The sequence below is a fragment of the Lissotriton helveticus genome, chromosome 4_2 (assembly GCF_964261635.1).
Source record: "Lissotriton helveticus chromosome 4_2, aLisHel1.1, whole genome shotgun sequence".
NCBI classification, from domain to species: domain Eukaryota; kingdom Metazoa; phylum Chordata; class Amphibia; order Caudata; family Salamandridae; genus Lissotriton; species Lissotriton helveticus.
Window position 1 is genome coordinate 126,752,653 of NC_136064.1, and position 137,483 is coordinate 126,890,135.

Here is a 137,483-nt window from a genome sequence, read left to right on the forward strand (position 1 = left end):
CGAAAATGTACTTCATTTGTTCTTTGTGGGGAAGAAGTAGGGAAGTTGAGAACAGCAAAAAGGGAAAATAATATTTTCACTACATTGTTATACAAGGTTACAGTATAAGTAATATATGTTGGCATGATTCTATAATAACAAAGGTCAAATACTTACATATCTTTATGTTTGTTTTGTTTTTCCATACCAGGTGTTGCTTAATATCATTTTTCCTACCACCAACAATTTGCTTATACATAACCATCATAAGTGTTTTTAAATCTAAACTGCACTTACGTGTGCTTCCTGTTACATTTGTGCCCTATGGTGAAAGACTGGCTCAGTATATGATGTACACTTATGTAAGTGGACACCTTGCACTGATCTAAACGACTCTTATGATGACTTTAGTGGTCTTATACAACCTTGGTAAGCTCTCCTAGTGGTAGCTGTGGAGAGCAGCCTTCAGGCTTAGTCCAGAAAGAGTGTTAAGCAGTTTGTTTTACCAGAATATAATCTTATAGAATAGGTTAAATGAAAAAGAAGCACACAAAGTATTTATAAAAATATGTGTTTATTATAAGACACTCACTAACTGGAGATATACACACGATACTTTACAATTGAAACAGGTAAGACAACACTCACAGGACGTAGAAGTGCCGGATGAGTATCTAGGAGCCCCACGGAGGTTGTGTGCAGGTTAGGAACACAACCGTGGTCTCTGCACAAATCAATGTGAAAGTCTTGGTTGCAATTTTAAAGAAGAAAGACCCTTCCCAATGGATCCTGAAGAAATTCTGTGGAAGCCACACCATCCGTGCATACCTTAGAAACCAGGATACTTGCCTCATAGGACTTACATTTACTTACATGGGAGCCGGGTGAATAGGTGTGAAGTGGAGTCAGAAACCCATGTCAACCCCAATGGAGGACTTCAGGAAGATTCTGCTGCTGGGGAAGGTGAAAGTGCATAGTGGATTCAAATCAAGAAGTACCTGAAAGCAGAGGGGACAGAGTCTATGCCACTTGGAAGTGACCAGAAGGCACTGTCAGGACCTCATTAGATTGCAACCTTATCACCACACACAAAAGAATTAAATACCTTTTTGTTGGACAATACTTCAGGAAAATATTTTGTTTTGGAAGCAAGCTTCTGCTTCAGGTTATACTGAGAAGAGTTCAAGGAAAATGTTGAATAAAATCCAAGATGGCCACCAAAGGGAAGAAGCTACCCTGGGGCGGTCTAGTTGTTGACACAGAAATGAGGTGAAAGCATGCACTAGAACAAAACACTGCACACTGCCACTGAAGCTTTGGAGCAACCAGTGGCAACTCCCATTCTTGCATGAGGAAAATTACAGTCAGGAAAATTGAAGTGGCTTCCCTGCGCATGAGCAATGGCGCTCCACATTCCGTGCAGATCTAAATTCTTGTTCTTGGTCGTGAGTAGCGTCTTTCTGCTATTTCTGTCAAGTTTTTTCCAGTTGGTGAGGGGAATCTTTGTGTCAGTTTGAAGTTCACTGAACTGTTATGCTTGTGAACCTACCAAATAAAATAGTTTTCTCAAGATAAGATACAGTAGTACACAGGAACTTAATAGAAAGGAAGAGTAGTGTCCTAGCACCTTGTGCTGACAATTGAACTGAAGAGTCCCAGCACCTTGCACTGAGAATAGTACTGTGGCACTTTCATTATATCCAATGAAAAGGATGTTAAATAGACAATGCGCATAGCATCTACATCATTGTTATCTTTTTACAATAAAATCTAGTGATGCGGAATTATTCAAGAAGGAATCATAAAAAATCATTTTGGAGTCAACTTTTATAAACATACAAACTAGCAGAAGAATTCCTCTCTTAATCTCTTTTGCACACTAGCGAGCCTAAGCAATTCAATTTAAAGAACATCTAAGAGATAAGAAATTCCTTAAAAGCTTCTCAGGTAAATTATTCATAGAAGCCCAGGATCAGCAGACCAGTCAGCTTAGTTGCGGTTCCTGCAGATGAAGGGAAGTGACTCTTCACTTCAAGGGAGATTGCTTCAGGTATCTTGAATGTCCATAGGCCCTTGAGAGGTCCCATATGGAGCACAGATACAGACGGTGTAGCAGACAAGCAGGGTGAAGTGATTAGGAGCAGCAGGAGTCTTACCGGTTGTAGCCTTGATGCCCAGACCGAAGTCAAGAGTGACCAGATGGTTTAAGTTGAAGTAGTGTCTGAATTGTATCATGTCCTACGATGAATCTAGGGACCCAGCACAGGTTAGTCCTTAAATACCCTAATGAAATAGTTGGGATGATACAGGGATCACGCCCTAAGGAGGGGTTAGACAAGGGGGAAGATGCACCCCTGTCCTTTGTCCAGTTAATGTGGCATTGCACATGCTCGCACCCTGCCCAAATACACTAAACCCTGTCTGGGAGGTGGTCACATTATTCTTCCTTCCCCTGCTCGAGCCTGGCTCACCATCAGGAAGGCAGAATCGTGTCTCTGGTCGGCATCAGCTATGTTGGGCTGGCAATGTCTAGGAGACTGGTACCGGGAGCACTGAGGACTTTACAGTGCTTGGAATTATACCTCCCACACCGTCTTCGGCTACGACTGAGAGAGCCAACTGGAAAAACACTTCATAGGAGGATTTTGAGGTATGTCACACAGGAGGGAGGAGGTTGCAAGGGTTACAGGACCGTGGGAGCACAGCTGGGTCATTGTTACCGGGGATGTTGCGGCCTGGTAAAAAGCTGATAGGTCAACCAGATGTTGGAAACAGAGAATTCATCACCGTCAGGAGCAGGCAACAGGTATAGGTGAGTTCAGGGCAGCTGGGCCACTCAGGATGTGGGGCACAGGGGTCTCAATTTCCCTCAATGGTTGCGTGCTTCCGGTATTGTTGGAGTCTGCCAAATACCTTTCCTTCTGCTGTAGGGGGTTTGGTATCCTAGGTATTCGTGCTGTGCACACGTTAGGTCCTGGTGTCTTCCAAAATGGTAAGGAGACAGACCAGACCCTCCAGAGCAGTTGTACCTCTTTTGGTGCATGTGCTGTGTTGAAGATGTCAGACTTGCATCCACTCACTCAGCCATGCACCACTCATGTACACAGTTGATCACCCATACCACACTGATGCACTCACTCAGTCCCACATGCATGCACTCATGCTCTAACTCACTGACCCATACATACCCTCATGCACTCTCTCACTCACTGGTATTAACTTGCCTTTGAGAATACCAACAAGTAGTAAACTTTGACTTAAGTGTAAATTCTATACTTTTTGGTATTCACAAATGTAAACTAGTACTAGTTATTGTATTAATAGTAACTATGATTGCAGTAAAGGTACTACCTTTACAGCAACTACAGTTACTATTAATACAATAACTAGTATTAAAGTTACTACTAGTAGGATCTTTTACAGTAAAGTTAACACTAATAAACTTACTTTTAGTAAGTATGTGTGAATACCAACAATAAATAAACATACACATACATAATATTTGTTTAATTTTTCAATAAATAATTGTTTGGAAAAGTTACCTAAATATAGTGAAGTTTATAATCCATTTTGCATTGCCAAATTTGTAAACATATACAACCACTCCTATCTGTTGTCTTATTGTATTGGTAATGTTTACATGACCTTATATTGATTGTTGTTCAAAAATCATTCTCTACTTCAATCTGCTAATACTAACTCATGATAAATCACTAAGTAAACTATGAATTGTATTAAACAATAGATTCTATTGATAAAAAAGTAAACTTAAATGTTATTTTTATCTATGCAGAAAATTAAAAAAAGTAAGTAACAAATATATTTTGAGACACTGAATTAACAAGTATGATGCATTTACATTATCAGGTTAACCCCTTGGGTGCTCATGATGAGGTCAGCTCATCATGAGCCACAGCGCTCCGGTGCTCATGACGAGCTGAGCTCGTCATGACCGCGCCCGTTACATGGAACGCTCGCATGCTGGGCTGATTCCCCTGCTGTGCTGAGCGTTCCATTGGAACGGGCGTGGTAATGACGAGCTCAGCTCGTCATGAGCACCGGAGCGCCATGGCTCATGATGAGCTGATCTCGTCATAAGCACTGGGGCGCTGTACACGCCCCCCGCCCCCCAGCACAGCGGGGGAATGTGCCCCACATGGAAGGGGCTAAAGACACAGTAGTTTGATGTCCATGTTTGCAATGGATTTTTCACCCCGAGGCAATTGTGTGGAATACATTTGCCCCAGGAGTGAATGCTAGAACCTCACTGAAGAAAAGTTGGTCTTGCTCTTCTTGGTGGTGGTTTTATTGGAATCATCTCCCACTGATCCAGCCAAATGACCTCTACTGAAGGAAACTGATGAATCCACAGTTTCAAAGTTGGAGGTGATGAAATCTGTCCCCAAGGTTTGAAGGGCCTCCCTTTCTGTGTAAGAGCATGGAGGAGTGATGGCTCATGTTGAAGGTCTATGCAAAGTGGTAGCTGAATCTCTAATAGCCGTACCAATACCCTCAAAAACATCCTGCACCAGCCCATAAAGGAAGGACAATAATGAAATCTGCCGCACAATAAGGTCATTGCACTCTCTACATTCAACTAGTAGTTTTGCTCCCCAAGAAACGGATTGTTCACTTCAAAGAACCCTATAACCTAACCTATCCGGACTTAATCTCTGGAGATCGTTCCATGATATTGTGTCCCACAGTTTCATCGAAACTATGGGCATCACTGGCAACACTCAGCTGTCTCAACATTGACCTAACCCCGTCTCACAATATCCTGTGGACTTTGAACATTGTGTACCGTAACAGTGGGTCCTGGTGCAAGATGTTTCACCACAAGGAGCAGAGGCGGTTATAATATATGGAGAAGAAGCAGGTACTTTTTACTAGTTGTATGAGTTAAACTGTAAGCGAGGCTCAACCTGTTAACCTGCCCTGACACGCCTGACAGACCAGACTGCTCCTCATAATGATCCAGACCAGCAGGAGTTGTGTCTCCACTGAAGGATTGTGCAGAAGTTGGGATATTTTGAGCAGATTTTTGAACTTCAATTATCGTACAATATAAAGAAGAAGTACTATCACTTCTTGAATATTGATTGATTCAAGAACATTTATGAATCTGACCCTTAGTTTTGAATGTGTTTGTATCTCTAGTGATATTGCAAATTCATGTATGTGTTCCTAATGAAGAAATTAATTAAAACACATTTTCCACCTTAGATAAATACTTCTTTAGTGTGAGAGACGAGGTTCTCCAACACAAACATTATATAAATACCATGAAGTAAGAGGCAATGAATAGATTTGACTTAAAACTAGTAAGTCATTAAACAATGCATTTAGAAGTATTCAATGTGAGTACATTGGTTCATTGTTTTACCTATGTGTCTTCAGTAATGTCCAACACAAAGTCAGATAAATTATTTTGTGAGTGACACATTACTCCTTCTTTTAAATCAATATGATGGACACCTAGATGTTGCTGTTGTTTTCAAATAAAACTGTGTTTATTTAATATAAGTATAAAAAGGGCATCTGCTCATTGACAATACTACACACACCAATGTCCTTTGCAAAATGTATCCTCAGTATTATTACTTACTTGAACAAAATAACTGATGTGACTAAATTGTGAATTGTGAATGCAAGTAACCTTCAGAGTGATTAAACATGTATCTTTCCCATTGCAATCTTACTCCATATTTTCATAATATTTGTATGACATCAAGCATTATCTTGAAAGGCTGGAGACAACCTGAGAATTCATCAGTGCGTGTATTAACCTATAAACACCATGGAGGACTGATTACTTATAACTAAAATTGAGAGTCAGAGACAACAGGCTACATTAACATATTGTTCAGTATAGTTTTATAGATAAGGACAGAGCCTCTATGGAGCTGGTGTTAGTGGCAAATTGAGCATAATCCGGTTTAAAATAACAAACAAGCACGTTAACTAGCATGCTGAATTGTGGGAGATGTCCTCAATTACCTCTAATGCTGTTAAAGTATTTGTGGAACATAAGTAAGAGACACTCAAAATATATAGGGAGCTATCTTTGATATTACATTACATGTTAGTATTTCTCACAAATAAAATGCTTTAATTTTTAAACAGAACCATAAAAACTAACATACAACTTGTGGTAAGTTAACAATAATAAATATACTGGGAAGACACCAAAAAATGAAGGTGCTTGTTAGCAGTGAAGAACAAATATAAATGTGTATACATGGTTGTAGAGTTTAATTAATGAGAAGCAAGAGATGATATGCAGAATAACAAACAAGATTAATAATGATATTACAATTCACTATTAAAATACAGTTGTGTATTTCTTTACTTTAAAATGCATCTTCAATCAACCAGGGGAATTGTAAGCCTGCTACTCACCCATGAGGTTCTTAAGGCACTGAGGAAGTGGTGGTCCGCAGATCTGTTAGCCAAAGAGCCAGGTCTTGAGGGCCTTCCTGAAGGTGTTCAGGGAGGGGGTACGTCTGATGTCTGCCAGTAGTTCATTCCAGGTTTTGGCTGCAATGTGAGAGAACGATCTTCTGCATGCTTTGTCTCTGTGAATACATTTCGGCCAGTGCAGTGTTGGAAGATTGGAGATTCCTTTTTTGGTATGTGGAAGTTGATTCTGTCATTGAGGTTTTTGGGTCCGTTGTTGTGTAGGCATTTGTAAGCATGATTGAAGATTTTGAAGATGACTCTTTTCTCCACACGGAGCCAATGGAGTCTTCATAGGTGCTGGCTGATATGTTCATCCCGGGGGATGCTGAGGAGGTGTTCTGTATTGTCTGCGGTTTGCGGAGTAAGCACTTGTTGATTTTGAGTAAAGCGCTTTCCCATAGTCCAGTCTGCTGGTGATGAGTGCATTATTATTAAAATTTTATATAGCGCGCAGCTACCCTGAGGCATCCCGGTGCATGGGTGACTGTCTTCCTTGACTCTGAGGGGGATCCATTTGAAGTCTTGACGATGATGGAGAGGACATTGAAACAGCTGTGTGTGACAGTGTTGACATGTTAGTTCATGGAGAGTGGTGAGTCGAGTATGATGCCAAGGTTTTTGGTGTGGTCTGTGGGGGTAGGTGGGCTTCTGAGTGAAGTCAGACCCCAGGTGCTGTCCCAAGCTGAGGGGGTGGCTCCAAGGATGAGGATTTCTGTGTTCTCTGAGGTGAGCTTCAGGCTGCTGTTTGTCATCCAGGTTGCAACGTCTTGCATTCATTTCTGGAAGTTTGGCGCTGGTGGGGTCTTTGATGAGGTAGAGGATGAGCTGGGTGTCATTGGTGTAGGATACGATGTTGAGGCCATGTTGTTGTACAATGGCTGTGAGGGGGGCAGTGTAGATGTTAATGTTAAAAAATAAAAACATGGAAACTATATATACATATAGAAGTACAAACATATGAGGTCACGGGTGCTAAATGACGTACAGACATTTTACTTACCAATCTCAAATTGACCAGGGGTAACTGCAAAACTTTCAGTGTGCAAGATTCCATACATATTTTTCTCCCCGGGCAAGATTTTCTTGGGAATGAGAGAAGATCCACCTCTTTCCTGGGAGTCTGGTAGAATTTCGAGTCCAGGAAGTGAGTACAATCTCCCTTAGAGATCACTCCAATGCTTTCTCCTGTGAGTGCCTATTGTAAGATACATGATTTACTCTTGTGACAATTATCTGTCTACTTTGCCTTTTCTGGGTAATAGTTGTACAAGGCACCAACAACTGTAGCTCAATCCTAATTATCTCATACAGCATAACAGTTCATTCTGTATCTGAAAATCTGGAGTTTCTTTTTCCAGACATGAGGCAAGCACAATCATAATTTTACACATATTTAGATTAGTGAGGTATCCAAAAAAAACAATAAAGAAAAAGGACCAGGTAACAGATCCCCCCTTTTTCTTGCAGCTTCCAAAAGAGAAAGGTAAAAGCTCAAGGTATGAAAAGAGGTGTGCTTTTTATCTCAGCTGTGTAATGACGGGGCTGCAATGTAATCCCTCCATTACTACACTCCTGCCAGGCTGCTGATTGGAAGGACATAGAACTGTGGATGGAGTATTGTCCGATGGCAGACAATTGCACACTGGGAATGGAGAAGACCTGTTGGTAAGACGCTAAACTGTCCATCAAGATGGATGGAGTGTTTCCTCTGCATGTATAATTGAGATGGTAAAACCTCCACTAACATGATGAGCAGATTGAAACCTCCATCACGGAGGACAGATGAAAAAATGCCAAGATAGAAGTCAGCCATTTTACATTGCCAATAATTGTGAGATGGCTAAACATTGCTGAACAATTAAGATTCATAACATGCCTACTGGCATTAAAAAGGTGTAGGGTGGCTAGTGTGGGGTGGTGGGTAGAAAGGGTGGGCCTTTAAATAAAGGGAAGAGTGAGCTGAAGGAATAGAGTGCGAGGGCATGTCCTCACTGTTATAGTAATTCAATTGCTAGACGTTCTTTAACATATTTATTAAAAAATAATTTAAACCTTAAATTAGTCTGCAGAACTGGATGGTTCCACTGCATCACATAGTGTACTACAAAGTACCAAACTGTATCATTAGAATTACTATTATTCCAAATTCCACTAGTGCGTTTCAAAGCTGTATTTACATATCATAAAATACACACTCAGAAATCATAGTTAGTGGAAAGAGGGCTAAATGCTATTCTCTTAGGAAAAATAGCCACTATATATTTCAACCATCTATTTATGGGCATTAATGGATACACAAACACACAGAGGATTTAGAGCATTGCAGAACAAAACACACAAGATTAGAATTCTTTGAGAAAATGGAGCATCATTTTATTTTAAGATTTTAATAATCTTTACAGCTGCAAATTAAATCAAATGCGTAATCAAATCAAATCAAACCATCAATCCTCCAAGCAGTTATTGACTGAGCAACAATCCAGTGACTTTTCATGTCTGACTTTTCAGTAAAGGACAAGAGGATAATATTTAAATCAGAAACTGGCAGAGCCAAGGGAAAGTGGTCCCAGCAAAAGCAAAGACCTGTTGTGAAGAAGTAAGGAGAGACAGAAACAGAAGCAATTTGATTCAGGACAGGGACAACCTATTCCTTTACTCTCTGTAGACATTATGTCTATCAATTAGGATTCATAAGTACATTTAACAGGTGTGTTTTTTTGAGCATGAACAAGTATTGCACTACTGTAATCTATCACATCATACAATTCATAAACTTTTCTGGGAAACACCTGCAGCAGCTTGATAACATAGTTAGCATCCACAAGCGTTTTCCTTATTAAACTCTCATCCATACATAGATGGGGAAACTTAAAGCCCCCAACAACGTAATAAGTGGTATCGCGCCCCGCTATCAGGATTAAATGCCCGCCATCTTTTACCAGTGATGAAACATTTTTTAAAGCTCTGCAGAACTCATCTTTATTTGTCACGTGGGTCTCCAAAAAATGGGGCAAAATCAGACAGTTAGCCAGAGGTAGGATGGTGGGAGACAAGGGGTTAGTCTTGCAGGCATTGTATTTTAGAACATTCTTGATTTTCCTTTGTAACATATATTGCTTCTCAGGCCATGCGTCCCTAAAAAATAAAATACAAACTTTTTAAATTTAAATGTATTATTTATTAAACAATGTTATTTTCTCACAAGTTATGGCATATTTTTCAAAACTGGTTAGATACAGTGTGGATTTACAATTATACCTCCATGCCCACTTTGATACTGTGGTATGTTGTGCTGAGGACGTAAAGTAAATGTTTCCAGCTTTTGGAAAAAAAGATCTTCAAACTATTGGAACATAGAAAAAGTCTGTGAGAGGTTCTGTCCCTATAGTGAACAATGCTCTAACCCATATGGGATTTGTTTGATATAGACATAAAACAGCATTGTCCAATCTTTATAGCACGTTCTCTATAAAGACACATGCATCATATACCTGTGTACACACAAAAACGCATATGAATGATGTTTGTGTTTTACTGCTACATTATTTTCTAGGCTTAGCTAAATATCAGTTTATAACTGCATTACTGCCCTTCTGCACCTCATTCTTTAGATTGTAGTTTTACCCCAGGACACCACATCTGCTTGTTATGCTCATATATTTCTCACCTCCCTTTTAAATGATTGAAGATCCTCAACAGATCCTCAGTCACCACCTTAAGAACCGACACGTCACTCTCCTGATCACAGTAATCAATATACAATTGTTGTGAGATCAATATATTTTCCAAACTCTTTTGGAGTAACATGACTCTACCTTCCTGCTTCCTGCCCAGAGTGAAGAATCTCCCTTATAGAGAATTGTCCAAATGAGGTAATAACATTTTCCACATATATGTATGTATTATTTACAGTTAGGCTTTCCAGAGGCAGGAATTCCTTCGATTCTTGTCAGTTAATAACTTTGTTCCAATTTGATGAATCTCTACAAAACTTAGAAGACCTATAACTTTTACTACAACTGCAAAGGGTACAAGGTGATGTCGTGATTGGTCAACCAGGTGCAAAGAAAAAAGAGGGGGCCCAATATGTGTTTTTATTTTATTGAACTTTACATATAAATATGTATTGCAAGTAGTGGTCAAAAACAGCTGAACAGATTTTAATGCCATTTGAGAAAATTATTAGATTATGGTGTGTAGATGATCCTTTTGGGTAGTAGAGGTAAGTAGGGAAAGTATTTCTAAACTCATTAGGCATTTGCACATGGAGATATCTGTGGACACATCAATTTGTGTGACTGTTAGGGGCTTAGATTTAGGTAAGCATTAGGTTTTATCATATCTATACTTTATTGAAGTAGTAATAAGAAGGCAACAATTATACAAAGTTTCTATATATTTTTTATATATTTTTTTCCTATAAAATTCACTGAGTACTACGTCGGAAGTACCAAAAAACTTAAATATTCAGAAAAAAAAAAAACGGTGTAAAACACTTACATAGAGTACTTCTATTGTCTACATATTCAAGTCTTTCAAATATGTTTTGCGCAGAGTACTGTAGAAATTTCTAGTATTCCATGCTACTTAAAAATATTTTAAAAATGTATTAAACAACACAGTACTTACTAGGTACTAGAACTATTCTATGTTAACTTAAAAAAAATATATAGAAAAATATCAATACATGTCTACCTATTACCACTTTAATAAAGTGGTAATAGGTAGGAAACAACAACAAAAATACTAAATACCGATATTTGAGGGGCTAACCCAGAGTGCAGCTAAAGTATAGTAAAAAGAATATGGCTGCCTTTAATTTTGTAAAGGAAGCCATTAGCCAGCCATATACAGGGGTGGATGAAACTTTGCCAGATTACACTGAGTTTCAAAAATGGGTGAAAATATGCATGTCACACTGTTTGTGCTGCAATTTAGAGCCAGTAGTGCAAGTAACACTGATAAATCAGTGTAAAAGGCATCATGTGGTGTGAAAGAGTGCATAGCCATTTTAATTGATTATGATGCCGCTTGAGTACAAAATCTACTCAAACCCCTCGACATCTACGTGAAAAACAGACTTCTGACTGCAATTGCTGGAACAGCCATGTTAGAACATGGTGCTAGAAGAAGCCAAATCTCTCGAAACCTCTGCGAACCAATTCTGCCACAAAGTGGCAGATGGAAACAATCCATTCCCCCCTATACATATTGCTTCGTCATTGGCATGTATTCTGTGTTGCAGCAAAGTCGCTTTGGTGTACCCTGCACAATATATCATAGAGAGACAGATTTATGGGTGTATTGCCTTACCACTTCATCAAGCATGGTGTCGCCACGGTCACTTTGATGAGATTTGACAAACAACACAAGCCCAACATGCATTCCTCTGGGTTGCTTGGCAAATCTGCCTGGAGAAACACAAGGCAGTACATTCCACTGTCTTGCATTACTCCGCACACCAAATTTTACAGTCATGCACAATTCCAACAATTTTTCACACTACATCTTTTTAAACTATAACTTATGACACATGCCACTCCACATCACTATACCATGCTCCACTGTACAGAACACCGTTCCATGACCAGTCACTCCAGTCTACACCACTCCCCTCCATTCTATGCCACTTCACTGTGCAATATTCACTCCTATGCCACTGCTGTTTATGATACTCCACTCTATACTATTCCACTAAGTGCCAAGCCACTGTGTACCACTCCATTATATGGTAATCCACTGTATACCTCTCCACTCTATGCCAATCCACTGTACATCAATCCACTGTACGCCATTTCATTGTTTTGTACTCCACTTTATGCTTTTCCACTCTATGCCACCCCAGTGTATGTCACTTCACTCTACTGTACCTGATTATATTGTACATCACTGCACTCTACAGTATTCTACCTTATAGCACTCCAGTCTACTCCACTCCAAAGTGTCCCACTCTATTGTACCCTTCTCCAGTGTATGCCACTCTGCTCTGTGCCACTCCACTATATGCTATTTCACTGTACGTCCTTCCACTCTACACAACTACCCCAATGCTTATTTCCTCTATGGCACTTCACTATACAATAAACTACTCAAGTTGCTCAGTGACTGCAACAGGGATGATACTGAGCATGGCGGAGGCTACAGGTGCTTTAGTGGGTGTTTTTGTTTGTGGACTGGGACTTTGCTGTATTGTTAATTAATGCTGCTTGATTCCCTTGGATCCGGTCTGTGTTTTCCCACCGCACCAGAGTCCTGCAGTCACTGAGAGAAGCGAGGAGCGAGGAGACGGCAGGCAGCAGGCTGAGGCTCCCGGTAGTAGGCTCCCGGTTGCAGCCCCCCCTCGAGCTGCGCAGGTGAGACAGGCGAAGCAGCGGTGGCAGAGGGGGAGGAAGAGAGCCTACAGCCTACAGCCCGCGAGCCCACGAGTCCGCCAGTGAGTCACAGCGGGAATTGTCACAGCGGGAGCAGCGGGAACTGCGGAGCGGCAGGCAAGAAGAACGCGAGCCGTTGCGAACAACTACTGCGTCAAGCTGCGTTAAGAGCACCAAACAGCGGTCCCCAGCAGGAGCAGCGTTGGAACCGCAGCGTTGTGACCGCAGCCCGCCGCAACCCATGACCTAAGAAAGACCGAGGCAGGAAGCACACAAAGACGTAGGAGGCACACAGAGACGCTCAGAAGGCAGTGGGGTGAACTGCACAAACACCAGCAGCAGCACTCACAGAGGAGGAGGGTGGGCGTGTTCAGTGCAGGGCAGGTCAGGGGACGCCGAATCCTGCAATCAGCTTGGGCTCGAACTTGGACTCTCCTAACGCCCCAACAATCTCTCCCAGGCCTCCCTATGCCTCTAACCCCCGAGAAGGCCGCCTTCAATAAAGGCCTACCATCTATATTCAGAAGATTAACTCACCATGCATCTCGGGCAAACTTACCTACCCCATCTTGCCAAAGTCAGCATCAGGACAAGACAATAGTAATGGTACACCCCCAGGGCGAACCTGGGGAGCGCCTCGTCCAGAAATCCACCTCGCCACAAAAGTGCAGCACAGGAGTAATCCCTATCCAGGGCCAAAGTCTAATATAGGCGACTGGAGTCCCAACAGAGGCCACCCCAGACAGCAAGAGGACGAAGGAAGAACGGACGTGTGTAGAAAAATCAGCATCTAATTCATCACCTACAACATCCAAAGCAGCACTAACCTTCTTCACAACATTTTTAAAAACTAAATTACAGCGTCCCCCAACAAAACCGCAAACAAAGAAACTATTTGACAAAGAGTCTCAGATATCCAAAGTCCAGATACACAAGGAAGAAAATACAAGTGAAATAGAATCTATTCACCAGAACACCTCAGAAACGTAATGACTGAAGCTACTAAACTTCACATCAAGTCCAATATCAAACAAAGAACTGATGCAAGACATAAGTATAAACTAGTGCAAAGGGGAAGCAAACCCGGTGGAAAGAAAAGCATTAAGCCTCATATCAAGCCCAATAACTAACAATGAAAACCAATCAGGAAAGGGGAAAAACCCAGAGAAAAAACTGCATAACGTAAAAGAAGAAGGGCAAACTACTCAGTCGCGAAGCCAAGAAAAAACATCAGAAAAATCAGAGAAGGAATACCTGTAACTCCAACATCCTGCAACGTCTCGCCTCGCCAAGAGCGCGTTGACCCTCGATTCAATCAAAATCTCGAACAGAGTGCTAGTGCAATCCATTCAGGGCTGCTTCTCTCAGTAATAGAAACACTTCAGTCATCAGCAACAGCATTAAATTGGCAATCCGACAAAATGGACACCCAAATTGACTTAATGAATACCATAGCCCACTACATTGCGGGGATCGACAACAAACTCGATAAATTAAACAACCTGATATTAACAGCTCAATCAAAGTATAAAATGGAACAAAGCCCCTGCTCCTGCGGTCCAATCATAGACAAACTGAACCTCCTCCCCAACCTAATAGAACAAATACTGGCTCTAAAAGAATCAGACCCGTATCCCCCCGAAGTGAAACTACCTAAAACCATCACTGATCATAATCTCGCCAAGAATTCAGAAACAGACATAGATAAAGGAAAGAACATGGCAGAAGCAAGCCCAATGTTAAATATATCATCGTCAAACAAAAAAACAACCTTAACTAGACGTCAAAAAAAGCGGGAAAGGAAAGCAAGGAACAAACAACTAACAGGGCACACGGATGAAGGGGCAAGAATGTTTCCCATATTCACCTCAGCCAAAAGCGAGGAAGAAACCCTAAACACGACACGGCAAACCGATGATTCATCAGACCAAACACACTATTCATCGAGACAACAGCTCTTAACAGAAAAAGGAAAGGAGGTCACAAGCAAACCTGGCACATGCACTGGAGTAGCATGTGCCAGGAGTACAGACGAAACAAACAACAGAGACGCACACCCGAGGCTGGGTTTGGGCAACTTAACACAGACAGACGACACCGCGGAAAAAAGCAGCCGCATAGAAAGCGGGAGTTTGATACAACCAATTGGCCCCCTAGGGAAACCTACCACATCGGAGATAACAGCAAAATGTAGAGAGGCGGCCGAGAATAAAAAATTAACACCAGTCGGACAAAAAGCCGAAGTGAATCTGGAATAGTGGCCTGAAGGAATTAAACGCTGCCTACAAGGCAGAGAAGAATCACATCCCAGTCAAAACAGGTCTCAAGGTGCACCATGCGGGACTATCAAGCAAGACCAGCTCGCTAATGAAATCGACAAGCAAGAGGTACCACCTAAAATTATTGAAAGCACCCCAAACTGGAAACTCCAGGTTGGGGGCGAAAAAAGCTTACCCCCTATCGTGGACATAACAATTCTACTAAGTCGCGGAGGAAGTATTGTGAATTTGAACTGCAAGGAGGACGCCAACTCAGAGAGGGGGACAGAGATGGAGCATACCAGAGGCCCCCAGACCAGCCCAGTCATGAGCGGAGACTTGACGAAAGAGAGCAATCGGATCACAAGGATTACGACATCCCAATGCGCACAGGCAATCGGTATGAATGGAACACAAATACCCGCCGGAACTGGGACTTATTGCGGAATTGGAACAGATAGCAGACTAGAATCGGGGAAAGGCTCTGGGAACTGGTCTAGTAAAGACGATCTTCATCTCAAACAACTCCTCTTCACCTCAGAATATGAAACTAAGGGGAGGCACGACATACTCAACAGGGGCAATATACTTAAGCTCTACGCCAATACTGAAGGCCTACAACATCTAACCAACGCAGAATTACTCGCAGTCAAATTCCGCAAGCAAGATAATAATAACTTATCAGATCAAACTTTAACAACCTGGTGAAAGGCAGGGATTGCTCAGTTAATATTATCCTTCAGAGAGAGGTTCGACTCATGGGGCATAAGGCTCTCCAGGCCGGCAAAACCACGCTATCCAGGCCCTCTTGAAGAACGTCCGGCGATAAAAGAAAAAAAAGAAAAACCTGCCAGGAAAAAATGATCAGGCAGTTTCAGTATTACAGAATGCAAGAGGGAATAGCCCATCTCCGGCTACCCACCCTCCGACTAACACAGGCAATCAAGCAAACTCCAAAGACGACACCGATTACTGGCGCTGGCTAACTGACACATTGAATAAACAGAAGAAAAACTGACCACCCCAAAAACCCCAAAAGGATAACAGCCAGCAAATTCTCCACCTACTGTCATGGAATATATCCGGGTCCAGGAAATGGCTGGAAGATGGTTTGCTCCCCCACAATTGGACATCATGCGATATCATCGCCCTTCAAGAAACATGGGCACTCGAGGGGCTACCTCTTGTTGAGTACACATACTTTAACATCCCTGCAAGAAAAAACTTCAATTACGGTCGACCAAAAGGGAGACTATCAGTTTATATCTCGTCGGACATCAATATTAAATTTGAACAAATAGCCCCGCAAGGGCCAAACATGCAATTAATAAAACTATCTTTACCTGGTAGACTAGCTCCGGTACTATTGGTTAACTTCTACGCACCTCCAAAGGTGAAAGAGAAACAAGCCCAGCTGGATCAGTTAGAATCCACAATTAGGGACAGTCAAAACAACAATCCCACCTGGGAAGTCATCCTAACAGGTGATTTTAACTCAAATCTAATTCATACACCAGAGGAGGACGACATGTTAGCAGCTGACAACGAATTCTGGAATGTTAAACCACAAAGCCAGCTTAAAATAGAGCACTTCGATCCCATCGGTCAACATCTGGTAACATCCTTGAAATTCCTTGGGCTGCGGCTCCTCAATGGAAGAACTCCAGGTGACAACCCACCGCAGTATACCCATCTAGGGATCTTGACCTCTTCAAGACTCAACAATACAGCAGTTTTACTTCCACTATTGCCATTTGTCAAGCAATTTTCAATTGAATACACATCAAAAAGTGATCATTCATATCAGCATACTTTTTAAATCTAAAACTCAACAAACATCGTAGCTCCAAGTTATTGGGAGACAGTTCCTCTTCCACCAACCTGAAACGACTTAATTGGACAATGGCCAACACTGACGAGCTGCAGGTAAATGTACAGAAATTAAATACGGAGAGTCAGACAACAATAGGCAACCAAATACAAAAATGGGAGGACTTTACGGAAAAGCTAACAACAACTATGTCCATCCCAAAAAAATCACGGCCTCCAACTAACAACACTCCACTGCCAAAGAACCTGGTAAAGCTCAAAATAGAAATAGGGAGATACGCCAGAGCATTAAAAAAGACAACTACGTCCCCAAAAGACTGGGCTCAAAGATAGTACCTTAATAAAAAGTATAAAAAGAAAATGTGGGAACATAAAAGATCACTGAAGGATAAATATTTTTATTATTCATCATCAGAAAAAACAAAGTATAAACAATTAATTATTTTGACATATATATCTAATACAACAGAAATAATTCAATTAAAGCTTAGTCACTTGAAGTAACAACCAAGATGCAAAACATGATTTGAATACAGTTTCCAAGAAAGAAAAGTTGAAAGATCTGAGCAATTTTGACACCGCCAATTTTAATCCTATCAAAATGAGCATGAGTCTATCCCCTTTTAATACCCGTCTAATTTAAGATTCCATTTTTTAACCAGGGCCCATATCCGTTTCCCAAGCTGTTTTGCATTCAAGCCTTTTTTTTCATATAAAGCTTTCTCTAGGGTATAGATAGCTAATCATTTTGATAGCCATTGATGAAAGTAAGGGGGATTAGAGTCTTTCCATAACGTTGCAATACTCAGCGTCATTGCAATAAACAAAAATTCTTGATGGGGTATATCCTGCCCCTGCCGCCTGTCGAGTTCTAATCGCTAGGATTCGTCCTACCTGTTCGGTAAATTCATGTTGCTCTTCCCTACTTGCTAGGTATTTACCAGCTGATTTTGCGGCATATACTTCACCCACTGCTGCTTTAGCCATAGCTAGTTTTTGCGTTACTTTTGTCACATCCTCTTTCTCTCTTATATTTCTTATCAGTTCTTCCTCTAGTTTTGCTACTAGACTTATCTTCTTCCCAAGATCTTCTTTTTCCTGCTTACTCCATCTAAGAGAGTAGCTTAGCGTTTCTCCCCTAATACCTGCCTTCATAGCGTCCCATACTATTTGGGGCGACGCTGTGCCCCTATTCTTTTCCAGGAATTCTTTTAACCAAATGTCCATATGAGTTACATAATTTGTATCCTGTAACAACACTCTCTCGAAAGTCCAGCTAATTATACTTTTCTGTGAGTATGGTATAAGGATCTCCAGGAAAAGGGGATTATGATCTGACACCAATCTGGGCATTTTTTTAACTTTCACCATCGGTATCAACGAGGGAGAGATCAAGAAGTAATCTAACCGAGCTAGAGTTTTAATGGGGGGCAGAATAGTATGTACTACCTCCCCCTCCGTTTATTTGTTCCCAAATATCAATCAGCCCATTGTCCTGCATGAGCTGTATCAGCGCTCTGTGTTTTTTTTTCTTTTTACCAGTAAACCTTGCAGGATCGTCTTTCCACAGCCCATTAAGGCCATTTATATTTAAATAGCCACAGAGTATAATGGGGAGAGGTCAGTTGGGTAATTGAGAATTTATATGAATTAGGGTTTCCGGGTCATCATCTGTTGGTGCGTAAATGAAACATAAAGTAAAATTAAAACTTTGAGTTTGGCACTCCGTTAGGACCCACCACCCGTGTCTATCTACCTGTTGTTTTTTTAATGTAATCCTATTTTCCCATGCTAATATTGCAACCCCGCGAGTTTTAGTGCCCTGAGTCGTGCAGGTCAATACTTTATACCCCAATTGTTCCAATAGAGTTTTCTGCGAGATCTCTATATGCGTCTCCTGAACACAAATTAAGTCAGCTTGCAGTGTTCTGAAGTATTCTTTCAAATCCCTGCTTTTTCTTGCATCGTGTAGTCCACACACGTTAATAGTGACTATGCATATCATTTTTCTTTTTCTTCTTTTTTCCTTTCTCCCCCTCTATTCTGATTCCTTTCCTTTTCTGATGATGATTTTTCCCCCCACATTTACTCTCCCGAAGACCCCCCCAACCCCCCTCCCCTTTCCTCCCCTTGAGGCATCCTGGGTCCAGCCGGATCCAGGTGTGGGCGCCCGCTGATCAGTACGCCTCAGTGCACCCCCCCCAGCCCTGCGTGACTATAATATTTCCATACAGGAAAAAGTCTTGCTAAAGTTTTCATGTATTATTTCATGTGTGAGTAGCGATTAATATTTTTTCTCCCATTATTTTTCCACGGGCGAAACATTCTTAATATAGCACTTATTGTTTGACCCATAACAAAAAAGAAAGAAAAACAGAGAATTTAGTTCTTGCTCAAATTCCAGTTCTATTTTTTTAAAGTCTCAGAGATTTCCTTAAGGTAATTTTCTGATTGTATTTCACTGGTAAAGCTCCGGGTCGACCCTCTAAATATTATTTTCAGTCTTGCCGGGTTTTGTAAATATACTTTAGCACCAATCTGTTCAAAAGGATTGAATAGTTGCCTCAGCCTCCATCTCGTTTCCACGGTTGCGTGGGCAAAATCTGGTCTAACAAAATATGTGCTACCATTATATTCTTTCTTGCTTGTAGGACGAGCTAGATCATATATAGAGTCCCGAAGTAAGAAATTTCCAAAAAATACCAACATTGCCCTTGGATATTTAGATTGGTTCTGCGTTTTCTTAGATTGAATAAGGGGAAAACGATGGGCTCTTTGAACTTCTCTCTCTAGTTCCCAGTTTGCAATTCGGGGATAGATGATTTAAGAAGTTTAATTATATACCCGCTTGGGACAACTACGTTCCCAAAAGACTGGGCTCAAAGACAGTACCTTAAGAAAGAGTATAAAAAGAAAATGTGGGAACATAAAAGATCCCTCAAGGATGACTTCTGCGCAAAATTACTCTGCACAGCAAAGAATACTAACTCAAACGCATTCTGGAGGATCATTAACAGTTTAAACATCCTTCAAACCTTATAACATCTAATGTCCAAGAAGCAGAATGGGCCACGCTATTAACACAGAGGTTCTCAGAGGCAACACCTGACCAGCCCAATACAGGATTAGTCCAACAAAACACCAACATAGGGGTCAAACAAAGAAATAGTGAGCACCGCATCTAGTGGTGTACTCAAAACCCCCCGCACGCAAACTCTATACCCGAAGGAAGAAGGTGGAGCAAATCAATCACCAGACGGGGATCTCTGGACAACAAGGCCTCACTGTGACGCGGTTCACCCACGGGAGAAAAAGGAGACAACAAATAAGTCCAGACACACTTGGTTTTGTGAAGAGGACATAAGAAGAATCCTAAGGAAGACTCGTGGCAGCGGAGCTCCAGGGTCGAACGGGATTCCACCAATAGTCTTCAAAACTGATCCGGACTTTTGGAGCGGAAAATTAAAAATTAAAATAATTATTTGATGAGATAGAAAGCGAAAACCAAATACCATCAAGTTGGCTAGGCTCCATAATTTCACCCAACTTCAAAGGAGGAGACAGAACATCCCCATCAAATTACAGATGGTTCGCTCTCCTGGACGTGGAGGCGAAGTACTTTGCATCCCTAATCCTGAAAGATCTAACAAATTGGTCTGACGCCACAAAGAGAATACCGCCCAATTAAACAGGCTTCAGGAAAGGGACCGGGACAATGACAAACATTCTGTCTCTCTCAGTGTTAGCTGACAAATACCTACGAAGGAAACAGACCCTCCACCTATGTTTCATCGACCTAAAGGCGGCCTTCGATAGCGTAGATCGTAACATCTTATGGAGGAAACTGCGCAGCTGGAACATCCCTGATAAAACACTGAGAGGAATCTTACTCCTTTATTCCAACACTTGGATGGAAGTAAAACTGGGGAATGGAACACGGCTCTCAAGAAAAATCAATACTAGCAAAGGTCTGAAGCAGGGCTGCGTTCTAGCCCCGCTTCTTTTTAATCTTTACAGGGCAGACCTAGCCCCAAGCCTAAACAAGATCTCATCCCACCCACCTAAACTAGGCTCCTTATCTCTAACCCATTTATCCTACGCGGATGATGTGGTATTGTTGAGCTTAACGAAGATTGGCCTTCAAAGGTCACTAGCAGGGCTAGCGGAATTTATAACAAATAACAACCTGGAGATAAATACAACAAAAATAAAAACAATGTTTATCACCAGACGACAGTCACCCAACCTAAACATCCAACTGGAGGGAACAAAGTTAGAGGCCGTGACCAACTACAAGTGCCTGGGCTTCTACTTTGATAATCGTCATAATCATCAGCAGCAAAAGACGTACATTGCCCAGAGAGCAAACTCACTGTCATTTGCTTTTAGATCTCTAGCTAAGAAGCGTACGGGGCCATCATATAAACCTCTATTGGCAACGATAAAAGCAAAAGTGCTTCCTACCCTGTCATACGGCAGCGTAGGACTGCACGGGAAAGACGCGGAATTGCTTAATAAAATGCAGACAGCCATCTTTAAATCCACCTTCCAAATTCAACGGGGAGCTTCACCTGCTCAGACGAGACTAGAGTTTGGAATTATAAATGAAACAGTGGGAAGAAAGTACCAAATATCAAGTACTGGTACAGCTTGAAAAAGAATACGTTAGCCTCAGCCCTGCACCAAGCCCTGTGGGAGGAAATAAAAACTGATGTTAAGTCCCCATACAATCAGTACTTAGAGAAGGCCATAACGGAGACTGGAACAAAAAATCTTTGGGAACTCAATTTGCCTTACCCAGCGTTAAAACAAGACATAACTAAATCAACAAAATTCCATTCTCTTTTACTTGACAAAGCCACCTTCAGTACAAGAAAACACGCTTGGATGGTCATATCAAACTACAAAACGCTCACTGCAGCTCCATACCTAACAATTACATTTCCAGCTCACAGAAAACAAAAGTTAATGGGGCTCCGCCTAGGAAAACTTCCATCAACCGTGGACCAACCAATCTGGGTGCACGACGGACCCAAAACCTGTAGACTATGTGGGAGCAGCAAGGAGGACTTCATTCATCTTGTTTCTATCTGCCCGAACCTAGCCCAAGCTCGAGCCACCTTTCTAAAAAAGGCTATGAACGAGCGAGGCATAAGAACGTGTAGATCGGCGAATATGGCAACCTTGAACCCAGCAGACACGCGTTTGAACTGCCTATTATTAAAGTTCCACGTGGCTCATGCCCAAGCGCTGAAATATAACTTGGTACCCTGTCCACAAAAGTAAAACCAGACTGCAGCTGTTTTGGAAGAGGGCGCCTTTGAATCTAGTGAAGTATATTACTACAACTCTTGGAACTATAAGCTACACGGACTGCTCGATTGTTTGAAATAACAAACCCTTGTACTAGACTCAGAATGTTTTATATGAACTAACAGAGAATGTATCCTTATATTAGGAAATTTTAAAAGCAGTAGTCGTTTTTATAAAATGTATTGTTATGGTTTTTATTACCTGAAACAATAAAATTGTTCATACATTCATTCATTACTCATTGTTCACTACGCTAGTCTACACCACCCAAATGTATGCCACTCCACTCCACTCTACATCATGCTACTCCACTCTATGCCACTCCATTCTACTCCATGAAATGCCACTCCACCATAAGTCACTCCAGCCTACACCACTCCTTTATATTTTTTTTAACTGTAAGCCGCTCTGATGTATACCACTTGTGTCTACACCACTCCACTCTACTGTATTGTACTGTATTCCACTTGACTCTACCCCACTCCATTCTAAAACAATCTACTCAAAGCCACTCCCCTCTAAAGTACACCACTCATCACACTTCTCTCTACGCTATTCCACTCTATGCTATTCCACAGCATGTTATCCTACTCTACGCCACTTCACTTTATGCTAAGACACAAAATGCCACAACATTCTGCATCATAACTTCCTAAGCCACTCGAAGTAAACACTCTACATCTACACGCAACACTCTACATCTGGAGTGATGTAGAGTCAGTGTATGGCACTGAGCTCTACATTACTCCAGTGTATACCAGAGCAGTATACTAAGCTCAACAACTCTGTTCTCCACTCACACCTCTCACATCTGCCAAACTCTACTACACTCTAATCCACTCCAATGTACAACACTGTACTCCAGTCTATGTAACTTTATAATGTTCTATTACTCTAACCCCTTTCTTTCTGCCCCTCGGCAGTTGAATTGTTTGGCGGCCATCTTTGGTGAGGGAAGATCGCCGGTCGGGCAGTGCTCGTTCTAGCGCCCAAGGACGCTCGACCCCCTCATAAAGGAGATCATGCTGACGCGCAGCGGTCACGCGCAGCAGGAATGCCGGATCACTGCCGGAGTCACGCCAGAGTCCAGCCCGTCTGCGCCCGTCCGTGCTGAGGACGGGCTGCTGGACGGGCTGCCCATCGACATTTTGCATTCCAACTCAGGTCGGTTAAATCATGATCTTGTTCCCAATCGTCTGACATATTCCGCACTTATTTTAATATCCTGGCGACCCCGTACTCCCGCTTCTTGTACTACCTGTACTCTACCTATCCATTATTTTACTTGTGCAGGTTGTGGCTTCTCTACCGGTAAAATGTCGCTTTCTAAGACGCAAACTGCTAAGGCACATCACCGGGGTAAATGGAAGGCCACTAAGATTCTTCAGCCTTCCCTTCCTCTCCAATTTTGGAGTATTAACTGCAGATCGCTCCCCAAAAACAAATTACATTTTTTGATTTCATAAACGAAGAGTCACCAGACGCTTTGTTTTTAACCGAGACCTGGCTTCACGAAAGCTCTGGACCTGACATTGCTTTAGCCGTTCCTAACGGCTATGTGATGGTACGTCAGGACAGGGCTTCCGGGAAGGGTGGGGGGATCGCTATTATTTTTAAATCCATCTACCAATGTAAGTTGGAGTCGTTTTTCCTCCCTGGATGTGAGGCCACTCTATTCAAATTAACGATTGGCCCTCAACTAACGCTTACTGGTCTTCTAATATACCGCCCTCCGGGCAATGCTGGCCCTTGGATATCGTCTCTGGCCGATATTATATCCCCTGTATTACTTAAATTGGCTAATTTCACCATTCTTGGTGACCTCAACATCCATCTTGAGGACGCTGAAGGTACCCTCAGTCAGTCGTTACTGTCAGATCTCGAAGTTTTCAATCTTTCACTTCGAAACTCTGGGGCTACCCATTCAGCGGGTCACCTGTTAGACCCAATCATTTCTAACTTACCCTCTGACTGCTCCCAAAGGGCCCGCCCACTAGAATGGACTGACCATTTTGCAGTACATTTTGTGTTATCTCTTTGTTCATCTAATGCTAAGCCTTGTGCTGGTAAGAGCAAGCTTTCTTATCGGTGGGACAAGCTTAATATGGTGGCATTTAATCAACACCTTTCTGAATCTATCCCGACTTTGGAAAAATCTGTATTAGAATCTAATGCTGCAGTGTCCCAGTGGTTAAGGGATGCTGTAACTGCACTTCTCCCTCCCATATCTAAGAATCCCAGATCCCTTTATCCTCCCGCACCTTGGTTCTCAGAGGAGCTAAAATCACAACGAGCCAAGTGCAAGGCATTAGAAAGAAAATGGAGGCGTTTCTATTCAATCCCCAGTAAGGCAGTTTATAAAGAGGCACTAAAGAGATATCATGTTAACTGTAAACTGGCCAAGGCCGCTTTTGCGGCATCTACGATCACTCAAGCCCAGAATTGTCCGCGGACTCTTTTTACAATGATAAAGAAGCTAACAGGAGCAGACACGGTACCTTCTCCTCCGGCTTTGGACAAACCACAGTGTGATGCCATTGCTGATTTCTTTATTTCTAAGGTGGAGCATATTCATGAATTTTTGTCTACCTCCCCGCCATCTGCTGAGTCCTCACTGGTGGTTACTTCTGGGAGTCCTCCCCTCCCTTCAACGATCATCAACGACTGGTCTTTGTTTGATGACACTACCTTTTTATCGTGCCTAAATAGTATCAGGTCAGGCTCCCCTCGGGACCCTGTCCCTATGAAAATTTTAAAACTGTTGGACCTCGTGCCACGGAGAGTCCTAATGAGACTTTTGAATACCTCTCTTATAAAGTCTACGATGGCACAGGAGTGGAAACATGCTATGGTCGTTCCCTTGTTGAAGAAGACCGGCGCTGACATCACAAACCTAGCAAATTTTAGGCCCATATCCCTGCTGCCTGCATGTTCTAAAATTTTAGAACGACATGTGAACACCCAGCTTAATTCGTTTGTCGAAAATGTGGGATATCTCCATCCGTCCCAATCCGGGTTTCGCGCACATTATTCCACTGAATCCGCACTCCTTGGGGTGACGGAGAGGCTTCGGCACGGTATCGATCACGTGGAGACCTTTGCACTCATCCTTTTGGATTTGAGTGCAGCGTTCGATACCGTGTCTCATTCCATCTTTCTTGACTCTCTCCGCTTCCTTGGTGTTGCTGGATCTGCGCTGGCCTGGATTGCCTCCTTTTTAAGCGGACGCACCTTTCAGGTATTTTCGACAGAAGCTGAATCTGCTGTCTATTCATCAGCATACGGCGTCCCCCAGGGGTCGATTCTCAGCCCTTTGCTGTTTAATATCTATATCAGACCCCTTGCCACCATCGTGGAGGACGCCGGCCTAACAATCTATTCGTATGCTGACGACACGCAGATTGTGTTCTCTCTCTCTAGCAGTGAGGGCCACGAGGTCTCTGCTTTGAAGTCTGGGCTATCACGCGTTGCTGCCTGGATGCACGACCATCTGCTCAAGCTCAACGGTGATAAGACCGAGGTTGTTATCTTGGGCAAAAATAAAGATCTGTGGGGCCCTCGACATTGGCCCTGCGACATGGGTCCTCTGCCGAATCCAACCCCCGTAGCCCGCAACCTCGGCTTCCTTATTGACGATAAGCTCTCAATGAGACAGCAGGTAACAAAGGTCGCTGCAATTTGTTTTTCCACCTTAAGATGGTTGCAGAAGATCCTATGGATGTTACCTTGCTCTACTCGGAGAACTGTCGTCCAGGCTCTTGTGATCTCCCGCATCGACTATGGGAATGTGCTTTATCTTGGGGCCGATAAGGCCACAATAAACAAACTCCAGGTGGTGCAAAACTCATCAGCTCGTTTATTGTGTAATGTACCCCGGAGATCCTCTGCAGCCAAGGCTCTGTGTGACCTTCATTGGCTTAAGGTCCCGAACCGCGTACAATTTAAAACCTTATGTCTTCTTTTCAAAATTCGGCAGGGCTCTGCTCCTAAATACCTGCAGAACCTGGTTCAAGTCTATGAGCCTGGCCGTACTTTAAGATCCTCCACCAGTGGCAATCTCGTGGTCCCTAGAATTAAATTGGCCAAAATGGGCGGCCGCTCGTTTTCCTATCTTGGTCCAAGGATGTGGAATGCTCTTCCGCCGGCTCTGAAAGCCGAGACTGATCTCCTCTCATTTCGGAAAAAATTAAAGACCCTTTTGTTTAATTGATCCTTCTGCACTGTTTGTTCTGTTTGGGCTTTTTGCTTGCTTTCTTCTCTTGTCTGTCCCTGGCGCCGGGAAACCCATTGAGGGTAGCTGTGCGCAATACAAGTTTAGATAAATAAAATAAATAAAATAAATAAATAAAATAAATAACTATGTGTCACTCTTCTCCACTCTGTGACACTCTTCATAACTCCCTCTATGACACTAAACCCCAATTTACACTAGTCCATGACACACTTCTCTAGTCAATGCTACTATGCTACTCCACTCTCATTCACTCCACTTCCACAACACGTTAAGGCAGTTTCTGACTTTCTACTACATACCACACCAAATTACTGAATGCCACAAAACTCTACTCCACTCTATGACACTTTACACCACTCTGTGTTATGCCACTCGACTCCACAGCACTCTACTTTAAAAATCTGCACCCCATGCTAATACACTTACTTCACTTCATGGTGTGTTCCTCCTCTATGGTCCACTGTATGACACTTTGCCTACCTCTGGTCACTCTACAACACTCTGTTCAATCTGCCCATTAACACCACTGTACAACTCTGTACGCTACTGTAGAACACTATACTCCACTCTATGACAAACTATACAACTTCTTCTATGCCACTTTATCCCTCTGTATTCCACTGTATGCCACTCCACTGTATACACTCTATGCAATCATCTCTGCAACGTTATATATCACTCCACTCTACCACACTCTCTAACACTGTACTGTACACCACTCCATTCTACAACACTCTTCTGTATGCCACTCCAGACTTTGACACTTTCCAATAATCTATAACCTGCTAATCCACTCTGGGTACTCCACGTCATGGTGTTCTACTCTATACCACTCCACTACACACCACTTAAATCTACACCACTCCATTGTATGCCACTTCACTCTATACCACTGTCATCTATGCTACTCTACTCTATGCCATTCCACTCTATTCAACTTCAACCTACACCACACCACTCCCCTTCACTCCACTCTATTGCACTCTACTCTGCATAACAACACTCAAAGCCATTTCACTCTACCACACATTACTCCTCTCTATAGCACTCTACTTTCTTACATTTGCAATACACACTTGGGGACACAGAAGTACATGGGTGATGTCTGTTTTTTGGGTGACATGGCTGTACTCAGGCAAGCAAAGGTTTGTTAGAAAGTCAAAGACTGGGCACTCACCAAAGATCAGAACACCAGTTCTGTGAAGTATGATGGGCAAGTATGTGTAAGGTAAGTGTAAAAAGGCAGGAAGGGAATATAAAGAAAGAACAAGGGTGTATGGAGAAATTAACCTACAAAGAATACAATAGTACAAACAAGAATGCAAAATTATGTGCAGCTCCTGGGGAACAGGACAATAATACTAAGCTATACTGTACTTTACCCAATTTTATAAACCCACTATCCCACACCCTACAATAAGTGTACATAAATCATAAAGAAAATAAGAGACTTCTCAATTAGCAATACACTAGAAGCGGAGGATCATAGAACAAGATTGAAGAATATGAAATAGTCAACATAACATAAGACTCCAACCAGGAATAAACACCTTAGTAGGTGTTCTGAAACATCGAACTTGAAGAGGTTATCATTACAGATGATGCAGCATTATAAACAGTGCAGCTATGTTTAGTTAACTCCGCTCGTCATAGGTTGGTTAGCTCCAGTTAAAAATAGGATAGTTACAACCCATGTTTTAGATGGCATTTCAAATGTACAGACCTTTCAATATACTCTGGAGCAGATAGACAGCCAGATCTTAATGCTGGTGAAATTGTATATACATACATGTACATATATATATACAAATACATACACACACGCACACACAGACACACACATATATATAAACATATATGCATATATAAAAATTGTTCGAATTGCATGTGCCTGTCCTGGCACATGGACAAGCACATGACATTTGAACAATTTTCAAAAAACATTGGCATGTCCTATTGACGGATCAACACTTAAAACCCTATATAAATGCTAACCCTCAGATCACCTTCAGAAGAGGGAAATCTCTTAAAGATGAGATTAGTGACAATTCAGTGACCAGCAAAGTGATAAGTCAAGGAAAGGCACTGTTTAAATGTTGTAGAAACTGCAAGGCCTCCAGGAAGAGTGAGGACTGCGAATCTTTGATTATTCCTAAATCAGGAAGATAATTTGTAATTCGCAAATCAATGACTTGCAACACAATGTACTGCGTTTACGTACTCATCTGTCCTTGTGACAGGTGGTACGTGGGTAGTACTATACACCGAGCCAAAGAACGGGTGATGGAGCATCTGCGGGCCATAAGAAACAACAACCAACAATACCCCGTAGCCCATCATTTCTCTGATTGCCACTTCCAAAATGAGAACCTATTAAACGATGGGGGTCATAGATATGGTTGATTTGGGAATCAGAGGTGGAAATCGAGAACTTGTGTTGCATAAATTAGAATCAAGATATATAATTGACTTTGAATGCATGACTCCGAATGGTTTAAATTCCAATGAAGAACTTGCAGTACACCTTGCTGAATGAACATGTATGTAGATCATATGAGTTTTCTGCAGCCTACTTTCCAGTTCTTGATTTTATGATTTTAATTTTCAGATATGTATGGTAACAGTGGATCATGGGAATTGGACTTTCCAAACATGCGGGTATCGAATCAAGATTACATTGATGCATTTGCCCACTGCGGCTAAAATGAACATAGGCGTATGTAACCACATGAACGAACCTCCCACTGGGGCTGGGACTCAAACTATAGCCCGATTGTATTTAAATTTTTGGGCGCATGGTCGCCGCGCGGACATTCAATTATAACTTTATTGAATTGACATCTACTTCTATAGGAGTATTAAATCATTTGTGTGTAAGTTTGTTTGACATTCTGCTATAGATAAATGGTTGGATCGTTCAGGTCTATTTAACAGGCATTTGCAACTTTGATTTTCGGTAAAACGGAAGTACTAGTGACAACGTTGACATTTTGTGAAAATTATTGCATTTATTTTTTCATTAGCTGCAATGTCCTGTATTCAGTTTTTAGTATATTGTGGTGATTACCCTGCATAGTTTGAAGAATGAATGAACTATAACACAATGGTGGCCATGTGGAATACACTGTTACATGCACATGGGTGGTAGTCCCATCTCTATAACTGATTTGGGATAAAATGGGTGTACACATCGAAATGGCCGAAACGTGATCAAGCCGCAAGGTGACACGCGTTGTATCCTGCCGAATACATTTATGCCCACGAGCAACTTAAGGTGTTGGAGTACGTTTGTTCGCATGAACAAAGTGGCATGTTGGATTTATGGGCGACCGGTAGCCCCACCTCGGACCGCCCACAAGCAGACTCGATGAAATTCCGTTACCGGAGCTGTTAATTTTATATATATATATATTCACTGAAAAAACCATAGGTTTCAAATCAGTTATAGTTAGCTAAACATTTTACTCATACAAAACAATTGAAATTCCCACGTTATAGTTAGTTGGATTCACGATAACTCGCGCACCTGCAATCCACTGCTGATGAAGTCACATATTACATCATTCATGACATGGTCAGTGACATCACTGATGACATCTCAAATGACATCACTGATGACATCTCAAATGACATCACTGATGACATCACTGATGACATCATCCAGTGTCTGTGTGTTTCTGTAAAGTTTAAATATGTTAAACATAATGAAGAATGAGTGGATGTATAAGTGTTTGGATGAAGGATTTAGTAGGTGTGTGACTAACTGTATGAGTGAGTGAATAAATGTGTCTCACTGAATGCATGGGTTAGTGACCAAACTGTCTAAATATGTGCATCATTATGTCTGTTGTGAGGCTGAGTGTGTGTATTGGTGGCTTGGAGGTGTGTGACTCTGTGCATAGATGTGTGTGCAGTTGATTGACTTGGTGTATGGGTTTAAGAGTGCATGTGGAAACAACTGTATGGGTGGTTGACTGTGTGCATGGGTGTGTTAGTGAGTGAATGGATATCTCAGTGCTACATGTCCAAGTAAGTACATATGTAAAATACAGTGCATGTGAGAGTTGGCATATATAAATGACTATACATGAGAGCCTGTGATTGCGTAAGTGACTGTATGGATCAATGTGTTCTAGTATCAGTGATTGTAAAAGAGAGTAACTATGTGTTAGTATATGTTTGAATAAGTAAGGTTTTGTGTGTATAAATGTACAGATGAGGAAATGGGAGTGTGATTTATTCTTTGCATGACTGATTAGGTGTGTGAGTAACTCCATGGAGGAGTGGCAGTGTGTGAGTGTCTGTATAGGTGTATGAGTGCATATGATAGTGTTGTATTGATGAGTGACTGTATGTATGAGTGATTGTGTGGGTGAATAAGTGGATGTGTGTGTAGACTTAGGAATCAGTGATTGCGTATGTAGTAACTGATATTGGTGTGTCAAGGGTTCAGGAATGGTAGTCTGTATTCAACACTGGATGTATCAAAGGTTAGATTAGAGTGTGAGGAGGTGCATCGTATTATCACATGAATGATGTCATCAGTGATGTCATCAGTGATTTCATTGAGATGTCATCAGTGATGTCATCAGTGATGTCACTGACCATGTCATAAATTATGTAATATGTGACATCATCAGCAGTGGATTGCGGGCGCGTGAGTTATAGTGAGTCCAACTAACTATAACGTGGGAATTTCAATGGTTTTGTATGAGTAAAATGTTCAGCTAACTATAACTGGTGTGAAACCTATGTTTTTTTTCAGTGAATTTCAAAGTTTTTTTAAATGCTAATTCCTAACTATAACGAGTGTTAAACCTATGTTTTTTTTAGTGAATTTCTAAGGTTTTTAAAAGCTAATTCCTAACTATAACGAGTTTGTAACCTACGGTTTTTAAAGTTTTTTAAACTTTTAAAAAACCTACGTTTTTTAAAGTTTTAAACTTTCAAAACCGTAGTTACGTTTTTTTAATAGCTATCTTTTATAGCTATTAATTATTATAATTTTTATAAAATTATTTTAATAATGTATATTTTTCTAACATTAATTTTTCAATGTATTTTTCCTGTGTTTTTTTTGTATCTTTTCACCCCGGAGCGCTCAGGGTACGCGCACCCGGAAACGCACCCGTACACGTAGCATGAGCGCTATTTCCGCCAGCGAAAAAAAATATAAATATGTATTTAAAGTAAATAATAATGCAAGACATTCAGTAGCATACTCATAAAAGTAGTATTTTTGATTTTTTAAAAACTTATTTTGACTCTAAGCACATTTCCGAAAATAAAGTAAAACATCATTGTGACGCGCCGGGTAAGCGCCCCTGGAAGCGCCTACGTAAGCGTCTACGTACGTGCCGCGTTAGCGCACCCAGAAGCGCTCCGGAGCGCGTAGCGTAAGCGTCAAGCCATGTGACCTTAAAACAACACTTTTCATTGGTTCATAAGTTTTTTTATTAATTTGAAAACACCCACCTATTTCCCTCACTACCACTTTGAACTTGGAGAGAGCAAGAGCTGTTCCCTGGTTCTTCTGCAGCATCTTGTGTTTTTGTGAAGTATGGCTGCAAGACAGACAACCTCCACTGACTATGATGAAGAGTTTGTTGCAGAGGACCCTCCTTGGCGCAAAGTAAAGGGGCAGTTCATTTGAACGTTTTTTACCTTCCCTGAAGGTGAAAAGAAGGTGAATTCGCGAAGGTGTGCTGCCAAATATGTGGCACTACCTTATCACGTGGTGACCCAACAAAGAAATACAGCTTTGGCCACACCACTTTAATCAGGCATGCGGAGAGGGGGCACCCCAATGACTTTGCCAGGGAGAGTGTCAGGGACCTGGCACACAATCCCCGAAGAGATGGCGGCAGCACCTCCACCGGAGGAGCAACACCTTCCGGAAGACCTGAAAGACTAGTTTCAAATTTGCAACCGGTGTTTGCAGGTCTGAAATTTCTCTGCAAGGACTGTGATGAACTCATTTGCTACGGGGAGCAGAGCGTCAAACTTGTTGTTCGCAGAAAGGAAACACCGCTGCTCCACCCGGCACTCATTTCCCCCCTTTTTCTGCTCCTGTTGAGCAGTTTGGAATTTCCTAGTTTTGTTTTTGTTCTGAAAAAAATAGAAAAAAAATGTAAAAACGTTCAGAAAAAGTAAAAAAAAAAAAAAATTAAAAGAAGAAAAAAAACTGTTCTTTATATAACTACCTCCAATTCTCCAAAAATGAGTGAGGGAGCGAAGGAAGGGAAGAGAGGGGAAGGGAAGTGAATCAGGGGGATTGAAAGAAGGTGAGTGTGGGAGGTGAGTGAGGGGAAGGGGAGTGAACATGGGGAATGAGGATAAGTGAGGAAAGTGGAGTAAGGGAACGTAAGGGTAAGAGAAGAGCAGTGAGGTTGAGGAAAGAGTGGTGATAGAGGGTGGATAAAAGCACGTGAGCGTGAGAGAAGGGGAGTGAGGGAGTGTGGAGACAGAGGGAGTAAAGGAAAGAGTGAGAGAAGGGGACTGAGTGAGGGTGCATGGAAAGGGAGGTGAGGGAGTGTGGGTGAGTTAAAGGGAGTGAGCATGAAGGAAGGGGACTGAGAGAGTGGGGAGACGGAGGTAGTGAGGCTAGGAGGCTAAGAGAGAGGGAGTGAGGGAAGGAGAATGAGGATGTGACAGGACAGAGGGAGTGAGAGAAGGAGTGAGTGAAGTGGAGTAAGGTGAGTGAGGGAAGGGGAATGAGTGAGTAAGCGAAGGAAGGAAATAGAGGGGAAGAGGACTGAAGCATAGGTACTGAGAGAAGGTGAGTGGGGGATGAAAGTAAAGGGAAGGGGAGAGAAGGGTGGGGAATGAGGGATAGTGAGGGAACTGGAGTGAGGGAGTGAGGGGATAGAGGGAGTGAAGGAAGGAGAGACAGAAAGGGACTGAGTGAGGGAGCAAAGAAAGGTAAATGAGGCAGTGTGGGTGAGTTATAGGGAGTGAGCGTGATATAAGAGGAGTGAGAGAGTAGGAGGACGGTGAGAGTGAGACTAACAGAGAGAGAGAGAGGGAAGGGGAGTGAGGATGTGAGAGGACAGTGGGAGTGAGAGAAGTAGTGAGTGAAGTGGAATAAGGTGAATGAAGCAAGGGGAATGAGTGAGGGAGCGAAGGAAGGGAAGAGAGGGGAAGGGAAGTAAAGCAGGGGGTCTGAAAGAAGATGAGTGTGGGAGTGGAGTGAGGGAAAGGGGAGTAAACATGGGGATTGAGAATAAGTGAGGGAAGCGGAGTAAGGGTTCGGGGGTGAAGGTGGGTGAGAGTAGAGTAGTGAGGTTAAGGAAAAGAGTGAGGAGAAAGTAAATTTTGTTTGTGAAACTTACCTTATAAGTAATGTAAACTTAATTACATATTTTGACTAAATTTAATATCTGTGGAAGAGAAAAAAAAGTAAGTTATAATATTTATAATATATATTTCAAAATACAAGAGACAAGGCAGGAGATTAAAAGTCATAAAAGGGTACTAAGAAATAAAGTAGGAGTGAAGGACACAGAAAGGAAAACAAAGGAATGGTGAAGGACAGAGAAAGTCAAAAAGAAATAGAGGGAGAGCAAATTACTAAGAGGATAATGACAGAGAGGAAGAGAAGGAGAGAGAAATAAAGTGAAGGTGAGTAAGATACTAAAGGAACGTGAGTTAGGAAAACTAAAGGCAGGAAGGGGAGTAAGGAAAGGGGAGTGAGTGACAGGGAAGGAGGAGTGAGTGAGGGTGTATTCATGACAATGACGGATGGAAGGTGAGTGAGGGTGAGTGTAGGGCTGTAAGACAGTGAGGGGACAATGGGAGTGAGGGTAACAGAGAGGGAGTGAGGGAAGAGGAGTGATGATATGAGAGAACAGAGGGAGTGAGAGAAGGAGTGAGTAAAGGAGAGTAATTTGAGTAAGGGAAGGGGAATGACTGAGGGAGCAAAGTAAGCAAAGAAGGGGAAGGTAAGTGAAGCAGAGGGACTGGGAAAAGATGAGTGTGTGAGGAGAGAAAGGGGAAAGGCAGTTAAGGATGGGGAATGAGGATAAGTGAGGGAACCGGAGTAAGGGAACAGGGTGAGGGAGGGTGAGAGAAGGGCAGTGAGGTTGAGGAAAGAGGAGTGATAGAGGGTGGTTAAAGGTGAGTGAATGTAAAACAAGGGGACTGAGGGAGTGAGGACATAGAGGTAGTGAAGGAAAGAGTGAGAGAAAAGGAGTGAGTAAGGGAGCAAAGAAAGGCAAGTGAGGGAGTGTGGGTGAGTTATAGGTAGTGAGCGTGATGGAAGAGGAGTGAGAGAGTGAGAGGACTGAGAGAGTGAGGCTAAGTGTGAGAGAGTGAGGAAAGGGGAGTGAGGATGTGAGAGGACAGAAGGAGTGAGAGAAGGAGTGAGTGAAGTGGAGTAAGGTGAGTAAGGGAAGGGGAATTACTGAGGGAGCAAAGAAAGGAAAGAAGGGGAAGGGGAATGAAGTAGAGTGACTGAGAGCTGCAAAGTGGTGGATGGGAGAGAGGGAAAGGGCAGTGAAGGAATGAGGAATGAGGGGTAGTGAGGGAAGTGGAGTAAGGGAATGGGGGTGAGGGAGGGTAAGAGAAGGGCAGTGAGGGTGAGTTAAGAGGGGTGATAGAGGGTGGGAAAAGGTAAGTGAGTGTGAGATAAGGGGAGTATAAAATATCTTTCATAATACAAAAAACAAAATACCTTATACAACATATTATATGGTTTATTTTTGCTGTTGTCAGAATATATTGAATTTCACTTAAAACAGTGACTTCAATACTACTCATCATCTGACAGCGGGCAAAAAAAACACAATCAAAATGATTGTTTTTAAAAAACCCATACAATGTTTTAATAAATAATGTAAAATTTAGAAAAAACATATCTTAACTCATTTCTGATCCACTTACTTTTCCACGAGGCCAAATAGTATATGGAAAGTCCTTTTCTTCGGAAATGACTCAATAGTTCTGTTAAACTTCCATTTACCCGAGTTTCTGAAAGAAAAGCTCCAACATCTTTTACATCAAGTAACAGTAGTTATATTTCCAGCTGTGGCTCAGTCATGATCAACATTTCCTATAATACTAATATCACTCACTATATGATACACTTACACTACCTCTATGACAACTAGTTTTTTATTATCTTGATCACTCTCACTCACAAAGTAATTTTGAACAGCAAACTAAGTTTTATTAACTGCTCTAATCTTCATAGGCCAATTACCTTTCCTAAAATTTCGGTTTTAAGAACACTAGGTAAGAATTGTGTAAGTCAGAAGGCAAACGTTGTTTGAAATTCAATTGAGTATCATTACAAATATTCCAGCCTTTTTGACATTTTAAATAAGCTGTGTTGTCGAAGGACCATCATGGTAAATAATTGCTGCAGTTGCAAAGGTTCTTCCTGAAATTGATAATTTATTTATTTATTTATTTATTTATTTTTAGTATTTATAGAGCGCTGCATTTACCCATGGGCGTCTTGGCGCTGATAAATCATTTGTTAAATACAAGCTGTGAAGTTAGGGACCGGTTAATTAAACAGAGATAGTTATTGAGTAAACAGCCAAGTTTTCAGGAGTTTACGGAATTGGAGGAGCGTGGCACTTTGTCTGATGTTAGGAGGCAGGGTGTTCCAGAGTCTGGGGGCCGCCACAAGAAAGCGTCGGTCACCCCAGGTGACTGTTTTGGTGCGGGGAACAGTCAGTTGATTGAGAGTGGCTGATCGTAAGGCTCTGGTGGGTTTATAGCGTTGTAGTTGAGTTTTTAAGTAGTGGGGTCCTTGATTGTTCACTGCTTTGAACACAATGCAAAGTGATTTAAAGTGAATTCTTTTTTGTATCGTGAGCCAGTGAAAATCCTTGATATCTTTGGAGATAGATTCAAACTTAGTCTTGCCAGAGAGCAGACGGGCCGCCGCGTTTTGAGCCGATTGGAGTTTTGTGATGACTCTGGTTTGAGCATTTAGGAATAGCCCGTTACAATAGTCCAAAGATGAAAGGACAAGGGCAGTGACAAGAGTCTTAATGGCAGTGTCAGGGAGAAAAGGACGAATTTTCCTGATCATTTTTAGTTTCAGGTGTGCCATAGACACTGTTTTAATGGCGTGGTCCATAAAGATTAGACCATCGTCGAAGGTGACTCCGAGGTTCCTAACCTTCGTGGTGGGAGTGGGAGGGGTATTGAAGGTCTCTGGCCACCAACTAGTTGGCCAGGCTGGTTGGAGTGATCCAAATATGAGTACCTCGGTTTTTTCCGAATTTAACTTAAGGCAGTTGGTGGCCATCCATTCTCCTATAGCTAGGAGCCCTTTCTTAAATTTTTCGGCTACTTGCTCTCCATCCCCTTTAATTGCCAACACTAGTTGGGTGTCGTCGGCGTAGGAGGTTAGGCTCATCCCATGTGCTTTGATGGTCTTAGCAAGGTCCGACACATAAATGTTAAAAAGTGTCGGACTCAGGGATGAGCCTTGAGGAACTCCACAAGGGGCAGAGAGTTGGGCCGATTGAAAGGGTCCTAAAATGACAGCCTGCGTTCTTTTGGCAAGAAAGGACGCAATTAAGTCTTTGGCCGTGTGACAAATGCCAAATCCCTGGACACGATCGACCAAGGTGTTGTGGTCGACCGTGTCGAAGGCCGCCGATAAATCTAGCAGAACCAGGATGGCAGTGCCACCCTGGTCCCTGATTACCCTGATGTCATCGGCGGCTTTGATCAGGGCTGTCTCAGTCCCATGATGTTTTCTGAACCCAAACTGGGTGTTGTCCAGAAGCTGATGTTGTTCTATAAACTCGGATATCTGGGTGTTCATGATTTTTTCAGTCACCTTTGCCATGAAGGGGAGACTAGCGATGGGGCGGTAGTTTTTTAGCTCACTTTTATCCAAGGAGGGTTTTTTTAACAAGGGTTTTAATAAGGTGTTTTTGAGGGGATCCGGGTAATTGCCTGATAGAAGAATTGAGTTACAAACTTGCGTGAGTGCCGGTAGGATAGAATCCATGACCGGTCGGAGTACGGAGAGAGGGCAGGGATCCAGAAGTGATCCTGATTTAATAGTGGATAGTATATTTTTTATTTGGTATGGGGTGACCGGTTGGAAGCTAAGAAACATGTTGGCAGGACAAGAGGTAGTGGGTGTGATAGTATTTCGAGGTGATTTGGTGGAAAAAGCCTGATAGATATCGTCTACTTTAGTGAAAAAAAAAGGAGGCGAGGGAGTCACACAAAGATTGCGACGGAGGAGGAGTGAGGTCAGGAGAATGACCTGATAGTGCTTTGGTGATTTGAAATAATTGTCTGCTAGAGTTCTTAGCTTTTTCAATTTGATCACTATAGTATTCGTTTTTTGCTTTCGCTATCATGGCTTTGTAAAGTGTTAGGGCTTCCTTATAAACTACTTTACTGGCTGTGTCATAGTCTTTTCGCCAAATTCTTTCCTTGCTACGATTAGTCTGTTTTTGTGCCCTTAATTTTTCATTGTACCAAGGGGCAGTGGGTTTGGATCTATTTCTGGAATGCTCCTTGGAAGGGGCTGACTGGTTTGTAGCTTGGCCCAGCCAATCGTGGAATTGCTGTACCGCTAAATTGGGATCTGAGGCGAACGTAGGACGAGTTTGTTCCAATATAAGTTGCAGATTCTCATGATTTATATTTTTCCAGTCTTTGAAAGATTGTTTGGGCATGGGACATGGATTGGTGCTGGAATGAATATTGATGACTAAATTTGCAAAAATTGCAAAGTGGTCAGTCCAAGGCATCGGCAGAATGTTGGTAATTTGCAGGCCTTCTAAGTTCGAAAAAATGGGGTCCAGGATGTGGCCTGCTTGATGAGTGGAGGACGTGACGAGTTGTTTTAGCCCTAGGGTTTCTAAATCAGAGATGAGGGCAGCAGTGTCGGTAAGGTGACCTAGGTCTAAATGAAAGTTTAGGTCCCCTAGGACCGTAAAGGTACTTTCCGTGGCTACAGATTCCATCATGGTATTAATGCTTGATAAAAAGGCCGTCTTAGATCCTGGAGGGCGATATATTAATATTCCCTTAAAATTAAACAGGGGAGAAACGTTGATGGCGAATTGCATGGCCTCACAGGAGGTAGATGGAATGGGGTTCGTTCTTACGGGATACGAATCTCTGGCAATTATGGCCAGCCCACCTCCTCTTTGTTTGGGCCTGTCCTGACAGTATGCCTTATATCCCTCTGGAACTGCAATGACTAGGTCTGGCTGTGACGAGTCATCAGTCCAGGTTTCGGTGATAAACAGTACATCTAATTTAAAATCAGTAATTAGATCAAAGATTTCCTGCCTATGCTTACCGAGTGATCGCGCATTTATAAGGGCTATGGAAATGACCGCTCCCAAGTCCTGTTTTCTAATAATGCCACTAGTATTAGAGAGTATAAGTGGAATAGTGTCATTACAGTGGGGGCACGAGGTAGCGGAATCCTTATGGATCTCTGAGGGTTTGATGTTTAAGCAATTGGCCATGATAGATGGCCGAAGCGCTAGTAATCTTTGGCTGGAGTACTGTTTATAGGCTCCTGACAGTTTTTGGGCAGGGGTTATTGCCCCGGGCCCGGTCGGGGCGCGGACGGGCGCAGACGGGCTTGCCTCTGGCGCGCCTCCGGCGCGCCGCCGGCGCGCCCGCTGCGCCCGCCCGCTGCGCGGACGGGAAGGTATGATGTTTTTATGCATGGGGAGAGAGAAGAGGGCGGGAGGTTTCAAAACACTGCACCGCCACCCTACCCTCATTCAAGATGTCTGCTGAGGTGGGTGGGGTGAAGTGTCAGCGCGTGAAAGCGAGCGCTGTGGACCTGAGAAGCCTGTCTGCAGCCTCGGGGCGACGCTGATCTCGCGCCGAGGTGAGGGCTGTGCTTTTAAAAACGGGCAGGTTAAAATATGTGCAAGTTTTAAAAATAAAACGCTAATTCTCATTCAATAGCGCGTACAATTCTAAAAAGAGTAAAGCAAGACGCCCCCGGCTTTCCGCCTCAGGGGAGAGTAAGGAACAAATGATTTTACCGACTGGGGCGATCTCCAACCCTTAAGTAATCTAAGGGGCGGGAGGTTTCAAAACACTGCACCGCCACCCTACCCTCACTCAAGATGTCTGCTGAGGTGGGTGGGGTGAAGTGTCAGCGCGTGAAAGCGAGCGCTGTGGACCTGAGAAGCCTGTCTGCAGCCTCGGGGCGACGCTGATCTCGCGCCGAGGTGAGGGCTGTGCTTTTAAAAACGGGCAGGTTAAAATATGTGCAAGTTTTAAAAATAAAACGCTAATTCTCATTCAATAGCGCGTACAATTCTAAAAAGAGTAAAGCAAGACGCCCCCGGCTTTCCGCCTCAGGGGAGAGTAAGGAACAAATGATTTTACCGACTGGGGCGATCTCCAACCCTTAAGTAATCTAAGGGGCGGGAGGTTTCAAAACACTGCACCGCCACCCTACCCTCACTCAAGATGTCTGCTGAGGTGGGTGGGGTGAAGTGTCAGCGCGTGAAAGCGAGCGCTGTGGACCTGAGAAGCCTGTCTGCAGCCTCGGGGCGACGCTGATCTCGCGCCGAGGTGAGGGCTGTGCTTTTAAAAACGGGCAGGTTAAAATATGTGCAAGTTTTAAAAATAAAACGCTAATTCTCATTCAATAGCGCGTACAATTCTAAAAAGAGTAAAGCAAGACGCCCCCGGCTTTCCGCCTCAGGGGAGAGTAAGGAACAAATGATAATTGAGAAGCCACAATTTTTTTTATTAAAGTTGTCAATTTAGTTCCATCAGGTCTACATCGTTGGAACATTAAAATTACATACATACTGTCCGTATCTTCGTATAAATAATGTTGAACTACACCAGTTTTAGAAAAGCCATAAAAAGCCATAAAAACCTGGCTGTTTAACATCTAAGTCAGCTGTCCAAACTCACTTTACTGAATCACAAGCGCCGGGAAACCCTTTGTTGGGTAGCTGTTTGCGCTATACAAACTAAATAAATAAATAAATAAAATAGCATTGCAGATTTACATTGAGTACAGACCATGTTTTGATTTGCTTCTCTAACTAGATTATTAAAAGACACTGATTTGCAATCTGTTAAAATCAAATATATAAATCTTTCAGTGTCTATTGTAGTAGTACTTGAAAAGGAAAAGTTGTCGCAGTTACGCTGCCATTTATAAGAAAGGTCAAAAAGATTTTCTACATCTATACCTTCATCTTGCAATACAATAAGCTTATACATTAGAAATTCCTAACAATCTTGCTGAATATTCTGTGAAAATTGATTTAGACCAGAACATATGTCTAAAAGATTTCGAATTTCAGAAACACTTTCTATTTTTGTTCTATCACTGCTACATTTCTCAAACACAGAATTCAACAAACAACAACATCTTTGATCCCGATTTTCAACAATCTGTTCTTTTACAGTTTGGAGAAAGAAAACAACATTAACCACTACATTAGCATAGCAGTTGACACCAGAACTCTTTTCAAACTGAAATCCAACAATATCTTTAACTGAATCCTTTTCCTTTCTGCTTACAATTACTGATTCATCTACTTTTTTTCTTTTTGCTACAACTTCACTACAATTGTTCTCATTTCTTCTTTTTTGGCCTACCACATGCTTTTCAAATAGAGGATATTGAGGTAAATTTGGAGCATACTCTCTTCTTAACCTATTATATTCTTTTACACAATTTTGATCTGTATTAATCTTTGTCTCATCAAAATCAATCAAGTACAATCCAGATAAAGTTCTGACTCGAGATAAAGCAACATATGCCATACCCTCCTTGAACACAGAACTTTCAATATTAAAAAAAACACTATCTACTCTTAAACCTTGAGATTTATGAATAGTCACCGCATATGCCAAAGAAACAGGAAACTGTTTTCGGCGGACATATAAATCTTTCACAAGCAAAAATCGAGCAGAACAACGACTGATTTGTTGTACTTCTTCAATTCCATCAAATTTAATTTTTTTTAAAATCAATTCCATCTCCATTTCGGTAATTCACAAAATCAACAACATGACCCACTGCTCCATTTACTAAACCTCTTTCCACATGTAAATTCCGTCGTAAAATTATACGGCAATTTAAACATGCATACAGCGTCTTTTCCAAACCAGCAGTTTTAGATATTGTCTTCTGTAAAGAATCTAATTTTGATTTCAACTTTTCTGACAAAATAATAGTTGCTCCTTCATTCTCTATTTTATCAATAGCTTCCAGTTTCACAATCTCTTGATTTTCTAACTGTAACATTTTGTTGTTGAAGATTGAACATTCTTGCAAAGTTGGCATCAAGCATAACACAGATTTGTTTTCAGGAATTTTCTTAAATTTGGAAACAAATTTGAAATTAATCGTGCATGTAAAGCTTCTTTGCCATGCTCACTTACTTTTCCAGCTCTTACATCTTGTAGAATATTTGTATAATCTTCATCCTTTGCCTTTCGCATATTTAGAAGCAGTTCTGCATATTTGAAATTCAACCATATGTTAACATTTCCAATGCTTCCTAGGCACGTCCTTGTTTCTTCATGCGTAAGCATTTTAAACACTGGTTGTCCTTTCACTGGAGTTAACTGCAGTAGATCTCCAAAAACAATGATGTGTTTGCCTCCAAATAACACATCATACTCTGTTTTAAGAATTTCTTGCATTCTTAAATGCACAAAAGCAAGCATTACATTTGATACAATGCTTACCTCATCAATGATAAGAAGTTTCATTTTCTTCAGCACTCTGAAAACTTCACAACAAGCTTCTCCAGATAGCTTGTGGTATTGTAATTTATTATCATGCTCTACTGGCAGCATCAATAAATGATGTAAAGTAATCATTTTAATGTTCTGTGCTGCCAACCCAGTTGGAGCAGTAACAACACAAGATAGCGATGACTCCGTTCTTTTCTGCAGATAAGTTGCAATTTCTTTAATCAGAAAACTTTTTCCAGTTCCTGCTTCTCCACTCACGTACAGTCAGACAGGCATAAATGACGTACATGAGCACTCTTTTTTCTCATGACATAAACCATGCTCAATCTGTTCTGTGACTTCATCATATATTTGTTTCTGCTGAACGTTCAGTACTTTTTCCAAATCTTCTAAGTTAACTTCATCCTCCTGAGCTTGTTCCATGGCTCTTTCCACTTCATCCATGGTAGTGGCAGCTTCGTTTTGGATAATTGGTCCTCCTAGTGGATCTTAACTCAATGAAGCAGCACTCTGACTGTCTTGAGAACTGTCTCTAGCAATCTCTGCTGCAATTGTATCTTCTTGCTGTATTTCTCCGTTCAACATTTGCAGATAATTTGAAAAAACAGGACATTCTATGGTATCCTTGGTTGCATTGAAGGAATCTTCATAACTGAGAACATTTCCAAGTAGTTCCTCTTCTGTACGCCATGGCTTAAAGAGTTGCAAAAGAGCTAAATAGTAAAATTCCCTTTTCTCTGGATTTTCGCAACTCAATTTTCGATGATTAATCAAATGGCCTTTTCTCTGCTTCACTAGACATCCTTCACACCCAATGACAGGATATATTCCATTATTGATATCTTCTCTGATGTTCCTCTTATAAATATAGTTTTGCAGAACTTCATACAAACAACTGTTCTCAAGATGACTACTTCTATTTGGATAGTATGTATCGAACATGTTTGTCTTCAAAATAACTTTACTGTTTGGTTCTTTATCCGCCAAATACTCAATTTCTTGTACAGATTTCAATACTCGGTTTCGTGTTGCAGCAAGTTCTAGACTCGCCCAAATGATGGTTCTCGATTTAGCATAGAGACTTGCTGATGATAACCGATCAGAACATTCATATGCTCCAATTTCTCGATGCGACAACATCTTCAGACTGTAACTGTATATTTTCTTGCTTATACTCTTTTCATGGGAAATGTCCTCCCACATTTCCTTCAGTTCTGTCTTTTCTTTTTTTGTGATGTAAGACGTCACATATCGAGCCACAGCAATAGAGTTGTCAGCAATGAATTGAATATCCATGTTAGCATTCCACATGGACAAAATCACTGGGTTGTAGTCGTTGATGTACGTGGACTCTTCGTTTCTTTTTAAATTGTATGTATTTTTTGGTGATTTTCTCGTCACAGTATGTCGTAGAGAAGACATCAAATTATTTACTCTTCCTTTAGAAATCACTGGTCGGGGAAACCCAAAATGACATTTTGTGTAGAACTTGTCCTTGTTTCTGAATTTTCGACGACAGTACTTTCCACAACGATGGGATTAAAAGCGTAAAACTTGTTGCCTTAAACTGTTTTCTTCGGTAGTTTTCGGAACAACACATGTTGAATACTCTTCAATGAAACTCATCACTGTTTCATCCGAATCTGTTCCAAATTTGGGTGGATCTATGTATTGCAACATCTTCATTTTCTGTTTTAGACTTTTCTTACTATATGTACGTAAGAAATTACGAAGCAAATCGATTGATTCCTGTCGCACACTACAAATACTACTACACTTCCAAGTGTACACTGGACCCTTAGTACATCTCCCTAAAACTTCATCAGTTAACACCTCTTCTGCCTTTCTAGGCACAAGTTTCTCTTTTTCAATCGGACAACCGTCTTTCACCTCATATGCTCGACCACTGGTGTCAACTGCATGCACAGATTCATTCTCCTGGAAGTAACTCTCCTTATTAAAAAATGGCTCACAACTTGAACTATGCATCCATTCTCCAGAAAAAACTTTATAAAAATTAGTCTGATTAATTACTCTTTTGCATCTACTCTTTGATTTGTCTTGTTAAGTGTCCTAATTCTATTGATTACTAAAATAAATAATTTTTTCTTAACTTCAAAAGCCTGATCAACAATTTTCTCTATATTTTTCTTTTTCTTGTAAAAAGCAGCTCTCTGTTTACCTTTCTTAATGTTTTTTACCAAATTTAAAACTACCCTATTGCGAAACATTAGTTTACGAATGTCCCTAAATTGGTTTTGCCTTCTATTCCTATACATATTATTCTCTCCTGCTGCAGTAGTAACATTTTTGGGGGGCCTCTCTTTCCTCTTCAAATTTGCTCCCTCCTTCTATTTATTCACATTCTCATCAACATTTGTTTTTTGATCTACATATGTTCCGAAAGAAAGACTTAGTTGTCTTACCAGGATCTTTTTTCCTGTCTTTTGAATTATTTGTTGTAGAGGAGTGCTTTAATTCCGTTGCTGTTTTTGATTTTTTACGTTTGACATTTTTTCTTCTCCTCTGCCTTGAGGGCATATTTCCTTACTGTGTTAAAGAAAAAAGATAACACATTTTAGACCACTATTACCAAAGAACAAAGCAATGACAATAAGCAAACGATATAAACACTACTTTACAACATATCTAAGTTTATATCACAACAACTATGTAACTAGGATTAAGACAGAGAAAAAGAGCTAGAGGAACTAACACAAAAAGACAGAGAGAGTCAGACAAAGAAACAGGTAGAGGGAGTAAAACATAGAGAAGGAGTAAGACAGAAAGAGTGTATAATATGTTGTAAGACAGAAAAAGGATGTATTAAGGAGAGGGAGTCAGTCAAAGAAAGGGACAAAGGGAATAAGTCAGAAAAAGGATATAAGAGAGGGTGTTAGAAGGGGACAGGATGTAAAAGAGACTAAAACAGAGAGAGGCTGTAAAAGGTAGAGAGAGAGACTAAGTTTGAGAGAGGGTGTAAGAGGAACTAAATCAGAGAGAGGATGTAACAAGGAGTAATGAGAGAGAGGGAATAAATCAGAGACAGGGTGTAAGAGAAAGTAAGTCAAAGAGAAAGTGTAAGAGAGTGTAACACAGAGTCAGGATGTAAAAAGGAATGAGTCAGAGAGAGGGTATTAGAAGGGGACTGATAGAAAAATAGAGTAAGTCAGGAAGAGAATATAAGAGAGACTTATACATTCCTGATAATACATGGTAAAGAAACCTTGGTGCATAAAGGAATTGTATTTTATAAATGAGCGAGGTTTCAGTAGTGTAATGAAAATTATACATATGACCTTTTCTCTGTTTTTCAAATGTTATTCTAAAAAAAGATTGTGAGGCTTAACCAGGAGTGCAGATGAGGTGAAGCCTGTCCAGGGTAGCACAAAAGGTGAGGCCTGTGTCCAAGAGTGCAGTGGACAGGACTTCATAAAGCCTCTCCCCACTGCACTCTTAGACACAGGCCTCATCTCCTCAGCAAATTTCACAATCATGAAAGCCATTTTGACTTTCCTCACCTCCTCTGCACCTTTTGCAATCATGTCAGGTGTGTTTCCTCATATTAGAAATCACATTGTGTTTTTTTATTGTTGCTTTCTGTTATTTTTTTTCTTAATGCTTCGTTAAATTTTTCTGCTGCATACAAGAATTGTATTTTGTAAAAAACTGAGGTTTCAGTAGTGAAATGGAATGCTTGTACATATAACCTGTACTCAGTTTTCTTAATGTTAATATAAAAACGATTAAAGGGCACATGAATAGCTTTTACATTTTTTAGAAGGCATAAATAGTGTCTGCATGATTAAATAAATATTTTAGAACCTTTTACAATAATGTCACTTTTAGGCCTCTTTAAAAAACGATTCAGGGTTGCAGATGAGTTAAGGATTGTCCAGAGGTACAGAGGAGGTGACACCTGTGTTCAAGACTGTAGTGGGAGAGAGGCCTCTCCTGGAGAGCATAGGTGGTGACGCCTGTGTCTAAGAGTGCACTGGACTGGACTTCATGTAGCCTATCCCCCACTGCACTCTTAGACACAACCCTCACCTCCTTTTCACCCCTGGACAGACCTCTCTTGCACTACACTCTTCAACACAGGCATCACCTCCTCTGCCCCCCTGGACAATCCTCACCTCATCTGCAACCCTGAATACACCTCAACTTATCTCCACCCCTAGACAGGCCTCAGCTCATCTACACCCCTGGACAACCATCATCTCATCTACACCCTGTTACCATCAATTATACCCAATATATTGAGGCCTGTCCAAGGGGCACAGATGAGGTAAGGCTTGTCCAAGAGTCAGAGGAGGTGAGTCCTCTTCACTGCACTAATGGACACAGGCCTCAACTCCTTTGCACCCCTGGACATGCCTCACCTCATGTGCACAATCTACTTCCTAATCTGAGGAAACACAAGTGACATAATTGTAAAATGTTCAAATGTATTTATTTAATCTTGCAGACACTATTTATTCCTTATCAAAAATGTAAAAGCCATTGATTTGCCCCAAAATCGTTTTTTGAATAACATTTTAGAAACAGAGCGCAGGTCCTATGTACAAGCATTCAATTTCACAACTGAAACCACACTATTTTACAAAATACAAATCCTCTATCTTGCAAATATTGATACCAAGCATTATCAAAAAACATGACACAAACCAACAGCAAATAAGCTCAATGTGTTTCCTAATCTGAGGTAACACAAATGACATCATTGTGAAAGGTTCAAATATATTTATTTAATCATCCAGACACTATGTATTCCTTCTCAAAAATGTAAAAACCATTGATTTGCCCCAAAATGGTTTTTCCAATAACATTTTAGAAACAGAGCGCAGGTCCTATGTACAAGCATTCAATTTCACTACTGAAACCTCACTGTTTCCCAAAATACAAATCCTCTCTCTTGCAAACATTGCTACCAAGCATTATCGAAAACCATGACACAATTCAACAAGAAAAATGCTCAATCTGCTTCCTAATTTGGGATAACACAGGTGACATCGTTGTGAAAGGTTCAAGTATATTTCTTTAATCATGCAGATACTATTTATTCCTTCTCAAAAATGTAAAAACCATTGATTTGCCCCAAAATCGTTTTTTGAATAACTTTTTAGAAACAGAGCGCAGGTCCTATGTACAAGCATTCAATTTCACTACTGAAACCTCACTATTTCTCAAAATACAAATCCTCTATCTTGCAAACGTTGATACCAAGCATTATCAAAAAGCATGACACAAACCAACTGCAAAGAACTTCACTGTGCTTCCTAATCTGAGGTAACACAAGTGACATGATTGTGAAAGGTTCAAATATTTTTATGTAATCATGCACACACTATTTATTCCTTCTCAAAAATGTAAAAGCCATTGATTTGCCCCAAAATCGTTTTTTGAATAACATTTTAAAAACAGAGCACAGGTCCTATGTACAAGCATTCCATTTCAGTACTGAAAACTCACTATTTCTCAACATACATTTACATAATCATTACTCACCTTTACAAATGCTTTGGGAGATTGAGAACAGTGTCAGAGACACACACCAATATTTCTTTAGCAGAGCAAAAGGTATGTACTCCAGGCACTGCAACCATGAATGGCACAGAACATCTCGAATTCTACACACATATCCCTCATATTAACCAATCAAAACTCTTCCCTCTCTATTTTCAAAGCAACACCCTTCTCCCCCTCAGCCCTTTCTACCTGTTACCATAGCAACTCCCTCCTCACTGACCTCTCAGGTTTAAAAGTTTATTCTACAATGTTGCAAATGAACTTAGCAAGGATGTGTGACCTCTCAATCCACCAGCTTATCAGGTGCAATCTTTCTTTTAATGACTTTTTCTTAACCATTCAAATTACTTCTTTCACAGAACAGAACCATGCACCCTAAATTTCAGTTTTTAATAACCCTGGGCGAAGAACTACGCTCCGTTCGCGGAGCTTGCGGAGTTTTGGCAACTCCGCGTTCCACGGAGAACGCGAAGCTGTCGATTACTCCGCGATCCGGTGCGTAGCGTAGTTCTCGCGCGCTGAATAACATTATCGCGTGCGCGGCAATGGCTTACCTTGGCCCGTCGCGACCGCCTGGGTAGGTTCGCGCGATATTTGACGCGATCACGCACTTTGGCAGTGCGAACGAGAAGATGAGTTCCCGAACATGTCTAACACAACGCGAACACGTTACTTGTAACCCGGAACAGGAAATAAGGGAACGCAAGCGGGCGGGACAAACCTCTTGAGTAACTTAGCGCGCTAGCTATCTCGAGCATGCAGGCAGCGCCCCGAACACGCGCACCGCGCTCCCGAAGACGAAAAACGGCGCGCGAACGGGTCTAGCAAGCAACTACGCATGTCCGCGGAGCTACGCGTAGCTCGCGGAGTGCAAGTGCGTCTTCGCGTAGCTTCGCGGAGTGCGGCTACGCGAACTACGCCCAGGGTTAGTTTTTAACTATCTGAATCCACCAATCATTGTGAAGAGCACTGAAACTCCACAGTTTTTTTTTGCAAACTCCTACTGTTCCAACTGCCATTTCATTCCTACACTTCATCTGACTGCACCAGAACCTCCTCTCACCATGTATTCTGTCTGGATTATTGGACATAGCTACATCCACTGGGCTCAAAGGTATGCAGCTATCAAGTGGATTGGCCAAAAAGGATTGAGATGTCATCAATTGATACCATTGGTGAAAACCTTTTCCCATCTGCCACACCATGACCTCATAATTTTGCACTGTGGTGGAAATGACCTAGGCACTTTGACTGGGGTAGGTCTGGAAATGCTTTTAAAGGACACCTTTGGGCAATTGATGACACTTTTTCCACAAACTACCTTGGTATATTCCAATATATGCCAAAGACAGAAATGGATGTGGTCCAACCAATTTTGTCCACAATTTGAGAAAGCACGGAAACATGTGAATAAATCTGTTTCTGCTTACATGAGAGACTATGGAATGGGTTCAACATACAACAATAACTTGCGTTATAACATGCAAGATATCTACAGAGGAGATGGTGTGCACTTCTCAGATGAGGGGAATAGAATATTCCTCCTTAATGTAAGACTGTGCATTGGAACCTACTTGTAGGTACCTATATCAGCCACAGAACCCAAAAGCTCTTTTCAGGGCTACCCTACCTCTCATCACTCAAAATGATTACTTTACTCTAACTTTTTTCACAGTTTTTCACCAAAGTACGCTCCCCGGTATGCCCCCAGGTACACGTACTGGGCGCTCCCCCTGCGAATTTTATTTTTTTTGGGGCCTATATGGGCCTCCTAAGCCCCCCTCAGAAAACCTAGGGGGTCAGTGGGTGTCTACCATGCCCCCTTTTACCCATTCCCAATGTTGTTTGTCCTCCATCTTGTGTCTCAAATCTACCGAAACACAAGATGGAGGACTCCCGTAGCGCTGCACTGGAGAGACTTTCACCAAATATAGAATAGGCCACACTACATACCAGTCCCTGCCATTTTCCCAAATTTGGTGGAATACCATTGAGCCATTTGGGCTGTAGCCCCGTCTAAATATCCTGAGGTAAATTACATTACAAAAACACATATGAAGTGTTAGAATTTACAAAAAATTTAAATGTTACTTTCATTTTCTACTTTTATTTCCTGACATTTGATTGGTTATGTACATGAATATAAATGAAAAATGACAGGGAAACACGGCCATTTTGACTACAACTACCTGAGGTACATCTTTAAAGGATTTTCTCATTCATCTTCTTCTCCTTTCTATAAGGTAAGTTGTTAATTTGTAAGGGGCACTTTAAGTTAATTTGTAAAAACGTTTTCTGATAGTTATTTACTGTCCCTCTGTTATAGTTATAGATTAAGATTGTTAGGGGTGCTACTGGTCGTCTAGCTTAATTTAGAGTTATTAAAATCAATTCATGATTTGTGTAAAGGAAAGTTTAATTTATTGTTTGTAATGAATTACTGGAATTGCCTTCGAATGTAATTTTCTAATTTCAGTTGTTGAGAAAAGAAGCCTTAAGAATTTGCATTTAACAATGCTTGTTGGTTTTTGTCAATGTGAAAGGTTTACTTATTTTCACTGCTAGATTGTGCGCTCTATTAGAGTGAGGCTCGCGCTGGTTCTCGTGGCTGGAGTCCTCTTGAATATGAGCTTGTGTTAGCTCTCGTGACAGAGCCGAGTCTATAAATAGATGTCCCTGTCAACGGCTCGGCGCTTCGTCTCATGTTGTTTCCATACCTCGATCCCCCAGGATGAGACTTTGGAGACCATCAGATCCATCCTGGGTGACACTGAACTTGACTCTATCACCCCTGTACCTTTCATTATGTCTTTAGCCACCATAGCTATGAAAGAAAATTTTTTCAGGTACGAAGACACGTATACCATCAAGTCTCAGGGACAAGCATGGGCAGCATTTTTGCTCCTTCGTTAGCAAACCTGTATGTCCATATGTTCGAACAGACAACAGTGTTAAATCCAACTAACCCCTTTTTCTTGTCTATATTGTGGTGGAAACGCTATATAGATGATGTTCTAGTGGTGTGGAGAGGGGACATAGATTCAGTTACAAACTTCCATCGGTGGCTGAATAATCAGAACGATTTCTTACACTTTACCATCGAAACAAGCAAAGAGAAGGTTTCCTTTCTGGACCTCTCCATCTACACGACGGAGACTGGTCTCGAAAGTGAATTGTATCGAAAACCGATGGCAAGAAATTCGCTACTCCTATACGAGAGTCAGCACCCCAAATCCCTACGCGATAATTTGCCTTTTGGGCAATTCGTCCGAGTTCGGCGGAATTGTTCAACTCCAGAAACTTTTGCCCATCATGCAGAGGAATTATCGGAACAGCTAACCAGTAGACATTATCCTAGGAAACTCATCAAACAATCGTTGAAACGTGCAGCCAACAATCATCGTGAGGCACTTCTTGAACCGAAAGGAGAGAAGACCAAACTGGATCGCCTGACTCTGGTTACTACCTATAATACTAAATCCAATTGCATCCAGAAAATCATTAGGCGTCGTTGGCGCATACTAAACAGTAGAAATGATAAGATTGAGTTTCCCCTTTTTGCATTTAAGAGGTCGGGCAATCTAAGGGACCGCCTGATACACACCCGTCCTCGAGAAACTTCTACCAAAGAGGTGGGCACCTTGTGGGACTTACCTCCCGTAATGGGACACCATCCATGTGGGGGATGTTCGGTCTGTCCTTTAACGACCAAGACAACAAGCATCGACATAGGCACCGACCACCCTTGGCAGTTGAGACACTTTACTAACTGTAACAGCACTAACCTGATCTACCAAATCACATGCCCGTGTAATTTACGTAATTTACGCTATATAGGCATGACCACCAGGAAGGTGCGAGTGAGGATGCAAGAACATAAAAGCACGTTTCGTTGCAGAAAAGATGTCTCAAGATTAACTAAACATTTTTTACAACCACAGTGAAACAGATTTTATGTGGGTTGTTCTTGAGAAACCGTTTATTCCATCACATATAAGTGATATATCAAAATTCCTATTTTATAAGGAACAGAAATGGGTCTTCAAATTACGCACTGACAGGATTGGGCTCAACGATGATATTCCGTGGTTCAATTTACAATGATTATGACCACCCTGTCAGTAAGATGTGATTCCACTCCATGTTGTTCTTAACAGTTGGAGTTATTTTATCACTATAACGTGTTTGCAGCATTCTATGATATCTATAAGACTACCATACTAAGGGGCCGATTAGGATGGCGGACGGACTTGCGTCCGTCCGCCACCCTTGAGGAGGAGGGAACGTCCGCAGGGGCTGCGGCGTTCCCTCCGTGCTGATTAGGATGTGACCGCCAGGGTGGCGGTCACATCCTCTATATTTAACATTGCGGCGGGTGCAGCTTCAAGCTGCACCCGCCGCAATGTTAAAAAAGCATGTGTTACATTTACATGCACAAAGCAGCAGGCACCGCACGGTGCCTGCTGCTTTGTGCACGCAAATGCAGGGGGGTACCATAGGTACCCCCCATGTGCACACCCCACCCCCCATTCACCCAGGGGGCCCGCAACGGGCCCCCAAAGTGAATATCCGTATTCTTTTCCATGGCGGAAAAGCCGCCGTGGAAAAGCAGTTTTACACAAAATTCATAATATGGCGGACGGTGTCTTATAGACACCGCCTGCCATGTTATAGCTTTTCCGCCGCGGTCGGAAGCCGACCGCAGCGGAAAAGCGGCGGACGGAATTCCAGACCCACCAGCCATCCTAATTTGGCGGTGGGTCTTTGGAGTCTCCGCCGCGGTTTTTCCGCATCCTCCGGCCCGGCGGAAGTGTCCGCCGGCCCGGAGGATGCGGAAAAACCGCCATCCTAATCGGCCCCTATGTGTCTTTATAACTTTCAGAAGATGCAAGAGACGATAGTTGTTGAGTGCATATAGCTGAGCTTATTTTCTGCTTAACTATAGCTGTTATTTGAGGGACATTACTCTGTAGTTTGCTCCTATTTCATAAGATCTGGGGTTTGTACCATTCTTGATACTGTGGTTGGTTGGAACTACTCCTTCCTGGTTTGGTGACATCACACTGTAGTCCGTCCAAAATCCCGTGAGAGTACGCGAGTTAAGCTGGGGTTGCTTTAGAACTACTCCTTCCTGTTTTGGTGACATCATCCTGTAGTCCGTTTGAAATCTCGCGAGAGCACGCGATTAAAGATGTCATCGGTAAACACTGTTTGCTTTAACAACTATATCCCGGTATACGCAATCTGTTTTTCCTAACCCTTCCTGTAGAGCTTAGGAAATGTTTCCCTCTTTTTTGTTTGCTATTTCCAACACAATGTTTAAATACAACCAGGCTGTGGTTGGTTAAAACTACTCCTTCCTGATCTGGTGACATCATTTTGTAGTCCGTCAAAATCTCGCGAGATTACGCGAGTTAAGCTGGGGTTTATTTATTTATTTATTTATATGCTTCTATAGTGCCTGAATAGACCCCCGAAGGGGTATCTCTGCGCTTTGCCATACAGAAGAACCAGGTATTATGCCTGAGCAGTACTAGTGGGTAGTGGATAGCGGGAAATGATTAAATGCTGGAGAAAAGATGAGTTTTAAGGATTTTTCGAAAGGACAAGTGATCAGTAATGTGTTTTAACGAAAGGGGGAGGGGGTTGCTTTGAACTATTCCTTCCTGGTTTGGTGACATCATCCTGTAGAGTTTACAAAAATGTTTCCCTTTTCTGTTTGCTATTTCCAACACTATGTTTAAATACAATCAGGCTGCGGTTGGTTAAAACTACTCCTTCCTGGTCTGGTGACATCATTCTGTAGTCCATCAAAATCTCGCGAGAGTACGCGAGTTAAGCTGGTCTCAACGTATGAAATAGAGGCTCTTTCGAGCAGCCCAATGCCTCCCCCTGACTCAGTCATCATTTGGGACAACGACGGACAGGTAGGCTCTAGAATCAGTCTGGGCTGTTTTTTGGCACTTGTTTTATGAGGACTTGGTTAACATTAAATAGAGATAAACAAGCTAACTACCTCATGGTTGTCTCATTAAAAGTTTGGCCCCTTTTATTTGTCAGCCTTGAATAGGGGACAAAAGGTCTTTTTGCTGTATTGGCAATCATTTTTTGAGTTTATTTAAACTACATATGCTAAAATATTTTTTGTAAAGTCTAGCTAGAGAGTTGTATGTGGGTGCGAGGACTCTCTTGGGTGATAAGTTTATACCAGGAAGTCAGGTTCTATGTGCAAGACACATTGGTGCACCCCAAGCATTATTAATAGAGAGAGCAGGGTAAAAAGGGCTCGCTCTATCTATACTAAGTGTAGGGGTTGTCTTGTCCTTACAGAGCGGGGTCTCACATTTACCTGAGCCAGGTCCAGGAAGAGGTGAGGTCCTTTCCCCGGGCAAACTGGGTGAGTACTTGAAAATCTTGAACACTAATGAATAGATTACCGTTTTTAACAGACCTTTGAACCTAATAAGGGTCCACATATGTTTTTGTTGTTGTAGATCACACCAGGTGCCAAGGAGGAATTGAAACAGATATAGGAGAAATATATCCTTTACTGTTATTAGTTCACTTGTGTGTTTTTTATTATAATTTTTTCACACGTTTCTCACTAATTTGGCAGTAGCATTCTTTGAGAACAGAGACCCTGACGAAAGCCTTGGGTTTCCTCCCATAATAGGCTGAAACATGTTGGTCCTCTCGCAGCTATTTGTTTAAACTGCGTTTATGTTGTTGCACTGTTCTTGTTTTTAACAAGGAAGGGGCTTATGCCCAATAAAGTAATTTTTGTTAAAGCTCCCTATCCTGTTTTAACCATCATATTCATCTTCATTTTTTTGCACTGCACTTTCCCATCAGATCATCATCATTTGGTCTAATCTAGTAATTGTAGGTCATTACCCCATGCCAAAGATGGGGGTATGCCGTATGTCTCAATGATCAAGAGACAGAATACCCTGGCAGGATTACCAAATGAAAACATTGATCCATACAAGTTATTGATGGGAATCCATAATGGGTTTTGATTAGCAATTACAGGTGGCCCTTTTCTTGGCGATCTGGTCTGTTGTTCATAACTGTTAGCCACTTCTTTATCTTGTTGTACTTTTTAGACATGAAGGTATTTTGAAAGATATTCAGATCAGGTTTCTGATTTAGACCTCTAAGTTTGTTTGTTGTTCCAATTTTTTAAATCTCCCCGGGGCCCAAAAAAAGTGAATGCCCGGTATGTAACTTGCCTTATCTGCAAGAAAGATCTGTCCAGAAGGACAGATAAAAAATACAGTTATGGCAATTATACAATGCATCGCCATATGGACAGGTGGCACCCTATCAACTACAGTGCTGCGCAGGTACGTCACCTGCAGGATAACCCTCCTCCTGTGGCCAGTAGATCAAATGTACAGGAAGTGACGGGACCAGAGGCGAGGGAGACGGTCCCAAATATATAGATGAGGTTCTGGGCAGTCAAACAAGTGTGCGTGCGTTGCGGTCAGTTGATTTGCTACAGAGAAAGTAGCATCAATCTAATCAACTTAGCAATTGACAATCATGTTTGTACAAAACGATTCAGATAATAAATTATCTTTTTTTTTTTTTTGCTCCTGTTGAGCCCTTTACAATGAATCGTTTTCGTCCCCCCCCCAAAAAAAACAAAACAAATATAAAACCGTTCAAAATACACAAAAAAAGTAAAAAAATGTTCAGAAAAATAATAAAAAAAATATAAAACAACAAAAATAATAAAAAAAAAGTTCTTTTCAGAACTACCTCCCCTTTATAAAAAAATTGCTAGAATGTTTGCACTCTGGCAACCTCTATTTCTTTTGGTTCGCTTCCCGGTTCGCTCGCCAGTACGCGAACCGGGAGCGAACCAAAAAAAAAAAAAAAAAAAAAGAAGAGTAAGTATAATGGAAGGAAACAGAGAGTAATGTTAAAAGAAAGACAGCTAGAGGGAGTAACACAGAGATACTGTTTAATAGATCTATTTACAAAAGAAAAGATGGAAGAGGGTATAATTGTGAAAAACAAAATAGATAAGGAAATGAAAGAAAAAAAGGAGAGTAGAAGAATAATAAACAAGAGTTTTTTGGGAATGTGAGTGAATGTTCAAAATAAGATTAAAACATGTGGAATAACATAGAGAAAAAACAGAAAGCAGAAAAGAAGAAGTAACAGTAAAGGAATGATTGAAACAGCAAAGAAATGTAAATAACATAGGGGCATATTATCAACATAGGCGATAAAATTATCGCTGCTTTTATCGGCAGAAATCTGCCGCTAAATCCGCTTTTGCGGCAGAAAACTGCCGCTAAAGCTGCTTTTGCGGCAGTTTTCTGTCGATAAAAGCAGTGATAATTTTATTGCCTGTGTTGATAATATGCCCCTTAGTATGCTTGAACTACAGGGAGAAAGCATAATGAAGAAGTAGTGAAAGAGTGATGAGTCAGAGACAGTGAGAGTAATAGAGACGGAGTGAGTGAACAAGAGTGAGTAACTATGAGAACAGAGGGACTGAGAAAAGGAGTGGAAGGAGTAGAGTAAGTAAGTAATAGAGAAAGGAATGAGGTAAGTAGCAAAGGCAGAAAACTGAGGGTTAAAGAAATGAACCAGTGGAACTAATAGAAGTTAAATGTGATAGAAACGTAACGAAAAGAGTACAAAACATTTACCTTATAATTGTTGTTAACTTAGTCACTTGTTATTTTTATACTTTCAATCTGTGAAAGAAAGAACAAAAATGTATTTAAAAATTAGAAAAGACAAGGGAAAAGATTGACAATCATCCAATTTTACAAAGAAATAAAGTTAGAGGCCTCCGCTTCTCCATGCCCCCTACACAGTCCTAAATATATACAGTTTAAACTGAGGGTATATTGTTGAAGATGAAGTGAGGCCTATCTTGCAACATGGTGCATCTTTTGCACTGCTGCTGCGTCACAAAAGTGACGGAACAGTGACGCAAAAGAGGCGCACGGCCATCATAAAACTACCCCTAACATTTTAAATGATTGTTTCTAGATGCTGATAAGTTGTGGCCTATCCACAGATTTGTTTCAGGTGAGTCCAACTCAGAGTTACAGATGAAATTTAAGTTATTGAAGAGTACAGAGGAGATAATACATGAGCAGGCCTACCAACGAAGTGAGTCATGTCCAATGCACTCTTGAACAAACATCAGACCTCCTCTATCTCCTTGAACAGGCCTAAATCTCATCTACACAATGTGATTCGTAATGTTATGAAACACAGGTAATGTAATTGAAAAACGTGCAATTTTTTTTGCTCATTCCACAATCACATCACTTGTGTTTTTCCTTTGCTTAGGTATCTCATTGTACAGATGTAGTCTAGCATATGAAAGACTACGCAAAAGGTGAATATTGTATGCAACAACTTTGACACTTACAGAAGCCTCAGCTTCTCCATGCCCCCTACACAGTCCTAAATATATACATTTTAAACTGACGGTATCTTGTTGCAGATGAAGTGAGGCCTATCTTGCAACATAGTACATCTTGTAAATCACTGCTGCATTATAAAAGTGACGGAACAGCAGCACAAAAGAGGCGCACGGCCATGATAAATCTGCCCCTAACACTTTAAATGATTGATTCAGGATGACGATAAGGTGTGGACTATCTAGAGCTTTGTTTGAGGTGAGGCCTACTCAGGGTTGCAGATGAAATTTAGGCTTGTTGAAGAGTACAGAGGTGATAATACATGTGCAAGCCTACCAATGAAGTGAGTCATGTCCACTGCACTCTTGAACAAAGGCCAGACCTCTTCTGTATCCCTGGACAGGCCTAAACCTCATCTGCACAATGTGATTCATAATGTTAGGAAACACAGGTAATGTAATTGAAAAACGTGCAATTTTTTTTGCTCATTTCACAATCACATCACCTGTATTTCCTCAGCTTAGGTATGTCATTGTGCAGGTTTAGTCTAGCATATCCAAGAGTATGGAGAAGGTGAGGACTGTATGCAACAGAGCAATGTACATTACTCACCTCCCTTGACACTTACAGAAGCCTCAGTTTCTCCATGCCTCCTACACAGTTCTAAATGAATATCATAAATACAAAAAGGTACAGAAATATTATACATGTTAAATGGTTTATTTTTGCTGTTCTCAGAATGTATCACATTTCACTAAAAAACAGTGAGTTGAAGGTATTCATCATATAACAGCGGGGAAAAAAAAACACCATCAAAATGATTGTGTTTAAAAAACCCATATAACATATCCAATCAGAAATCAGAACTCCTCAAAAGTAACTTACTTTCCATGACGTCGAAGGATGTCCTATGAACAGCTTATACTCTGTTGTGCTGCTATTATTTTCTGCCCGCCACTTTCTGAAAGAAAAGCTCCATCATTTTGACAAATATGTTACATACAATAAATGACTTCTCGCTCTCTACCGCACATTTCCTCAAGGCCAAATCGTGTAAGAGCCATTTATAACACTTGGAATTCTTCTAAGCAAATCCCGTCATTTTCTTTTTCCGCAACTTTTAGAAAGAAAACGTTCAAGATCACTTTCACAATCCTGTACTAGTAATATCTCACCCTTCTTGCTCACTCATGTTCCACATTTCCACATTTAACTTTTGACTCTGTACTAAACTTATCCTCAAGGCCAAATAGTGTAGGAGCCATTAGAACCTCTTGAATTTCCTCAGAGCACATCCCGAGATTCTTTCCCTAAAATTTTGGTTTTAAAAACACCAGGTAAGAATTTTTAAGGTCAAAAGGCAATTTTTTTTAAAGTTAAAACAGAATCATTGCAGAATGACCAGCCGTTTCTAGACTTTAAATAAGCTGTGTAATGTCCTGATGTTGTTGAAGGGCCGTCATGATATATAATTGCTGCAGTTACAAAAGTCCTTCCTGATATTGACAACTGCGAAGCCACAAAATTTTTAATTAAAGTTGTCAATTTTGTTCCATCAGGCCTACATCGTTGGAACATTAAAATGACATACTGGCCATATGTTTGTATAAATAATGTGGACAACATTGCTGACTTACATTGGCTACACTCCATGTTGTGATCGGCTGATTTTACTAGCTTATTAAAGGACACTGATTTACTGTCTGGCAAAGTTAAATATATAAATCTTTCTGAGTCTACACTACTAGTACTTGATACCCAAAGTTCTCGCAGTCATGCTGCCATTGATAAGTAAGGGCAAACAGGTGATCTACATCTACACCTTCATCTTGCAATACATCAAGCATATACATTAAACAATCCTGACAATCTTGCTGAATATTTTGAGAGAATTGTGTTTGACCTTAACATTTGTCTAACAGATTTCGAACTTCAGACACACTTTCTAATTTTGTTCTATCAGTGCTACATTTCTCTAACACAGAATTCAGCAAGCAGCAACAAATTTTATCCGAATTGATCACAATCTGTTGTTTTAAAGTTTCTAGAGAAAAGACAACATTAACCACTACATTAGCATAGCAGTTGACACCAGAACTATTTTCAAATTGAAAACCAACAACATCTTCAACAGAATCCTTTTTCTTTCTGCTTATGATTTCAGGTTCATCGACTTTTTGTCTTTTTGCTAGAACCTCCCTACTATTGGTCACATTTCTTCGTTTCCGGCCTACCACACGTTTCTCAAACAAAGGATATTGAGGCAAATGTGGCGCATACTCTCTTCTTAACCTATTGTAATCCTTAACACAATCTAGATCCACACAAATGTTTGTGACATCACACTCAATCAAGTACAATCCCGATAAAGTTCTGACTCGTGACAATGCCACATATGCCATACCCTCCTTGAACACAGAACTGCCAATATTCACCAATGCACTGTCTACACTTAAACCTTGCGATTTATGGATTGTCACCGCATATGCCAAGCAAACAGGAAACTGCTTACGGCGAACATATAAGTCTTTTACAAGCAAAAACCTAGCAGAGCAACGACCAATTAGATGTGCTTCCTCAATGCCATCAAATTAAATTTTTTAAAATTCAATTCTTTCTCTATTTCTGTATTTCACAAAATCAACAACATTACCCATTGATCCATTTACCAGACCTCTTTCAACATGTAAATTCCTTCTTAAAATTATACGGCAATTTAAGCACACATTCAGAGTCTTTTCAAAACCTGCAGTTTTAGATATAGTCTTCTCTAATGAATCCAATTTTGATTTCAAATTCTCAGACAAAATAATTGTTGATCCCATATGCTCTACTCTGTCAATAGCTTCCATTTTCACAATCTCTTGGTTTTCTAAATGCAACATTTTGTTGTTGAAGATGGCACATTCTGCAAGAGTTAGCATCAAACATATTCCAGATTTCTTCTCAGTAATTTTCTGAAAAATATTCTCAGGCACAATGTCTTGGTCTGGATACAAATTTGACAGTAATCGTGCATGTAAAGCTTCTTTCCCATGCTCGGTCACTTTTCCGATTCTAACATCTTGTAGAATATTCTTGTAATCTTCATCCTTCGCCTGACGCATATTTTCACGCAGTTCAGCATAATTGAAGTTTAACCATATATTGACGTTGCCAATGCTCCCTAGGCACTTCCTGGTATCTTCATGCGTGAGCATTTTGAACACAGGTTGTCCTTTCACTGGTGTCAGCTGCAGAAGATCTCCGAAAACAATGATGTGTTTGCCACCAAATAACACATCATACTCTGTTTTAAGAACTTCTTGCATTCTCAAATGCACAAAGGCAAGCATGACATTGGAAACCATGCTTACTTCGTCAATGATAAGAAGTTTCATTTTCCTCAAGACTCTTGAAACTTCACAACAAGCATCTCCAGATAACTTGTGGTATTGTAATTTGTTATCATGCTCCACTGGCAGCATCAGTAGACGATGCAAAGTAATACCTTTAATGTTATGTGCTGCCAGTCCAGTGGGAGCGGTGACAACACAAGACAGCGATGACTCAGTCCTTTTCTGCAAATAACATGAAATTGCTTTAATGAGGAAACTTTTTCCAGTTCCCGCTTCTCCACTCACGTACAGTCGGACAGGCTTCAACGACGTACATGAGCACTCTTTCTTCTCATGACTTAATCCATGATCAATTTGGTTGGTAACTTCGTCATATATTTTCTTCTGCTCAACGTTCAGTTGTCTTTCCAAGTCTTCTAAGTTAACCGCATCCTCCTGAGCATGTGCCATAGCTCTTTCCACTTCAATCATGGCAGTGGCAGCTTCATTTTCGATAACTGGTCCTCCTAGTGGATCCTGACTCAATGAAACAGAACTCTGACTGTCCTGAGAACTGTCTCTAGCAATCTCGGCTGCAATCGTTGCTTCCTGCTCGATTTCCGCATTCAACATTTCTAGATATTTGGGAAAAACAGGACATTCTATGGTCTCTTTGGCGGCATTGAAAGAGTCTTTGTAAGAGAGGAAATCTCCAAGCAGTTCCTCTTCTGCACGCCAAGGCTTGAAAAGTTGCAAAAGAGCTAAATAGAAAAACTCTTTTCTTTCAGGAGATTCACCACTCAATTTTCGATGATTTACCAATTGACATTTTCTTTGCTTGACCAGACATCCCTCACTTCCAATTACAGCATACACTCCTTTATCAATATCTTCTTTGATGTTCCTCTTGAATATGTAATTTTGCAGAACCTCATACAGACAAACATTCTCGAGGTGACTGCTTCTATTTGGATAATATGTATCCAACATGTTGGTCTTCAAAATATCTGTACTGTTTGGCTCCTTTTCCGCCAAATACTCAATTTCCCGTACAGGTTTCAGAACTCGATTACGCGTTGCAGCAAGACCAAGACTCGCCCAAACGATACTCCTTGATTTGGCATAGAGACTTGCTGAAGACAACCGGTCAGAACATTCGTAAGCTCCGATTTCTCGATGCGACAACATCTTCAGACTGAAACTGTACAACTTCTTACTGAGGCTCTTTTCATGGGAAATGTCCTCCCACATATCCTTCAATTCTGTCTTTTCTTTTTTGGTGATGTAAGATGTCACATACCGAGCCACAGCCATACAGTTATCAGCCACAAACTGTATATCCATGTTAGCATTCCACATGGACAAAATCACTGGGTTGTAGTCGTTGATATACTTGGACTCTTCGTTCCTTTTCAAATTGTATGTATTTTTGGGTGATTTCTTCATCACATTATGTCGCAGCGAAGACATCAAACTATTCACTCTTCCTTTAGAAATCACCGCTCGTGGAAAGGCGAAACAACATTTGGTGTAGAACTTGTCCTTGTTTCTGAATTTACGACGACAGTACTTTCCGCAACGATGGCTTTGGAAGCGTAAAACTTGTTCTCTTAGGCTTTTGTCTTCCTTTGCCTTTGGAACAGCACATGTAGAATACTGTTCTATGAAACTCATCACTAAGTCATCTGGATATGTTCCAAATTTGGGTGCATCTTTGATCCACAGCAGCATATGTATATGAGGAGCACCTCTAGCTCGGTACTCCTTCCTCCAGAAGAAATCCAACACCTCTCCAAGAGGTGGATTTTTCTTGTTCATGATGAAAGACATCATAGCTTCAAATCTATGATTGAAGTACCTGCATACATTCACTGGATCCAAAGAGCACAGTTCTCCGGATGTTTTGAATTCGATATTTTCAATGTTTCCATTTGCCTCTCGTAGAAATTCAAGTAAGTCTTCCCAGCCATACTCGGCACAGCTGAGAGTGAGGAACCATGTGGGAGTTCCTAAGTTCCTCAGCATACATTTTAAATCACCATGACGACGGCACCAGTACTCATTAGTACCACGCTGACACGCCATGAGATTAATCAGGTGAGAATCCAAAATACTGTCTTGCACATTGACTTTATCCATAAAGTCACTTGCCGAGATGTTTTGCATGTGTACACCACTTTTCAAGATGTGGTTCACTGCATATGACAGTCCAGACAGAACGCTTTCAAAAAGGAGATGAAACAAATAGGGAATGCATTGACAAAACCTAGGATCTTCTGCATACAATCGTAAAGTCCGGTATTCAGAAGCAGGAATTTGATCAGGTCGCTCATCATATCTTCCTCCTTGACCTGTTGGAAATAGCTGTGGGAAACACCGAGGTTCCAAACTTTCCTCCCAAACACTAATGGGACTCCCTTTGGCTTGTTTCATTTGAAACAACTCAATAGCATTCCCCATGACTTCCTTGGAATGCAAAGGATGAACACTATAATGTTCATATATTTCTTCATTTTTAGAGGGTTCTACTTTCTCAATTTGACCAGCACACAAATCGCTATCCTCTTCTTCACTTACTTCCTCTTCTGCAACATATACATTCTTGTAGTACTTATTGTTTTTCTTCAAATACAATGTTGCCTTTTTGACTTTCCTAACATCTACTAAATCTTGCCATATTTTCTTACTCTTTGTCGGAACCCCATTAACTAAGATAACCAGAGGATCCTCTTCCACTTTCTCTACTCCAATTGTATTAATGTTTTTCTTCAAATCTAGAGGCAAATAAACAACTCTTCCCTTTAATCCTCTCTGTAAATCTGATGGAGGCAATTTCCCTGTCTTTGGCTCCATTCTTACAATAGCCTGAAAGGGATGGATACTTTGAATCAAAATAGATTCATAAGTATTTAAATCCTTCAATTCAGAAGGAATCTCAACCAATTCCAGATTATTATGAACCGCTCTGGCAGGCATCCGGTTTTGATTTAATTTGTTACAACAATAAGTACACACATGTTGATCCAATCCCAAATCAAAAGAATTTTCTACCATCAAGTATGTTGCAAAATCCTTCCATTCACTATTATTTTCCCTTTCACTTTTCGCATATAAATCCACTAACTTAGTCTGATTCTTATAATAAGTGCGTCGACAACACACACAAGTGAAATTAGGCCTCTCACTTGATTTCACCTGAAACGTGGCAATTTCCTTCTGAAAATTATCTGTACTGGAAACCTGTACACTATCTTCCACATTACCCTCTTCTTCTGGGTCAATTTCAACATTCTCCTCTTTACTTGTAAAGTAACAAAACTCAATTTCTTCACAAATATTCTTCACATCTACTTCAGAACCATGCAAAAGAGCAGTGCATAATTGTTTAAGCATAATTGCTGGACTCTTAGCATAATACAACATTCTAACTAATTTCCTCACTTTATTATGATGCACTGCTAGCATCCTGAAATGATGAAAAACACTCAGGAATACTCTCCTGGAAAGACAAGCCAGTGAATGACCATGCAAACCTGTCACTTCCCTCACTCTGCAAGGATCTAATTCTTGCAACATCTTCATTTTCTGTTTCAAACTTTTCTTATTAAATGTCCGTACAAAATCACAAAGCAAATTGATGGAATCCTGTCGCACACTGCAAATACTACTACACTTCCAGGTGTACACAGGTCCCTTAGGACGTCTTCCTAAAACCTCATTACCTAACACCTCTTCTGCCTCTGTTGTCACAAGTTTTTCTTTTTCAACCGGACTACCATCTTTCACCTCATAAGCTCGACCACTGGTGTCAACTGCATGCACCAAATCATTATCCTGAAAGTAACTCTCCTCATTAAAAAATGCCTCAGAACTTGAACTATGCATCCATTCTCCTGAAAAAACTTCAAGAAAATTTTTATTTTATTTATTTTTTATTTATAGTCTTGTAGCGCGCATGAATCAGCCCCGAAGGGGTATCTCCGCGCGTGGCTTCTGAGAAGATAAAGCAAAACTGTAGGTCGGGAAAAGGGCAGAGGGGGAGCTAAGTTAATCCTGTGTAAATAGGTATGTTTTCAATTTATTCCTAAAGTTAAGAAGATGAGGAATTTGTCTTAGCTGGGGGGGGAGGGAGTTCCACAGCATTGGACCTTTAAGGGAGGGGGCACGACCACCCTGTCTTGCTCTGTTTACTTTAGGGACGTATAGCAACATAGTGTTGCTGGAGCGTAGGGTACGTCCAGGAGAGTAAGGGCGAAAGATATCTTTCAGATATTTGGGACCAGAACCGTAGATGCATTTATGCATAATGCAGCAAAGTTTAAAATGGATCCGCTGTTGCACCGGGAGCCAGTGAAGATGGGAGAGGAGGGGGCAGGAAGGAGTGCGGGGGGGAGCATTCAGGATGAGTCTTGCCGCGGTGTTCTGTACTACCTGCAGTCTGCAAAGTTGTTCCTGGTTGGCAGATATGAGTAGACTATTACAGTAGTCCACTCGTCCAAGGACTAGTGCCTGAACCAGCGTCTTCCTATGGATGTTTGGTAGGAAGGGGAAGATACGCCGTAATAGACCAATTGTGCGAAAACACGTTCCCGCAACCTGATTGACATGATCTTTCATAATCAGGGATTGGTCCAGGCGTACCCCCAAATTCTTAATGGTTTGCTTGGGCACTGGGACAGGTCCGAGCTCAGGTGGCCACCATTCCGGGGACCAGAGCAGGGAGGCCCCCTCCAAACAACATGACCTCAGTTTTGGTCACGTTGCATTGGAGAAAGTTCTGGGCCATCCAACCTGCCACCGCTCTCATACCGTCTTGGAAAGATTGCATGACTGCGGGTGTAACGGTTTGAAAGGGGAAAAGCAGCTGAGTATCGTCAGCATAAGAGATGGGTGAAAACCCGTGAGATCTAATGATCTCTGCTAGGGGGGCCACATATACGTTAAATAACGTGGGGCTTAGGCATGAGCCCTGTGGCACCCCCTTGGTAAGCTTCCTGCAGACAGATTTATAGGAGCCTAATTTGACCCCTTGTTGTCTGTCTCCAAGGAAGCTTTCCAGCCACGCAAGGGCGGTCCCTTCTACTCCAGCTCCCTTCAGACGGCCGAGAAGAACTTCATGCGACACCGTGTCGAAGGCAGCGGACAAATCCAATAGCACCAGAATTACTACGATTAACTGTTCTCTTCCATCTACTATTTGTTTTTAAATCATAAATTACCTTGTTTAGTTTCCTAATTCTATTGATTATCAAAATAAATAACTTTCGCTTAATTTGAAAAGCCTGATCAATAATTTTCTCAACTTTTTTTTTTCTCTTATAAAAAAACACTTTCTGTTGACCTTTCTTAAGATTTTTTAACAAATTACCAATTATCCTGTTGCGGAACATTCATCTACGAATGTCCCTAAACTGATTTTTCCTTCTACTACCATGCGCAGAGTTATCTCCTGCTCTACCAGTAACATTTTTGTTTGGCCTTTCCTTTCCGTTTAAATTGGCTCTCTTTTTCTGGACTAAAACTTGTTCTGTAGGTATACTTTTGTTTCTACAAATGTTTCTAAGGAATGATTTTGTTCTCTTACCCGAAGCTTTCTTGGTGACTTGACGAGATTTTATTGTAGAGGACTGCTGCAAGCATTTACTAATCTGCTGTCTTTGACGTTTTGTAACCTTTCGGATTCTATCCTTAGACGGCATTGTCTAATTTCGAAATGATCTGCAGTTGAATCTGTAGTAAAATATAATAAAAAATGTTATTAACCACTATTACCAAACAGTAAATCAATAACAGTCGTCAAAAAATTAACATACTAGTTATAAATTCTACATACAATAATTTTTAGTGCATTATGAAATTTAAAACTCACAAATAGTTGCAAAGAAATGGAATGCTTCTACATTTGACCTGTGATCTTTTATATGTGAATCTGAACTAATTTTATTAGTATATTTTACTATTTCATTAAAGACACTTCACACAATTTGTTTTTGAAGTTGTATTTAATTTTTAATAAAACGGTTTACATGGTTACTTTTCATTTCGAGTAACTTAAATTTATTTTTAAAAGTCTTTATAGGTTAATAGGCTCGAGCAGGTCAGATGCCCACCCTATGTCATACACTTCTGACAAATCAGCATTCTCATCAACTACTTCATCATCCACAGGATATAAATCATCCAAGGGATCTACTTCCACTGACGTTTCAATGACAAGTTCAATGATAAGATCGAGATCAACAGATTGCTCATTATCACTCATGGTTGATGTTCACGTTATCTTTAAAGAAAGAGAACAACAATGAGATGTTGCAGAGTAAGAGACAAATCTCAGACACTATAATAGTAAAATTGTTTACCAAGAATAACATTTTGCAGATATTATTTAACCATGTCCAGCGATGCTGAGGAGGTGAGGCCTATGTCCAAGTTTTCAGTGAACAAGACTCATCTCTTCTTAACCTTGGATAACCTCACCAACACTGTGTCCCCTGCTAATACTTAAATTTAAAGGAGCAGATTTATGTTAACTGGCGCATCCCCAGGGATGCACCAGTTAATGTGCGCCACTGCTCTGCCACCCATGATGTACCGCATTTACAATGCAGAGCACCATTCAGCAAAAACAGCACAGATGCATCACGCATCTGTTCCACAAAAACGGCGCATTGCAGGAATCACGTCATAAACGCGACATATCTACTGCAATGCACAGGGGCAAGCCACACATTGCATGGTGCATCTCTCCTTATGCCTGTTTCAAACAGGCGTAAAGATTTGATTCAGCAATGCCATAAAGGTGACTCAGTGAAATCTTCTTAATTTTACTGTGTTAGTTTTACAGAGCTTTCATGCAAATGACTGCCCACCCTGCAACAAAACGCCCACATGAAACCTGACGCACGTTTCATGTGGGGCAGGACTTTAAAGCATGACACATCTTCCTTGATGCTTCAAGTTGTAAATATGTCACAACATAGCGCATCTTTTGCTCCGCCGCTGCGTCACAAAAGTTTGAGGTGAGGCCTACTCAGGGTTGTTGATGAAATTTAGGCTTGTTGAAGAATATAGAGGAGATAATACATGCGCAGGCCTACCAATGAAGTGAGGCCTATCTTGCAACATGGTACATCTTGTAAATCACTGCTGCATTATAAAAGTGACGGAACAGCAGCACAAAAGAGGCGCACGGCCATCATAAATCTGCACCTAACACTTTAAATGATTGATTCAAGATGACGATAAGGTGTGGACTATCTAGAGGTTTGTTTGAGGTGAGGCCTACTCAGGGTTGCAGATGAAATTTATCCTCAGTTTAATACTTCTCAGTTCAATATTTATTTGAAGAAGCAGACACCAATATGACCTTCTCATAAATGTGATTTTCTGTTCTAAATTTGAATACACAACACAGGTCCTATGTAGAAGCACACCCTATCAGTACTTAAATTAGCCAAGCACATATGGGGGCATATTTACAAGGACCTTGCACCACGGGGAAATGTCTAAAATTAAAATGGGAAAAATAACATCAAAGGGACTCAAAGACCTTGTAAATATGCCCCAAGCAACCTATGAAACTCTAGCAGTACATATCAAGAAACCTAATTGATTTTAAAAAACGTTTTTAAATCTATCATGTAAAACAATTATATACCTACATTCATGGGGAAGTGACTTAAAATGCCCTAACACACAAGAAAGCGTTTTTTTTAGGCCCTTGCACCTTTTTTTCCATCACTTTTAACATGGCTATGTAACTCAAACAATCTAAATCTAAATTTGCCAAGCACACATGGGGGCGTATTTACAAGGACCTTACACCACGGGGAAATGTCTTAAATTAAAATGGGAAAAATAACATCAAAGGGACTCGAGGGCCCGATGTAGGTAGGACTTATTTACCGATTTTTAATTACCGAATTTTACCGATTCGGTAATTAAGAATCGCTAAATAAGAAGGGGGGGTATGTAGGAACATCCAGATGTTCCATTTACCGAATCGGTAAATATCTGTATTTACCGATTCGGTAAATACCGACCGGTAATGCTCCATTCATTCCTATGGGCTTTGAAGCCCATAGGAATGAATGGGGCATTACCGGTCGGTATTTACTGAATCGGTAAACACAGATTTTGACAAGGGTGCAGGGGGTGTCACTTTGACACCCTCTAGCACCCCCAAAAAAGGTTTGGGGGCCATGTGGCAGGCATACCTGCCCTGTCATATCAAAATCTATTTGTAAAACACTTGACACAAAGCAACATTTTAAATACACAACTTTCTTCTTAATTTTCTCCCTAAAGCATACTATTCTCTATTTAAATTAAATGAATCTTTTCTCACCTTAGCAAATACTTTTTGAGTTTGAAAACAGTCTCAGACACACACCAATTTGTCTTCAGAAGAGCAAAGGGTATGCACTCCAGAGATTGCAACTAACAATGGCACACAAATGCTGTAATTCATCACACATATCTCTAATGTCACCCAATCAAAACTCTTCCCTCACTTTTTTCAAATCAACACCCTTCCCCCTTCTGCCCTTTCTGCCTTTTTTCCATAGCAACCTCTGGTGTTTGAAAGTTCACACAACAATGTTTCAATTGAACTCTGAACTCTCAGTGCACCTGCGTATCCAGTGCAATCTTTCATAAAATGATTTTTTCTTCACCATTCAAATTACATATTTCAAAGAACTCATCCATGCACCCTAACTTTCTGTTTTCAGCAATCAAAATCCACCAATCACTGCTACTGAATCATTAGCACAGAAACTCCACAGTTTTCTTCATTATAAACTCTTATTTTTTCAACTGCCATTTCATTCCCACACTTCATCTAACTGCAGCAGAACCTTCTCTCACCATGTTTTCTGTCTGGATTGTTGGACATAGTTACATCTACTGGGCTCAAAGGTATGCTGATAACAGAAATGTACCTAACCTCAATTTACAAAATGTGGAAATCAAGTGCATTGGCCACAGAGGATTAAAATGTCACCAATTGATACCATTGGTGAAAACCTTTTTGCATTTGCCAAAACCTGACCTGTTAATTGTGCACTGTGGAGGAAATGACTTGGGCACTTTGACTGGGTTAGGTCTGGAAATGCTTTTAAAGGACACCTTTGACCAATTGATGGCACTTTTTCCTCAAACTGCCTTGGTATATTCAAATATATGCCAAAGACAGAAATGGAGGTGGTCGAACCAATTTTGTCCACAAATTGAGAAATCGAGGAAGCATGTAAATAAGTCTGTTTCAGCTTACATTAGAGACCATGGAATGGGCTGCATCTACAACAATAACTTGCGTTACTACATGCAAGATATCTACAGAGGAGATGGAGTTCACTTCTCAGATGAGGGGAACAGAGTTTTCATCCTGAATTTAAGACTATGTATTGGTACCTACTTATAAGTACCTAAATGTACCACAGACTCAAAAGCTCTTCTCAGAGCTACCCTAACTATGATTACTATAAACAAATTTGAAATGTAACTTTTTTTTACTAATTTTCACAATTTACGCTTTCCGGATCGCTACCCGGTACGCGCACTGGACGCAAACCGTGCGAAAATTTGAAAAAAAATGGGTTTTTTTCGCACATATGGGCCTCCTCAGCCACCCTCGGAAAACCTAGGGGGTCAGGATACGTCTACCATGCCCCCTTCTACCCATTCGGAACATTATTTGCCCTCCATCTTGTATCTCAATTCTACCGAAACACAAAATTGAGGACTCCCGTAACACTGCCGGTTCACATCGGGCTACCAGTCCCTACAATTTTGCCAAGTTTCGTGCAAATCCATTTAGCCGTTCGAGCTAAAAGTGAGGCCAACCGCCCTATGGAAATTAACATGGGAAAAACGTGTTTTGGGACTCCCCTTTTTTCTCGGCCCCCCCTTGACGAAACCCCCCCAAATTTTTAGGGGCTGCTCAGAAACAAAATGTTCCATTTTCCTGAACATTTCAGCCAATTCCGTCCACAAACGCCAAAGTTATTAGACATAGAATTTTCAAAAATCCCATAGAGAAAAAATCCTAACTATATATACCTACTGGCGACCGCCAGAAGAAGGTAATATATATATATATATATATATATATTCACTAAAAAAACATAGGTTTCACAAACATTATAGTTAGAAATTAGCATTTAAAAAACCTTTGAAATTCACTGGAAAAACCATAGGTTTCACACTTGTTATAGTTAGGAATAAGCATTTAAAAAACCTTTCAAATTCACTGAAAAAACCATAGGTTTCACACCAGTTATAATTAGCTGAACATTTTACTCAAACAAACCATTGAAATTCCCACGTTATAGTTAGTTGGACTCAATATAACTCGCGTGCCCGCAATCCACTGCTGATGATGTCACATATTACATCATTCATGACATGGTCAGTGACATCACTGATGACATCACTGATGACATCTCAAATGACATCTTAGAGGTGACGCAGTGAAATCTATGAAATTTCACTGCGTCACTTTTAGGACGTCATTGTCTCAAAATCTTGCGCCTGCCTCACAGCAGGCATAAGACTGATGCAAGTCCTTCCACATGGGGCTGGCCCCATGTGAAAGGATGCATTGCTGGAGTTGTGTCACTTTTGTAACACACTCCAGCAATGCATCACTTTTGCGCTTACAGATACGTCAGAAATACTGACGTATCTGTAACTTCTTGCGACATAATGTGTCATACATTAAATATGACGCATGCGTAGAAGACTGTAGGTCTCATTTATGAGGCCATGCGTCACATTTACGCCACCGGTGCGTCACTTTTTGTGACGCAGCAGTGCTGTAAAAAATGCACCTCGTTGAGTCATATTTACAAAGTGACGCATCTAGGTAGATGTGTCACTTTGTAATCCCCTGTGCCACATTATACCTACATCAGGTGTAATGTATGCAAAAGGGGCGTATTGACGTAAGAAAGGGTCATAGAGGTGACGCAGTGAAATCTAAAAGATTTCACTACGTCACTTTTAGGACGCCGTTGAGTCAAAATCTTGCACCTGTCTCACAGCAGGCGTAAGACTGATACAGGCCCTTTCACATGGGACTTGCCCCATGTGAAAGGATGCATTGCTGGAGTTGTGTCACTTTTGTGACACACTCCAACAATGCATCACTTTTGCGCTTACAGATACGTCAGAAATACTGATGTATCTGTAAGTACTTGCGACATAATGCATCATAAATTAAATATGACGCATGAGTAGAAAAGTGAAGGCCTCATTTATGAGGCCATGCGTCACTTTTACGCCACCAGTGCGTCACATTTTGTGACGCACCAGTGCTGTAAAAAATGCACCTTGTTGAGTCATATTTACAGAGTGACGCATCTAGGTAGATGCGTCACTTTGTAAACCCCTGTGCCACATTATACCTATGTCAGGTGTAATGTATGCAAAGGAGGTGTATTGACATAAGGAAGGGTCGTAGAAGTGACGCAGTGACATCTAAGAGATATCACTGCGTCACTTTTATGACGCTGTTGCTTCCAAATCTTGCGCCTGCTTAACAGCAGCCGTAAGACTGACGCAGGCCCTTTCACATAGGACTGGCCCCATGTGAAAGAATGCATTGCTGGAGTTGCATCATTTTTGTGACACATTCCACCAATGCATCACTTTCCTCTAATTTTTACACTGTTTTTCCCTATGGTGCGTGTACTGGAGAGCGCAACCGGGAGCGCACCCAGCGCTTACCCCGTGAAAATTTAAAAAAAAGATAAATAGTTTTTTTACCCTTCAGGGTCCTTCTAGGCACCTCTCAGAAAACCGAGGGGGTCAGGGGGTGTCTATTCTTGCCCTTTTTAATTATTTCCCCATTTATTTTTCACCTCTTGTGTCTCTGTTCTTCAGAGTCAGAAGATGGTGGACTATGCAGACCATTTAGAATGTTTACAGACACCCAAGAGCCAATTAGCTTTTGAAATTTACAAACAATTAAAATGTTTCTTTAGTTTTGAATTTGTGTGTAATGAAGTTTGATTGGTTTTCTATTAATGAAATGGTTCTCTAATGAGAGGTAAACACAGCCATTTTGTGATAGTACTCTTTGAGGTACATTTGTGAGGAATATTTGGTGTTCTATTCCTGGTGTGAAATTTACACAGTATTATCTCTTCTATTCCTTTCTAAAAGGTGAGTTGTTAATTTGTAAGGGGAATTTAATACTTGATAAAGCTAGTTTCATATTATCTATTACTAAAAACGATAAATTAAAGTGATTTTTTTTCTGCTATTTACAGCAAAAAATGTTAAAAGAATACGGATTTCAATGAGGACACTGTTAATATTAATCGTGAAATTTCTGCGACCTTTGTTGAGGAGAGTTTGATTAAGGTCGCAAATGATCTTATTCATAACACTATCCATGTAGAAGACCTTCTTTTCAGAGAAGATGGAATGGAGGATTTTAATGATGAGACTTTGGATGCTGAATTAATGGAATGTTTGGACGATGTTGAGTTCCAGGAGTCATTTATGAAGAGTTGTGATGAGGAGATTCCTGATCAATTAATGCTAGAAGTACTTCTAAATTATGAAAATTCAAAAGAAGAAATTTATAATTATATATTATAAATTGTTTGAGACATTTTTCTGTTATTGTACTTGAAATTTATGAGATAGTAGTGAAATGATTGTGGTATGAAGTGAGACTTATAGTATAGAGTGCAACATTTCTGTATTACATAGTAAGTTTACTCACAGTTACTTCCCTTCTCCCAATATATTTTCTCCAATGTGCATTTCACATCTCTTTTTCATCTCATGCCTTCTTTCTCTCACTATTTCTCTCTAATGTACACTATTGCCGCCATTTTTTGTATTTTCAGAAGACAGTGAATTGTAATACTCCAAACGTGGAGTTCAATATGTGCCATACTATATTTTGTAGAAAAGACCCCAGAATGAAGTACAATTTTGGTAATCAAACTATGATTTGGCACGTGCAGAGGAGGCACGCCCAGAACTATGCCAGAAAGAGTGTCAGGGCTCTGGCACGAGAGGCTCCAAGAAATAGTGCCTCTACTTCAACTAGAGGAATAACTGCATCGGTCAGGGGGCGACCAGAGCAGCTGATCCCAAATATTCAGCCTGTTTTTAATGAGGCCTCCATCAAATGCATAAATTGTGATGCCATACTTTGTTACGGGGAACAAAGTATTACGATCATTGTTTGAGCATTAGAGAACCACCGCTGCCATCCCCAGTCCTAATTTTAGTGAGAGAGGAAAAGAAAATGAGTGAGGGAGCAAAAAAAGGGACGAGAGGGGAAGGGAAGTCAAGTAGGGGGATTGAAAGAAGGTGAGTGTGTAAGTATAACTAAGTTATAGGGAGTGAGCGTCACAGAAGAGGAGCGAGAGACTAAAGAGACAGACAGAATGAGACTAACAGAGAGATAATGAGGTAAGGGGAAGTGTAGAGAGAGGAAGGAAAGTAAAGGAGAAGGTCTGAAAGAAGATGAGTGTGAGAGTATGGCTCAGTAATAGGGAGTGAGCATGATAGAAGAGGAGTGAGAGACTAAGAGGATGGAGAGAATGGCGGTAACACAGAGAGAGTGAGAAAAGGGTAGTGAGTAGATTAGAGGACAGAGGGATTGACAGAAGCAGTTACTGAACTGCAGAAAGATGAGTAAGGAAACTGAAAAGAGTGAAGGAATGAAGGATGGGAAAAGAGAGGAAAGAAAGTAAAGTATAAGGTCTGAAAGAATGTGAGTATGGATGAGTTATAGGCAGTGAGCGTGACAGAAGAAAAGTGAGAGACTAAAGGGATGGAGATAATTAGGCTAACAGAAAGACATTAAAGGAAGGGAAGCGTAGAACTAAGAAGACAGACAAAGAAAAAGAAGTAGTAGTTGAAGTGGATTCAGGAGAATAAAATAAGGGAAATATATAAAGCAATGAATTAAAACAAGAGAAAGGAAATAAAATAAAAGAGAAGACCTGTTTTTTCCCTATGGTGCGCTTCAGGGCCTCATTTATGAGGCCTTATGTGACTTTTACACCGCCGGTGCGTCACTTTTTGTGACGCACCAGTGGTGTAAAAATTGTACCTTGTTGAGTCATATTTACAAAGTGACACATCTAGGTAGATATGTCACTTTGTAAACCCCTGCGCCACATTATACCTGCGTCAGATGTAATGTATGCAAAGGGGGCGTATTGACGCAAGGAAAAGTCATAGAAGTAACACAGTGAAATCTATAAGATTTCACTGCGTCACTTTTAGGATGCTGTTGTGTCAAAATCTTGCATCTTCCTCACAGCAGGCGTAAGACTGATGCAGGTACTTTCACATTGGGCTTGCCCCAATGTGAAAGGATGCATTGCTGGAAATTATTTGAGGGTAATAGAAAAAGACTGAGAAAAGTGGAGTGCATACATTAGAAGACAGAGGATTTGAGAAAAGGAGTTATTGAAGGTAAGTAAAAGAGAAGATATCAAAAAAGGAGAGTGTGTGACTATAACTAAATTAAAAAGAAGTGATCTCGACAGAAGACGAGTGAGAGACTAAAGAGACAGGGAGAATGAGGTAAGGGGAGTGTAGAAGTAAGAGGACAGAGGGACTAAGAGAAGGAATTAGTGAAGTGGAGTAAAGACAGTAAAGGGAGGGAAAAAAAATAAAACAAAGAAGTAAGAGAAAACAGAGGAAAGAAAGTAAAAGAGTACACCTGAAAGAAGGTGAGAGTAAGAAAAGAGTGTGAAAAAAGAGAGTAAATGTGGGGATTTAAAATAAGTGAGGCAAGCGCTATAAGAAAACAGAGGTGTGGGAATATCAAAGAAGAGTAGTGAGGTTATGGAAAATAGTATAGAGAAAATAAATATTCTACATCAAACTTACCTTATAAGTAATATCAACTTAGTTTTATATTTTCATTTAAATGTATATCTGTGAAAGACAAAACAAAATAAGTTACAATATTTATAATATATATTTTGCAATACAAGAGACAAAGTAGGAGATTAACAAGGGTAAGTGAGGGTGAGTGAAGGGCAGGAAGGTTGATGAAAAAGGAAAAATAAAGAGAGAATAAAAGCAAGTGAGCTTGAGACAAACGAAGTAAAGGAGTGAGATTATACAGGTTGTAAAGGAAAGAGTGACACAAAGGAACTGAGTAAGAGAGCAAAGCAAGGTAAGGAAGGGAGTGTGGGTCATTTTTAGGGAGTAAGCATGACGGAGGAGGAGTGATAGATTGAGAGGATCCAGAGACTGAAGCTAAGAGACAGGCTGTGATGGAAAGGGAGTGAGGATGTGAGAGGATATAGGAAGTGAGAAAAGAAGTGAGTGAAGTGTAATAAGGTGAATGAGATAAGGAGCATTATTGAGGGAATAAAGAAAATGAACAAAGGGAAGGGGAGTGAAGTAGAGTGACTGACAGCTAGAAATTGGTGGATGGGAGAGAGGTAATGAGCCGTGAAGGAGTGGTTAATGAGAGTAAGTGTGGAAAATGGAATAAGGGAAGGGAGGTGAGGGAGAGTCAAAAAAGGCCAGTGAGGGTAAGTTAAGAGAAGTGATAGAGGGTGGAAATAGGTAAGTGAGTATTATATATTTAATATTACAAAATACAAAATAATTTCAACAACATGTTAAATGGTTTATTTTTGCTGTTGTCAGAATATATTGAATTTCACTTAAAACAGTGACTTCAAAAGTACTCATCATATAACAGCGGGCAAAAAAAACACAATCAAAACGATTGTGTTTAAAAAACCCATTAAATAATTACTTAAATGCTGTAATTTTTTAAAAACCATATCTAAACTCACTTTTGATCCATCCACTTTTCCACGAGGCCAAATAGTATATGGAAAGTCCTTTTTTATGGAAATTAGTCCACTGTTTTTGTAATATCTCATTTACCCGACTTTCTGAAAGAAAAGCTCCAACATCTTTCACGTTATGAAACAAGAGTTTTACTTCCATCTCTAGCTTACATTTAATAAATAATTCCTATAATACTCACAGCACACTTTATATAATAAACATATACTATCTCTATGAGAACTACATGTTTTTTATTACCTTCATCACTCTCATTCAGAAAGTAATTTTGAAGAGCAAACTAAGTTATATTAACTGCTGCAATCTTTATAGGCCAATTACCTTCCCTAAAATTTCGGTTGTAAGAACACCAGGTAAGAATTTAGTAAGTCAGAAGGCAAACGTTGTTTGAAAGTCAATTGAGTATCATTACAGAGCTGCCAACCTTTTTGACATTTTAAATAAGCTGTGTAATGTCCTGATGTTGTTGAAGGACCATCATGGTAAAAAATTGCTGCAGTTGTAAAGGTTCTTCCTCAAATTGATAATTGAGAAGCCACACCATTTTTAATTAATGTTGTCAATTTAGTCCCATCAGGTCTACATTGTTGGAACATTAAAATAACATACTGTCCATATCTTATTAACAATAAAGTTGATAACATTTCAGAATTATATTGACTACAGACCATGTTTTAATTTGCTGCTCTAACTAGATTATTAAAAGACACTGATTTGCAGTCTGGTAAAGTCAAATATATAAATCTTTTAGTGTCTACTCTAGTACTACTTGAAAAGGAGCAATGTTCACACTCATGTTGCCATTTAAAAGAAAGGCCAAAAAGATTTTCTACATCTACTCCTTCATCTTGTAAAACAATAAGCATATTCTGTGAAAATTAATTTAGACCAGAACATGTCTAAAACCTTTCGAATTTCAAAAACACGTATTTTTGTTCTATCACTGCTACATTTCCCAAACACAGAATTTAATAAACAACAAAGTGTTTGATCACGATTTTCAGCAATCTGTTCTTTTGCAGTTTGGAGAAAGAAAATAACATTAACCACTACATTAGCATAGCAGTTGACACCAGAACTATTTTCAAACTGAAATCCAACAACATATTTAACTGAATCCATTTCCTTTCTGCTTACAATTACTGGTTCATCTAGTTTTTTTCTTTTTGCTACAACTTCACTACAGTTTTTCTCATTTCTTCTTTTTCGGCCTACCACACGCTTTTCAAACAGAGGATATTGGGGTAAATTTGGAGCATACTCTCCTCTTCACCTATTATATTCTTTTACACAATTTAGATCTGCATTAATCTTTGTCTCATCAAAATCAATCAAGTACAATCCAGATAAAGTTCTCACTCGAGATAAAGCAACATATGCCATGCCCTCCTTGAACACAGAATTTCCAATATTCACCAAAGCAGTATCAGCACTTAAACCTTGAGATTTATGAATAGTTACTGCATATGCTAAAGAAACAGGAAACTGTTTTCTGCGGACATATAAACCTTTCACTAGCAAAAAGCGAGCAGAACAACGAGTGATTTGTTGTACTTCTTCAATACCATCACATTTAATTTTTATAATTTCAATTCCATCTCTATTTCGGTAATTCACAAAATCTACAACATGACCCATTGCTCCATTTACTAAACCTCTTTCCACATGTAAATTACGTCGTAAAATTATACGACAATTTAAAGATGCATACAGAGTCTTTTCCATACCAGCAGTTTTGGATATTGTCTTCTCTAAAGAATCCAATTTTGTTTTCAACTTTTCTGACAAATAATAGTGTCTCCTTCATGTTCTATTTTATCAATAGCTTCCAGTTTCACAATCGCTTGATTTTCCAACTTTAACATTTTGGTGTTGAAGATTGAACATTCTTGCAGAGTTGGCATCAAGCATATGACAGACTTGTTTTCAGGAATTTTCCTAAAAATATTCTCTGGTAGAATATTTTCCTTTGGAAACAAATTTGAAATAAATCGTGCATGTAAGGCTTCTTTGCCATGCTCAGTTAGTTTTCCAATTCTTACATCTTGTAGAATAATTTTATAATCTTCATCCTTTGCCTGTCGCATATTTTGAAGCAGTTCTGCATATTTGAAATTTAGCCATATGTTAACATTACCAATGCTTCCTAAACACTTCCTGGCATCTTTATGCGTAAGCATTTTAAACACTGGCTGTCCTTTCACTGGAGTTAGTTGCAGTAAATCTCCAAAAACAATGATGTGTTTGCCTCCAAATAACACGTCATAGTCTGTTTTAAGAGTTTCTTGCATTCTTAAATGCACAAAAGCAAGCATTACATTTGATACCATGCTTACTTCATCAATGATAAGAAGTTTCATTTTCTTTAGTACTCTTGAAACTTCACAACAAGCTTCTCCAGATAGCTTGTGGTATTGTAATTTGTTATCATGCTCCACTGGCAGCATCAATAAGCGGTGTAAATTAATTCCTTTAATGTTATGTGCTGCCAACCCAGTTGGAGCAGTAACAACACAAGAGAGCGATGATTCCGTTGTTTTCTCCAAATATGTTGCAATCACTTTAATCAGGAAACTTTTCCCAGTTCCTGCTTCTCCACTGACATATAGTCGAATAGGCACAAATGATGTACATGAGCACTCTTTTTTCTCATGTGATAAACCATGCTCAATTTGTTGTGTAACTTGGTCATATATTTGTCTCTGCTCAACGTTTAGTTCTTTTTCCAAATCTTCTAAATCAAGTCCATCCTCCTGAGCTTGTTCCATTCCTCTTTCAACTTCATCCATGGCAGTGGCAGCTTCATTTTGTACAATTGGTCCTCCTAGTGGATCCTGACTCAATGAAGTAGAACTCTGACTGTCTTGAGAACTGTCTCTAGCAATCTCTGCTGCAAGTGTAGCTTCTTGCTGTATTTCATCGTTCAACATTTGCAGATAACTTAAAAAAACAGGACATTCTATTGTATCTTTGGTTGCATTGAACGAATCTTCATAAGTAAGAAAATCTCCAAGTAGTTCCTCTTCTCTACGCCAAGGTTTAAAAAGTTGTGAAAGTACTAAGTAATAAAATTCTCTTTTGTCTGGAGAATCACAACTCAATTTTCGATGATTAATCAAATGGCCTTTTCTTTGTTTTACTAAAGAGCCTTCACATCCAATTACAGCATATACACCTTTATTGATGTCTTCTGTGATGTTCCTTTTAAAAGTGTAGGTTTGCAGAACTTCATAGAGACAAGCGTTCTTAAGGTTAGTACTTCTATTTGGATAGTATGTATCCAACATGTTTGTCTTCAAAATATCTGTACTGTCTGGTTCTTTCTCCGCCAAATACTCAATTTCTTGTACAGATTTTAAAACTCGGTTTCGTGTTGCAGCAAGACCTAGACTCACCCAAATAATGGTTCTAGATTTGGCATATAGACTTGCTGATGACAACCGATCAGAACATTCATACGCTCTAATTTCTCGATGCGACAACATCTTTAGACTGTAACTGTATAATTTCTTGCTTAGACTCTTTTCATGTGAAATTTCTTCCGACATTTCCTTCAGTTCCGTCTTTTCTGATTTTGTGATGTAAGACGTCACATATCAAGCCACAGCAATAGAGTTGTCAGCCGCATATTGAATATCCATGTTAGCATTCCACATGGATAAAATGACTGGATTGTAGTCATTTATGAATTTGGATTCCTCATTTCTTCTTAGGTTGTATGTATTTTTGGGTGATTTTCTTGTCACAGTATGTCGCAGAGAAGACATAGAATTGTTGACTCTTCCTTTCGATGTTACTGGACGTGAAAATGCAAAACGACATTTCATGTAGAACTTGTCTTTGGATTTGTATTTTCGACGACAGTATTTCCCACAACGATGGGTTTGAAAGCGTAAAACTTGCTGTCTTAAATTGTTTTTGTCTGTACTTTTCGGAACAGCACATGTAGAATACTGCTTAATGTAACTCACCACTTTCTCATCTGAATCTGTTCCAAATTTAGGTGCATCTTTAATCCATAGCAGCATATGTATATGAGGAGCACCTCTTGCTTGATACTACTTTCTCCAAAAGAAATCCAACACCTCTCCAAGCGGAGGATTTGTTTTGTTTGTAATAAAAGACATCATTGCTTCAAACCTATGATTGAAACACCTGCATACATTAACTGGATCCAAAGAGCACAGTTCTCCAGGTGTCTTGTATTCAATATTTTCAATGTTTTTATTTGCCTCTCGTAGAAAGTCAAGTAAGTATTCCCAAGCATAATCAGCACAGCTAAGAGTGAGGAACCATGTAGGAGTTCCTAAGTTTCTTAGCATACATTTCAATTCCCCATGACGACGGTACCAATACTCGTTAGTACCACGCTGACATGCAATGAGGTTAATTAGCTGAGATTCCAAAACACTGTCTTGCAGTTTCACTTTATCCATAAAATCCCATACATCAGTGTAGTCTTGTACAGTTGTTTCCTCATCTCCCACATACACATTTTTATAGTACTGTTTATTTTTTACCAGATACAACGTCGCCTTCTTGACTTTCCTAACATCCACTAATTCTTGCCAGATTTTCTTACTTTTTGTAGGAAAACCATTAACTAGAATAACCAGAGGTTCCTCTTCTACTTTTTTAACACCAATTGTATCAACATTTTTCTTAAAATCTAGAGGCAAATAAACAACTCTTCCCTTTAATCCTCTCTGTAAATCTGAAGGAGGCAATTTCCCTGTCTTAGGCTCCATGCGAACAATAGCTTGAAAAGGATGCACACATTGAATCAGAATAGACTCATAGGTATTTAAATCCATCAATTCAGAAGGAATGTCTACCAACTCCAGATTATTATGAACAGCTCTAGCAGGCATTTTATTTTCATTTAATGTATTATAGCAATATGTACAAATACGTTGATCAGAGCCCAAATCAAAACAATTTTGAACCAACAAATAAGTTGCAAAATCCTTCCACTCATTAATATTTATGTTTTCGCTTTTTACATATAAATCAACTAATCTAGTCTGATGCTTATAATGATTACATCGACAACAAACACAAGAAAAAGTAGGTCTTTCACTTGAATTGACCATAAACTTTATAATGTCATTTTCAAATTTGTATGTACTTAAAATCTCTACATTCTCTTCTACATTACCTTCCATTACTGTATCAATTTCTGCACTAACCTCTTTTTCACCAAAGTAACAAAACTCAATTTCATCACAAATGTTTTTGACATCTAATTCAGTTCCATGCAAAAGAGCACCTTTTAACTGTTTTAGTTAAAGTGCTGGACTTTTTGCATAGTACAACCTTCTCACTAATGTCCTCACTTTATTATGATGCACAGCTAACATCCTAAAATGGTGAAAAACACTCTGACATGCTTTTCTTGAAAGACAAGCCAGTGAATGCCCTTGCAAACCTGTTTTTTCTCTCACTCTATAAGGATCTAACTCTTGTAAAATTTTAATTTTTTGTTTCACAGTTTTCCTAGTATATGTCCGTAAGAAAGTGCGAAACAAATCAATTGATTCCTGTTGGACACTACAAATACTACTACAAGTCTATGTATACACTGGAGCCTTAGGACATCTCCCTAAAACTTCATCAGCTAACACCTCTTCTGTATTTCTAGGCACAATCTCTTCTTTTTCAACCAGACAACCGTCCTTCACCTCATATGCTCGACCACTGGTGTCAACTGCATGCACCAAATCATTATCCTGAAAGTAACTTTATTCATTAAAAAATGGCTCAGAACTTGAACTATGCTTCCATTCTCCAGAAAAAACATCACAAAAATTAGTTCGATTAATTACTCTCCTCCACTTACATTTTGATTTAAACACATTAATTATAGTATCAAGTGTACGAATTCTATTCATTACTAAACACAACCATTTATTTTTCACTTTAAATGCTTCATCCACGATCTTAACTATGTTTTTTTTTTTGTAAAAAGCTGTCTTTTTTTATACCTTTTTATATTTTTTAATAAATTGGAAATAATCCTGTTGTAACACATTCGTCTACGAATGTCAGAAAATTGTTTGCTTCTTCTATTGCTTTTCAAAATATTGTCTCCTTGTACACGTCTAACAATTGTAGAAGGACATCCTGTATTTTTAGAAATTACACGTGTTTCATTCTTCTTATTTAAAAAACTTTTTTTGGCTTCAAATTTCAATAACTTCCTGAGAAAATGTGTACTTTGCTTACCAAGAAAATTTTTCATTTTCTCTGAAGATTTTATTTTGGTTGGTTCTTGATTTTCTTTTTCCTTAGACCTTATTTTTCTCTTATAATTTTTGCTCTCCTTGTTTTCGAAGGCATCTTTCTCTTTGTTTGTACAGATGATTGTAATCTGTGGAAAACAAAAATAACATATTATAGACCACTACAAACATATTACATATCAATTACAATAAATAAACAATATAAACACTAGTATACAACAAAAGGCTCATTTACATTACATGTGCTTTGCTTTGTGTCAAAAACGATTAACTAATTAATTTGTATGTCTTGTTTATATATAGGTGGTCTGTTTTTGGCCTGTAGATACAGAGAAATAATTAGTGCAGAGACACACATAGTGCTTGCACAGACAGAGATGGTAGATTACATGTAATATTGTGCACATGTGCCTCAGATCACACCAAATCTATTGCATTTTCAATGCTTGTTTACCTTGCTTCCATCAAGAAAGCAGTCAGATGCGTCACACATTTGCCATGAATTTAGAATGTTAGCACTCTAGTTGCTCATTACTTCAAGCTTCACTCACAGTGTAATCTTAGACAGATTAATAGTTTTTTAGATATAATGTACCATGTCTGTCACTGCCAACAGTATGTGTGACATCGAGGGCGAGATCTATTGCATTTTCAATGCTTGTTTACTTTGATTCCATCAAGAAAGCATTCAGATATGTCACACATTTGCCATAAATTCTGAATGTTTGACATTAATGCTGGTCCAGAGATAGTGTAAAGGTTTAATTGGCATCTTTACAAACCGCTTGCACAATGTTAGATATAATTTACTAGTTAATGTTATATCTTCTTAATATATAGGTGACCTGTTTTTGACCTGTAGATACAGATAAATAATGTGTGCAGAGACACACATACTGCTTCCACAGATAGAGATGGTACATTACATGTAATATCATGGACATGTGCCTAAAATCACACCAAATCTATTGCATTTTCAATGCTTGTTTACTTAGGTTCCATCAACAAGACATTCAGATGTGTCACATATTTGCCATACATTTTGAATGTTTGATATTAATGCTGGTCCAGAAATAGTGTAAAGGTTTCATTGGCATACTTACAAACCACTTCCACAATGTTAAATATAATTTACTAATTAATGTTATATCTTGTTTATAGATAGGTTGTCTGTTTTTCGCCTGAAAATAATTTGAAATAATATCAGCAGAAACATATATACTGCTTGCAGACAAATAGATGGTATATTACATGTAATATGGTGCACATGTGCCTAAGATCACACCAAATCTATTGTATTTTCAATGCTTGTTTACTTTCCATCAAGAAGGCATTCAGATGTGTCACACATTTGCCATATATTCTGAATGTTAGCACTCTAGTTGTTCATTATAGCAAGCTTCACTCACAGTGTGATTTTAGACAGATTAATACAATTTTAGTTCTAATGTACCATATCTATCCCTGCCGACAGTATATGTGACTCTGCCTAACATCACAAAAATGGGTGAATCAAGCTTCACTCACAGTGTGATCTTAGGCACATGATCAGAATGTTAGATATAATGTACCATGTCTGTCTCTGCAAGCAGTATGTGCGTCTCTGCTCATATTATTTCACTTTCTCTACAGACCAAAAACAGGCCACCTATATGTAAGCAACACATAACATTAATTTCTCGTTACATGTAACATCCTGCTAATCTGCCTAAGATCACACTGTGAGTGAAGCTTAATTCACCCATCACTCTGATCTTAGGCATATGTCCACAATATTAATATATATAAGGTAGACTCTCACAATGTTAACATCTCTCACCGCATTGGTGGGAAAATGCATAAAAGACAAAGATTGCGCACGCATATTGTAAATATGTTTCTCTTTTTTTGTTTGTTCTATCTCAATGTATACCATTTAAAAAAATTATTTCCAGCAATGCATCCTTTCACATGGGGCAAGCTCTATGTGAAAGGGCCTGCGTCAGTCTTACACCTGCTGTGAGGCAGCTGCAAAATTTTGACACAACAACGTCCTAAAAGTGACGCAGTGAAATCTCATAGATTTAACTGCGTCATTTGTACAACCCTTCTTTGCGTCAATACGCACCCTTTGCATACATTACACCTGACGCACATATAATGTGGCACAGGGCTTTACAAAGTGACGCATCTATCTAGATGCGTCACTTTGTAAATATAACTCAACAAGGTGCAATTTTTACACCACTGCTATATCACAAAAAGTGATGCACGGGCAGCTTAAAAGTGACACATGACCTCATAAATGAGGCCCTCAAGCGCACCACAGGGAAAAACAGTGTAAAAAATTGTAGTAAAAAAATAATTTCCAGCAATGCATCCTTTCACATGGGGCAATCCCATGACCTTACCTTATATAATGTGAGAGATGCTAACATTGTGAGAGTCTACCTTATAAACACACAGCTATGTCAAAAATTGTGCACACAGCTTGTAAATATACACCCAGACAAGAATATGAAATGCCGTGAGAGATCTTATCACTATGAGAGTCTACCTTATAAACACACAGCTATGTCAAATATTGCTTTGTCTGCCTGCATATTTACAAGCTGCGTGCACATTCTTTGACATAGCTTTGTGTTTATGCATCTCCCCACCATTTCATATGGTTTTCTATCTGCTATTCCTATCCCTCTCCAGACATTCACTCCTTCCACCCATGCTACAGATTGCACAATGTGCTTAAAAAAAATGACCATATTTACAACTCCAATGAAACCATCACCCAATTTCTAAACCAGCATTGAATCCAAGCATAAAAAACCATTTATAAAGAAGACTACCTTATAAACACACAGCTAACATTATGGAAAAAGGTACAAATATCATTCCTTAAATCACAGAGACACACAATATGATACTTGTAAAAAAATGGTTTGGAAGATGTCAAACAGTGTCAGTCACAGTCAACAGATATTCTTAAGCAGAATATGTGAACAATGCTTCCTTCACTGGGAGCCTTTCAATAATGGCACAGATTCTTTCTGATTTCAGAGCCATATTCAAGCACATAGCCAATAAAAAGTATTCCCCCACAAATTCAAAACCAAACTACACATTTTAATTGGTTGAAGATTTCAAGACTTTGAAACTCACATAACATTCACCCATCCCCCCAGTGCTCATTCACCAAGTAACCATGGTAACTCCCTCTAAAACCAACACGAGTTCACAAGTTCATTTTACTATGTTGCAAAAAAATCCATCAAGCCTGCTTGACCTCTCAATCTACTAGCTAATAAATGCAATGTTTCTTTAAATGACTTTTTCTCAACCATTGAAATGACTTCTTACAAAAAAAAGAACTTGCAGCCTAATTTTCAGTGGAGATTTTTAAGAAAGCTCCAATCCTTTCTACTTATTCATCTGCACTGATTCTCAAACACTTTTTTTTCATAATCAAACTGCCATTTCATTTCCACAACTCATCTGACTAGAAGCACACCTACCTTCACACACCTATCTTCAAAAGTCTGGTTTGTGGGGCATAGCTATGTCCACTGGGCTAAAAAATATGGCAGAGGTATTTACAACCTTGATTTACCAAATGTGGACATTGTATGGATTGGACAAAGAGGATTGAGAAGTCACCAATTGATACCATTGTTAAAATCCTTTATGCATTTACCACACCCTGACCTTATAATTGTGCACTGTGGTGGAAATGACTTAGGCATTTTGACTGGGGTAGGTCTGGAAATGCTTTTAAAGGACATCTTTGGCCAATTTATGTCACTTTTTCCAAAAACTGCCTTGGTATTTTCTAATATATGCCAAAGGCAAAAATGGAACTGGTCTAACCAATTTTGTCCACAGATTGAGAAATCAAGGAAACATGTAAATAAATCTGTTTCTGCTTACCTTAGAGACTATGCTATGGGTTCCATTTACCACAACAACTTGCGTTACAACATGCAAGGCATGTATAGGAGAGATGGTGTGCATTTTACAGATGAGGGGAATAGAGTTTTCCTCTTGAATATAAGACTCTGCATTGGTACCTACTTGCAGGTACAAAAAAACACCCAATGAGCACAACAGCTCTTTTCAGAGCTGACTTACCACTAAACATCCAACATTATTTTTTTTACTCTACTTTTTTACACTGTTTTTCCCCGTGGTGCGCTCAGGGTGCGCGTACCGGAGAGCGTACCCGTGAGCGCAGCCAGCGCCTACCCCGCGAAATTAAAAAAAAAAAATGTTTTTTTGCCCTTCAGGGTCCTTCTAGGCCCCCCTCAAAAAAACTAGGGAGTCAGGGGGTGTCTACTTGACCCCCTTTTAATTATATCCCCCTTTCTTTTTTCACCTCTTGTGTCTCAATTCTACCGAGACACAAGATGGCGGACTCTCCGGACTGTTTAGAATGTTGACAGACACCCGACAGCCAATCAGCTTTCCGCTCGCGCACTCCCGTAGTGCGCCGGGTGCGCTCCCCTGTACGCGCACCCGTGAGCGCTGGGAGAGCGCTTATAGATATATATGTGTTTTGAAGTTAATTTAAAAAAAAACACTGGAGCAATTATCCCCAAACATAGCAAAGGCACATCTGCGTACCAGTCCCTACAATTTTCCCAAGTTTGGCGTAATTCCGTTCAGCGGTTCGGGCTGTAGACTTGTCAGACCGTCCTATGGAAATTAACATGGGAAAAACACGTTTTGGGACCCCCCTTTTTTCTCAGCCCCCACTTCAAGAATCCCCCCGAAACTTTCAGGGAAGGAGCGCAGCGGAGCTGGCCAAAATTTACGAACATTTCACACAAATTCCTCAACCGGCGCCAGAGTTATTCCCATAAGAATGTTGCGGATTTCCTATGGTAAACAATCCTAACTATAACTACCTACTGGCAACCGCCAGTAGGTAATATATATATATATATATATATATATATATATATATATATATATATATATATATATATATATATATATTCACTGAAAAAACCATAGGTTATAGACCATATATAGTTAGGAATTAGCATTTAAAAAACCTTATTTTACTCACACAAAACCATTGAAATTCCATATATAGTTAGTTGCACTAACTATATATTGCGCACCCGCAATCCACTGCTGATGATGTCACATATTACATCATTCATGACATGGTCAGTGACATCACTGATGACATCACTGATGACATCTCAAATGACATCACTGATGACATCACTGATGACAACATCCAGTGACTATGTTTCTGTAAAGTTAAAATATGTCTTACATATTGAAGAATGAGTGGATGTATAAGTGTCTGGACGAAGGATTTAGTAGGTGCATGACTGAATGTATGAGTGAGTGATTAAATGTGTCTCACTGAGTGCATGGGTTAGTGACTAAACTGTCTTAATTTGTGCATCATTATGTCTGTTGTTCTGTAAACTGCTGCATGTGTTGATCAGTAGCTATATGAGTAACTATATGGGTTATTGATTGATTGCCCAAGTATTTGCATGGGAGACTGAGTGTGTGTGTGGCTGGATGGAAGGTGTGTGACTCTGTACAGATCAATGTGTACTTGTATCAATGATTGTATAAGAGAGTAAGTATGTGTTAGTATATGGTTGAAAACGTAAGGTGCTCTATGTTTAACTGTATAGAGTAGAAAATGGAAGTGTGATTGATTCTTTACAGGACTGACTAGGTGTGTGAGTAACTCCATGGATGAGTGGCAGAGTGTGAGTGTCTGTATAGGTGTATGAGTGCATATGATTGTGTTGTAAACATGAGTGATTGTATGTATGAATGATTGTATGGGTGAATGAGTGAATGTGTGTGTAGACGTAGGAATCAGTGAGTACGTATGTAGTAACTAGTATTGGTGTGTCAATGGTTTCAAAAATTATACTCTGTTTTTAACACTGGGTGAAACAGAGGTTATATTAAAATGTGAGGAGATGCATTGTATTGTCACATGAATGATATCATCAGTGATGTGATCATTGATGTCAAGTGAGATGTCATCAGTGATGTCATTTGAGATGTCATCAGTGATGTCATCAGTGATGTCACTGACCATGTCATGAATGATGTAATATGTGACATCATCAGCAGTGGATTGCGGGTGCGCAATATATAGTTAGTGCAACTAACTATATATGGAATTTCAATGGTTTTGTGTGAGTAAAATAAGGTTTTTTAAATGCTAATTCCTAACTATATATGGTCTATAACCTATGGTTTTTTCAGTGAATTTTCAAGGTTTTGTAAATGCTAATTCCTAACTATATATGGTCTATAACCTATGGTTTTTTCAGTGAATTTCAATGGTTTTTTAATAGCAAATATCATAAGCTGTCGAATGTCAAGTACGTGGTAAGAATTTTTTTTTTCGTGTTTATGCACACTGATCTGCTTTGATTGCTGCCCCCCACCCCTCATTTCTATTAGGAGTACTCTCTCTTTGCAGATAGTGAAGGGTAGTTAACGCAGCCCTTTCCCCCTTTGTAATCCGTCGTGCCTGCTTCTCTCTCCATTTGATTGATTGTTCTCTTTGGTTCATTCTCTATTTACAAACAAGCACAGAGTCGCAATACTCTGTTTAGTCTTTGCAGATAGCGAAAAATCGTGTAAAAAAACAAAAGGAATCGAGCAAAATCAGTAGGCCACTAATGGGATCTCTTTTGACCTCGCTAAAATAGAAACATTAGGAACAACCTGTTGAAAATAGCAATGCGTATGTATATAAGCGGCGTTCATTTGTGTTCACAGTACCCCTTGTTGATTGTTTCAATCGAGCATTGAATTGTTCGAAGTTAATTCTCTTAACGATCTTCTCTACCTGCAAACGAGGAAGAATAGGAATATTCTATCTCCCTTTGCAGATAGTGAAGGGTAGGTAACGCAAGCCTTTAACACGTCGTACCTATTTCATTCCTCATTGATTGATTGATTGTCCGAACATTGACTGTTTGGGAATTAGTTCTTTTTGGAGGTATTCCCTGTTTGCAAATAAACGTAGGAAAATCTTTGCAAGTAGTGAAAGGGTACGTAATGCGGACCGTTCTCCCCCGTTGTAATCTGTCATGCCTATCTACTCCCCACTGATTGATGCACCTTTTTCACCCGGACCATTTACTAGAGATACGTCATCTGGCCCGACCAGAGAGCACCCCTAGTGAAAAGGACATATGCAATAATAACGAAGTGATCACTGTATCCTGTTAACAGAAACTTTACCATGAAACAACCTGGAAAGAAAAAAATAGGAAAACGAAAATCAGTAGGCCACTGATGAACATGAACTTTTATTAAACAACGAACAAAGAAACGATAACATAACGTAATGATAAAACCTATTAATGTCCTAGAAACAAGAAAACGTTAAAATATGCCAGTGGTGAGAGACCAGAAAAACAGTAAGAGAAACCAAATCACCCCTCGCTGTCCCACCGCCTGCCACGCCAAAAAAATCGATAGACTAGGGAAAATGCAAGTCAGTAGAACATCCACCCCCACTCTGGAAACTTCCAAGGTGGGGCAGGGTTCCGGCTACGCCCAGCCGGGAGCAGCCCATATAAGGCAGGTCCTGCTGCCACGCCTCGGCCAGGAGATCCTAACGTAGGGTGTAGCCGGAGGAGAGGCCGAGACCAGCGGGACCCGGCCAGGGGATTGCCTTTACAACGCTGAACAGTTGCAGGGGGGGGGAATGTCTCCTCGACCCTCCCCTCTCTCTCCCAGTCCGGCCGCGGTGGCCCTTGAGAGTTGCAGGTAGTCCCGCCACATGCTCTTCCGGTCCGACCACCAACGGTCGGGGGGCCGAGGCCGACGGGATCCGGCTGCAGCCGATAAACCAAGAAACCCGTTCATGGGGCCAGAGCCAGGGGCGTCCGGCCGACATCCACCGGAAGCCCGGCCCGAAGACGGACGGGACACTTCTTTCTTTCATAATGGCTGCGACAACACTGGAGGGGGATGTCTTGCACATGCCTCCGACCCCCCCCTCGTCCTCATCGCCTGGTCCGGCCATAACAAATCTCAAGCGAGACGCCGTGGGGTGCACTGGGAGGGAGAGACGGTGCGAACAGGCCTCTCCCGCCTCCCCAGGTGGAGGCTTCCCAGCTGCACCCTCAGCGCTCCAGGCGGTGGCATCCTAACAACTACAGTGCTGCACAATTTCGGAACGACCTAGATAACGGTTCTTCCACTGTGGCCATGCTGCAACGTCTCGCCCGGCAGGGTGGAGCCCGTCCGCTCATGTGACCCCGCGATCGCCGGTAGCTGCCGAACTCTCAAAATGGCGGTCGACCTGGCAAGAGCGGGCCCAACATAAAGAAATGGCCCGGTCACTGGTTGACTCTACCACCGTAGTCCTCCACGACCTTGAAGATTCTAGAGGAGCCGCGGGAGTCTCCGACCCCCGATGGGGAATGACTGCCATGATCGCCCGTGGAGTGACGAAACTGTATCCGCGGGACGTCGGCGCTCCCATGCTGGCGCCAGCCTCACTTTGAATTACTACAATCCTGCAGACCTTACTTCCGGTGAAAGCACAGTGTGACCCGGTAGGAAAAATTATTGCACCCCCTCCCCTTTTTGACTGATAGTTCAAACCACCGATCCTTTCCTTTGCCCTTTTAACGGAACTTTGGACTGCCTCCCCCTCTTTTACATTTTCTAGAGAAAACAAAACATTAACCACTACATTAGCATAGCAGTTGACACCAGAACTGTTTTCAAATTGAAAACCAACAACATCTTCAACAGAATCCTTTTTGTTTCTGCTGTGACCCTGCTACAGCACAGGCATTGTCCCCAGCAGTAATTCTGCAATGCCGGTAAGAATAGCTGTGGTGCCTACTGGACTCACTCACCCCCGCGGCGCCCCACGCCGTTATGTGCTGGGCGGCAACTTGCTAGACATCACTTTAGTGCCATCTAGATTTCAGCGCGTTCTGCTGCCTTTGAACTATTCGCACAACAGACCGCTACTGACAAGAATATTTCATTATTGGTGCTGTCAATTTCAATAAATCTATTGGATAATTAAAAAGAAATTGCCACGGTCTCTTCGTTGTTTAAATGTTTTTACTGTTTTTGTTTTGTTGTATATATTTATATGTTATTAAAGTTTTATATTCCTACTACTTTGTTGGAGTGCTATATATTTTTAATGTGACACATAATTGTAAAAACTTTGATGTACAAAGAGTCATTCCTGGAATCTTCCGCTTCAGGCTCGGTCCCCTCCCCAATCACAATACAGGATGGTTTTCAGATAGTAGGAACGCGTGTGCTGTGACGGATCACATCGGGTGTGGGCCTTGATCTACTATAACTCCTTTGAAGAGGGGTGATTCTTTACAGCTGGGGCCATAAACTACATCTGCAGGGCTAGCTGATAGCCTAGGACCGGCCTGGACATTCGGACACAGAGGAAGAGGAGTGTCAGAGGGTGCGGTAGTGAATAGGGCGAAAGGGAGGTGTCGGGCGGGCACAGAGTGTGATTCTCAGGGAAGAGCAGCGCAGATGGGGGAAGGTTTATTGCCCATGCATAAGACAGAGAGCGGTGGTGACCAGTGCCTGGGGGAGATGCTTACGAGGGTGAGGAGCCATGCTACGAATCGACAGCGTGCAGAGAGTGGGTCTGGTCAAGACATCTAAAATGGCTGCCGTGCACGACAAAAGTGTGGCATTTCAAAAAAGGCAAGATGGCGCAGACAATGTTTTTCAACACTTCCTCATTTCCTTCGAATCGAACGTTAACAGACGTTGGGGCATATTACCAAAGTTAAGCGATATTTATCGCTAACGATGCTTACCAACCAATTTTTTACCACTAAGCATCGTCAGAAATTATCGAAGATAAACCTTACTATTATCAAGGTTTATCGCAAATGCGATAATAAACGGCCGCAATGCATGAATATCGCTAAAAAGTCAGCGATATTCATGCATTACCGAGCTAATACTCTTAGCCATGTTATCCACCTCCCATTGGATAACATGGCTAAGAACTGCTCAGGGCAGGTGTTACTTTTTGGAGATATTCGCGCTTAGCGCGAATATCTCCAAAAGTTGGTAATAGGAGATAGATATCTTGCATGTTGTAATGCAAGTTATTGTGGTATATGGAACTCATACCATAATCTCTCAGGAAAGCAGAAACTGATCCTTTTGGGACCGCCTAAAAAGGCCTAGGGGGTGAGGAGTACTCTACTTTGCCCCCTTTTCACGTTCCGAACTATTTTATTTTACTCTCTTCTGTAATTACACAAAATACCAGCGATAAGATGCATCGGAGACACACAGTGAGAGAAAGGAGGCCGGAGATGAAGAAGACATGTCAAATACACATTGGAGATAATATAGTGGCAGAAGGGAAGTAAATATGAGTAAACTTACCATGTAACATAAAAATGTTGCACTCTATACTATAAGTCTCATTTTATACTACAATCACTTCGCTACAACCTCATAAATTAAAAATAAAAATAAATAATGTCTCAAACAATTTTTGATTTCTAAATATAAATTTATTCTTCAGAATTTTCTAAATTTGAAACAACTAGTAACATGTCCTCATCAGTAATTTCCTCTTCAATCATCTCATCTGGAATCTCCTCATTAAAAGTCTGCAATGATGATTCTTGTAACTCTATGGTCTCCAAACACTCGATAAATTCGCCATCAAGAGATTGATCAAAAAAATCATTCAAGTCATCTCCTCCTTCTGACAATATTTCATTATTGGTGCTGTCCATTTCAATCAATGTAGTGGAATCATTCAAGTCATCTCCTCGTGACAATATTTCATTATTGGTGCTCTCAATTTCAATCAATGTAGTGGAATCATTCAAGTCATCTCCTCCTTGTGACAATATTTCATTATTGGTGCTGTCCATTTCAATCAATCTAATGGAATCATACAAGCCATCTCCTCCTTGTGACAATATTTCATTATTGGTGCTCTCAATTTCAATCAATGTAGTGGAATCATTCAAGTCATCTCCTTGTGACAATATTTCATTCTTGGTGCTGTCCATTTCAATCAATCTAATGGAATCATACAAGTCATGTCCTCCTTGTGACAATATTTCATTATTGGTGCTCTCAATTTCAATCAATGTAGTGGACAATTCAAAAGAAATTGCCACGGTCTCTTCATTGTGAGCCATTTTATTTTGAAATTGCTTGCTGTAAATTGCAGAAAAAAATAATCACTTTCATTTATCGTTTTTAGTAATACATAATATAAAACTAACTTCATCAAGTATTTAGTATAACAGAAGGACTGCAAATAAATAACAGAAAACATTTTTCAAATTATCTTCAAGTGTACAACATAGTTCCCCTTACAAATTAACAACTCACCTTTTTAAAAGTAGCAGAAGTGTTAGTACTGTGTAAATCAAACACCAGAAATTCACCACCAAAAATTCCTCACAAATGTACCTCAGACAGTAGTATCACAAAATGGCTGTGGTTTCCTCTCATTTGACATATATACATAACCAATTAACTTTCATCACACACAAATACAAAACCAAAGTAACATTTTAATTGGTTCTAAATTTCAACACTTTCAAATGTGTTTTCCCCATGCAATTTTCCATAGGACATTTACATACGTCTACAGCCTGAATGGCTGAACGGAATTACACCAAACTTGGCAAAATGGTACATCAAACCTAAGAGGTCAGGAAGGATCTACTATGCCCCCTTATGGTCATTTCCCCCTTCGCTTTGGCCTCCTCTTGTCTCTCAATCCTACCGAGGGACAAGATGGCGGCCGCTACGGACTGTTTGGAATGTTGACAGACGCCGGAGAACCAATCAGCTTCGCAAAGCTCCGTAACGCGAAAAGTACGCGAAGCGGAGCGCTGTTACAGATATATATCTTTTTTTCAACGTTAATTTCTCAAAATCCACTGGAGCACATATATTGAGACCTAGCAAAGGCACATCGGGCTACCAGTCCCTAATATTTTGCCAAGTTTCGTGCAAATCCATTCAGCCGTTCGATTATTATTATTTTGTTTTTTTTTTGCCCCGCGGGGCCCTTTTAAAACCTCCACATCAAACCTAGGGGGTCAGCGAGGATCTACTATGCCCCCTTATAGTTATTTCCCCCTTTGTTTTGACCTCCTCTTGTCTCTCGATCCTACCGAGAGACAAGATGGCGGCCGCTACGGACTGTTTGGAATGTTGACAGACGCCGGAGAACCAATCAGCTTCGCTTCACAAAGCTCCGTTGCGCGAAAAGTCCGCGAACCAGAGCGCTAACCGGTCCGCTGTTACAGATATATATCTTTTTTTAAACGTTAATTTCTCAAAATCCACTGGAGCACATATATTGAGACCTACAAAAGGCACATCGGGCTACCAGTCCCTACAATTTTGCCAAGTTTCGTGCAAATCCATTCAGCCGTTCGGGCTAAAAGTGAGGCCAACCGCCCTATGGAAAACTCAATGTTAAAAACACGTTTTGGGACCCCCCTTTTTTCTCGGCCCCCACTGGACGAACCCCCCCCAAATTTTCAAGGGCTGCTCAGAAACAAAATGTGCCATTTTCCTGAAAATTTCAGCCGATTCCGTCCACAAACGCCAAAGTTATTAGACATAGAATTTTCAAAAAACCCATAGAGAAAAAATCCTAACTATATATACCTACTGGCGACCGCCAGTAGGTAATATATATATATATATATATATATATATATATATATGAAAGTAATCCAAGTTTGCACCATACGCTGACTGGATGCTGAGCCCCTCATGCCGCAAAACTGGACACAGACCCACAGGTTAGTGCTTCAGACTGGTTTTATTTCTCTTGTGTCAAAGACGCTGTAGTGTTCTAGTGATGTTGGAATGTTCCTTGTGGGTTCCACCTTAGTGTTCCAAATGGAACTGTGGTTTTGAAGGGAGTTTTTACAGTTGCTGAGCTTGCTGTTGCACAGCACCTGTGCCATTGAATAAACTCAACCTTTATTCATCACTTTGGTGACATGGACATCCTTACTACAAAAATATGTGGCGATGAGGGCACAGGTGTTTGCTGAACCCACGAATTGAAAGGAAAAAGATTACCTCTTCCAAGAGTCGGGATCTGTGACAAAGGTGGATTTCGAGGGGGAAGAAGGTGAAGTTGTGGGAAAGGTTGGTTGATAGAACCAAGGTACTGTGACTTGTTTGAATTTGCGGCAGCTAATTGAGCAGCAGCGCTATGGTGAAGCAAAGACCGCAGGTGAAGTTGTGGGAAAGGTTGGTTGATAGAACCAAGGTACTGTGACTTGTTTGAATTTGCGGCAGCTAATTGAGCAGCAGCGCTATGGTGAAGCAAAGACCGCAGTTGGCCAGTGTTGGTGAGCGCGCAACTTTGGGGTCAGCACACTAGTCTGTTAGCGGCGGAAACATCGGCCATACTGGTGGTACTTTTTGGCGTCTTGCGAGCGGAGGAACGCAACGTGCGTGTGACGTATTTGGCGTGGGTGCCATCTTGTGTGTACAAAATTTTAAAGGAATCGTATGGAGTGGATCAATGTAATCTACGTTTGACACAATCGACGTGGGAGCCATCTTAGGTGGAACGGAAGAGAAAAACTGAATTTTCGAGGGAAGCAACGTGGAAGATGTTGGTGATAAACTAGTGACGCAGTGAATGGATGTAGCATGAACACAGTGACACGCACACTAATCAAATAAAGGCCTCCTCTCTGTTTTATGACGCTATCGAGAAAAGATGTAGTGTGTACACGGTGACACACACACCTGTGAAGAAGGTATTGTTCAGACAAAAGGAAACAGCAAGTGATGCAGAGACGTAGCGTGGACAAGGTGACACGCACACCTGTAACGAAGTATTGTTAACTCACCTTGGAGAACAAAACACACACAAAGAAAGAATTGAAGATTAAAAAAAAACATATACTATACTTATTTAGGGAAGATGTACATGTCGAAGCACCACAGAGCTGATGTGTTTCAACAGTGATGTGCACACCAGAGACACTACATTTTAGATTAATTGGCTATTTGTTGTGTCAATATATATATATATATATATTTTTTTTTAGAGTCAACACTTTTGGGATTATAGTGGAACTTTAAGCATGCAGTCTGTTCTTCCTCCACCACCCTTTCTAGAAGTACCAGGAGAACCCCCAATTTCCTGGAAGAAGTGGTATGATGCCTTCACTAATTATCTAGGGGCGATTGGGGCTTCTCGTTACAGAGCAGAAAGAAAGAAATGTCTGTTGTTAAATACACTTGGGTATGAGGGACGCTCCATTTTCAAACATCTTCCACCTTTAGTGCGTGTTCAAGAGGAGGAGGACATTGATGAATTTGTGGAGACAGTTAAAATGCTTGAGTTGCTTTTGATGTTCATCCGAGTTTGGTGGTTATCAGACACAAGTTCTTTAAAAGAGAGCAGAGGCATGGGGAGAAAGTTGAAGATTTTATTTCTGCACTACGCATGTTGAGTGCAGAATGCCAGTTTGAACATTTTAGAGATCAAATGATCAGAGATCAGTATATTTGTAAATGTGTTGACAAATGTATACAACAACAATTGCTCTCATTAGGAAATCCCACTCTTGAGGAAACAGTGCGTGTTGCAAAGAGCACTGAAATTTCAAAGTTTTCCGTGAAAGAGTTGGAAGAAAAGCTGCCTTTTGTCACTACTAAAGAAGATAGTGTTAGTGTTGTCAAATTGAGAGAAAACAAAAATAGTGTGCCTATACGCACAGAGAACAATTTTTTAGGCAGACAAATATCTGTTTCAAGTGTGGATGTTATCCACATGTGAAGTCTGGACGTCCTTGTCCGGCTAAAAATGTGACATGTAGGTCGTGCGGGAGGGTAGGACATTTTGCAAAAGTGTGCCAGAATGTGAAACGAAATCTGTCTTACTTTCAAGACAACAAACAGGGTTCCTCTTCTTCTTCTTCTACTGCTGTGGCCAATGTGAGTGTGACTGACTACAGACAAGAGGAATTAGGCAATATTCAAGATGATTTGCGTGACATGGTTGTTGTTGTCGGGGATTTGCATGGTTGCTCTGACCTGACAACATGATGTGTGGATCCATATACTGACATAGGTATAGGTGATAAGGTTGTGTGTTTATTGGTTGACTCTGGGGCGAGAATTACGATGTTGACTCAAGAACTATTTAATGCGGTTTGGAATGGTCGTGAGTTGCAACCGCCAGATAGATCTTCTGTCTCATATGAGGGAATGAAAATTGAGCTTGTAGGCAATTTTGAGGACACGTTAGAGTTCAGAGGGAGGAACATTTTTGGTAAAATGTATGTATCCATCAAAGGATTGAATATTCTTGGATGGTTCCATCAGGATTTGTTCAACATGGTACTTAGGTCAGGAACTAAATATCCTATTTCTATTGTTCAAACTGATGACTTTGTTGATAAATTGGTTGATCAGTTTCCATCTGTCTTTGGTGGCGAACCTGGAGAAGTAAAAGGGTTCATGCATACCATAAAGGTAAAGGATAATGCTATTCCTATTAAGCATAGGCTTAGGAATGTACCTTTCAATGTTAGGAGTCAGCTGGAAGAGGAACTCAATGGTTTGTGTAAGAAGGCTTTCGCCACTTGTCGTCACGAAAAGAAAAATGGCGATCTTCGCGTTTGTGTGGACCTGCGCTGTCTAAATAAAAATATCTGGGTGGACTCGCATCCTCTGCCGAAAATCCCTGACATGTTGTCCTTGATAAATGGTTCTCAGTGGTTTAGTAAACTAGATTTAGCCTCGGCCTACCATCAGGTTGTTCTTGATCCGTCTTCTAGGCATCTCACGGCTTTTATTTCTCCTGTTGGGTCATTCAGTACTGCCGCATGCCATTTGGATTGGCCTCTGCGACCGCAGTCTTTCAAAGGATTATGTCTAACTTGTTAAGAAATATCAAGGGGGTCATTGTTTTTCAAGATGACGTTTTAATTCATGGTTCCTCCTGCGAATCACATGATTATACTATGCTAAAAGTCATGGAGGCATTGCGTGATGGGGGTGTTGTTCTTAAAAAAGAAAAGTGTGTTTTTAGAGTTCGAAAAGTGGATTATCTTGGTCATATTTTGTCGGAACAAGGTGTGGAAGCAAGACCAGGACTGGTTAAAGCTATTGTGGACAGTTCTTCTCCTATAGACAAGGTCGGACTTAAATCCTTTATTGGGTTGTGTGAATTTTATTCACGGTTTATACCTGATTACGCATCAAAAGTGCAACCCCTTTCTAACATGCTTAAAAGGGATGTTCCATTTATTTGGGATGAGAAGTGTGACTCTGTTTTCAATTGGATCAAAGAGCAACTTGTTGGTTCAAGAGTACTTAAACCTTTTGTTCCGGACGCTATGTGCACCATTACTGTTGATGCAAGTGGAGTTGGTTTGGGAGAAGTGCTCTTTACCATCCCCAAACCAATGGCTTGGTTGAGCAAATGAATAGGGTGCTAAACAACTTTGTACAATGGGCTTTGTCACAGAAATGTAATATTCAAAATGCAGTCAGATCCATGTTATGGTTCTATCGTACCACTCCACATTCCTCAACTAAAGTTTCTCCATATGAGCTTCTTTGTGGGAGAAAACCGTGTTCTAAAATCTGTCCGGGATGGATGTCGAATTGGGTGAAAACTAATTCCTTAGAGAATGTGGATGAAGAAGTGAGGCACAATGTTTCTCAGCCACAATTCAAACAGAAAGTGGTATATGACTCTAGGATAAGAGCTATTTTACAACATTTCTTTGTGGGGGATAAAGTTCGCATTAAGATACCTACTCATAGAAGCAAAGGTGATTTTACATTTTCTGATGTTTTTGTGGTGGACAAAGTGTGTGGGAATGCTGTGAGAGTGGAACGTAAGAACTGGTGGAAAGTCTCAAGGGTTGTTAAAGTCAATAGGCAACTTGTTGATACTATTTTTGCTGACAAGGTTTTTTCCTGTTCTCCTGGTTCTTGTACTGGGTGGCTTTCATCTTCATCTTCTCGAAATGTTGAGCTGCATTCTGACAATGGTTTGCGCAGGAGTACACGTCAATGTCGTCTTCCTGCAAGATATTGTTGATGATTGTTTCTGGGGTTACATCTTTATGGTTTATTTCTCTGTTTTACCTTTTCTGTCTTTCTTTTTTCTCATCTCTTTCTTTTACTCTTTTGATTTCTCTTTTTCTTCTTTGTATCTGTCCACTTTCTCTTTTTGTTATTGTATTGGAAGGGAGGGGATAATGTAGTGTTCTAGTGATGTTGAAATGTTCCCTGTGGGTTCCACCTTAGTGTTCAGAATGGAACTGTGGTTTTGAAGGGAGTTTTTACAGTTGCTGAGCTTGCTGTTGGCTGCTGCGCAGCACCTGTACCATTGAATAAACTCAACCTTTATTCATCACTTTGGTGACATGGACATCATTACTACAGACGCGTTTCGCAGCCTAACAGCCGCTTGCTCACTCGACAATGTAATAGTGCTCAGGGAATGTTTTTAAAGTGACAGTGCTAATTACAATTGTGCAACCACGTGATCGGCTCTGTGATAGAGGTAAAAGACATTCTATACTGGCAAGAGAAAGATATTATACACAATACATGTAAAATACAATTGCCAAATAAATAAAATGCAGTAAATTAACAAATTAGCAACATTGCATGGAATATGTAAATAACACTAAAATAGTGGAATACATAATTATAGTGTATCGTGCCAACGTGCAAAAAAAGTGCAATATAGTGTAAGTGAAATGAATAAGAAACATTTTCTTATATACTTATTTGTGTGTAAACAATACACTCATATAGCGACCAGTTGTTAACATAGTAGCAATTAAAAGTATTCTGCAGTGCAATCCTGTATTAATTTTCTAAATGAATGATTAGTTATTGTACTCCCTTAAAGTGTTAAATGAAAATAGTATATATATATATATATATATTTAGTCACCAAACTGCTCCGTTACCGGGGCACACTATATATAATAAAGATAAAAATTGTTTAGCAGTGTTTGCTGCTGTCATGCCACGGAGCACCGTGGTGTACGATTTCTCATAATGAGAGGTCAGCTGTTACATCTAATATAGTTTGTGAGATCTTTGAAGTTCAGTAGCCACAACACATATCAAAAGCTCAATCATCAACATTACTTCTTGTCCAAGATATAGTCACAACAAATTGGAACCCTTCCAACTGTTAAACCAGAAATTCATGATTTGTAGACAGTTAAACACAAATTCTGTCCCTTAAAGAGAAGTTATCGTGAAGTTCACCACATATAGATAATATTATGGACAACTAAGTACTTTCTATGTCGTAAGGGTATAGGGAAATTGATGATGAATACTGAATCCTTGTAATACATATTAAATATTAAATATTAAATATTGAATACAAATATTAAATATATCTTATTGAACAATAAATATTTCAATTCATGTTTGTATTTATGCATGTAAAAATTCCAATATTTAAAATATGATTCTCTCCCTCCACTTTATGTCCAAATCGGTGACTTTATGGACAAGAGTGACAAAGTCACAAGTTCTGTCAATAGTTAATAGGGTCTACTTGTAATTTTGTGCTGCCTACATACCATAGGCCACATGTTCAAGATAGGACGTAGACGGTATAGTCAGTCTTGCATGTCAATAGTTTGGATATTTTGAAGGGCTCAGAACTGAAGGGAGTATTGTATGTTGTTGTGTTAACCCCATGGGTGCAAGCTTTGCATGTTTTTCATCGATAGAAGCCTTTGTGTATTTGTAGCCACAATGTATTGGCTATAATCTCTAGACTTGGGGTAACTAACCAATCCCTCATAGCAGGTGCCCTGCTATGAGTAATGGACACCCTCTGTGGTAGCAGGGGTCCTGTTACCGGATCATTGAGAACTATTGGCCAGCTAGTTTGCAAAATGTTGTCTATTTCTTTATGTTGGCTACTGTAACCCATAATGAGGTAAAATACTGGTATCATAGATGTTTGCACCTTCTGCATTCGGTGGAGACACGGTATGATGATTAATCTTGCCAGCAGTTAGTTGACTACGGTCAAGTGTTCGAGTTTTGTGTATAGCTTGTTCCACAATTTTAAGGGAGTATCCACGGTTTAAGAACCGCTGTTTACTCTCTTCTTGAGCCTTCGCTAATTCAGTGTTGGTGCTGCAGATACGTTTAAGCCATAGCATTTCGCCATAAGGAATGCTGTAGATCAGGTGGCGTGGATGGGCACTCGTGGCGTAAAGTACTGAATTGCCCGCCGTTTTTTTGCTGAACAATCTCGTTTCAAGTTGGTTTTTCTCTATGTACACATGGGTGTCCAAAAAGTTGACACTAGTTTCACTAATGGTGGCCGAAAAGTGAAGATATAGAGAGTTCTGGTAATTCTGGATAACAAATTGTTCTGCCTCAGTTTTGGTTCCCTGCCACACAATAAAGAGGTCATCAATAAAAAAGAAGCCACCCGTTGATCTTATTTTTCATTGTATCTACATATTGTAACTTTGAGGACCAGCTCCTCCCACCTGCCCATATGAAGGCCGACATAACTGGGGGAGAAGTTGGCCCTCATAGCAACTCCCTGAATTTGTTTGAAAAGCAGATTATGGAACATAAACATATTGTTATGCAAACAAAATGTTATCATGCTATCAGCATTTCACTGTGCGCACCGTGTATTTCTGGTCTTGTAGCCAAATAGAACTGAATAGCAGCAATACCATCATCATGTACAATACTTGTATAGAGTGATGACACGTCTAGTGCAATAAGTAATAAATCAGGACTCCATGTAATGTCTTTGATTTTACCTATGAATTCACTGTTGTCACGGACGTATGAGGGTAGGTTTTTAACATACTCTTGTAAAAAGAAATCAACATATACAGAGGTATTTTCCAATAGACTGTCTCGAGCAGTAATAGTAGTTCAACCTGTGGTTTTCTTGGAGTCTTTATAGATCTTAGGAATAAAGTAGATTGATGGTATCATGGGATTATCTTTCTTTAAATACTTGCATTGCTCCTCGCTGATCAGGTTCTTATGTCGCCAATTGGACAGTTTGGTATAGTAGGCTTGGTACGTTGCTTTCAGTGCTGTTATATTCGTCCTTGCATAGCAATTTCTATCGTTTAGCTGGTTAAATGCCTCAGGTTTATAATCCTGTTGTGCCCATAAGACGATGTTACCGCCTTTGTCGTGATTCCTAATCACAATGTCCTTGTTACTTTTCAATTTGGTCATCAATTGTTGGAACTTAACGTCTTGACTGCAATAATGTTTTGTAGTCATATTGTTTTTTTTATTCAATTTTTAAATTTTGTTAGTCACCACTTCATGGAACGTATCGATCGAGTCATGCACAGAAATAGGCATAAAGGTCGATTTAGGTTTGAGGTTTGAGAGCCCTACGGTTTTTGAATCCCCTCTGGTGTTCTCTATGTCAGGTGGAGTTGTGGAACTAGTGTTCAGATTCAATGTATCGTTCCATAGGCCTTCCAATCCCCTGATGAGATTTGAGTCAGAGAGTGTGTCAGACAATTGACTGGATTGATTGGAAACATGCATAGAGTCAATTCCGCCATCATGTTTACTCTTTAGCGTGTGAAATTTTGTTAATTTTAATTTCCGCAACCCTTTGTAAATATCATGCGGACATTAGCATAATTGAAATTGTGGGGCGGACAGTAGGAAAGGCCCAAACTCAAAGTTTTCACTTCATCTGCTGATAGCTTAACCGGGGATAAGTTTACTACAGTTTGACAAATTGTTTCCTCCAGTAGTTCCTTTTTTTCTTGTAGTTTCTTCCGTTGTTTGCGATTTGCTTTTCGTCTCTGACCTCGTTTGAAGTTTGCCCATTTGCGCCTGTTTTTTGTGGAATTCGGGGCCTGAGTGTTGCTAGTCTCTCCTCGCACAAAAAGTGATTTCTTCCCCCGGGGATGGTTCATTTTTAGTTGCCTCACCCCTGAGGTTTCGCATTTCAGACTCTGATTTGCTATTTGAAGAGCACTGGCTCACCGAAGAGGAATCACTCTTATTGCCATTTCTCATTTGGGTATTGTTCGAAATGCAGGCTTGTGTTGATCCTCTCTCTGAGTGGGACTTGCGCATGGCTTCAAACTTTTTAGCGAACATAAAGCTGTGACCAAGTACATGGTCGTTCTTATCTCTTTGAAACTTTTGTGCCTTACGTTCCCTGATTTTGTCTTCTTCCTTTTAAGAATGGCCTGAATATCTTTGCATAGTTTACTTATTTCTTCAGCTGGTGCCATTGCTTCAATCTCTTCATTGATTGTATCTATCTCAGTGAGGAGTCGCGCCCTGTCGATATCAGCATATTCAATCAACAGGAGCGCTAATTTGTGCGACGAGTCTAGATTACACTCAACCCACTCCTTCATGAGCTCAGGATTTGGTTGTTCGTATGTTGGGGCCGTTAATATTCGAAAACCTTGTGAGATACGCCCTACTTCAATGTAACGCTGCAGAGAGAGGGATTCCCACCATTTACAAGTTTCCATTTTCATTTTCTTTTCCAGGAGTTTAATTTTAATTTGGAAAGAGATTGTGTTAACATTGGTCTCGGATTCTTTGTCCTTTGCGTTATGCACGATTTGAGGGGTATCGGAGAACATCTCCGTAGCCGCCGCCTCCCTCTCTCGCAATAAGTTGGATGACATATTGGGATATTGCACTATAGATGTCCGTACTGCTTACCCGCCCTTATGCAGAATTGCCTGTAACCGCAGATTGGAGCACACTCCTCCACCCCAGAATACCACCGTATTTGTTACCTGGATACAGTTCCTTGCCTTCGGATATGGCATCTCGTAGTCAGACTCAGATATATATATATATTTATTTATTTATCAGTCACACCTTAGTATAACATTACTTTAACCTTAGGTTTATCAAGTGATTCTAATCTACAAATATTTTAAGACACTAAAATGGATAAAAACATTAAATAACTTAACTTCATTTTTAAACACAAAAATTGTGTTATTTTTTTCTAATGTTTTCTAAGGTGTGCAGAACCCTGGTTCACGTATATGTAGAGACACAGATCCCCTGCAGTGGATCCATGGAACCACGCTCCAACACAAATGCTGTGATCAGTTGTCTGCAATCTGAGAGGAAAGCTGCAGCTGCAATTTTGTGAATCAGGACATCGGTTTTTTGCACTACACACCACACTGGGAGAGGTGTGGCGCCGCGGCCAGGGTGACTGACTCCGGAAGCTGGGGATCACGGTTTGATCCCCGGGGCCTGCAGCAGATATTCCCAGCACCATGTGACTCTGGGCAATAGCTTGCTTAATCTTCCCGACGGCCCCCAGCGCCTAGAGACCCAAACGGGTGATGGTTCGAGCTTTACAAATGCGGATTACCCCTGTTCAGACATGGCCATAAGCAAATCAGCCTTGACCCTGTGCCTCATGGGAACAGTCCAGCCCGAACTGCCAAGCCATGTCTTTCCTGGACCGGAATCAAGCATCCTAGGACCGATTTCTGGCTATCAGCCGTCTTCAGCCAGGATAGCTTGACTCCAGTGGTGTGGAGAGCATGGGACTCACGTCTGATCATACCCATCCCATATTCATCCACCAAAGTCTAAATCAGACTGTAAGTCATAGAATTGCCCTTTCTTTGTGAGATTCTTAACTGCGATAGCCGACTTAGATTTTAGACTCAATGTTGTTTAATAAATGTCCTCAAGTGTATCTTTTCACAAAGGGTCTATTTATAGGTAAAGTTACATGTGAGTAAATCTACATAGGGAAGCTTAGGCATACACTATTGAGTAACTTTGCTACTTTTAGATATCATCATTCACTTACTAATTATTAAAAATGATGTATAGAATTAATAAACACATTATATATTGGATTATAAGATTACCAAACTTAATGATATTACATTTATTTCTCATTTAAAAAAAGCTCTATTACAATATATTAATATTTGATAAAAATATGTGTACTTTTAGATAGGTTTTTAAACATCTAAAATGAATTTGTTCCAATTTTCAAATCATTTAAATATTTAGCTCCATTTCATTTTATTTTCCATGGGGGTTTAATTGAAGTTATTAGCCCAAATTGTAATAACTTTAGAAGTGCAGCTTGGGAAAGGTAATGGTGTTACTATTTTGAAGATGGGTGAATACCCCTATCTAAATCCCTATCTAACCCTCCCTTAAATTCTCTATGCTCCTTCATTAACCCCTCCCGTTCTGCAGTTAGTATTCCCCAGTGCAGTAAATCCTCCCTGTCTCTCCCATATTTGCAACTCAAATGCATTCTTATGAGTGTGGAGACTCCGTGGATGATCTCTGCACAAAATAAAGATTTGGGAGGCACAGGTGGAACTACAACATGAAGGTTTGTGAGTAGCATTTTTATATAATGATAGTAGTAGTACTGAAGTAGAACATACTACCAAAACATTTGGTGAATATGTCCCTGAATATTTATTTAGATTTGGTGTCTTAAAATGTGCTCTTGATTTGATATGGCTGCAATTGCACAATGATAACATAGGTTAGAAATTTGTTTCATTTTTAAGGTTCTCTCACTATTTTGACCAAAAAAAATTGACATTTCATCTATTAAGCTTAGGGCGTGGTGTAGAAACAGCGAGGGGTTGGGAGTTGATCAACACGCTCTTTTGAACTACCTGCAATACAATCTATATATTGATGTATTTGCATTGCGAGATCTCAAGTTACGTCCACTGTAATAAAAGCAGAGCTAAGGCATTTTAAATAGGTAGGACACTTTTTGTGACTCCCATCGACCGGCTCCAAACACAAGGATGAATGATTACAAGGAACAGCATACTACTGTTATAAACAAAATCCCATTTGAGAACATCATTTATAGAAGCAGGCACCCCAACAGACTTCCTGGAGAGGAAACTGTGTAATGGAACAGCATCCCTCTATGAATGTTTTATCAATTCCTTTTAGAATTAAGTAACTTTTATGACCACAATTGCAGTAACAAACCAGAGACACACTTCGATGCTAATCCTAAAAACAACAGGGATGCCCAATGCATGACTTCTCCTACTTGTGATTTAGAATGAGTTGATAACCTTTTGTGATACAAAACGAATTTCCAAATCACACTTACTAAAGAATTGCATTTCAAGAAAAGGTGAGAGATAGATTCTTCATGCTTTCTCAATTACAGGTTCAAAGATGGAAAGCAGTTTGATTAGCGCCTTACAAATCTCTAGTATCAACAGTGGAAAAGTGGCATGAACCTGCTGCTCACCTCTGGAAACTTTTAAATTAATTTCATGACAGTAAATCTTCTGCCCTTGGGATTGCTGGCAAGGTAAGCAAAGGTAGGCATGTGTAATACATCATCAGTTGCAGAATACATACCTGTTGCCCTGAAGCTCACAAAGTGCCTTTGCTGCATGACTCCAGTCCAGAGCTCCAGGTTCATTTCTCCACCACTTCTCAATCACCGCAACACACTGATCAGTGGAGCCACCAAGAACGATGTCTGAAAAATAGTCGCAGGCTGGAAAGGTCCAATGAAAGAAAGGAGCATGGGACAGCTCAATCAGCAGCTCTCCTTTTACAGCACCTGGTAAGCAAAATGTACAGAAATAGATTATTGATTAGGATTTTTGAAGTAATTCAATCATACTATTCTCTGCTGCCCCAGTAACTTGGCACATATCAATCAGGTTTATTTTGAGAGGCACCGTGTGAAGTATTTGTGCAGCACCTCAAACAGTAAAACAGTGCAAACACCACGGAAGAAACCACAATTGGTTGGACATAAAGTGATCAATTTCATGAATGAACTAGACTACAGCTACAACAATCCAAAAAGTAGAACTTGAGTCATGAATTTTTAAAGAATAAATTGAAATGTAGTACTTAAAACCATAATCCGCCAAACGGGGCTATCTGCTCATGCTTCACTGGAACAACTACTAAAATTCAGGCCAAAGACAATAGAGTCTCGTCCAGATACAGGGATCAGGATTGACCCGTTTGAAAGTTCCTTAAGTGCATTGTTGATGGGGCAGAGATGCAAGAAACAAAATGCAGCAAAAAGTCGAAGATACATCTGAAATGTAGTCACTGAGCTGCAGAGTCAGTGAGGTATCACGATCAATCCTCTCATTGGCGGTGATGCATCAGCTGTTGCAGTGGTGCACTGGTTCTGAGCTTCTGAGTCAATGGCAATGTATAGAGTCTGCTGGAGCAGCACCTCAGGCCCATTTCAAGGGTCCGGGACTGGGGTGGCACCACTTGGCAGGGCCGACTCACAGAGGGCAGATTGCAGGTGCTGCTGCTGGCTGGTTGGGAGTCTCTGATGTCCCTGAGACTTCAGAACAGGATATGACCCTGCAAGCCCCTGGAGTCTCTTTGGTTCTGTGTTCAATTGATATGGGTCTAGTCCTTCTCAGCCAGGCAAGGAAGGCAGCAGATTAATACAACAGAAAAGCAGGTATGTATTCTAGAGCAGCAGTCCAGCAGAGTTATAGTCCTTGGGCAGCACATCAGTCCTTCTTCTTGCCAAACTATCCACAGGTCAATAAATATTCTCAGTTGGGAAGGTCAGGAACCCAGTTCTTTTACCCAGTGGTGTCTTTGCAGTGGGAGAGACATCAAAGAGAGGTGTGACGTGCACAGAATTCCTCCCTTCTTGCCCTTGCTCCATACTCACTGCAGTGGGTTAAGCAGTCCTTTGAGTAGGGACATAACACAGGGTATTCAAGCATAGGTGTGAGGCTGCGGCCAGCTCCTCCCTTTCATCTTGCTCAGGATGGTCCTTCAGGATGTGGATGGCCCATGAATTCACAACTCAGCTACCTTTGTGTGTAGCTGTACAGAAGGAATGCACAAACCCCAGCTATCACGCATCCCAGGCGTGCATTGGAGAAATGCTAGAGGCACACATGAATAAGAGAAAAATTAACTTATTTCTAAAAGTTTCACTTTTAGAGTTATAATGATACATTTTACTTTACCATTAAAGTGGACTTATTATTAAAATTCAATTGGTACTAATATGAGAGTTCTAATGCCTTTCACATAGAAACTTCACTTGTTAGATGTAACAAAGAATGTTCTATGTTAACCTATGGTAGGGGTAGGCTTCACAGTAGTAAAAAACTAATAGGGGAGTTGTTCACTACCAGAACATGTATAACTTATGAGCTATCTAAGGTCTACCTTAGGGGTGTCTTAAAAATAATAAAAGGGGAGTTTAAGACTTGGCAATGGGTTTTAAATGCAAAATCCATATGACAGTATAAACAGTCTACATAGGCTCTGCATTTGCAGGCTTGAGATATGTTTGAAAGGGCATCTTAAGTGCGTGGTGCAATTAGTGATGCATGCTCACTAGTGGAATTTAATCTACAGGTGCTGGGCACATGCAGTGCACATTCCTAGGGACATATAAGTAAAATAAATATGCTAATTGTGGATAAGTGAATTAGACCATATTAAGGGAGAGAGCTTATGCATGTTAACACTGGTTAACAGTGGTAAAGTGCCCATAGTCCTATAGCCTATAAAACAAAAACATTGGAGACAAGCAGACAAAATATTTTGGGTAGATCAGCATACTGCTAACAGGTTTAGCACATATCCCATCTATTTTCGCCAAGGCAAAATAACCATCAGCACTAGTGTCACAAGTGTATGTTCCCCCATAAAGCCCATTCCGCATAAGGAGATGGACCACCTCAATAATTTTGGATTCCCACCCCTCATTTGCATTAGCCACCGGAGGGCCTATGGTCTATCTGAATCAGTAAGTGATTAATAATGTCATGAGTGTGCAGACCATAGCAAAGGCTTCTCCTTCAGTAGCACCCCACATCGGTTCCCTGGGAAGTAACTTTCTGGAGATGAAAGCTACTGGTTGGTGTAGACCCTCATCATTAAGTTGTGAAAGTTATGTCTAATGAAATGCTCTGAGGCACCAGTTGCAATAATGGATTCCTTGGAAAAGTCATGAATCTTGAGCATAGTGGCTGTGCATGGGGCCTGCTTTAGTGAGCCAAGTGCTTCCAGGCATGTTTCTGTCACGATCACCATCTTCAAATTCAGCGCAGTCAAGAGGGCAACAATAATGACATATCCCAATGTAAATTTCCTGCAATATCCTGTGAGGTCTAGGAAGGTTCTTGCCACTGTTTGAATATTTTTAGGTTTTGCAGGTATTGATGGTTTCTATTTTAGCCTGGAGGGGCTTCATCTTACCCCCGCGTACCGGGTGTCCCAAGTGTACCACAGACCACTGCCCTATCTGGTACTTCCTGACCTTGATAGTTGGATGTGCATTTTGTAGGGTCCTGCAGCATTTCTTGCAAGTGAAAGAGGTGGTCCTTCCAGCTGTTGCTGAAGACATCTGTACCATACATGAAAACAGCACTTCCATCCCAAACATGGTTCACAGACATCTGGAAGGTGTCGTTGGCATATTTGAGCACAAAGGGCATCATTTGAAGTTGGTAGTGGCCTTTTGGGTCTGACCTCTCCTTTACTTCTTCAGTTTGGGAAATCTGCCAGTACCATGAGGTAAGGTCAAAAGAAGTCAGGACCTGGGCAGCTCCCAACCTGTCAGTCAGCTCATGAGCCTGTGGGAGTAGGATGAGCATCAGTATTGGTGACTGAATTAAGCCCCCTGTAATCTACCCAGAGTCACAGTTCTGATATAGTGCCCAAAGGACAACATTTAGTACCAGCATTACAGGGCTGAACCAGGGGCTACTGAGGTGTCTAAATACGCCTAAATCTATCACCTTGGATACCTCATTCTTGATGCTGGCTCTCACTTTGTCAATGATCCTATATATCCTATTCTTGACAGGTAGGCTGCCTCCTGAGGTCACATGATGGGTAAACAGATGGATAATATCAGGAGTTAGGGAAAACAGAAGAGAAATGTCCCAGCAACTGTTGACAGTCCCTCTGATGATCTGATGTCAGGGTAAAGAAAAGATGTACAACTTCTACTGCTCACCCTTTTATTTGGAGGCTAGGAGGTCAGGGAAGGTTCACTTTTCTCTTCCTCCCAAACTTCTGTCACCAACATCATGGTGACCTCAGACCTTCCAAAGTGTCATGAGATGGATGAGCTGCAGAACCCTTATAGGAAGTCTAGGGGTCTAGAGGTCTACCAAGATGGTGGCATCCCTGTTCCTCTTAACAACCAAATGCGACCCAGTCCAAAATTTGTTGGAGGGCCCTGGGCTCCACAAGCTCCATCACCCATACTTTCTGCACAGGCTCAAAATCCACGGTGGTAGCTGTCTGGTAATAACACTGATTCATCTCCTCCTGGCTGGACTTCAGGTTTCCAGATTCTTGCTTCCAAAACTTGCCCATCTTATGCCTGACTTCAGGTTTTCAGATGCACATCCAAGGGAGGTTTCAGGTAGCTTACTACCACCCCTCCTTAACTAAACTGAGAGGTTCTCTTACGAGATGAATACACAGTAGCTGAAAAGGGTTAAAACCAACACCAGTCTGTTGTATCACTCTGTAAGCAAAAATCAGGCATCATAAAAGGAAATCCCATGTATGCTACTTGGCTTCAGGCAGTTCATTGAATATGTTTTTAAGGGTTGTGTTGAATCTTTCAACACGCCCATTGGTTTATTGATGGTAGGGTGTGGAAAACGTATAGGTAACTTCACACTCCTTTTCATTGATGGCAAACTTGAAGTTGATGCCCCTGCCAGATACTGATTCTATGGGAAAACCCACTCTGGTAAAAATCCCCATTAGGTTGTTAGCCACTGCACGTGCAGTTACATTTCTCAGAGTTATGGCCTATGGGTATCTTGTTTTTGTTACAAACAAAGGTCCTTAAAAAGTTATTTAAAATAACAAATGAATATAGACTAGGATCAGTGCTATATTGTAGGATGTCCAGGCAGACAAACAATGTAATGATTCCAAGAATTGTTAAGTATATTAAGAGCACACAAAATAGAGTGGGACACAGTTCTGTGTCCTACATACAAACAAAGACAATTGCATTTGGATAAATAGCATTTCATGCAAAAGAAAGGAAGAAGCTTCTGGCCAATGGTGATAAGTAGGTCAAGCTTTCAAAAACTAATATTCACACTCGTTTTAACTCAGTGGTTTAACATTCAAATATGTTTAATGTTTCGTTTGCCTTCAGCAAAGTATTGGGATCATCATCAGGACGATTTATTAGCAATCCTGAATTTTTATACTGCCTGTTGACAAGAAGGAAAAATAGGGAAAAGGCTGAAAAAAACAACTTTTTAAAGGACACATGACATGGAGCTGAGAGTGAGCTGCTTGCAAGGAACCCCGCGCTTGCTACTATAAATGTGCTGTAGATCCATGTAAAGAAGAGATTGTGGGGGTATTGATCAAAACTGTAAGGGTTGAACCATGTGTGGAGGCATGGTTTGAGTGAAATGAGATCTGTGTTGTGATGGACGTTTACGGTTGTAAATTCACCATTACTTTTATACAGTGGAGGTTTTGGTGATGGTATGCCAGGAAAAGTGAAGGTTTGTGTAAGCGCATGCAGGTTTGCGGGTGACAACTTTGTGAAACAATTCAGTTAAGGTTCGATCCTAATACACACTCCGTAAGGATAAGAAAAGGGGGGAGAGACAGTGTAAGCCCTAATGCAGCGGTGACCGATGGCTGAATTCTGGTCTTACAGAGAGCAGATGGTGTGATTGCATTTAAAGTCTGGTATCAGTTGGGCGAAAATGTGACGCTTGCTGGGACAATTTGCAGTGGCGGCAACCAGCAGGTGTATGCTGACCTTAGCGAGGTGTTTAGAAAGGATTTCTTGATATCTGAAGTTCGGTGAATGAAATAGTATACGCTTTGAACCCGGAGCGGTGAATGCGATGCTGGAGCAGTGTTTACTCGTTATCTAAAAAAGAGAATGCGGTGTTTGAGGAGCGGGGCCCGGGGTGCAATGCCAGTCTGTAATAGGGGTGAGCCTTTACCTTAGATCTTGTTGCCAATAAAATTGGAATCAAGTGAGATCAATTTAGATACCTCGAGGAGGTGGAGTTAACAGGACATCTATAGAGCATCATTAAAAGCATACCGGTGGGGTCTAAATAGAAATTAAGTGCAGAGACGCATAGGCTCTTACCGGTGCTGGGTGTTGAGTAACGTGATGGCTGTAGATGATGGGATCGCCAGTGCGAGGGCTGCAATGCACGGTGATTGTGGCGACTCGTGTTTTAAAAGGCATGCAACACACGTGATCTAGGCTAAGTTGATGGCGGCCATATTGGGTGAGGGGTTTGGAAGACATAAAGGAAAGACTAATTACAGTATGTTTGACAGTGAATTGCCAGTATGAAGAGGGTGAATACTGGATGACAACTATTTTTTGAGGAACAATGAGAAACTTAACATTAAAAAGAAAAACATTTAAGAAATTGTTAGTCCTATACATGATTTGCTTTTTTTAAAAGAGCAATAGTTATGTATATTTCCAAGAAAAGCTAACACATTTCGGGTATTCCAATTTAAATGGTATGGACTGACAATTGAACTCAGTTTTATGGTTGTGCACTAGTATCCATAAGCATGCATAGTTGTAAGTTGGAGTAAGGAGGTCCAATCTTCATTTCTGTTTAATCCGTTTCTAATGCTGTCTATACGGATAATCATTTTCAATTCTTCCTCGTTTAGCAGTTGAGCCATAGTTGCTCCTCTCGGGGTTTGTTTCAAAACATTTAAGACTGTCCATTTGATTTTGTCCTCATTGTGTCAACTAGAGGTGCTTTTGGTGTTTTATATCGCAGCCTACTGCAGTGTTGTCCAATCCGAGTCTTTATTTTCTCTGTAGTCTGTCCAATATAGACCTTCTGACAGGGACATTGAATGAGGTAAATTACATTGTAGGTGTTACAATTGAACAAAGTACGTGATTTTACTACAACATTGTTAAAATTGAAAGTCTTGCCTTCTATTGTGAAATCGCATACATTACAATTGCCAAATTTAGAATGTCCAAGCAATGGCTCCAAGCCCCAATATGCATCTAGAGTGACTTTAGGTTTGGGGCTTGGTAGTGCTGCTCTCACGAGGTTATCTTTCAAGTTATGGCTTTTTTAAGAAAGCGACTAGAGGGCGCTCTATATTTAAGTTGACTGCATTTAGTACAGACCAGTGTTTGGGAAATGATTTGCGGACGGGGTTGGAAAATGTGTGACACAAACTATTCTATCTGTACTGGATTTCTCTTTAGGTGACAACAAGACTTTTCTAGGGCAGAAACATGCCCAACTCTGTGCAATGCGTACCAATCTCTTTGGAATCCATGTGCTTTGAACTTGGCAGCCTCATGAAAATAGTCTTCCTTTGCATAGCAATTGCATATAATGCGTAAGAATTGGGAATTTGGAAGAGAGTCTCGTAGAGCTCTGGGGTGGTTACTTCTATAGCATAGAAGTGTGTTACGTTCTGTGGTTTATCTATAGAGCTTTGTCAGTAGTTCCCCATCAGAGTGGTAGATGGTAAGATCCATAAATGCAATTGCTGAGTCGTCAAGGGTAAGGGTGAATGTCAGACTGAGGCAATTATTGTTTAGCCAGTGTACAAATTGATAAAGTGTGTCTTTATTGTTGTGCCAGATTAGAAAAATGCCATCTATTTATCTGTGCCATAATGAAGACACCAGAAAAAAAGGGGTTGGAGGGTGACAGAATTGCTGTCATCTCAAGATGATCCATGAACAATATCGCTAGATTGGGGGCAAAAACAGCCCCCATTGATGTTCCCTTCACTTGCTGACAGAACTCGTTGTCAAAGGTAAAAAAGTTCCTAGTGAGGCAAAGTTCCAGAAGTTGCAGTGTAAACAATGTTGTGACAGCATGTGGGAGAGGCCTGGAATCGAGGACTTTCTGGATGCAGTCGTGGCCAGGGTCTGGGGAATGTTGCTGTACAGGGATTCAACATCCATTGTACACAACAAGTCCGATGTGGGGTTGAGCAGGTGGGTCCAACTAAGTTTATCATTGTCATGCTATCTATCACGTAGCATGCAGTTTTAGGTACACAGTCCTTTATAAAGAAATCTACACATTGGCCTAAGGGTTCCAAAATGGACCCACAACCTGAAATATAGGGCACACTGGTGGACTTGTCAGGTTTTTGTGAACTTTTTGTAGTGTATATATCACTGATATTCTGGGTGATTTTACATTTAAGAAAATACATTCCTTTGTGTTCATGAACCTTTTTGCTAGTACTTCGGTCGTGATATGTGTGATGAGGCCCTGCAGTTTCTTGTTGGGTATCCTGCACCAGGTCAAATCTGTTGCTAGACGTTGTCTGGGTGTCCCTCGGCCCTACAATGTTAATGACCCTTTTCAAAGAGGGGGTCAATGACAAGCAAGGAATTCAGGGGAGCTTTTAGCTTCTGCCTTGTCTTCCTGGTGGCCTGGAAGGTCAAGCAAATCTAACTAAATGTATCTGATGAAATTTGGAAATTTTCATCTGGGGCTATCTATATATATAAATATATATATATATATATTTCACACAAAGAAGAATTGTCGCGGCACACCTCTTGGTAGTTTTCAGATCGTTTTTATTTCAGATTGTGATCAACTGGATTTGATCACGATCTGAAATAAAAAACATCTGAAAACTACCAAGAGGTGTGCCGCGACAATTCTTCTTTGTGTGAAATACATATCGAGACACTGCCCTGGTCTCAATGCGAGCACCAACTGTTAAGTGCTCCCTCTGCTACAGGACAATTTGTGTGAAAATATATATATATATATTGCAGTTTAATCCATTTTGACGTTGGCGCTTGTCAGGTGGCGCGGTGCGATTCCATTCCTTCGGGATTAAGCCGATTTTACATGCACAAAGGAATCAGTCAGTCACAAACTGAAATAAGGACGCACTCTCTCGCAGGTGTATTTCTAAAAGCTTTACAGCGGCTTTATTTTCCTTGCCAGTCCCAATGCGTTTCACCTCCTCCAAAAGCTTGATCATGGGATCAAGCCTTTCTAGGAGGTGAAATGCATGTTACCTGCTACCTGCTTCCTGCTTGCTTCTGGGTTCACCCTGTCACTGTTCTTGCAGTGCTGTAGTGGCCCTTTCAGCACTATGTACTAATCCATTCACTGAAGGAAAACTTAACCAATTATAAATTCACTAATTGTCTCTTTTTATACTACTGTAATCAATAAGTCAGTATCCATGTACTCAGGCATTAGGACATGGACTGCTTCAAACTCCTATGCACTATGCATGTAGTGCAATAACCAAGTACACAATTGTCTTTCAGGCCTAGAATTCCCCAGTCAGTATCCATACACTGCTGCAAACACCCTGTTACTCCCCTTGTGCTCCGCTAATGACCTTTACAGCACCATGCTCTAACATTCACTGAACGAAAACTCCACCAACTATACATTCACCCAGTATCTGTGCTTGTAGTAGTCTAATTATTTAGTCAGTACCCATGTACACATGCAGTAAGTGAGGCTTTAGGACATGGACTGCTTCAAACTCCTATGCCTGATGCAGGTAGTGCTTGAACCAAGTACACAATTGTGTTTCAGGCCTACAATTCCCCAGTCAGTATTCATACACTGCTGCAAACACCCTGTTACTCCCTTTGCATTCCTATACAGTTTAAGTTACAATTTTAATTAGTGATAAGAAAAGAAAGTGGTTAAATGATGTTTTATATGGAATGTGTTGGTATAGTAATTGAGAAGTATAATTTATATATTTATTAAAATATATTTATTTATGTTTATTTTTTATAGATATTGTTTATCATCATCAAAATAAAGTTATCATGCCTGAAAAATTAAGAAAGAGAAAAATACTGCTAAAAGTAAAGTCCACATTTGTAAAGCGCACAATCACCCGTAAGGGTCTCTAGGCGCTGGGGGGCCGTCGGGAAGATTAAGCGAGCTATTGCCCAGAGTCACATGGTGCTGGGCTAACCTGCCGCCGGAGCCGGGGATCGAACCGTGGTCCCCAGATTCCAGCGTCAGTCGCCCTGGCCGCGGCGCCACACCTCTTCCACAAAGAATAGTTACTCGAAGAAAACTCAACAAGTATTGGACGACCAGCATCATGTGGGTAAAAAGAAACCATCTCCCGCTAAGACAACTAAGAAATGTATTAAAAAACTTTCTAAGCCCACAAACAGTGTGCAGAATGTGGAAACAACTGAGAATCATAAAGGTAGAAAAAATAATAAAAACATAGACCTAAAGATAGAACGTATGGTAAAAGAAGACCAAATCAGTATAAAGAAATACGTAAAAAAAATTAAATTATAATAGAGTGGTACATAACTTGCTGAAAGAGGTGAAAAATATAGACAAAGAGCACTATTTTATAAAAAGAAGCATATTGAATCCATTATTCAAAAGGCTTTTTAAGTCATTTTAGTTTTAAACAGAATTCCATGAAGGCCAAAAGTAAGAGGAAGAGAGTAATTAACAGAACTAATTTTTGTGATTTTTTATGATGAATGGAAAACAGTTCAAGTTCAGAGCCTTTCTTTAATGAAAAGAGTTATTTTTAGACAAATTATGTATTGCATGCAGTAGATACCAATGGTCGAGCTTATGAGGTTAGAAATGGTTGTCCAATTCAGAAAGACAAGATGGTTCCCAGAAATGGAGAAGAAGTGTTAGCTGATAAAGTTCTAGGGAGATGTCCATCACCACCCCCTTTTGTACCACTTTGTTTGCCATAAGTTTGCAGGGTATGCTCAGACGTGAGTCCCTTGCTCACTTTGCCACTGGCTGAAGACGGCTGGAATACCAGAAACCAGTCCTAGGAAGCTTGTTTCCGGTTCAGGGAAGGCATAGCTTGGCACTTCGGGCTGGACTGTTCCCATAAGGCACAGGTTCATACTGATTTGCATATGGCAATGTCTGAACTGGGGTGGCAGAGTGGGCTACAGACCGGTGATGGAATAAACCCAGATCGGTTGACTGGGTGTGAGTGTTTGATTGGTTCAGATGCTCCGTCCATCACCACCCCCTTTTGAACCTCCATAAATGTAGCAGGCTGATAGATATACCTTTGAATGTAGCCCTTGAACGTGCACTATTTATCCTCTGGGCAAGCTAAATGTTATGGGGGCCTAGGTTTTATGTCCAATGTGATGTTGAGTCTATTTACATGATCTAAGGTAAAATACCTCCAACTGTGCATATATACTCAGGTATAACTGTGTTATCATGAAATAGTGAGATAACAAAGATTTATTAAAACAACTAGGGGAATATATTTGTATAATGCATTCATGAATCATCAGAATTGCAATATCACTAATAGTTAAGGGGACCAGATCTAAAAAACGAATTGTCTCTTCTCAGTCTCTGGCGCATTCTATATATTGAGCTACAGAAACAGCCTCCTGTGTTTTATTACAATTCTCTATTCTCAAAACTTACAATATTTCTGCAACATCAGGGAAAATAAGTGACATTATTTTTTGTCCCTCTTGCTTTTTAATACACAGTGTAGAAGACGCTATAGATGAGTGGTAAATATTTATATATTTTACAATGTACTTTTCATTATCAATGTGTTTTTGCCCTAAGCACAGAAATTTACAATCGACGATTCATGTCAATTCTCTAACCCTGCTTTTGATTATACTAGCAACATAAAATAAAAATACATTTATTATTAAAAACAGACCTGAGGAGAAGATTTTGTTGAAAGAAGGTAACATCCGTGTAATCGCATCATCATGGAGGGCAGAATCCTTTGCTATAAATGCAGTCACCGGCGCAGTCGCATCCAAGTATAGATCATGGAGCTCTTTCGGCTCAGAAAATGATGCCATGTTCAATCATGCAAACTTTCCAACTTTACTTCTTCTGTGTGTGCACCTATTATTATATTAAATAATCTAAATTGCAAATTATTGATTAACAAAAGTCACTTTTATTTGCGTGCGCTCCAAACCTCATTTTAAATTCAATTCTTCTTTGATGCCAGCTGAGTCAAACGTATACATATTTAGCATCCTGTTTGAATGTCACAATGTTATAAAGTGAGCCGCGTGTTCCATCACCTAATTGAAACAGATACAGCAATGCAATGTCTGCCACTACAGTGAATAGGAGTTTTGTAAAAGTTCATTCTTTTAACAAGCTTGGCTTTGGGCTTTTAGTTTTTATTGTTTTTAATTGTTCATTGAAATTATTAATATCACAAAAATACAAAAAACGTATTATGATGTCAGTCAGACATGAGTTGTATCGGAAACGGGACCACCGGACAAGGAGTCGGAAGTCCTGCTTCCACTATTATGATGCGGCCACCTTCACCCTGGTTGGAGAGTACATCATTTCTTTTGAGGCCTGTGATGCAGGTTGCAGCACCAGCCTCAATAGAAAATATACACATTTATACCATCCATGGACCATATGACAGACACAATGCGGTGCCTGCCATATGTTACAACGATGTATGGTATCCCCCAGGGCCCATAGCAGAAGGCCATGAATGGGCAGGTGAAAATTGACATCATAATCCCAACGGCAGAGCCAAGGCTGGCTCCACTGTCATTTTGGGTTTACTGTTTTGCCCGCCCGCCCTTTAGAAGCGGAGTGAAATTCCCCTGTGGACGGAAAGCCTACAACAAGCTGTGTGTTGACTTTCTGCCCAACCTAACTATCACCCCCTTAAAGTATAACCATGTGCGTGATTCCAGATTCACACAAAATCCGATAAATGTACCAATGTAGGCAATAACCACATTGTGAACATTTCTTAAAAAAATAAGGAGGAGGGAGTCATACCAACCCCAAAAAAAACCAACTCTTTGGGCATATCAAAACAACATTTTGAGAGAATTTCCAATAAGCCCCTGGTAGCTATAGCACAAGCAGCCAGCAGGCTGATATGAAAGGTGTGCTATGCTGAAGCAGCACCAACAATTATAAAGCAAAAAACAAAAACAGTCAAACTTTTTAGCTTTTATCAAGGTCTATTAGACTCCTTCAAAGTTTTATGCAAATTCTTCAGGATTTTGTCAGCAACTGATCTCAGTGGAAGCAACCTGGATTTTGCCATCGCTGGAGAGTGTTTCACCTGGCAGAAATATTTATTGCCTTTCACTCATTCAAGGTTTAATCTTTGGACTTAGTTCCTTTTTTGGAAGCAGCAATCATCTGGCAGAGCAAGGCTGAGCAGAGCTCTGCAATGCTGCACATCTTTGACACGATGGCACACTGAATCCATTTTGATTGGAGCAAAAAGTGCTGAGCAGTATAAACCTGGATTTCTTGCCAACCTTTAGTGCGACCTCCATGGGTACACTTCAGAAACTTCCCGAACCCTCCAGAAATTAAAACAATGACTAAGGGCTCTGGCTTAAAGTTAAGAGGACATGTTACCCCATCACAAATTTGACGGATATTCCAGTCACCTTATTACAAGTATTACAGGATAAATTTAACTTGTAATAAGGGAACATGATATTTCTCAATCCAAAAATCAAAAATGTTTAAGTTCCGAAATTTGAAACTTGGATGGTAATTGCTGGCTACTCCTCTCTCCCAACCTCTGCATAATAATGTCTGAAATGGGTTAATTAATTTGAGATGACAGCACCCCAACCAACTCATAAACTCACTCTGGTTAGATCAAAATACAACACAGAGTCAATTCCTGTTAAAACCCTGGTAGCTATGCCACAAGCAACACACAATCCACAGCAAAGAGTGTGTTAAGTTCAAGCAGTACCAACAATTTTAAGTAAAGTACAAAACATACTAAAATTCCCATACCAATTCACAAAGTTAGAAAAAAAATATTTGTGAACAAAAAGGTACCCACCATCAGAATACATTATGTACTTTTCAGTTGTTTTCCCAAATTTCAGTACCCACAAAAATGTACCTTTGTAGTAAGTTCAGTACTGGGATGGGAGATAAATATAATGCAGAGTAGAGTTTTTTTTGCATATGGCTCCCCAACTTACTATTTTTGTGCAAAAACTAGTGCCTACTAAAGTGATTTTCACAGGCGGTTGTGACAATTCAAGGTGAGAAAGCTGCTACTTGAGTAGAAAATCTACTTGGGTAACAAGAAAGGAGCAACGCCCTCTGGCATGCCATGAGATGGCGCTTTCACAGATGTTGTAACCCAGAACAAGCTCCTGGTGCTATAAATCAGTGCAAGCAGAACAACAAGTTCCATCCCCCCTATTCAGCACTACAAAAAGCCAACTACTGATACTGCGCCGTCTCATAAAATATTGGGCGTATAGACCTAAAATAAAACCTCATAGGAATTAAGGTTAAATTAAATAAAAATAAACTAAAGTTTACATTTTGTTAAATAAGTATTTGAATTATTATGAAACAATATATATAAAATATTTTTTGTATTTATCCATTTATCCATTTAAAATCTTCTCAAAACATAGCCTGTTTAACCCCTTCTACGGCGTATAACATGCCACCCTATCAGGGAGCCCTGTGTTGGCAGTTTCCCATATACCAACAGGACATCCTCAATTCTTCCCACAAGGAAACAAACCCCTTTTTGGACAGAGGCTGGGGCAGAGGCAGAAGAAGCGGGTGAAGAAAAGGGAACCAAATGACAGTGCAATGTCAGGAACAACCAACTCTCTCAGTAGAGACAAGGAGCCAGACAAGAGGGAAAAAAAACTGATTGTTAACCTCTCGTCTATGACTCTTACTGATTCTGAGAAAAAGGTCCTACAGAAGGGTTTGGGTTACGTCCCTACCCCTAAGATTGATAGGTTTTGTGATAATTGCGAAATACAAGGTTTTTTCCATTAAATACACATCAAAGTCAATTTCCAAGACACACTTACACTCCTCATCGATGATACAGGGTTACATAACCCTTCTACCTTTACACCTAATAGCAGTATGGTACCAAATGTTGTACTAACCTTTGAGCAGGCTGTACTCAAAGATCTAGTGGCACAACACCAACCACCTTTCACAATTTATACTCAGCCGAACTGGTGGGTGTCATATCCCTGGCTGATGATCCCGGAATTACCATCAAACAAACAGATAAAGGTGGGGCAAGAGTTTTGTCAGCAATCAGAGATATTACACTCCTGTAACAGACAATCCAACCCCCTGCCTTACCACTATCATTTCAACCATTGTGAAGTGGGGTGAATCAGCAAGAAGGAAGCAGACTTCCTCACTACCAAGGACCCCAAGATACCCTACATCTATATCTTGCCTAAGATTCACAAAGGGATAATTCTTGTCCCTAGCAGGTATATCGTCTCAGGGATTGGGTCAATCCTTTAACCCTTATCAAGGTTTTGTGATCATTTTTTGCAACCTCTTGTTAGAACTACTCCATCATTTTAAAAATACACCACCAATATCCTTCGCCTGATTGAGGGGGTCCAAAATCCAGAGGAAATAAACCTGCTGGTTATCCTGGATGTTGGGGCCCTCTACACCAATATCTTGCAACGTGCTACCTTAAGCGCCATAGATGATGCCCTGACAAACCTTGAGGGGGACTCACCTTTGCCGGTGCCCTTTATCCTGGAGTATGCCACACTGACCTTGACAGAGTCCTTTTTTGAATATAACTAACAACTTTACCATCAGACCCAGGGCACACCAATGGGCAACACATTCGCGCCGAGCGTGGCATCTTTGTATATGTCTGCTTTCAAAGAAAGAGAGAACTACAGTGCATCTAACCCTTTCCACACCAATTTGGTGTTGTGGAAGTGATTAATTGATGACATCTTCATCTTTTGGAAGGGGGGTCGGTTTGCATGTGATGAATTTTGTCAATGGATTAACATCCCGAATCCGTACCTAAAGTTCACTAGCACTATCTCAGACAATAGCATCCTTTTCCTTGATCTAAAAATCAGATTGAACAAAGGCCACCAACAGTAATAGCTTGCGATTATGCAGCAGCAATTACGCCAGAGCCCTGAAATAGAATCTGCTCTTCGGTCAGTTCCGAAGGATTAGGTGGAACAGTATTTATGAGGCCAAATTTAAGTCAGAGGCAGACATCCTAGCGGATAACCCATGCAAAAGTGAACTCCTGAAACACCCACCAGACGTTTACCATAATAGTGATTACTTCTTGCATAAAATAATTCTCTAGTCACAATACAAATGTTAATATTATAGGCTTGCACCATCACCAGTATGACAAATATGCTCACTAACACAATTTGGTATATTCTGCATATTTTCTTTTTAAATTGTCCACACACGAGTTTGACTTTTGAAGGGGCCCAGTTGAGTTAAAATCAATGTCAGGAAATAAATATTGGCAGGTTCAGTGGAATGAGGCATTATTCAAAGCATACCAGAACACACATTGAATGATTTTCCTGAACACAACTATACAGCAGAATCATGGGTTGATCTGGCTAAGGAAGATGATGTAAAGACACCTATCATTCCCACATTTGCATGGTTTGTGAACTGGCAATGGTTCAAAAACGTCACAATGGAAATATTGGCCACCTGGGACCAATCAGAGGGGATGGTTAGTGTGCTGTTAAATACAAACAACTGTCATGCTCATTTTGTGGGTGACCTGGAAGGGTTCAAAATCAACAGTTCCAACCCGTGTTAGATTTATACACAACACTCGGGGTGGTAACAGTTTAAAGTTTTGGGAAGCTGTGCCCTTTTGGATAAAACAATGATTATCCCTTCTTTCTGATGACTTCAGAACCTTCTACAAGGTCCTCAAAAGCAATTCTGGTATGGAATATACAATGAAGTGTGACACATTTCCCAGCAAGAGGCTGCTGAAATACTGCACAAGATTGATGGAGAAATTTAGAAAGGGCTCTGGCGGTATTAGATAATGGTATGACTACATTGTCCACTATGATATACTCTTTGGGTAACATTGTGTCATCTGTGATAGACATCATGAGGAAACATGTCCTCCTTACAAAGTTGGCAAGGTATGCCCAGATGTGGGTCCCTTGCTCACGTTGCCATTGATTCAAGATAGCCTGGCTTATGAAGGGTGTTATCCAGAAACTGGCACAGTATGCTTGTTTCCAGTTAAGGAAAGACCTGGCTTGGCAATTTGGGTTGGACTGTTCCCATGAGACACATGGTCAAGACTGATTTGCATATAGCTGGGTCTGAACTGAGGTGGCAAAGTGAGCTAAAGAATGATGATGGATTCAACCCAGATCTGTGCCTGGTGGTGAGTGTCTGAAAAGTTTCAGCGTTCTGTTCATCATATCCTTGTGTTTTCTTTGTTCGCCATAAGTTGGCAGGGTATGCCCAGATGTGGATCCCTTGCTCACTTTGCCATTGGATTCAAGCTAGACCGCCTAATGAAGGGTGTCACCCAGAAACCTGAACCAGGATGCATGTTTCCGGTTCAGGGAAGACCTGGCTTGGCAGTTCAGACTGTACTTCTCCCATGAAGCACGGGTCAAATTGATTTTCATATAGCTTGGTCTGAACTGAGGTGGCAAAGTGAGCTAAAGAATGATGATGGATCCAACTCACAGCGGTACATGCCTTGCTTTGTAGAGAGGTTTGCTTCATGGCCTATGTAATGCATCAATGGAAAATTTGACCTGCTATATGAAGGGCTCCACAGCAGCTGTGATATGTACAGCTTTCAGATTGCATCTGAATAATAAAATGTCAAGACTCTTGCAGAATGAAATTACAAATTGCTTATCTGGTGAGGGTTTCTGTAGCTGTGATTCATTTCACACAAGTGCTGTTTCCAACTTCCCGCACATTTAGGGAGGCAGCACTTTGGCCTTCAATAAAACTTTTAAATGTGAACTTTGATGCTTTGAGCAGATTGAAAGCCTTATTGTTCCAGAAGGATGTGGCCTTAACTTCTGCACAGGAGACGTTTTATTGTACTAATTCGCTTTTAGTGAGCTCCTGCACCGTATTTTTAATATGTCTAGAACTGTAGTAGTGCAGTTCTTTTAGAAAATTGGATTCCAGACAGGCTTCGGAGTTGTTCCATCATTTATACACTCCATGCCGGAAATCTTTTTTGGAGGTATTCCTCTGTTCCTGATTGTTTGGACTTTTTCTGCTCTGCAATGGATGTCCCAATAAGAGACCAAATGGAACTATCATTTCTTTAAGTGCTCCTATATCATAAACTCATGATGCAGAGTGTTGCTGCACCATTGCTTTGTGAACCAAGCAAACACTGGTTCTTTCCTTTCGGACTGTGTGGCTACACTGCTTGCAGTCTATATTCTGCTGCCTTTTGGGCACTTTTGAGTGTGCACTGGATTTATGCCTAGGAACATTGGCCTACTGCTGAGTTAATTGATGGCCCACATGTACTCTTTTCCCTTGTGCTTACCATTGCTTCCAAGCACATTCTATGAGTCCTCTTGGGATTGCTTCCAGAGATCTAGATCTAGGCACTGGCCTCCTTTGGCAATTGCAGAAGTTGATGGATGAGAAAATGTTTTCTCTAAAGATCTGAATCAATGGGTGTTTCTGGAAACATTGTCTGCAGTAGTACAGAAATGTTTCATCTATCTCTCAAAATACATAAACAATCTAGCAGTTTTGAGTCAAGTAACTTTTTTTATTTTATATTAAGTTTAAAAAATATATATTTTTTTAATAACTTTTTTCATGTTTAACTTTTAATCCTGTTTAATAATTTTAGGTTAAGGCTTTCTTTATGCTCTTTGTTATTAAAGAAGCATGATCCTTTGTAGATTTTAGTAGGGTTCCATTTATATTTATTGACCCTTACATTTTATCATTTGTCTAGGGATAGCTTTTGCCAACTTTCATCCAAGGAGTGACTCTCACATGGTAAGGATACACCCTGCAAGAAACACTGCCATTGTAGCCTCTCACATTTCTTAAATTGCCTTCTTTTTCACAACACTGTGGCTTTTGACAGAGATTTACGTGTGTGACCGAGTAGAATACCATTTCCAATTAGGAGGCACACTATCACAATGCCTTTAGCATTCAGTATAGGGGATAAAGTTATCTGCAGAGTTTTTGTCTGAAAGGTGACGATGTTATATGACTAGAATAAACAATTATGGCCTAACAGAGTTGCGACATGGCTACACGGACTCTATTATTATAAACAGACAACAGTTCCTTGTTTAGGCAGAGGAGAACTCCGCTGACACTGCATGGTTACCATATATCAGAATTCCAATTCAGTTGATTCCTGTGTACCAACACAAGGGCTGTCCAGCTCCAGACCATGACATACAGCCTGATGCCACTCACCCACAGGTAACAGGAATTTAGTCCACCCTAGCAGGGAGTTGGCAGATCACCCACCATCTGCAAAACTATGGGGCATATTTAAAAGCCTCTGGTGCACCCAAATTATCAATTGTTTGATGCTTTGTTGGCGCTGTGAGCTAGTCCTTATTTACAAGAGCATGCAAGCCACCCTGCGTGACTTTTTATGGCCTTGTAAATATGGCCCGTGTCATACATCACTCAGCTTGAAAAGGGGCGTGCAATTGGTAATGGTGCGGGCATTCCACTGTAACACCCATTGCTTGTTTAAGCTGCCCTCGATTTACATGTATCTGTAAAGGTGAGGTAGTGCCAAGAATGAATACAATCAACAAACAGGTGTTAATCACTAGCGTGGCACAACAAAGAGAAATACTTTGTTTTCACCTCATTTTATCTCTTTCTGGGTGTGCTGCATTTTGCAGCAAACATAGAATGAGCAAATCACCTTTAATTCAGGATGGCGCAAGGTTGTCTGCAGTGGCACTAGGCAGTTTTTTAGCGCTGGCGCAAGAGAAAACAACGGTCTGACAGAGGCAAAAGCTTTGACTGAAAAGCCAGGTATTCATGGTCTTCCTGAACTCACATTCTGACTTGATCAAATGTATATGGGAAGACTGACTGTCCCAACTGTGAAGGATCTACCTCCCATTCAGGAATTAGCATCTCAAGGTACGCAAAGCAGGTGCTGGGAAATGGATCTAAGATTGTCTTTTTGTTGATATAGGCAAAGCCTATGTCTGAGAAAACCAGCGTCTGGGACTTTACCTCTATCCTTCTAGCTACAGGGAGCCAGTGAAGTTGTCTTATGTGGTGATAGAACAGGACTCTAAGTATTAATCTCACTGCAGAATTCTGTACCATCTATAATCTATTGATCCGTAAGAAGGCTATTTGTATAGTCCAGCTGAGATGTCACAGTAGGGTGGACTATGACGCTTTAACGTTCATCCAGCAATAGGTGCAAATTCGTCCTTAAGCTTCTCAGCTTCTCAAAACATGAGGCTGATATAGGATGGACTGGGTCTGAGAAAGAAAGGTCAGTATCCCATTTGACCCCCAGGTAATGGTAATGGAGGTGATCCCATTTCTGCTGGCACACATAGTCCGGCAGAGGGAGGGGATGCATGACCAAAGAACAAGACCTCCCTTGTGTCCACAGTAAGTTTTAAGCTGTTTTATTATTCATCTAGCTTGATATGTCCTTCAGACATCCCTTAAATCTAACAAATAAATCAGCAGAGTGAACATAAAAAGAGGGCACCAGCTGGGTAGCGTTTGTATAGGAGACTGCTGTCACTTCCTAAGATACAATGACAGTCAAAAGTGGCACCAGATAGGTGTTGAAGAGCAATTGACTCAAGGCAGAGCCCTGAGGCACTCCGCACCACAGTGGCTAAAGTTCAGATTGATGGGGCCGGAGAAAGACCCTTTGAAAGCGGTATTTAAGGTAAGACTGGATCCAAGAGAGTACAGCAGCTGTTTGAGTCTGTCCCATAGGATTGGGTGGGCAAACGTCTTGAATGCTGCAGACAGATCTAGAAGGTCCAGCAACGCTGAAGCCCCTGCGTCTACTGTTATTCTTATATTTTCCTCCAAATCCACCAGTGCAGTCTTGGTGCTATATTCCAAACGGAAACCGGACTAAGTGACATGCAGGATGTTGTGTGCCCCTATGAAATTGGCCTTCATGCCAACAGTTGACCTTTTTCCTTAAATAGAAATGAAAATGATATACTTCAAGTTGCACATGAACTCTCTTGAAACAAATGTAACTTGTGTCAAAATAAATATGGCATGCATTGAAAGCAATATGATACACATTGAAATTAACAACGGCATGTTCTTAGTGTCAAATATTAGCAGCTTTCATGTATAAAATTAACAAAATAAAATAAAAAAGTAACAAATATATTTTCGGACACTAAATTAAAAATTATGATGTATTTAAATTATCAGGGTAAAGAGACAGTAGTTTGATGTCCATATTCGCAATCGATTTTTTCACCCTGAGGCAATTGTGTAGAATATATTTGCCCCAAGATTGAATGTTAGTACCTCACTGAAGAAAAGTTGGAGGAGTGATGGCTCATGTTGAAGGTCTATGGAAAGTGGTAGCTACATCTCTAATAGCCATACCAAAACCCTCAAACCCATCCTGTACCAGCCCATAAAGGAAGGACAAGATTGAAATCTGCCTCACAATAAGGTCATTGCACTCTCTATGCAACTAGTAGTTTTGCTCCCCAAGAAACTCATTGTTCGCTTCAAGGAGCCCTATTACCTAACCTATCTGGACTTCATCTCTGGAGACGTTTCCATGATATTGTGTCCCACAGTTTGCATCACCGGCAACACTCAGCTGTCTCAATATTGACGTACCCCTTCTCACAATACCCTGTGGCCTTTGAACAGTGTGTACCGTAACAGTGGGTCCTGGTTCAAGATGTTTCACCACAAGGAGCAGAGACGGTTATAATATCTGTAGAAGAAGCAGGTTGTAGGAGTTAAAGGGTAAGTGAGGCTCAACCTATCAACCTGACCGGACACGCCTGACAGACCAGACTGCTCCTCATAATGATCCAGACCAGCAGGAGTTGTGTCTCCACTGAGGGATTACGCAGAAGTTGGGATATTTTGAGCAGATTTTTAAACTTCAATTATCGCTGATTCGTAGAATGTTAAGAAGAAGAAGTACTGTAACTTCTTGAATATTGATTGATTCAAGCACATTTATCAATCTGACCCTTAGTTTTGAATGTGTTTGTATCTCTAGTGAAATTGCAAATTCATTTATGTGTTCCTAATGAAGAAATTAATAAAACACATTTTCCACCTTAGATAAATACTTCTTTAGTGTGAGAGATGAGTTTCTCCAACACAAACATTATATAAATACCATGAAGTAAGAGGCAAAGGATAGATATGACTGCAAACTAGTATGTCATTAAACAACACATTTAGAAGCATTGAATGTGAGTACATTGATTCATTGTTTTACCTATGTGTCTTCAGTAACGTCCAACACAAAGTCAGATGCATGTTTTGAGTGACGCATTACTCCTTCATTTGCTTTGTTGGCTACGATTGCAGATCTATCACTTAAACATCCCCACTTCACAGTGTTAGGTGATTTCAACCTACATGTAGACGTAGGCACATGTGCTCGTGCCAACAATCTATTGAATACTATGCTTGGCCTTAATTTGACTCAGTGGGTACAGGGACCTACACATTTAGCGGGACATACTCTTGATCTTATCTTTTTGAACTGTGCTGGTCTCATTACGCTACCCTCTCTACCCCTCACTTGGTCTGATCTCTATTTGATCCCTTTTAAGTTGGCTAGGCCACGACCTCCCTTTATTCCAGCTAAAATCAGGGACTTTGGCAGAAAATGGCACAAGGTCACATGTACTGATCTTGACCCCACTTTCCCTAAATTGATAGGGCAAATTTCCAGCAACTTAAATGCGGATGTACCCAAATTTATTCAGTGTCTCTCATCTTCGATTGATCTAATTGCCCCCATGCTACCACTTACCTCTTTAAGATCTAAACCTTCGGCACCATGGTTTTCATCGGAATTACGGAAGGAAAGAAGCAGGTGCAAAAACCTGGAACGCGTTTGGCGACGGTCATATGATCCGGCTGCCAAAGCCATCTATAGAAAGGCCCTTAAGAACTTCCATAAACTTAAACGCAGTACTATGAAGGATCACTTTGTAGAGAAAATTAAGACGGCTGAAAACTCAACGAAGACTCTATTTAACATCATTAAAGAATTTTCTAATCCCTCAGCCTTGGCCTACCCGATTGTCCCTTGTCAATCCCTTTGTGATGGTCTCTCGGATTTTTTCCACGAGAAAATTATAAACATCACAGCCACATTTAATCAGAATAGGGTTATGTCAATGGCTGGCATTAAAATCTCCCATGATGAAAATCTTGTTTCATTTAAACCCCTAACCGCGGAATATGCATTGACGTTGCTTCATAGGTGCAAATCAGGGTCTCCTCTTGACCCGGCTCTCGCACAGGTATTGAGTAATCTTGCCCCGTTATTGATCAAGCCGCTTCTTGAGATTTGGAACTCTTCCTTACTCTCTGGCCTGTTCCCCTCTCTATGGAAACAGGCTATTCTGATTCCTATTCTTAAGAAGGCAGATGCTATCCCGGCATGCTTCAGTAACTATCGGCCTATTTCACTCCTCCCTAAGCCAGTAAAAATCTTGGAGAAAGTGGTGCAGGAGCTACTGTCGCAATACCTGGAATCGCAACAACTGCTACATGATTTCCAGTCGGGCTTTAGGCCGGGTTTCAGCACTGAGTCTGCACTGCTGGAGGTGTCAGAGTCAATTCGTGAGTGTGTGGATGTGGGCGAGGAGGCCATGTTGGTCCTCCTCGACCAATCCGCAGCTTTCAATACTGTCTCGCATACCATTCTTTTGGACCGTCTTCGAGACATTGGCACTGGGGGGACACCATTGACATGGGTGAAATCTTTTCTGAAGGATAGATCGCAGCAGGTCTTCCTTAGGCCGTATGTCTCGGCTGAGAAACCACTGGTATGTGGGGTCCCGCAGGGCTCCGCTCTTAGCCCACTTTTTTTAATGTCTACCTTGCTCCTCTGGCGGAAGTGGTGGAATCCTGGGGGGTCAGAGTGATCTCTTACACTGATGATACCCAGCTTGTGTTTTCATTCAGAGATCACTCAGACGGTAACATGTCTAGTTTCCGACGGTGCCTTGTTAATATCTCCTCCTGGATGACCACCAATAATCTGAAACTTAATATGGATAAGACTGAGGTCTTATTCTTTAATCAAAAATCCCACCTCTCAGATTGTGTAGAATGCTGAGGCTAGGCTGATCTGTAACATCCCCTATCGCCACTCCATCACTCCGTATTTAGCTAAGCTGCACTGGCTGCCGGTGCGCTGCCACATACAATTTAAGGCTCTGGTCATCACCTATAGGGCCCTTAACGGTCTAGGTCCTGCCTATCTGAGACATAGACTCAAACCGGTCTTTAACTAGCATGCTGCATTATGGGAGAGGAACTCAATTACCACTAATGCTGTTGAAGTAAATTAAATGAAAAGGTATTTGTAAAGCGCATGGCTACCATGAGGCCTACCAGTGCTAAGGACCTGTTGTGTGAGTGTCCACTTTAACTGGATGGATATAAAACATGTTTTCAGCTGCTTACGAAAAGCCAAATGGTTTTCTTCCAATCGAATGTCGTCAGGGAGAGTGTTCCATCTTCTGGAGGCCATGTATGCGAATCGTTGGCCCCCGCTTCTGGTCCTGTAGATTCTTTGGATAGTAGTTAGACATTTGTATACAGAGCGAAGAGCTCTGTTGTAGTGATATGGAGCAATGATTGACTGTAGAATTGTCTGGCTTTTCTTGGTCATGATCTTGTGAGTGATGCAGAGGACTTTAAATAGAATCCTCTCAGTGACAGGTAGCCCGTGAAGAGAGGCTATGGCTGCTCGGGCTGACTCTCTTTGGGGAATATTCAGAATCATTCCAGCTGCACAATTCTGGACTGCCTGGAGTCTCCTTATTATGAACCGTGGTGATCCAGCATAAGGAGCATTAGCGTAGTCCAAGCGGGAAAGAATTAATGCTTGGACCACTAGTTTCTTAGTCTCCCAGATAGAAGCTTCATGTGGAAAAGTGATCTTATTCAACATCAAAGAAAACATACTTTATAGGATGTATTTCCAGGAAAATTGACAATAAATGAACAAATATTCTAAGGTTAATACATTATATAACGGAAACACTTTTCTCATCATCCTGAGTAAAGCAAAGCAGCATCCTGCGACCTTATGTGCTTGAACTCTCATGTTTAGGGATTATTGTCCAGCCAGACTCCTACACTCTTTATTTGATCTTTGGAGGTGGGTGAGGTGCCCAAACAGTTAGGCCAAATAGGAGTGGACCCCTCTGGAAGAGGTTTACCCAATAGCATCGCTTCTGGTTTTTCTCCATTTAGTTGAAGGAAGGAGCGTTCCATCCAGGCTGAGATATTTTTAAGACAATTGGCTAGATTGCCTGGGTTGTGTCCAGGTTGGTTGAGGGATACTTTCAGTTGGGTGTCGTCAGCGTATGCAACGATTCGGATGCCAAAGGGCTCAACGTTTTTGGCCAAGGACTCATATAAATATCAAAAAGTGTGGGGCTCAGAGACGAGCCCTGCGGCACCCCACAATTCAGGGACAAACATTTAGAGGTGACATTTTCCTCAAAGACCTAAAATGAGCGGCCATCAAGGAAGGACTCCAGCCAACTAAGTGCAACCCCCGACACCCCTGCCTCTCTAATCCTAGAGATAAGCAGGTGATGATTCATGGTATTGCAATTCCTGGCAACAAAGAAATGGGGCGATAGTTCAAGAACACTTCTGGGTCGGCTCCTACCTTATTCAGCAGTGCTCTAACCATAGATTGCTTCCATGAAGATGGAACCTTGCCTGTGCTTAGGGAGAGGTTGATGAGTTCTAGAATGGTGGGGGCGACTGTATGAGAGACTAGATTTAGAACGGAAGGTGGAGCCATGTCTTTTGGGTATCCTGACTTTCATTTATTCAAAAAGAATTATTAGGGAGTCCAGGCCCATGGGAGGGAAGGCTTCTAACATTGTTGCTAATTGTCCCCCCTCATTATCCATCTGAGTGAGATTTTGCGCGGTAGTAGGCGAAGGAAAAGTTAGGTAGATGGATTAATTTTTTTATGAAAAAATTCCGCTATGTCATTACAGTGTTTGAGTGTGTCAGCTACAGGGGGTGCTGGTGGTTTCGGGGTAGTGATCGTTTTAAAAATCCTAAACATTTCTCGTGGGGCGTTGGTGGTTGAGGAAATTTTAGCTTCGTAGTATTTGGCTTGGGTGCTGCGGATTTCCAGTTTATACAATTTTACCACTTCTCTGTAGATTTGCTTTTTTTTCTCCGAAAAGTCTTTCCTCCACTGTCTCTCTGTTTGTTTACACTTACGTTTCAGTTCTCTAAGGCCATGGTGTACCACACTATCTTTTTCAAGCCCTTATTATTGTACCTGAGTTTCTTGGGGGCCACCATGTCTAAAGATACTTCAAGCCAACCGGTAATTTCTAGATTTGCTGATTCAGGATCACCTATTAACGTTGGCCGCGTGTTGTTAAGAATGTCTGCCCAAGACTCTACAGGAATCCTAGACCAATTTCGGCCAGGTTATTATACGGAAGGCTCTGACCCCTTACTGGTCGGTTCGGACCAGGTAAAGGGTATTAGATAGTGGTCACTCCAAGGTAACGGGATTGGGCTATCAACTATTAAGTCAGCATTGGTGAACATGGGGTCCAATAGATGACCTTTGAGGTATGTCGGTCCATCCACTACCAGGTTAAGGGCTAGGGCCCCTAGGTTGTCAACTAATTCCTCTGTGCTGGAAGAGAAGGCATCATGTTTATGTTTATGTTTATGTTTATGTTTATGTTTATGTTTTTGGCAATTTTCATAGCGCGCAACTACCCTGGGGTGTCTCGGCGCTCACTGAACAGAACGATGGCTATGGCACATTTTAATTTGGGAAAAGCCAGGTTTTTAATTTCTTCCTGAAGCTAAGAAGCGTTGGGGCCGTTTTAATGGAGAGGGGGAGTGCGTTTCAAAGTCTGGCTGTGGAAATCACGAAGCATCTGTCACCCAGTTGGCCTTTTTAGTTTGTTGGACTTTGAGCAGATGAGCTTAGGAGGAACGAAGCGTTCTTAGACTTTCTAGCGGGCAGAGGGCATCCTTGAGAAACTGTGGGCCTGAGTTGTTGATTGCTTTACAGCCAATACACAATGCCTTGAATTTTGTACGGCTCCTAAAAGGGAGCCAATGAAGCTGTTGGATATAAGGGGAGATGGAGGTGAACTTGAGAATGCCCAGTAGGATTCTGGCTGAGGCATTCTGTACTAGCTGAAGCCTATTAAGAACTTTTTCCTGAGCATTAAGAAGTTTTGGCGAAGACAAGAGTGCTGATTAGGGTTTTACCGGCTGAAGTGGGAAGGTAGGGAAGAAGTTTTTTGATTTTCTTCAAAGTGAAGAAGGAAGTGGAGACTACGGAGTTGACATGATGGTGAAAGGTCAGTCTGTCGTCGAATATGACTCCAAGGTTACGAACCTTGGTGACAGGTTCTGGTGGAGGTCCCATCTCAATGGGCCACCATCGAGGGGACCAAGTAAGTTCCAGTTTCCTGAATGTCATAACCTCTGTCTTGTCAGAGTTTCATTTTAGACAGTTTGATGACATCCAGGAACTGATGGCAAGCATTCCCTCTTGAAAGTTTGCTGCGACTGTCGCTCCGTCGTTGTGTACGGATAGGACCAATTGGGTGTCGTCGGCATAGGTCGTGAGAGCAATGGCGTAGGACTTAATCACCCTCGCTAAGTCTGAAACATATATGTTAAACAGGGTCGGACTTAGCGAGGAGCCCTGTGGTACTCCGCAAGGAAGGGAGAAGGTATGGGAGATGAAAGGGCCCATTTTTACTGCCTGTGAGCGGTTGGCCAGGAAGGACGCGAGAAGTTCTTTGGCCTTGTTCTGAATGCTTATTGCTGAGACACGGTCGATCAGGGTGGCATGATCGACCGTGTCGAAAGCTGCAGAAAGATCTAGCAGTATTAATACTGCCGTTCCTCCTTTGTCCAATGTCATTCTTATTTCGTCTGCCGCTTTTATTAAAGCAGTTTCGGTTCCGTGTCCCTGCCTGAACCCAGATTGGGTCTCTTCCAATAGATTGTTTTCATCTATGAATTTAGAAAGTTGTATATTCATTGCCTTTTCAAATACTTTTGCTGGAAAGGGAAGACATGCGATGGGTCTGTAACTAGATGGGAAGGAGGGATTGAGAGTGGGTTTTTTCAGGAGTGGCTTAATGATGGCCTTTTTCCAAACTGAGGGATATGAGCCGGTAGTGAACATAGCATTGCAAATGTTCGTCAAAGCGGGGGAAATGGCTTCTGGGATCATCAAAGTGAACCGTGAAGTTGGACAGGGAGATTACTACTTTGGCTATATTTTCTAGTGGAACATAAGTTAGAGACACTAATAATATATAAGGAGCTGTAATTGATATTACATTACATGTTAGTATTTTTCAGGAAAAAAATGCTTTATTTTTAAACAGAACCATAAAAACTAACATACAACTTGTGTTAAGTTAACAATAATAAATATACTGGGAAGACACCAAAAAACTACGGTGCTTGTTAGCAGTTAAGAGCAAATATAAATATGTGTACATGGTTGTAGAGATTAGTTAGTGAGAAGCACCAGATGATATACAGAATAATACACAAGATTAATAATGATATTACAATTCACTATTAAAATACAGTTGTGTATTTCTTTACTTTAAAATGTATCTTAATCAATCAATCAGGGGAATTGTAAGCCTGCTACTCACCCATGAGGGCCTTAAGGCACTGAGGAAGTGGGGGTCCGCAGATCTGTTAGCTGAGAGCCAGGTCTTGAGGGCCTTCGTGAAGGTGTTCAGGGAGGGGTATGTCTGATGTCTGCCAGTAGTTCATTCCAGGTTTTGGCTGCAATGTGAGAGGACGATCTTCTGCCTGCTTTGTCTCTGTGAATACATGAGTTTTCGGCCAGTGCGGTGTTGGAAGGTCGGAGGTTCCTTTTTTGGTATGTGGAAGTTGATTCTGTCATTGAGGTTTTTGGGTCCATTGTTGTGTAGGCATTTGTAGGCATGAGTGAAGATTTTGAAGATGACTCTTTTCTCCACAGGGAGCCAAAGGAGTCTTCATAGGTGCTGGCTGATATGTTCATCCCGGGGTATGCTGAGGACGAGTCTGGCGGCAGTGTTCTGTATTGTCTACAGTTTGCGGAGTAAGCACTTGTTGATGCTGACGTAGAGCGCCTTCCCATAGTCCAGTCTGCTGGTGATGAGTGCATGGACGACTGTCTTCCTTGACTCTGGGGAGGATCCATTTGAAGTCTTGATGATGATGCAGATGACATTGAAACAGCTATGTGTGATGGCGTTGACATGTTGGTTCATGGAGAGTGATGAGTCGAGTATGATGCCAAGATTTTTGGTGTGGTCTGAGGGGGTGGGTGGGCTTCTGAGGGAAGTCGGACCCCAGGTACTGTCTCAAGCTGAGGGGGTGGAGGCAAGGATGAGGATTTCTGTCTTCTCTACGTTGAGCTTCAGGCAGCTGTTGGTCATCCAGGTTGCAACGTCTTGCATTCCTTTCTGGAAGTTTGGCAGTGGTGGGGTCTTTGATGAGGTAGAGGATGAGCTGGGTGTCATTGGTGTAGGATACGATGTTGAGGCCATGTTGTTGTACAATGGCTGTGAGGTGGGCCATGTAGATGTTAATGTTAAAAAATAGAAACATTGAAACTATATATAAATATAGAAGTACAAACATATGAGGTCACTGTTGCTCAATGACGTACAGACATTTTACTTACCAATCTCAAATTGACCAGGTATTCCTGCAACCTTCAGTGTGGAAGATTCCATACATCTTTTTCTCCCTGGGCAAAATTTTCTTGGAAATGAGAGAAGATCCACCTGTCTTCTAGGAGTCTGGTGGAATTTCGAATCCAAGAAGTTGTTGTATTTCTATCTAGGACCCTAATTCGATATTCCCAATGTATGCCCTTGCATGGCTATAATAAATAATATCCTTATACAGGCATAAGAATCATATCCATATTTAGTCATAGCCCATGCAGTCCAAATTAAGCAAGGCTACTTCCCCAGACTCCTAGAGAGTACAACGCGTTCTTTAAACAAACCAAACCTCCAGCAACCTGGGAATTCCCCATGCTTCTGTTTTGATTTGTCCTAGAACTCGTGCGAGCACTGAAAGAACGGCCAGTTCTTAGTGACATCTTTATTGACGTATTATGTCCAACCTTACGTCAAACCCGGCACCTTTCAGGTATAAATATACCAATGTTGCCTTAAGCAAACACACGGTGGTTTGGAGGAGAGCGGCTATCTACTTGCCCGAGAGCCCAGCTAATGCGAGAGCCCACGGACGCCGCCCCTCCCTTTTGACGCACTGAGAAAGACGCTGTCTTTTTCTCCAGCCGAGAAAATCCAGCTCCGGTTTCCAGCCACCCTTGCGGGTAGCTAGGTTATCGATTCCTGAGAAAGAGATACCAGACATCCTGCTTTCTATTACCCAGGTACGGAGCTGACTAAACCCTTGAGAGAATTCTTGATTCAGATTCCTTGGCAAAACCCAACTTAACTTAAACTGCTACTTACTTACTCCTTCCCACGCATTAGGCTTAGGTCAGGTACACCAGGGTAGGCGTATTTAGAAACACCAGTCGAGTACGTTAGTCAATGTTTTTCTGTATGTATATATTTTATCCATTTTAAAGTATCATATGGCTAAGAAACCATATCAATGCTTTTACAGTATTATTTCATAATACTCCTTTTACTGTACACACTTTACTTTATGATACATATTGCAATTGTGGCAATTCATTTCTCTTGCATGAGAAAGAGGACTGCTCAATAAATAACACCTTTTATTGAAAACGCCCGTCTCTCTATTTCTCTGCACTCTGGTGAAACTAAGTATGCACAATTGACTGAGTGAAATAGCTGTCTATTGTTTTCACACGACTCTAGAGATACACTCCTATTCTGAAGTTGTCATGTTTTATGGTTGTCAGAAGCTAATTCCTTCTTGTCTATCCAGGGAAGTTAAACTCCTCCTTGTTTGACACATGGATACAGCAAGGGAAAACGGGGCTGCAATGTAATCACTCCATTACTACACTCCTGCC

The 137,483-nt window shown here is 40.7% G+C and overlaps 1 protein-coding gene across 1 annotated transcript; it reads right to left on the bottom strand.

The window, feature by feature from the left end:
- Positions 1-9,104: 9,104 nt before the first annotated feature.
- Positions 9,105-118,254, bottom strand: LOC144751974 (nicotinamide N-methyltransferase-like). Its single transcript, XM_078639933.1, has 3 exons — positions 118,107-118,254; positions 106,806-107,013; positions 9,105-9,576 (listed from the first exon to the last, which is right to left on the bottom strand). Exons 1-3 carry the CDS (start codon positions 118,252-118,254, stop codon positions 9,123-9,125), a joined length of 810 nt encoding a protein of 269 aa, XP_078496059.1. The 3' UTR covers positions 9,105-9,122.
- Between the last annotated feature and the right edge of the window lie 19,229 nt (positions 118,255-137,483).

Excerpts from the sequence above, each read along its gene's own strand:
- LOC144751974 (XM_078639933.1), bottom strand. The coding sequence starts at position 118,254 with ATGGCATCATTTTCTGAGCCGAAAGAGCTCCATGATCTATACTTGGAT. Across the intron at positions 107,014-118,106 it reads CAACAAAATCTTCTCCTCAG|GTGCTGTAAAAGGAGAGCTG; the intron begins GTCTGTTTTTAA and ends TTTGCTTACCAG. Across the intron at positions 9,577-106,805 it reads TGTGAGCTTCAGGGCAACAG|GGACGCATGGCCTGAGAAGC; the intron begins GTATGTATTCTG and ends TTTATTTTTTAG.